Source organism: Gymnoscopelus braueri (assembly GCF_963280865.1).
Source record: "Gymnoscopelus braueri genome assembly, chromosome: 8".
NCBI classification, from domain to species: domain Eukaryota; kingdom Metazoa; phylum Chordata; class Actinopteri; order Myctophiformes; family Myctophidae; genus Gymnoscopelus; species Gymnoscopelus braueri.
The window spans coordinates 22,557,644-22,701,822 of NC_137609.1; the positions used below are offsets into that span (position 1 = coordinate 22,557,644).

Sequence of the window (144,179 nt, forward strand, 5' to 3'; positions counted from 1 at the left end):
CAGTAGAAACGAGAGACAGTGAGTTGGTGTAATGGCGGTTGATTGTTTATGAAGCTCTAAATGGGCTCTTTAAACCCCTCCTCCTTCCTCCAGGTACCTCAGGTCAGCTGACTTGGAGCTCCTACTGTAACTGTCCCGAGAACTAAACTCAGGCTCAGGGGTAACTGTGTCTTTGCAGCCTGGTGACCAGCACTCACATGTTTTACTTAAGTAAAAGTATCAATTCTATCAGATCCTATCATTGAATCCTTGAACAGGCTCAAGACACACTTTTATTCACTAGCGTTTGAATGATGTGGCTGATTTTGTTTCTACAGCTTCTACTGATGATTGTTTATCTGTGGCTTTACTGTTTTTAGTGCTTATTATGTATTTGTGCCTTTGAGCTGTATGTCTTGTCGTTTAGGTCTATGTTTTTCGTATTTGTGATTTAACTACCTCCCACTGCTTGATATTTCAGACAAATGATGCAAGCCTTGTAATGTGTGTTTAGACATTACAAATTTCACCTCTTAAGCCCAAACAAGCCTGAGCTCAGTTCACTTGTCTTTGGTGTGGCAAGACTGCCCTCTGGTGAATGACAGTAACATAACACTCTGACAGAGAGACATTCTACACTGGTTCTCAATGTCGGTTTCGGACACCACCAAGGGGCCAAATGGACTCTTATGGGCCTGTAACTCTGAGAGTGTACAAATGGCCATTTTTACACTTTCAGAGTTTAATTAATTAATTTTTGGATTTATACAAAGCTATTAAATGATCGTATGTCGATTGTCTTACAAGTGCAGGAACGCCATCACTGAACTCTATTGTGACAGCGAGGGAGACAGGAACTGTATGGTGTCAAATGGACACACTGCAAATGAGAAGGTTCTGTGCAGCTCAGCCATGTCTTCACCTTATACAGTCCCCTATTTGATAAGTCAGTTTTAGATCAGCTACTCAGCACATTATGTCTATCTGTCCATTCAATTAACACAAATACTCAATAATCATCAATCATTACAAAGTCATTATAGCGATAATTAGACTCACTAAAATTACATCAGATATGTGTGTAACAATACAAGTACTGTAGTACCTGCCTCTGCAAGGGATACACACATACTACATTACATGACAGTTTGGGGGATGAGAGTAAGAGTTGTTGCTGATGCCAACTCAGATAACCACTGAATTATCTCGCAGTAGCTCTAGATATACAATAGTAACTAGAAAACAATTTAAATGTCATACCAAACACAATGTTACAGGGCATGTTCTTCTATGCTGTGGGCATGATGTCTGCAATTCCAACCATTAACTCTCTATTTTGAGTTTAAATAATTCAATATAATTAGGCATACGCCTTTTAGTCAGAGCTTCAGTACATGTTTCCCGCAACATCCGTTTTGCTTGGAAACCTACTGTATGCTGTCTGTTCCTGTTAAACTGAGTTTACTCTCTGTCCACCTGGGACACGTTCACTGGGAATTGTAGCTTCTTGTGTTTGTTTCATTCTAGATGTTGAATGGCCTTTTGTTAGGTTCATGTTTTGAACAGAATCTTGCTTTGGGCACTGAGAACACCCCCTTTTAACCTGGTAGCTCCGGTTTCGATCATTACATGGTCAGTACATGCATTTAAACTGTCGGTTCATATTACATAGTGATTTCAAGAATGTATCTTACAGTTGTGGGTTAAATTTGTTATAGGTCTACAAGTTCATTGCCTGAAGTGGATCATGTGTTCTGATAGATAACATTAATGTGAATGGTTGGATACACACTTAAAGAGCTTGAGGGTATCAACTCGTCTTTGAAGCATTTGAGCTGGAGATATATTCAGGGCAAATCGTTAGCGTGTCAAAACAAACTAAGAATGACAAGAGACTCTGTGTATATTATTGACTTAAGCATGCACTAATGCAGTAGTGTTAATTTTCCATTTGTAACTCAGAGTTAAATGAACATTGAGGATTTAAATGTTGGTCCAGAACAACATTTCTAAAGTTAAGCTTAAAACTGGACCTGGGTCACTTAATTTATTTTAGTTTGCACCATTGCAATGCATGGTTGTATTCTCTCAGTCAGGCTGCTGACTGGGGTCCAGTTATATATATTGCCACAGCTTTAGAAGCAACATCTTAATGATATTGCCGCTCCTGACTACATGAGTGAACTACTGCACCTTTACAACACTGATGCCTTACAGTAGGTCCTCAATCCAAGAGCCCTCGGTAATTCCACAGGTGTCATTTACTGCCTAAGCCCCTAAACTATGGAACACAGCTCTTCGCTTTGATGTCAGATTTGAATATTTTACTTTAATACTATAGCTTAAGACCCATCTTTTTTCCATTAGTATTCACTGTCGCTTAGGTTTAATGTTCGCATAATGTTTTCTCTGCATTCAGCCTTTTCCACAGCCTTTAATCTGTTTTGTTTGTAATGACTCTGTGGAATTTAACTGCTGCTCCCATTTTACATTCTTACACTGTAAAGCATGTAGGAAGCTTCCTTTAAAAAAAGGTGCCATATAAAGGAAGCCCCATCAAGAGAAAAGCCTACTTACTTGCCAAAAAACTTAACAAAACACCAAAAGCTCAATTGAGTCATGCTCTTTAAGTATACACAACTACATTCAGAGGTATCATTTTTTGTTTTATTACAAACAAATACAGTACAAAAGCACTATATTATTCAAGGAACTAAACCTTTTCTGAATCGCTGAGAAACAATTTAAACATAGGCTTAGAAAAATATTTCTTTTTACAGTGGTCATGAAAATTGACCCGTTTAAAATGCAACCTTTCACCTACAAAAATGACAGCGCTCCATACACACAAGACATACATTTTCTATATAACGTCCATTTCATGACTTATTTACGGCACATGGCATACACAGATAAATAGCAGATGGTGGGAATGGCGGTCTAATCCATATTCAACAGAAAGCAGTGTGAGCCCATGTCCGATCAAAGGCTTGAAAACAGCCTGAAAGAATCCGAATTGCCTTTGACAAAAGTGACAGCCTCCAATAATCCCATTACATTACAGATGAACGGAACTGTTTGACAGCAGCCCTTCCTGGGAGTGTGAATCTCATTCAGCAGCAGAGAGTTGTCGATTTAGTCCAACTCCTCCTGTCTCTGACACTGTGTGTGTGTGTGTGTGTGTGTGTGTGTGTGCGTGCGTGCGTGCGTGCGTGCGTGCGTGTGTGTGTGTGTGTGTCCTATATCAGACTAGAGCTGATGATGTCCATGAATGTGGCTTCCACACGGTAGCAGAGCTGGACATCTGGGTCTGCTCCCCCTAGCTCCTCCGTTGCTCTCTGTGGTACACTGGGCTTGGAAGAATCTCCCCCTGGAACCAACATGTCCTGCGGCTTCTCTTTCAGATACTGCAGTCCTAAGGAGAGAGAAGTCTTCAAGGTTAAAAATGTACAATATACCAATAAAAGTTATATAAAATATCAATATTCACTGGGGAAGGAACTGCTGATATATTCACATTACATACCATTGGTGCTTTTACATACAATTATACAGGCACGTTGTTGAGTATTACAATGCATTAACCTTAAAATTAATTGTTATTTAGAAGATGGTATGCTATTTAAAGTATAACATTTATAAAATAAATACTTGGAATCTTGAAATCTTGAAATCACTAGATGTAATCAATACATCCATACCAACCTTATGCTTGTCTTTATTCGCACAGTAAGATTCAGCTGCAACCACGTAGGGCTGACATTTTACTTGATGCTTAATTGTCGTTCAAATAATTGCATTGCATTATTACAATAATGAATGATGTAGTCTACATGAACAAATTATTCAGTCAATGTTTTACATTTACTTTCACATCATTTATCACCTAGGAAACAGAGATGTCATTATAGGGACAAGTAAATAACAATTAGCTACGCTGATACAACTAATGTTCCAGTTAGAGTATTCAGGCAGACATGCAATAACATTACTTCATGCTTTGTATTGTGTAATTTCATCGGCATGTGGTTGTTGTGCACACAAAGAACCACCACTCTATCTCAATCAGGTGAAATTTGTACCAGCATCGTGACTCTATGGACAAGCCAAATAGGGATATGTTCAGTATATTCACATTAGACAACCAGATATTTTTGTTTATTTATTAAAAAAATCCCTCTGAATAGAATCAGTCACGACTCTCTGAATCTGCATCTTTTTTAAACGCGGCAGGAATGTCAACAAACAGGGCAGCGAGTACTTACTGGTGATGATGGGGTCGATATCCCTGGTCTTGGATGCTACGTCGGAGGCACACACTTGACCCACCTGCACCAGCAGAGCTGCCACGTCGTCGTACAGCGGTGGGAACGCCTGGCAGAAGGCCACCAGGCAGGGCAAGGTGGGCATGAAGAAAGTGTAACGCTTGGCACGGGTCAGTACTAAAAAACACAAACACACACAAACAGCAAATTCATGAAGAGGAGTATACTTACAGTACATTAACAGAGAATATTATGCAGCACTAACAGGCAGCCACCAGAAGATGGCGACCAAACAAAGGCAGAGGGATGGAACACAACATACTGTATTGTATGGGATAATGATGGAAAGATGTATTCATGTGTGATGAGGAAGACTCTAAAGTAATGACAATGCATTAAAAAAAGAAACATTTGCATTGGCTGCATGCTAACCTGTGAGCAGGGTGCCCATGACGCTGACGGCCAGCCGGGCCACACTGATGGACTTGGGCAGTGCGTACTGAGTGCACAGATGTGACAACAGCTGGATGGCAAATATCTGGCAAGACAAAGCAAAAACACGCCAACATGTGGTCAGGACAATGTTATAGATACACATTTAACAAAGGATGAACAATGAAGGAACTAAAGTAAACAAAGAGCACCACAAGAGCGATAGTGGAGCTGTGTTTGTCTAATGCAGTGATTCTCTTTTTAATTTCAAGGACACTTTGATATGCATTAGACCACGGACCCCCGTTTGATACATTTTGTTTTCTTTTTAATCTCTGGGACCCCAATCTCCACTGCAAGATCCTCAGTGTTTATTTAACTCTGAGAGTGTACAAATGGAAGCAAATGGAACCAAATGGACCACTCTCGGAGTTACTAACCCTTAAGGGTCCATTTAGCCCCCTGTTGGTCCCCGGACCCGACATTGAAAAACAGTGATCTAATGAGTGAAGTCACTGGCACAAACCCATGACGGATGTAGTAGAGCGTAAAGCTGGGAAGGAAGAGAGAAGGAGAGAGAGATTGGGGCTAACCTGTTTCTCCAACTGGGGCTGGGCCAACAGCTCTGGAATGAAGTCCAGACAGATATGGATGGAGGGAATGCCAGCCACAGTCAGCGGCAGCAGAGCTTGAGGATAACCCTGAGAGAGAGACATACAGAGGAGAGGAGAGACTTATATAAAACTAAAAAGACAAAATGACACATTGGTACATGGTGTAAAACCCTTGCCGTTACCTGGAAGTGGACCAGCTTGGCGATGTTGGGGTCAGCGATGAACATCTGATGCAGCAGACAGCAGATGAGGCACTGGACCTCACGCAGGTCACTGAGCAGGCCTCCCTCCGGCTCACCACCGCCGGCCACCTCCATCTCCTCGTCGTCGTCCCCCACCAGCACCTCTTCCTCGCCCCTGCGGGCCGCGGGCCGCGCTCCCGGTGCTTTCGACTTCCCCGGGGGAGCCCTGATGCTCTGCAGAAGGCTCTCCGTGTTCCCGGCCCCGAGCTGCTGCTGCTGCTGCTGCTCCTCGGAGGTGGGAAGACACACCTCCAACAACAGCTGCACCGCCGCACTGTCCTGAGGTTACAGAGAGAAATGGAAGAGATGACAGAGAGAGAGAGAGAGATAGGTAGGTAGAGATGAGAGACAGGGGTATAGAGAAAGAGAGAGAGAGACAGATATACAGTGACATTAGAGAGAGATTGTGAGTGAGTGCAAAAGTCTGAGAGATTTGGTGTGTGTGTGTGTGTGTGTGTGTGTGTGTGTGTGTGTGTGTGTGTGTGTGTGTGTGTGTGTGTGTGTGTGTGTGTGTGTGTGTGTGTGTGTGTGTGTGTGTGTGTGTGTGTGTGACATATCCAACCTGTGCAGCCAGCAGGGCATTCTTGAGCTCCTCCCTGGTGACCTCAGGTGTGTCAGGCTGTCCAGTCAGGCCCAGGTTAGAGATGGTCTGACTCTGCCGGTCGAACTCGGCCGTCTCCTTCAGGTGGCAGTGGAGGTAAGCCTTGGAGGCGAGCAGGTACCCATTCAACATGTGCAGGACAATATCCATCAATGGAGGACACCTGAGACAGAGAGAGAGAGAGGCAGAGAGAGCGTACCATTCAATATAATTGTAGACAGACATTTTGGCATTAGAAATAACCAATGAAGTAGAGCTGCAAAATGTATAGAAAATAATCAAATATGGTTCTGTTAGGTTTCAGAATAATGTAATAATGTGTAATTAATTTGTAATCATTTTTTTCTACAAGCTCACAGCGTATCGCATGTATGAAAATAAATCGAGATGGAAACGATTATGACGATTATGCTAAATAATTGCGATTATCTTAAATAATTGCAATTATCTTAAATAATTACGACAATTTATGTAATAATCGTGACAGGCCCAACCTGTAGACCCTTGGGTCACAGCGCAGGACAATGAGAGGGTCCACCATCAGGTCATTCTGACTGTACTTCTGCTGTCTGAGGCCCGATGGCTGCAATGCGTTCACTGTCATCACCCACAACCTGCAACAGACACGCAGTTAACATTGTCAGACGCATCACATTTGAGTAAAATATATACCCTTGGGGTTTCAAGTGGAGATACAAGGAAAGGTTTTGTTCCAACATGTAATATCCACTGGACATGCAGATTTAAGTTTCTTTCTGTTTTAGAATCAATTCAAGTTAACTCTTTGACTGCCAATGGCGAGATTTCTCGTCATATTTTGCTACGGTGCAGCCTGCCAATGACGAGATTTTGTGTTTTCAGTGGATTTCCACTAGATGTTTGCTCGCCTATGGGTCACCGTTTGGCTCCCAGTGAAGTAGAGAAGCAGCGGGTCACGTGATCGCAAAAAAAAACGCCCGTTCACTTCCTTGTTATTCGAGTTGGAAGAATGGCTTTTTCTCTGTTTCGGTTGCTTTTTGGCGAAAACAGTCTACATTCAACTGCCCACAACTATGGAATGGATGATCGCGGCGGCACGCTTCCCCCACCCCCCCGTCGTCTTTTAAAGCGATCGGGGGATCGATCATACTGGAGATAAATATTCTATGATTTTTCAAAGGTTAGTGAAAACACTCGATAACCGCTGGCAGTGGCGTGGCAAATTACGTTTTATTTCTGGCAGTCAAAGAGTTAAAAAGCCTTAGTTTTTTAACTTCAGGTTCCACAAGGAGCAGGACGCCCCCTCTCACAGCCTGCACACGCCTTGAATGTCTGGGTCTGTGTGAGATCATGGCTAACCCTGCTCCCAGACTTTCACAGCCTCCTCCCGCTGGCCTTCAATAATATACAAGAGCAGTACAGGGGAGAGTGAGTCTTCCCCAATGGAGTCTGACTTGTTTTATTTCTACCCTTTGTAGTTTTTATTTCTACCCTTTGTAGTTATTGTTACCCCCACGCCCTCAGTTTTCTCTCTTTTATGGGTCGATAGGATGCCTGCTCCCGGCATTGGTATCTTCTGTGGTGGTAGTTCAGGGTCACAGGAGCTCAGGGAGCTCTAAATACTGAATGAGTAGCTCCTGCTATCCATTCACACAATACTCCATAGGTCTAGGTTTAACCCCTTTACTGAATCTGTTCACATACACTGTAGAATGGGTAGATGTAAGGCATACATTGAAATGAATGTAAAAAAAACTAGAAAAACTGAGACCATAACTGTAAAGTCATGTAAAATATAAGCACAAAATGATGGTAAATGTCCATTACAAATCTGCCGATCAATTAACCAATGTGTATGTTTTCCAATAATCACATCTCCCCTAGTGAACGGTAGCACTATCTGACACAGAACTGTTGACCAAGTGCTGACCAAGTGCTGTGAAGTGCTTAAGCATGCTTACCTGCGGGGCATGACAGTGTTGAGGCCCAGCCACAGCTTGTTTAGGGTCTGCAGGATGCGTCGGGGCCGGGGCACCGTGGACTCCAGCAGCAGGCCCATGCTGGCAGTCAGAGGCTCAGCGTAGGAGATCAGGTCACTGGGCGACAACAGTGTCAGGTGGTCCAGGATCCGCATCAGCCTGGGACTGCTGGATGGCAGCTTTTGGAAGGCTGGGCAACAAAAAGTTTAATGAATAAGAACCATTTCAAAGAGCTCAATTCCAGTGGAATTCAGGGTCACTCTGGCCAGGCTGACCATGGTCCACAAGATTATTCAAGGAGAGGTCCATATAATTATATCAGTTTTTTTTATTTACTCAGGTCAGGGACACGCACAATAACTTTACTTAGCCTGTACAAATGTCAAAATCTTGATGGAAAGGGATCTTTTACTTACATTGGTGGTCCTCAATGGAACAGCCTGGATACTCTAATCAAACCCTCCAATTTGAGGACATTTAAACATTATGAAAATATCTTGGCAGTGTGAATTAGTGGCGGTGTTAAAACAAATTATGGGTTTGTGTATTTTATTTTAACCCATGTCATTGTGTAATGTCTTGGAAACCCTGGACTTTATTGTTTTATAAAATCTGTGGTTATTTCCTTTAATAAACTAAACTAAGCATCCTTGGGTGAAGTTTGGGTTTATATTTTGTTTTACAGCCACAACCTTTTTATCTTATTTTAAACCCCTGTCAACTTGACTGAAAATAGTAATAAGACCTGAATACTTTTATCAAGATTTCCAGCAGGACAAGCAGTTAGTGGTTCTCAGAGTGGGGTCCGGGTACCCCCAGGGGTCCTTGAGTGGGTTCAAGAGGGCCCCAAGCAAAATTAGTCAATATCATTCAAATAAGTTAAAACATTTAAACCCTACATCGGCTATTTGGAAACAGCTGATCTTACAAGCTGCTATTTTCAAAAGAAAATCACACAAATCTTGTACGGGGGTCCCTAGCACAAAATCTTTTCAGGTTGGGGTCTGCGGCAAAATAGATATTAATTTGGGGGTCCTTGACATGAAAAAAGTGAGTGGCCACTTGGAAATCAGAACGTTAGTGTTGATGTGTTCTTGAGCAAGTCACTGAACTCTAATCTGCTTCCGATGAGCGGTTTGGTCCCTTGCATGCTTTCTTCTGCCGTCAGAGTGTGAATGTGTGGGTGTGGGGAATGGATGAATGTAATGCACATTGCCAAGCGCTTTGGATAAAAGCGCTATATAAATGTACCATTTACCATTTATGTACCTGGAAGAAGTTTAAATGCAGTACAATGGAGCCAGGGTAAGTAAATGTAATCCTTCCAGGTATTTCACATCAGAGTAGAGGTTACTGAATAGGAGCCATGTTTAAAAAGGGAAAGGAGATACTTCTTCCATTTGAAAGGTCAAGTTGCACTACAACCATAGAGGTTCTGCAGTTTACTGCAGGATTAAATCCCCCGCTTGCCTCCTTCAACAGAGATCTGTGAGGCTATTGCTAAACAGCCATATTTGACTTATCACTGCCCACTATGATCAGGCTAAACAGCCACATTTGACTTACGGTATCACTGCCCACTGTAATCCAGGAGATAGCAGACATTTAGGGTTATGGAAATGCACGCACACACACACGTGTGTGCCAACGTTCACAAATACACACAAATGTGTCAAAGCTCAAATTAACGCACAATGTGTGAAACGGATCCTCATCAGTGTGTGCATTCTGTGCCAAGGCATTTTTATCAGGGTCTCTATCAGATACAGACCCCTCTAGCAGCACATAATCCTCCAGACACTGGAGGGGGGGACACTCCACAGGATTAATCATGGATGGTCTGATCTGCATTACAGACCACTGTGGGGATAAAGGCTTCTGGGTACAGGCCTTGTTACTAGTGATGCTAGGATCAGTGTTGCCATATTCTGTGAGAGAAACAAGCAACCACCAGGTCTAGGAAAACCAGCCCAAAAGAAGCGACTATGGGCCACATGAGCACTTTAACATATACATCAGCTATTTGAAAATAGCAGATCTACAAGCTCACAACGCGTCGCGATGCGACGCGTTGTGAGCTTGTAGATCGGCTATTTTCAAATAAAATCTTGCGGGCAAATTATAATAAGCAGATCTGGCAACCCTGGCTAGGATCCCATTTTGCATGTCCAATAGTCACCCACCTCCCGATTCAAGGCTACACTCCCACTGCCATGATTTCTGAACACTCTCTGTGGTTGCACCAAAATTGCTACATTTCCATAAAAAAAAAAAACATTCACAAATGTGATCATCAGTCGACATTCCTCTCACCCTGGTGGAGCTGGCTCTGTGTGTATCTGCAAGTGTCGTTGGCCAGAATGGTCCTCCTCAGCAGAGGCAGGGTGCCCGTCACCTCCTCCTCACACATCCAGTCCTCCACCAGACACAGGTGGGGGTAGTTGGTGGCCAGCAGGCGAAGCAGGGCAGCGTGGAGAACTAGGAACAGAAAATATATATTTACGTGACTGTGCGTACTTGTATGCGTGTGACTTCTAGTGGTGCCCAAGCCCCCACACCCTCCTGGCATGTGGAGAGCCTGAGAGAGAGAGAGAGGGGTTAAAGGTTTCATGACGTTCAGTTTTACCACACATTAAAAGTCTTTGTCATGGTCCTTCAAACGTGTATAGAAAGTTTTAACAAAAAAATCCACTCCATTGATCCATGGCAGGTGTTTTTCTCTCACATTTCTAAAGCCTTTTCAACTGCAATGAAAAAAGAAATCTTTGCCTGCGGGTGTCGCTGGTGAGGGATTTTGCCTGTCAATCATCGCCTCTGCTCCGCCCCCCCCCAAAGGAAAGGATAGGGGAGGGGAGGGGCGAGGAGGAGAGTGGGTGGGATTAATCGGCTGTGACCTCACTGCCGAAGGGCCAAGCTCAGATTACTTTTCAGCCTAATTATTCAGAAAACCCCAGACCACAGAAAATCCACTGAATGTTCAAAGTTCAGATTTTTTGGGTGTAATTGAGGTCATAAAACCCCAAAAAAAACATAAATAAAAAAAGTTAAAATGAATGTCATAGAACCTTTAAGAGAGAGAGAGAGCCAGAGACTGAAAAGGAGAGAGAGAGAGAGAGAGAGAGAGAGAGAGAGAGAGAGAGAGAGAGAGAGAGAGGAGGCATGGAAAGGAACTGGAATGAGAAGTGACCTAAAAATCAGGGTAGGATAGAAGGATATAAAAAGTTGCACTGGCCACTCGGGCCACCAAGCCACTGAATCTTGTGGCCATAATTCTACAAACATCACACCATAAGTCATTGATTTTGATGATGATGATGGTGTGTGTGTGGGATGGTTAACAGCTGTAGCTTGCATGCTTCCAATAACTTAAGGCTATATATAAGCTAAAACTCAAAATGTATGTTTTACCCATCCGTCACGCTACTGTACACCAGGTCAGTGTTTTTTTTTACAACCAACTTGCTCATTAGGAGATTACAGAGCAGGTAGCCTTTGGGTCCGTGTGTCAGCATTTCTTATTGATTACCAATAGTCATTTATCAATAGACATACGGTAGTAAATAAGTGTACACATTTAAATGATTGACTACCTGCACTTAAAAGGATATATGACAAAAGTCTTTAGATGGTTTCATTCGATGTTAGTGTCAACCTTGGATGTGTGGATGCGCAAAGCTGGCAGGAAAGGGCAAAGCGGAGGAACTGCTTTCTGCTCACTGGCTGCAAGTGGGAGTTTCTTTGCTGAAGTGACGGTGCAAAGCACATCTTTTAGGTTATCATTATGAGTAAAAATATATACACAGGTTCATTTTGAGAGAAAGAGAAAATGTTAACTCAGCTGCCACAATTTAGTTACCGTAATTAATGGGAAACAGTTTCAGAGACAAGTGGCCACAAGTGGCTATGTCAACCCCCAGGTAGATGTGTGACAAAAAGCTGATTTTACTTTGGCCAAACGTTTTTCCTCAAGAAATAACAGTTTACTGTTAACACAATGAATGCGAGTACAGGTTTTCAACTTTTCATAGCTATAATCTTGGCATGGTGATCAAATAGATTGTAGCGCACACACACTACTGAACTACAGAGGTATTTTATTTGCTGAATGTGTAGAGAATAGATATGGGGTGCCATTTAAAGAAGAGTTTAGTCTCACCTCCCAGCTCCTGCTGTAGTCCATGGGCCCGGGTGACCAGGTACTTAATGGGAATCTGATCCATGAGAGCAGCAGAGTAGGACTTTGGCTTCTTTTGCATCAAGGCTACAAAACAAATCAAAACAAAAAACATGAGACAGCATAAAGGCTGTGATGACAGGCAGAAATGAGACGATAGAAAACTATAGAAATGTGTTCTATGCCATCCGTCTGCAACCATGTTGAACATGCTGCTGCCCGTCTTGGACAGAACACCCTTTAAAATTTTTATTTTTAATCTCAACATGGCCTTTTCCTGGTTCAATTAGAGTTAATTGGAAATGTTTCATCTCAACATGGCTTTTTCCTGGTTAAATTAGAGTGAATTGGACATTTTCAATCTCAACAAAGCTTTTTCCTGGTTAAATGAAAGTTAAATAAATGAAAGTAAATAAAAGAAAGACGGGGGCATGGACAGAGAAGGGGGGAAGATAGAGGAGAAGTGTGTTTTTATTTTGGCTGTGGGATGCTGCCAACGCATGGAGGAGCGGAGGTAATTTTTCATTGACGCAGGTTCATTACCAACGCTGATGGGCATCATTACTCCTTCCTTGAAGGCTGCAGGAGCAGTTGGGTAAACATAACAATTAAAGAGACGGGCATAAACGTGCACATAAATCTGGACTAATGAAGGGCGGGGCGAAGGGAGAGCTGGAGAGAGAAAAAACACTGACCAAGCTAGCTGCTAATGCTCCATCTAACCTAACCCGCAGCTGTCCTAGTTAGCTTAGCTCCTGCAAGTCGTTATACGAGAAATGCATGAATCACTCCACACACAGCCACTTCATTTCCTAGTGCTTAACAAGAAAACAAAATGTCGCCCTTCCTCTCTCTGACACATTGCCTCCTTCGCAGAGGAGGAGAAGACAATGGAATGGAGAGAGAGAGAGAGAGAGAGAGAGTGTTGGCTGATGTTGTGTATGTTTACCCAGTTGCTTGGTGCTGGCCAGGAGGTTCTCCTCATAGGTGAGGATGTAGTAGAGGATGAGGAGCTGGCTGGTGATGCTGTAACCCTGGCGCCCTCCTCGACCGCCCTCACCCTGGCAATCAGAGAGAGTGTGGGTCAAACACGTAGAGGTCAGCAGTCACTAGGTTAGGTTATTTAAAATATATATATATATATATATATCTGTTAAAGATTACCTGCTGAAAACTTTCAGTGTGCAGTTATGCTGCACTATTCTCTTAATCTCTTTGGCTTTTAATTGCACTTTATCCTCTAATGTGTTTTAACAATGTACATATTTGTCTGTGCACTGATGGGCGCTTGTTGATGCTTTGTTTGTCTCAACCTTGTACAGCACTTTGGTCAGCTTCTGTTGTTTTAAATGTGCTTTATAAATAAAGTTTGATTTGATTTGCATACAGCAGTATGCAAAAATGTGTGCAAAGCTCTTTTTTAATGAAGGCATAAAACAGATATGAACCATTGCTATGTCTATAAATCTATTTTATTCTTCATGTGTTTGAGTAATAAATGAAACAATGACCAAATTACCAAACAATAACCTATTTTCTGTACCTTTGAAAATCTGAATATGCTCAATAAACAAACCATGCTGTAATGGATTTTAACCCAATAAACTGTCATAATGATGTAAAATGCACTTTACTGCCAATGTTCAGCTAAAAAACTGACAAGATTGATGCTATGAGACAAATCAGCAGCCCCATGTTAGGGGCACAAATAGAAAACCACACAGTAGATTTGTACATTATAGTCATAACTACTAGCTTGTTAAATGTGCAAGATTATTCCAGCAGACATTTCCATTCAGCATGGCCAAACATCTTTTTTTTTAAACATGTATTGTATTTATGTATTTATTCCTATTTTCACATAAAATGAAGATCTCCAGATAACAGGTAGGTTAAATATAAGATGGAATAACAATCAAATGAATAATTACAAATAAAAGCACTTAACTCATTCACTGCCACTGACGTAAAAAACGTAATTTGTCCCGTTTACCAATCCTGCCACTGACGTAAAAAACGTAATTTTTTTTTTTTCAAAAAAATTAATTTTTTTTTTTTTTTTTTTTGTTTAGTTTTTTTTTCAAATTTGACCCAAAGACCAAGGAGATATGATTGTTTAAAGATCTACACTCCCATCCACTTCCTTGTTAACTTAAAACTTAAAAATTCTGTATCTCGGCTCCTGAGTACTTTTTTTTTTAAATGAAAAATCTCTGGCAGTGGGCAAACGCGGCCAGCAATAATTGTGGCAGTCAATGAGTTAAAATAGCTTCCAGAAACAAGTGGCCGAGCATCTTATTTGGTGGATGTCACTTGCTGTAGCAAGTAGCAACCAGTGCTGCTATCAGATGCAAAATAACTAACATGCAAAAGAACTAACACTAACATCATTTCTGTTAGTGCAGTAAGTGTGTCTGTTGTATAGACCTGAGTCGACAACTCACCCCAGCAGCAGAGCTCTGGAAGACATTGAGTATCTCTTGCTCTGTAATGGGCTGATTGGTGGCTTCGGGGTTGGCCTTGGAGGCCGGGGTGAGGATGGAGTTGATGTAGGCGTCGATGAGGGGCAGCAGCTGCGTGTGGAGAGGGGTGGTGGTTTCACATAGCTGATGGTAGATCCAGTCCTAGAAGAGACACCACATGCATGAAATGAATTGGTTGCAAACAGGTAAAACGCTACAGTAATTAGCTGGTGACCATGTTTTGTAGCCCAGAATATAGTTTACCGTCTAATCTTTTCAATATATTCAAGGGTTCCTCACAAGGTTGATTTGTAGCTGCCAAGCAAGTTGAGTGCGCAAAAGAATCTGCACACCTGTAAAAAGCAGGTGCCGGTGAAAGCACCCCGGGGCTAAACAATCATGAAGAAAAATATTGTGCTGTATCGTGCTTACACTTCCAGCCCTCCTGCAAGAAGCAGGCTGCTGACGTTTCGGTCAAAACGACCTTCCTATAATTTCTCTGCAAGTGTAAGCAGAGTGCCGGTGAATATTTTCTTCGGAAAATAAATACAATATGTAGGTTTTTTTTTATTACAATTTTATTACAGTGATTTTCCAAACAACTTCAGCAGCTACTTGTCATATGCTCTCAATCCTAGGATTAAATCATTCTCAAACCCAATACATCACAAATACCTCAATTAATGCAATGTGGCTTCTCATCTCTATAAACTAGTACAACAATAATAATAACCACACACTTTGTGTTCTAAAAATAAGGCATATTGACATTGCTCTGGAGCAGTTCATCTGTATTCATGAAGACATGCCGATACACTGCGCTTAATTTCACTTGAAATAAACTGAATCGACCACATTCCCTATACTGGAGCTGGGCTTGCCGCAACATGTCCAGCAGATGCAGCCATGTATACATTAGGACAGCTGTGTTTAAAGCAGCCTGATCTCCAGAGATTACCGTAACATTGCACGGAACGAGTGCACTTCATTCCGTGGATAGCCGCCTCGGAACTCCCGAATTGCGTGCATATGTACGGCGAGTCCCACGGTGGGCGTAACCAGTCGCAACCCGGAAAAACCCGGAAGCAGAGCAGTCCCCACAAAAAAAATTACGATTCTGTGCCTATCGGTACATAACTCAAACGGCGCTGAGTAGGCACAGGCGAACGTCCCACCGTTCAGGACGGCAACTCGGTCGCCTTAGCTCCCTCGGTGGTCCTTCACGGGGTGACAGTTCGCCTGTGACTGCGCGCCTCCGAAATGGTTTTGTCACAAAGGGAGCGCCGTACATATGCACGCAATTCGGGAGTTCCGAGGCGGCTATCCACGGAATGAAGTGCACTCGTTCCGTGCAATGTTACGGTAATCTCTGGAGATCGGGTTGGTTTAAAGACAGTAAGCCTCCAATGACATCCAGTGAAGCAGTCAGCAGCCGTTCAGGTGTAGACCCTCCTACCTTGATGGAGACCTTGTGCTTGGTGAAAGCCCGACTGCGCAGCAGCTGGTAGATGCAGTGAATGGGCAGGAAACCTGTGATGTTGGCACTCAGGTTGTTAGTTACTGCAACCCTCACGGCATGGGCAGTAACGACCTAAAAATAAAGGACAACATCAAGAAAAACAAACAAGAATGCTTTATGAAAACGTGACTATGATAACAAGTATAAAATATAAAGTAAAAGCAGGGAATACACTATACACTCTATTTGCTAAAAAATAGCCGATCTACAAGATCACAATGCATTGCAATGCATTTTGGGCCTCGTAGATCGGCTATTTTCAAATAATGTTTGCCTATATTCGCCTATTATGATATGGAGGCCATTTCATTTTCAAGGGTGGTCATGCGGCATATATACCTGCTCAGTAAAGATTTCCTGTGTGAAGATGGTCTTCATCTTGCTCAGAGAGCTAGGCTTTATGGCAATCTGAAGAAAGGAAAAGAAAAAAAAAACAGGAATATCAACACGAAGTACACACACAGTGAACGAAAAACATCCTGCAGGAAATGGCACGGGCATTTAGTAATTCCCTCCCCTCACATTTCATAAGAGAAATTCTACATGGCAGGCACAGAGGCTGAATTGATAAGACGGCCCTGGGGGTAGGGTGGTGTACAAACAAACAAGCTCCCAATTCAATTTCATTACATATCTTAGCAAGGAAATACACTGCAACAGGGAGAAACCCTGCTTGGCTGACAGGGTGGACAACAGCTGCACACCTTAGTAATAAAAACAGCAGAACAGGCTGCAGGGTGCAGAGTGGTGTTTGCTAGGTAAGCCATTGGGGCTGGTGGGTGTTTTTCTATGATCTATTCTGTATAATGTGCTCCATTGCCGTGGAGGAACAGGGCCGGTGGGCCCGTCGGCCAGACATCATGTATCGATCACCCCCACCTTACCTTCATCCCCAAAGTGGCGCACACCAACTCGATGATGGAGGTGAGCTGGTTGCTATGGAAATACATGGCAACCAGTAATAGCATCTCTCCAAAAGAGGCAGATACGCCCGCAGCACTAGGAGAAGGGGACAAGCACAGAAGCACACACACACAAGAGATGTAAACATGTTAATTCTGCATTTATTGAGGACGACACTACAAGCTGAATATGCCTACTGTATCAGCTCTGCAGAGCGTCCTGTCTCCGCCAGGCTGGGCTGCCTAGCTACAGCAATGTAAATCGTGGGTTGCAGCCGTCACAATGCAAGGAAGCTGGGGGAGGGGAGAATATCTGTACCGTATTTCTACGATATACGGTGCAACTCTTAGCATTCGTGGCAACCTCCATGGGCAGACGTGAAAGTGATTTGGAGGTGCCCTCTATAGAGGCCGCTCAACATGCAATTCCAATCTGGGGTTAATTGAATGTTGCATTCATAATATATGGCATTTTGGTAAGAAATAGGCCCCTACTGCTAATCTTTTAAGGCAAATTACAGGCTAACAGTATGAAATATAAAAACCCTACTTAAGTTGACGGTCATTATCACATGGATAATTGAAAGAATTATGTTTCTCCAAAAACAACGACATTTGTAGCATTTGAGGTGTCCCCCTATGTGTGTAAGTGTAAATTGCTTCTGGATGTCTGTTGTTTAGAGTCCCCTAAATGTGTCATTCAAATCTGGGGGAGATTGGACGCCACTTTCATGATTTTTGCCATTTTTGGTCAAGAAACAGGCCCCCCTCACAGCTACCTGGCCTATTGGCCCGACGGAGATAATGATCAAGGGGGATTTAGGGAGATAATGATCAAGGGGGATTTAGGATTTATGCACAAAGGTCAGGTATTTGGGGCGCAGATGGCCTAGTGGTTAAGGCGCATACCACATATATGCTCCAATACAGCCTGACAGTGAGTCGCGGGTTAGAATCCCGAGTCCGACGACCTTTGCTGCGTATCACTCCCCATCTCTCTCACCTGTTTCTTGTCTACTCTCAACTGTACTATCCAAATAAAGGCAGAAAAGACTCCTACATTTTTTTTTTCAGGAATTTACACAGGCAACTACAGTGTTTCCCCTATATGCATTAAGCAGTGGCGGGCCGCCACCCCTTAAATCTGGCCGCCACAGTATGATTTATTTTCTTCTTTTTTTTTAATCATGGACATATCCGTGATTGGCAGGTAATGTGTTAAGTAAGAAGTGTGAGTATTTCCTCCACCACTGTCTTTTTTGTTATGTATGACAGTTTGTCTATACCAGGGGTCTTCAACCTTTTCAGGCCAGGGACCCCCAAACTGATGGCGAGATGGAGCAGGGACCCCCTACCTCGTAGGGTAGGGGGGGCTACCACATACATTGTATATTTATGTATAAAATTGTGTTTTATATTGCCTGCTCCTACGCACCTGCCCCAGTAGGTGTGCAAAATATAAAAAAATCTCTACAAAATATGTATAAACATACCATGTTATTGTGCATTGTGCCTCCATTTATCTGTTTGCTATGGATTCATGTTATGTTTAAAGACAATTTGACATTTTGGGGGGAAAAGGTTTTTTTTTTTTTTTTTTTTTTTTTTCAATAAAAAATATTGTTTGATCAAACAACAATTTCGCGGACCCCCTGCAGTACCTCCGCGGACCCCCTAGGGGTCGCGGACCCCCTGTTGAAGACCTCTGGTCTATACTACTTGGTCTAATAAAAGTATATTTTCCTAAATCTGGAGACAATTCATATGTAAACTATACAGATATTTTCCTGCTCATTACTCTGCACATGTACTATAAGTCTTCGTGTTTGAGCACAAATATGCATTTTGAGAACCCCCCCCAAAAAATCGACGTTAAATATTAAAGAAACGTTGATTTATTTTATTAGAGGTACTTCTGTGGCCTATTTTAATTCATAGTTACATAATATATAACTATATTTAAGACTTTCTATAAGACTTTATAGGAAATACCATTTTGAGACATTTTAAGACTTTCCCAGCAGTCACACAACTGTCTGATTAGATTCTACTCACCTCTCAAAGTACTCTTCCTCTTTAATCATCCAGCTCAGCCATATCACCATTAGCTGCTCCTGCTCTGGGGTGCTGCACGCACACACACACAAAGAAAACACCATTCATGCACAAGATTGTCCAGGATATGGACTGTATCGTAAAAGGCTGCAGGTTTTGGCAGGAAGCCTGCGTTGGCAGGAAATCAAACCACAAGACCAACGGTAGGACCACCTGTTATTCAAGTGGGGCAGTGAGACCCACCGTGAAATCGCATTTCATGAGGATAACAGCTTTTCCATGGGTGTCGGCTGAAGTGTGGCTGAGCTTTATTTACCTGACCAGAGTAGGGAACGCCAGCAGCTTGCAGAAGGAGAGGGACACAAAGCGCACGCCAGCAGGGGTGGCCGGTGGTCGGCTGGTCATCAGCTGAAGGAGCTGCTCTGCCTCCTCGTCCGTGGGCCTGAGGGCAACCAGGGAGCCATTTAGAGTGAGCTCTTTAACTTAAGAGAGCTCTTTAACTTAAGTGAGCTCATTATCTTAAGTGAGCTCTTAAGAGAGCTTTAAGTTAAGTGATCCCGTAAATTCGCACCCACCATTCTGTTCTAGGTTCATTTACATCTCCATGGAATGAAGCAAAATAAAATCTCATGACTGAAAATGTAATGATGTTTTTAGATATTATCTTTCTAAACCTTATGTTGGTGCTGTTCTACAATACAGCCAACCAGTTGGAAGAAATCACAGATAGAGGCTTTAACCTTTTTGCTTCATGTTGATGGAAGATGCTTCTCAACATGTATTCTATTGCTAGTTTGACCACTTCAAATACTCTTTAATCTTAAAATAACATTCAATCATGTTTGGGGTCAGAAATACCTGATCCACAAGCTTATCTACTTGTAGATCTGCTATTGTTTTTGTGCGTGACATGCTTCAATAGAAGACATGCTGGCTTCTATGGAATCCAACTGAGAACCTTAATCCGAGCTCGTGTCAACATACAACATCAAAAAACAGACAGAACCTGCTAGGTGTAATGACAGACGTGGGTTTTTTAGAGAGAGTATACCTGAGTCCAGCAATGCCCATGAGGGCACAGTAAAGGCGGAGCAGGGCGCTGGCCTTGACCACGTGCTCCTCTCTGAGTCCAGAAGAGCTATCGTTGCTATCGTTGGGCACGCGGGAGCTGCACGAGCGTGGCAGGATAGCCACCAGCTCCAGCAACAGCTGTCTGCGCATCTGCCATAGCACTGAGCTGCTCTCCCTCTTACGCTAGCAGCAAAGAGACAAAGAAGTCAACTGATTGTGTGTGTGTGTGTGTGTGTGTGTGTGTGTGTGTGTGTGTGTGTGTGTGTGTGTGTGTGTGTGTGTGTGTGTGTGTGTGTGTGTGTGTGTGTGTGTGTGTGTGTGTGTGTGTAGGTGTGTTTGTTTTAACAACAGAACAAGACCCAAGAATGATGGCTGGTTACCTGCCAAAGTGGCCGGTACTGTAGACAAACTTACCAGTAATAGTGAATCTTTAACAGCATTTGTCTGGTGGATAGTGTTAATATCCCAGCCCTGTCCAGTGTTCTTATAGGAGTGTTTGCACAGGGGTATCACATTATAAACTCAAACAGAGGACCCTGGCATTCTACACTATTGGTGGGGTTTACAGCCAACAACTGAAGAGTAGAACCTCCTAGTTTTGTATGTGGCGCAGAGGTATCGTTGAGGGATAAATAAAATAAATTCTAGGTTTGATACCCACAAGGGGAATAATTCTTAACACATTGATTGCCAAGATCGCATATATGGGTTCTTTCATTTTTTTGGGAAAATTCCACAAGGGGCGACCTAACACAGCTTTGGAATGATCGATCGTCTCTCAGAGAAGAAAAATGTGGATGTGACATCATTCCAAAAAACGTCACTTCCACCCACCCCAATGATGGGATTTTCAGAAAAACGGCTGTAACTCAGTTTCTTTTTTTTCCATTGACAAACAACCCATTTTCAGCGGACCAAAGCTCCAAAATGGCGGATCGTGGTTGGAAACTTGTCGTTCCCATGGATACACAGATACTTCCGTCTACTCACAGGAAACTTTTTTCGTGTGTTTTTTTTACACAATGTCGGTTCCACGGCCTTTCAAATATCATCGGATTGAGGTAATTATACGCCGGCACGGGGATAGAAAACTATGTTTAATATCTTGGCAATCAATGTGTTAAGGGGCCATGCACAAAGTGCAATAGACACCCTATTGTATTTATTAGTATTCTCCTTCTTCAATGCCGCTTTTGCAGAACTGGAATGACATGCAGTCACTTTTTACAAAACTTGGCAGAAGGGTACAGTAGATGGCCATGCCAAACGACCAAGATGAAAATCCTACTTCCATTGGTCAAAGGGAGGCGCTATAGCAATTAATTGAAAATGCTCATTTTGACCTACAGCCATGAATGTTTATAACACATATGCTCATGAGGAGCAAATTGGCCAAATCTCTGACCATTTTTATATTTTATGAAAATCACTTAAATCCCTAATCCTCATAGTATTTTTCTGCAATCTGCAGGAAGCTTTCTATACACAATCTAGAGGCGAATGAATATTGTACATATTGTGGCTTCATAAAAAGGCAAATACTCAGGAATGCTTTCAGGTAGCACCACAAACCGTTATATAATTATCAGCAGCCATAAGCAGAGGGGCTGGCCCTCCATTATTGACCCATGAAAACAATATGTGGGCACTAAAGAGCTCATTTGTTGTGGTAATTGAATTCCTTAGTTAACAACGGAAGTTGAAGTTGCCCGTCTCTCACCTGCTGCCCGTTACGGATGAACATGCTGAACCAGGTACGGACTTTGGTGTTGGTGCCCAGCAGTAGGCCACTGACGTAGGAGACCAGGGGACTGACAGCCTCATCTGCAGTGTCTGGCCTGTAGTCCAGAGTAAGGGCTACACCCAGTCCTGGTAGGTGGCACTCCTCCACCTGCAGACACAGCACAACAACAGTCATCTGTTAGTTACCAGTGCCTATCCTCGCAAATACGCTGGGATTATGTTACATAATAGTCTCTAGCGCCCGTCATAAGAGCGACATTGATCAGTTTGTGCTTTGTCCAACCCGCAAGCAGGGGGAAAAGTGGTGGGTTGTAGTATTTTGTAACAGAATAGGGATACAGTAATAAAGATAAGAGATATTATATAAAGTATGGGATGACTATTAAATGCAGGCTTGGTGACAGGCAGCACTGCATTTCCAAAGAGCTACGACATTCCACAACAACCGTCCTTACGAAGGGACTGCAGCTGTATGCTGGTACTAATAGTTCAACTGACCACCATGGCTCGGATGTTGAGGGCCTGTGATGGGTTCATCTGACACAGTTGCCTGAGGGCCTCCGTTCTGCGACGGCCCCCAACGCTCTCCTCATCTTGACGCTCCCCATTCTTGATCAGACCCCTGCAGACTGCGGACACAGTAGTACACATATGCATCGTTTAAATCAGTTACATCTGTTAAATGTGCATTTGCTTATGAAAAGAAAATGCCTTAAGTGTCCTAAATATTGGAACAAGTTGAGGGAATCTATGATTTTACGCTCCTGGAAGAAAAGCCCATTGTCATAGAACATTAACGACCACCAGCCAAAAGCAAATATTTTACTTCAAACAACAAAGACACAACTTGAAACTTAAAACTCTGCCAGAGAGATAACTAAAAGCAACTGTGCAAATTCAGCTATTCTGTTTGCCTGTTGAGAATGTATTTACCATCTGGTGTTTGTTAAGCTGTAAATTGTGGTATATGGATATTTATTTTTCAAGCATGGCACAAGTTCAACCAGAAAATTGTACAGCAGTGGACTTCAAAGACTGCAAGTGTCCAAACAAGCAAAACATTTGATTGTATTTCCTGATAAGATACAGTACAAAATGTAGCTTTCATTCCTAAATTATCATACTTTTATATAATATTTTAAGGAAAGTGTACTGGTGGTTACACAAATTGACATTGCAACATCTTGTGTTCCCAGTGCTCAGTATAACTGAATTCTTTATCTTGTATGGTCATGATTGCTTTAATAATGTAATCCATGCCTCAGGGGTTCCTCGTTTGCTTTTTGGCACAACAGTGTAAAAAAAAAAATCTCCAACAGCTATAAATACACTAAAGTGTAGAATCACGACTCATTTATTTGCCCGTAAATAAGATTTAACAGCCATCAGAAGACAGCACTTCCAAAGCCACGTCTCACTTTGCCCGTAGTTCACCGCGGTTGACAGTTTAAAAGGCAAAATGTTTATGGCTGGGCTGAAACTATGACATGCACTGAAATGATATTAGCTTCCATCTCCGCCACTTCTGGATCATTTCACATGCCATGAAATGAGCTTATAGTTACCAGCTCACGTTCAATATGATGGTCCTTGATGCTTGTAGAGGTGAGGCAATTCCAGCGCTTCACCCTAAAAATTGATTCATTTCCTTTTCAATTCAATAAAAGAAAAAGCGGGGGGGGGGGGGGGTCTTTCCAGTAACAAAGCCAAAAAGGATTCCCCGATGTTGACTGCTATGTAACTCACGCAAATAAGCTATTGACTCAACACTGACCCTCCGTGTGATAAGGATGCACTGGAGGGAGTGGGGCATTCCATTTCCTGCTAATGTGTCTCTGCAAGCATACAGAACACTCTGTGGGCCAGAGCGAGACCATAATGTTCATCATCAATCAAAAGGAGAATGCATCAACCCCCGGGCCAGGAACAAGGCTAGAATTAGAATGGCAACAACTAAATGGACTACAAAAACATGTAATGGCAAGTCAATAATTGTCTGCTTAAAATTACAGTGAAGCTTTCAAAGACAGACTCCTGCTGTATGTTAAGTGAAGATCTGTTTCTGCTGTGGTGGATCAGCTTACAAAGTATATGAAGCACTGTACTAACTGTATTAATCAGGTGCTGTGGCTCATGTTTACAGCTAACGGCCTTCTGAGACGGCAGAATTACCTTCGTTGAAGCTGTCTGGGACGTTGGCAACCAGCAAACATAGAAACCAGTCCCCATTGCGGACATGAAGCAACGCCTCTGCCACATCCACGATGGGCAGCAAGGAGGGGAGCTCTACAGAGTAGAGGGAATTGAAAAAAAATCTAATGTTTATAGCGGGACATAATTTACTTTTAATGAAATCCTTAAGTTGATCTATAAAGAAAGATCTAAAATAAGCCATTATTCAGGTCTGATACATTACATTCATATTTGTCACTTTTATTGTTTGTTGTTTAAGTATTCCACTTACTGTTAATGTGTTATTGTATATTATAATTGCTCTAAAATTACTTCAACTCTCTCTAGATTATATCCTAGTATGGGCTATTAGCCTATTACTACTAGTAACTACAACCCTAGTAATTCACTAGCGCTGTAGAGAACTCAAGACCAGTTTACTGAGTCTATTTTGGTTTAGGTTCATTCTCAGATTTATTATTAATAAAGAAGAAGAATTAACTAATTAATTACTTGAATAATCACTTAATTATTTGAGTAACTTCTGCACTTCTGTATACCTGCTTGCAGAATACAGAGTACATCTGCCACCTCTTCCAAGTAAACAGTGCTTTCAAAGAGTTCAGATGACTTCAAGAAAAACTCTCCATTTGAATCTGCCACCTGAGAGGGAAAAACAAAAAGTCCTTTTATGATTAAACTATATGGGATAATGTTATGGGCAAGGTTCAATACTCTCAACACAATCTCATTTAGAAACGTACAATGGATTCATACCACATATAGTTAAGTTATGTACATAGTTACTATGTAGTAACTAGTACAAATAGGTTCCCTGTGCCCCTCCAGGGCGGAATAATTATATATGTAAATCCCCCGTAAAAGAAACTCCACTTCCAGGAGACCCCGGGGTTGCTCCCCCCCTCCGGTGCACGCCAGGGTACACTATGCCCCAGGTAGAAGCAGCGCAGGCCTGGCACTACCAGGGTGGAACAGCGGACTGAAACGGCAAGGTGCCCTATTGCCCCGCAACTACAGTATACAACCACAGAGTGTATCCTTTTTATTTTTATAGAAAAATGAAAACAAGGATAATCTCACGATTAAACATTGACTGGTAGATGAATAATACAATTAATAACAACAAGTGATTTACATTTTTGGAATACTTATATGTACTACAAGTAACTATGTTACATATGGCCAGAGGTAACTTACTAAACATCCTATATTAAAATTGGCTTAAAGGACGACTTCACCCATTTTCAACCTATCTTCATATAATTGGTCCTCACTAATGGTCATGGTAAAATTGTAACATTTTGGCTGTGGACACTTCAGAAACCCACCTACCAGTGACATTAATCGTATAAGATTTTTCTTTTATTAATATGAGAACAATGGCTTCCCTTATAGCATGCCAACTTTCCAGGAATAGAAAGCCTGCAGTTTCTATTATCTTGGATTCCCAATCAATAATGTCACTGGTAGGCCGGTTTCTTAATTGTCCGCAGCCCTCCTCTGAGACAGACGAGTAGACCAAAATGGTACCATATTAATGGGCATTAGCTAGGGCCAATAGAGTACTTAAGTCCTGATGTCACTCGTTCATCCCCTGGGTCGCGGAAGTAATTTCTCTATGGAGAATAACATTGGGTCATCTTAGAATCGTCTCATATAAGTATTGTGGTCCAAAAATAAACAAACTGCGCCGGCGATATTGTCGGGGAGGTGGCTCTGTATCGTTTATGATAGCCAGTCACTCGTATTTGATACAGTGTGTTTGGCAAATATTTAACAAATTCTAACCTCAATGTGTAGTCATGGCATCAGGCGCAAACAAACCAATCAGCTCCATATGGGCACAAAAGGGGGCATACCCATATATGGGCATGTACTGATGACATCAGCGATCTCCATATATGGGCATAAAGGGGGCATACCCTCTAGACGCGAAGGCCGCGTAGCGGCCCTAACTCTACATGTAGTGTAGTTAAAAGCCATTAGTATCCATTGCACGTTTCCTGACAAGGCTCATATTCTAGGAGGCAAACCCAATCAAGGAGCAATCTCACCTTATTCATGATAGCCAACAGTTCACTGAGGGTCAGGCGGAGTCGCCTGAGGGGATCACTGTGTTCAAACTCCAAGGTCAGGCCATGTTGGAGTTGAGAAACTAAGATGCTCTCTCCATTAGAGCCACCTGCTTTGTGTCTGCAGGGTACCAAAAACAATAGCATCAGAAATATCCTAAATATGGCCTCTATGTGTACAAAATGAACTCTATGTGTACAAAATGAATGAGCAAGCACGTGTGTCATCTCACAAACACCAAGGTTACCTGAGTTGCTGCTCCTTCCGTGCATCCTGCTCCAGAGCATGGAAGTCAACTGACAACAACGCAACAATAGAGTTGACAGCCTCCACTCCAGACAGCAAGCGGAGGATTTGCTTCTTGTCCTCGGCCCAGGTCTCGCTCTGGTCAGCTGGGGCACAGAGAGCCATCCTCACCAGGCATGGCAGAAGCAGCCTCAGCTCTGGGCCACTTAAAGCGGCAAGGCGCACCACATCCACTTTCTGCATGGCTTCAAAAGCATAGGGGCTGACAAACTGCAGCCCTGCACTGTCTGACATCTCTGCAAGTACAGGGTGAAACCTGGGAGGAAACAAAGACAGCACCTGCACAATGAAAGGGTCCCAATCTGATGCCAATAGCGTAAAGTTAGGTATCATAATCTGATCCTGTGGGACTTGTGTAACATAAGATGCCAGCATGATATGAAAATAAGGTTTCACATGATACCAAAACACAATAATTCAACCCAAAGCTTTAATGGACACAGCAGCATACATTGGATTGTTTCAGCTAAAATCAGATATTGTAGGATGCTTTTTGTTTGTCTTAGGATAATGTCTTCTAAACTATTCTGAGATTCATTCATCTAAAAGTTTGACCACGTTGACCAGAACACTTAAATATAGGGTAAGTGATATTTTTTGGCTAAAACAAAACGTTTTTTGTTAAAAGGTTAAAACTCTATATTCTGATAGTAACCAACCTAACCATAGAGTATATAGTTTGTTCAATAACAGGAGTCTCCCTGTCTCTCCAGCTCTTTAATAAACAGAAAATACATTTTCAGGTAGGTGACAAAATATCAGCCAATCAGGAGAGAGTACCCATTTATCAGCTTATATTTTATAGTGTTCCAGTTGCAATGTTGTCTGCTCATTTCTTTGTGTCATCACTTCCAATTTCACATGTTTAATCTGTATCCTGATAAAATAAAATTTGTATTTTGTAAACTGAAAATGCATTTTCTGTTTAATAAAGAGCTGGAGACATGGAGACTGAACAAACACTCTAAAGCTATCAGAATATAGAGCTATTTAAATTGACCCTTACAAAGTGTGTAACTCTGACAGTATACAAATGAAACCAAATGGACCCGTTTGTATACTGTCAAGAGTTAAATGGGGTCCTTGAAATGTGCAAGTTTGAGAACCACTGCTCTATCAACAAAGATGTTGCAGTAGCAACAACAACTAAGCTACAGAGCTAACGTTAGCTGGCTGGCTAAAGTTCACTATCACTTCAATTAAATGATGTCCAACACACACATTGCTTTGCCGAACAACAAACTAGCAAACCACAATAACTCGGAGTTTAGCATGCTAGCAAAGAAACACCGGAGACATTACTGGCAATTACATTAAACACATGATGACAGCACAGTAGCTAACGCCGGCTAACACTCCATTCATTGATATCACTCACAGCAGGCTAGGCTAACGTAGCAAGCTAAGCTAACTCAACTGAGTTTGGTCTCGTCTTGTTCGATGCGTGAACAGTTCACTTGCACAGAAACGTAGCAACGCAAATAATCGCCTTACCCTACGTATGATGATGATTTGTGTCTTTTTTTAATAGAAATGTACCATTCGAGGCCTTGGGACCTCGGACTTGCGTTTCCCAACCTTACAGAGGAGTGCTGTCAGATACACTCACTGGCTGTGTGAGGCTCACACTGGCTGCATGATCCACTGTAGTGTGGACCAGATCAGACACACACACACTGCTCTGTGCTCACACTGATTCTAGGTCTAGAATCTAGATCATAGACTGTAGGTCTAGATCTAGTAGAGCTAGTAGGGGGAACAGTACTGTTTCATGGTGTTTAAGGATTGTCTTGGCAGTTGGCACTTTTTTTAATATATATATATATATATATATATATATATATATATATACACACACACACACACACACACACACATATATATATATATATATATATATATATATATATATATATATATATATATATATATATATATATATATATATATATATATATAGCACAACTGTCTGTGCTACAAATATCTTAAAATATAAATATATATCTAAAATATAAATAATTTATATATAAAATCTGCCGAATAATTTTTTTTCTGTATATCTGCCATAGCCACGGACGCAGGTTGTACCATGAAAATCATCTTTTCCTAAATGTAAAAGAAATATTATGTTCTGTTAAATGATGAGAACACCGCTAGTTGTGTCACTGTATGTTGAAGGAGAAACTCATCCTTTATGGACACTATGTACAGTAGTGAGTCTTTGCAGAAAAATTAGACAGGAAGTGCCACATAACAAACACCATAGTTTGGATTCAAAGCTGTGACATCAAAGGTAGATGGTCAAGCACAATGCCTTGCATTGCTCATTTGCTTAAGCCAGTGACAAATACACCGCATTACATGCCCATTCCTCTAGTACTTTTAACAAGAGTGCAGCACAACATGGATTCCTTAGCATCTTTAATTGCTCACACATGCAGGTGGATATTCACCACCAACTGACCAGTGTTGTTGTCAGTCACTTTGCCACAGTAAATCCTGCTACATTTTATCCAAGGGCACATTTTTGACACTACCAGTGGTTAGGGGAAGTGTGTAGGCTAATTCCAGAGAAGAGCCCCTTGTGCATTTCCTTCCCTTGAGAGCAAGGAGAAATGATGAAGACAGTTGAATGTGTGAAGCTGGCTGGTTGCTGTTGCCAATGCTGATTACTAGTCTACATGACCCAGACCCCGGGGCACTGGAACACTTTTTAGATATCCATTATCCAAGTCAAATTATTATGCAGGAGCATTTCACTGCCTATTCCTTTTGTCAGTAAAGAGTGTAGAATATTGCTTGCTTCTGGAGACATAGTTCTAAATGGTTCATGCTGTTTCAACAACTAAGCAAAATCTATATGAAAATTTTACTAATGCACCAAACAACATTGATGAATAACATCTAAGTGACACCTTGAGGAAGGAAAGCAAAATGTTAATGTTCAGGGTTTTTATTAAATATTGAATGTATGTATCTACACCCAAAAGAAGACCACAAACATGTTGATGGTCAGAATATTTTAAGCCAACAGGTGTTGGCAGTATGCAAGATAAAGAGCAATACCAATCTATTTTCAATAGTTCAAAGTACAGTTTCCTCCTGAACAGGAGAAGATCAAGAAAGCAGATCTTCCTCTGTGCACAAACACTGCATATCCAATGGGCAGCCATCTGTAGCTGGTTAAGTTACTACCACACATTTACTTTCACAATGAAGTAAAATGGGCTTGGTCTAAATTCATCCATAACCAATCAGAATTGATGCCAAAGAAAGAAAGAAAAAAGCCTGACCTCAGCCAATCTGTAAGGAGAGGTGCAGTAAACTGAAAGGATGTGCTATGAAGGACACTACATGTCTGTCATGTTCGCACATTCTACATATTTTTTATCCCCTTTAAAAAACTAAAAGGTCAAACCTGAGGTCAGCTACTTCCAGAGATGCCAATAGTTCACCGTCAACTCCACTATTGGTGTTCTTGTCCAATTGCACATAACAATCCCCCTCCCCAAGTAATACACACAAGCACAGAAAAATAAGTTGACGTACTTTATTCCTAAAACAGAAGCCGCACCACCAACCGCTGGCATGGCATTCATATATAATTATTTATATATATTGCCGTTTGGTTTTTGTGTCTAAATGTGTGGTATAAAATACTATATACGACAATGTACCTCTTTATTTGAACACAGTGAACTTCATTGCTGTACAAGTCCTCTGATAGCTACAGCTTTGCTGTAAGTCCGCCATGCTCAAAAGCATGGAACATAATTCTCCACTCTAATTCATCTGTACATTGTGACAATACAAATATTCTGTCTCCATTACAAAAAATAATACTCTAAAAGCATCCTACCGTGACTTTATTTCATTTTTATGGGATTTTTTCTCTCCTGTTTGTTTTGTAATTAAGACGATTACATATATCTTAGACCATTTGCTTTAAAGCAGGAAGCAGGAAGGTGATATAAACCTTCTCCATTTTATATATAAAAGAGGTTAAGAAATAAGACAAATTATACATTTAAAAACTTACAATAAATAAGATAGATGCAGGCATTTCATTTGGATACAATTTCATCCAAAGGAATAAAAAGGAATTTCAGGTCTTAAAACCGAAAAAATCCATACTTGAGTTTTCTGGGTTTCTTTTTCCTTCTTCAATCAAATTATGTCCCTTATCCTCCGATAACTTTACAAATACAGACACGTTTCTCCGACAACGACTGGCCAATCACTGCGCTGCCACGTTGGATACCGTGGCAGCCCCGTCTCATCCTCTCGCTTTCTCTTGTTAATTGCGACTCCAGTCGCGGTCTCCCCTCGCCTGTGCATGTGTGTGTCTCACAGTGACAGGGGCTGTCACAACCCTAGCAGCGCTCCGATTCCACACCCTTGTGCCAAATCCAGCTCTCTGTTGCTCGCCGGGTCTGGTGCTCGCGGTGCTTCCCGTCTGTCAGGATGAAACCCATTGTGGAGGATAGACGCTTTCCTCGTTACTCGTTGCTCCCGTGGCTCGCCGCACACGCCGTTTGGTTACAACATGTTCATGATGAAGTTGTACATCTGGTTAAGCACCACAAAGTGGATGGGCAGACAGGAGCGTCGATCCTGCGTGGCCGGGTCGCACGTCAGCCAGGAGAGGGCGTTGTACTGCTCTAGAACAAATCTACACGTGCATACACACACACAAGCAAGCGCACGCGCACACACACACACACACACACACACACACACACACACACACACACACACACACACACACACACACACACACACACACACACACACACACACAGGACAGTTAACAGTTATTCACAGTTAAAGCGTTAAGAAAATGTCATGCTAAAAGTTAAAGAAAGGATAACCTTTTCAAAAGGCCACTTTGTTTTGATGCAGATCTTAAACGTACAGTATCATGTCACGTGTCATGATCCATTGCAGTGTTTTCGTTGGTTGATGTCAAAGTAAATATGTTTTTCATTCTTTCTCAGCTCGCCACATCTCTAGGCCTGTCACAATTATTACATCATCGTCCGATCACAATTATTTGCGATAATTACAATTGTTTTGCACAAACATCATAATAGTTTCCATTCATCTGTATAAATTCATCTGTACATTTCTTTCATACATTTTCAAAAATAGCAGAAATAGCTTATCTACAAGCTCACAACGTATTGCATCACGAAACAAAGTAAAACAGTATTTAATATGGCCATAGTACATTATTTATTTTTGATTATTTGCACTGGTCATTCTCAGTCATATTTAAGTTATACAGTATGCCCTATTTGCCCTGTGCAATTTTGTTTACAAAGCCTCAAAGGCGAACAGAAATGCAATTTCTATTTATATGTTGCGGCATTGAACATCAATGTTCAATGCCAAAAACACAAATCATTCATCGCAATTATATGTATGACAATTAATCATCATCTAAAGTGTCATGATCCTTACAGCCCTACTGTAGCCGTCCTCCAATGATCCCAAACATTTCAACTGTAAACAAGCCTTAACAGAAGGAGCGAGTGCATTTTGCGGCAGCGGAAGCTGCCGCGGAACTGCCGCGGAACTGCCGGTGGAGGAGCGGCAGCTGCCGGCAGTGACTGCCGGCGGGCTGCCGGCGGTGGAGCGGCAGCTGCCGGCGGAGCAGCGGCAGCTGCCGGTGGAGCAGCGGCGGGGACTTCTTCTTTTTTTTGCCGATAAAGTATAGTTTTGGACCATGACGGAGGCGCGCCGACTCAGCAGACCTTGAGGCCAAGGAGTCGCGCCCGAGCGCCTCCAGGCGCGAGTGCCCGCGACGACCGGCCGATGGTCTGCTAGTCGACTAAGCGCCGTTCGAGTTATGTACCGATAGGCACAGAATCGTAAATAATATTGGTGGGGACTGCGTCCCACACTCCCAAAGCTGGTGCCGCCGGCAGCTCCGTGGCAGCTTCCGCTGCCGGAAAATGCACTCGCTGTCCCTCAGCCTTAAAGCCATAACACAAACTTTCCACCAAACAAATAACAACAACAAAGTCAGTAGTGGGATTAGGATGTGTGTAACTGTAACTGATAGGATCTTCATGAGGGCTGTGTCAGCGGATAAGCAGCAGATGCAATGGTGCTCTGTTTACCTGAGAACATCTGAGGTCTGATTGGAGTCAAGGGGATGGGAGTGTTTGCTGTGCAGTAGTTCATCTGATTGCACTGAAGACACGTGGAGGTGCAAAGAGGCCTGAACATGACAAGAGGAAAAGAGGTGTCAACAACAGTATTACTCAAAACATATCCACCATTACACTGCTTCTAAACAAAGTGTCTTTTCCTCCACAGTGAGTGCATGCGACTCTTAACCCTTTAAGACCTGAAGCCGATTTCTACAAAATGTCTCCTAAATCCCAACAGTTTTCTGAAAAAAACCTATGTTTCTATATCAGTGGTGCTCAAACTTTTTCATGTCAAGGACCCCCAAAACTATATGTATTTGGCTGTGAACCCCCATCTCAAAATATTTTGTTCCAGGGACCCCCAGAAGCAAAGATTTGAGTTACAAATGTTATATAATATATATTCAAAGATTTTCACACATTTTCAAAATAATTCAAAAATAGCAGATATACAAGCTCATAGCGCGGCACCGAGTGCCGCGCTATGAGCTTGTATATCTGCTATTTTTGAATAGCCAAAGTGTAAAATAATGCTTTTTTAGCTCAAATCAAGAAGTGACACAGATGCGTTCCAGGTCTTAATGGGTTAAAGTAGGGGCATGTCAGTACATGGGGGTGTGATGCATTCTTTCACATTTGTATGCTTTCCGCTGTTCCCCTTGGCCTGCGGAACAGATCGTTCACAAATCATAACCAGATTAGGTTTGCGGGAGAATATCTGGTATTCCCTCTGCTTTCAGCCATGTCTCATGCATAATATGCAAGCGCAGCCCTCAAACATTATGCACCCACATGCCTGAACACATTTTATTGACAACTCGCTCTTTTGAGGAGAAGGAATCAATAATCAGAGATGAAATGAGGGAGACAAGGACATGATACACCAGATTGCAACAGGGTACAAGTTACTCATAACTGAAAATTAGTTATTTTTTGAAATTCCACGAGATTATTCCATTTTCTATTGCAAAGTCAGTCTGGAAAGTGTTTCATGATGACCAGTTGTGGGATATTCTCACAAACCTGTCAGTAAAAAATGGCCAAGGTTGAGTACATCACAAAAATGTGAGCTATAGCTCATGTTCTTAAGGCGTAGTAAGGCAACTGGAGGAAGCTTATGAAAAGGTCATAAGGTCCAGAAAAGCTGTAAGAGTTCAACAGAGCATTGGTCTTCTAATGTAAGTTAGGTGCTTGACCACACATTCACACCTGTTCAACTTTTAAACAGGGTTTTCAAACTGATGCAAGTTTGGGCTGTTTGCAGCCTATCTCCCTACCTTGAGAAAGAGTGGACATTGGTTCTGAGCTTGCGGGCAGGCCGACCAAAACCAGTCCGGCAGTGGACCGGCTTTGGCCGTAGAGACAAAGTAGCCCAGGGCCAGGGGCTGCTGCAGGAGGTTAGGAACTTCTTCGTGAGTCTCCATACGATCAGTACTCTGGCCCTGCCATGGTCACAGAAGAAACAACAAAAGTTAGCTCCAACTTGTGTTTGAGTTCAACAAAAGCAGTGCCACCTTAGGTTCAATGGATCAAGTGTACAATTCTTATGTATCATCTGAGCATTCTACACTATATGCCTATAGAATTACTGCTTTATTGGACATCACGCTGTGAAGGGTGATAGGGAAGACTGACACACTATTAACACATTGCGTGCCATTCGCGTAGATCTACGCGAACCTAAATAATTGCGCAGCGTGCCAGTCGCGTAGATCTACGCGAAGTGGTCTTTTTTTTTCGCAGGTTCACATTTCATTGTAGGCCTCTCTCGCCACGATACTGTAGCACACCCGGAAACGGAAATATCCGTATCCGGAGATTTTCGTTCCCACCCGCCTCCACTCTAAAGCTCCCACTAATCCTCAATTTTCTCGGTTGTTGTTTTTCTCCTCGCTGATCGCTGTTTAACATAAACCGCAACAACTTCAAAATGGCCGATCGCCGATCGACGTGAAAAAAAAAAAAAACAACAATAAATCGCTGGCACTGGTGAGTACATTATGATATTAAACTCTGGCGTGGAATGTGTTAAAACAAATTATATTATTAAGAAAATGGATTGTATCATAGCCTTCCATGTCATAAGGATAGGGCTTCAGAAACAATTGTCATTGGTTAGGTTAATTCTGCCTACAAATGGTCTATGTATATGTATATATGTGTATAATGTATATGTGTATGTGTATGTGTATGTGCGTGTGCGTGTGCGTGTGCGTGTGCGTGTGCGTGTGCGCGTGCGTGCGTGCGTGCGTGCGTGCGTGCGTGCGTGCGTGCGTGCGTGCGTGCGTGCGTGCGTGCGTGCGTGCGTGCGTGCGTGCGTGCGTGTGTGTGCTCACCTTGCTGCCATCACCTCCGTGGTGGTAATGAGAGCCAGGGGAGTGCACTGGCGAGGTGGTGGGTGAGATGTTGATGATATCGGGGTCTACCAGCTCATTCTCTGGGTCATTCAGCAGATCAAAGATCCCAATGGCATCGGACCCATCTGAAGAGAAGAAGGACAACAGGTAGAGAGTTAATAGAAGTCTGTTTGCCCATTGCCTCAGTGTGGTGGGATTTGCCTCTTCTTCATTTGCCTCTATATCCAGGTCAGAGACGTTGAATTTAAGAATAGATTGTAACGCCTCTAATGGGAATTAAACTCCTAAACTCCTTGGAAACCACATGAACCCTAGCATGCCTATTCTGGGGCGATCGTTCAGTGAATATAGCAGATCTACAAGCTTGCATATTCAATTTACAGGTTATTATCAACAAAGAGATTTGGTGTTGAGGAAAAAAAGGAGCGGACCTAGAGCCCTGGGGGACCCAGGGGGGACCCATAAGTATATAGGGTTCTAGGGATCTAGCTCGGTAATAATTCACAGAATTAAATCCCAAGTCATTCCATGTACACAATTTCAACATGTTGGGACATTTCAGACATTAATCCGATTTGCAAATCTGGAGCAATCACACCACAAAAAACTGAAGATGGTTGAGGCGTGTGTTACATCAAGAAGATGTAGTCCTTTGTGTTAATGGTACAATAAGATACCAGGGTTGCGGCTCTTTCGGAGCGGGAACTTTGGGGGGGGGGGGGGATGGGAGGGGTAACATACACTGTTTTTGTATGCCTTTTGTTATTGACCTGTATGTGAAAATATAAAATAAAGAAACCTTGAACAAAAAAGAAGATGTAGTCCACCCAACAGCAGCAATATCCAACACTAACATATGACTCTAAAATTAACAGAAAAGGTAAACATAAGCCACTGTTTCTCAAAGTTTGGTCCAGGTACCACCAGGGGTCCAAATGGACCCATTTAGGTCTGTAACTCTGAGAGTGTACAAATGGAACTGTACCCTCTCAGAATTAAATAAACAATGAGGGTTTTACAGTGTAGATTGGAGTCCAAGAAAAAATAATGAAAATAACAGTTATCAAATGGGGGTCCGTGGCCTAATGTGAATCGCCGGTTTAAGTAACAACATAGATGAATGCTGGAGATTCAAAAAGCATATTTCATTATGGCAGTCATTATACAGTATATAGCAGCTATGATGATCCACCTGCGGTTAAAAGTCACAACACAAAGAGGCGTATGTATTAAAAAGGGTGCTACGGACCGGTGGTGGCGTTGAGAATATCAATGTTGGTGTCAATGTTGGTGTAGCTGGAGCTGGCCACTTGGACGAAGGCGGAGGTGGGGAAGACCAGGATGTGAGTGCAGGAAGTGTCCTGGGGCGTGCTCAGCTGGGACGTCTGCATGTTGAGGGTGGTGCTCCGGCCGAACACTGAGCCGGTCGACACAGAGTCTGAGGCAAGCAACAGACAGAGAGAGAGAACAGGTCAGACACAGGTCAGTTAACCACTTGAACACCAACGGCCCCTACTCTGGCGTGTATATTCGCCAGAAATAGCCGATCTACAAGCTCACAACGCATCGCAACGGTGAGATTCGGTGTAGAAATAAACAGGATCAGCCAAGCACAGTTGCAACTTAGGTCCATTTGACTAATTATGAGGGTTTAAATGGCTAAAACAAAAAACTATTCATATTTTTACCAGGTCATCTATATTGGACATTCTGATTCATTCAAGCTCCCCTTTGTCCTTGATATCTGTATTTCATTCAGACACCTTCCATGAAAGAACCACACATCACAGTCTATCTGAATAACACTGTATTACTTACTATCTGACACACTGGCTCTACATCTACATATTCAATTTCCTTTCCTGCCTCCATGCACGCTACAGTTATCAAAACAGACAAAAACAACACACACAAATAACTTCCCTACAAACGATTGTTTGAGCCGGAAAAGTCAACGCATCACTCTCAGAACCACGCACGCACGCACACGCACGCACGCACAGTGTGTGTGTGTGTGTGTGTGTGTGTGTGTGTGTGTGTGTGTGTGTGTGTGTGTCTATGGCTAACACAGCCTTCGCTAATCTCCGTCAGCCTGAGGAGACTGCTTGGAGGGAGGGGGTCATCCCCAGGCCCTGACACCTCTCAACAGGATCTGCTGTGATGCGCTGACAAATAACCCCCCGCCCCCCTGCCTCGTTTCTGAAAATAAACTCATTGATCTAGCTCTCCATCACGCCACACTGAGATCAATGGGCATCTGAGAGGCAGTGCTTTATGAGAGAGGGCTACACCATCCTCTCTGCCATCAATCTGCTCAGGCAAGGAGGGGACATGCATTGTGATATGCTAGTGCCATCCATCACATGCACACACACGCGAGCGCACGCATGCACACGTACACTCACACGCACACGCACGCGCACATACACGCACACACACACACACACACACACACACACACACGCACACGCACACACACACACACACACACACACACACACACACACACACACACACACACACACACACGCGCAAAGAGACATGAAGACATGACAGGCCTGCCACTTTCAGTGGAGCAATATTTCTCACAGGCCTGCAGGAATCGCCCCAGATTTAAAACAGATTCTAATGACGTGTTTATGGACTGCATGCGCTCTTCCAACTCTTTCTTTCACACTCGTGCCCGACGACATGCAGGGACACACTGTACCTGGCATGATGACAAACGATCCCTGTGGCTCCATGGCCACCAGGCACACGCTGAGGATGCTGGGAGTGTCCGAGGCGGAGATGCCACACATGCGACACATCTCCTTCAGACGACGACTCAGAGACTGCAGGTTTCTCCTGCTCAGCAGGATACTCCAGTCTGGAACAGGTAAGACAATGAGTGAAAAAGATGAAGAAAAACTAGACACACAAACATCATATAACATTTTTAACCACAACTTCTTGTGATAAAAAAAAGGCATTGTATGACATTTACCTTTTAACTCCCCATGCCCCATTCTGCCCAGTCGGCCTATCACCACCCTCCATGGGACTGATGTCATCTGCACCAGCCCTAAGCACCAATCCCACAGCTTCTGCAGTCCCAGCCTTCGTGCAGAGCCCTTTTTCCTCCGCGCCCTGTGGACCACACAAACACACACACAAAAAATCTAAACCACTGTTCAGAAGACCTCTGAATAAACATTCTGCATGGAAATAAAAAAATAGCCTACAGTATCATACTTATGTGGTGGTATAATTATTTGCTCTTCTAATATCACTATGTGCCATATAGCCTTGTGTAACAAGTTTGTCCAAATTTCATCCATTGTTATGACAACCTGATACTACGATCATGTTAATTGATCAACATTGAGAACGCCGATGATAATGCTCCTTGTCGCCCCGCCCCCACCCACCTGTTGGGTACGTCGATGCTGATGATGCAGGTCTCCAGCAGCTCGCCGTAGAGGTCAGTGCATGTGACCAGGAGCCAGCGCTGGTCGTGAGACAGGCAGTAACCAACGAACAGCACGTTGTACTTCTGCGCCGCCTCGCCGAATGTCTCTCCCAGCTCCGTCTGCTTGTCCTTCACCGGCGCCAGGATGAAGGGAGGCGTGTACAGACGTGGACACTCCGGCCTCTGTGGACGGCGGGGGACAAATGTCAGAGGTTAAATACGGGGATTCTTTCTTATTTAACCCATTAAGGCCTGAGGTTCCGATTCTACAGAATGTCTTCAAAAAAAATCTGTAAAACCTGTTGCTATATCAGTGGTTCATCATGTCAAGGACCCCCAAAATGATATGTATTTGGCCGCCGACCCCCATCTCAAAATAATTTGTTCCAGGGACCCCCCCCAGAAGCAAAGATTTGAGTTAAAAATGTTTGCTTTCAAAACATATATTCAAAGATTTGCACACATTTTCAAGATTTTTCAAAAATAGCAGATCTACAAGCGCATAGCGCGGCACTTGGTGCCGCGCTATGCGCTTGTATATCTGCTATTTTTGAATAGCCAAAGAAACCTAAAACGACACAGATGCGTTCCCGGTCTTAATGGATTAATCTGTGGCAATTCTCACACAAACGGACGGATGTTGGACACGTGCCAGACTGACAGAACGTAAAATAAAAAATATTATATGAAAAGGGGGAGGGGGGGGGGTGTCTTCCCAGTGAATCTCGATTTTCTGCCGAGTTTGCATCTGGAAAACAAACGCGTATTCTGCACGGACAAAAAAAATGTCTGCTCCGTCGCTGCCTTTTTGGCCCCACCCCCAATGACATTTCAGTTCCTCCCGTTTCTCGCAACTCAGCAGCACCCGAAGTGCACCGCTGTGTCCTGTGTAAAAAGGTAGTGCCGTACTGCTGTGGAGGAGGAAGTCAATTGAATTGGGTCGTGGTCTGAAGCGCCCCCCCCCCCCTGTCTAAACCTGGAGCCCAGATCCCATTAGGGAGGTCTCAGGGAGTCAGCCAAGCAGATAATGGAAAGAAAACTCTGAAGAAGCCGTGGGTTACAAGTTCCCTTGGTGCTGTTCCAGGAAGGAAAAGACTACCAGGGACGGTTAGCGCTAAAAGCTCTGCGTCTCATTGCCTTTGGCTCTCCTTCTCTCTGGTAGAGTGATCGGGCCGGGGCAAAAGGCCAGGCTGGGTCAGGTCAACTCGGGTTGCCGGGGCCGAAGACGAGCCGAGGAAGCTGAATTGCCACTGCGGGGGCGTGCCGTCAGTCTATGTTTACGGGCTATCGATCAGAAGACGGGTGCTGGGATTGCTCCCACTGACTTTTCAATGGCTGATGCCGATATTTAGATAGCAGGGCAGATGGCAATGCCTCTGATGAATACGACAATTTAATCATAACAAATGAGACAAAATTGCTAAACTCAATTGAACAATAATGTTATTGTCTGCATTGTAACAGTTTAAGTAGATCTGCTCTCTGTCTGCAGTGCACTTGTTTCAAAGTAATTAGCTATTAATTAATTAACAATAAAAAAAACATGAATATATATTTTTAGTGCACTTAACAACTGCATTTATCCATATAGCAGCATCTCCTTGTTTCTGTGAGAGAACGAACATTTGTGAACATGTAACTGTGCCGTTTTACCTTTTTGCCTAATAAAGTATTCAATCAATCAATCAAAACATAAGTGGACATAGTAGCACAGCAGAATCTCTTTGTTTTTGGTCCCAATGAACATTATTTGAACACTCATTTATTATTCACTTAAACACAGAAATGAGAGATGCGTCTGCAGACATTTTTTTTATGAGCCTCAAGAGCACAGGCCAATGCCGATTATCTAAAAATGCCAGATTTTGTCCCGATTAATCTGCCGATACATGAATTGGTCACCCGCTAAGCGGTTACCGTGCTAATGGCAATGGGACGTGGCTAACATTTACCTCTGGGTTTTTCAGTGCTGTGTCGATGGCAAGGCCAGGACCAAAACCGGTCAGCGACTTGACGTTGGTGGAGGTGGGCAGTGGCCGTCTGCACTGGGCAAAGACGGAGAAGGCTAGAGACTTGAGGTGCTGGGCGTAGATGTGGCGGTCCTCGCCTCTGACGGGCTGCAGCAGGTACTGGCATGGGATGATCTGTGGGAACACAAAACAACGGCAGGTGTCAAGAGTTTATGCAAGTACGAGGACACTTTTACTTTAAACAACTAACAAAAATGTGACGTTAAATCTAAAAGCAAGTTTAGATTTTCTATTTTCACCTGTACAGAAATGGAGTTACGGATGTGTGGCGGCAGGAACTGGAGCATCTCCAGGTAGCAGCGCAGTAGGCCAAGAGTCCACACGCTGGAGGGAGCCGGCATGGGCCCAGAGCCCCCCTCCGTCTCCTCGTAGCTGAAGGGGTCCACAATGTAAACCACAATGGCTGGTGGATACGTGATGGCGTGGGACTCCCCGTCTGTGGGCACGCCCACCTTGTCTCTTTCCAAAGTGCTGGGGGGAAGGAGAAGAGAGGGACGTTTGTTAGCGACAGCACCCGATAAAAATCATCCCAATGTACGACATGAGTTTTCTGTGAGTTGATGAGGTGTGTGCTTGGCATGGGTGTGTGTGTGTGGGGGGTGGGTGCATTACCTCTCTGGAGGCTCGACGGGCCCCTGGGCCTGGCTGGTGGAATTGTCCCCTGAGGCACCAGCATTCTGGGTACCAGCCTGCTGGCCCAGCTGTCCGCTCTGGGGGCCACCCTGGCCCTGGTTACCCGTGCTCCCGAAGGGGGGGAAAGAGCTTGGCTTGGCAGACGGCATCCCACTGCCAGACTGGCCCGAGGGTGCCACCAAGCTGTTGGCACTGTTGGCTGAACTGGAAGTGTTGCCAGGTGCGTTGCTACTGCTACTGCTGTTGGGGAGGGAGGAGGAGGAGCCTCCGGGGGTCGCAGAGCCCGGTTGGCCAGCTGAGCCCGAGGTGGTGGAGGAGGAGGAGGAGCCAGACAGTTGCGTCGACGAGGGTTGGTTGGACGAGGGCAGGGGACTGGGCTGCGTGAGGAGGGAGCTGTCCAATGGCTGTGAGGCAAGGTACGGTGCTGAGGGGAGATCAAATGTAATTAATAAGAGAACTGTGAACACTGTGATCGAATAAGATTTCACAATTTGACTTCATCTTAATTCGCTCCTCTCTACGTGGACTATTCTTATTTAATATTTCAAAGCTTCTTTCACTTCCACACGTCAATGCTCTCAAGCTAGTCTTCTCTCTTTAAAAAAGCAAGGATCTATCACAGGTGTACCTTCGTGAATTCAAAGTTATGCTGTTAACCCATTAAGACCGGGAACGCATCTGTGTCATTTTAGATTTTAGCTATAATCGTTATTTTTTACTTTGGGTATTCAAAAATAGCAGATCTACAAGCTCATAGCGCTTGTAGATCTGCTATTCTTTTTTTTATCGTGAAAATGTTTGCAAATCTTTGAATATATATATTTTTAAAGCGAACATTTGTAACTCAAATCATTGCCTCTGGAGGTCCCTGGAACGAAATATTTTACAAATGTTCGATGTGGACACACATTTTCACGATTTTTCAAAAATCGCAGATCTACAAGCTCATAGCGCGGCACTCGGTGCCGCGCTATGAGCTTGTATATCTGCGATTTTTGAATAGCCAAAGACATCTAAAAATGACACAGACGCGTTCCCGGATTGAATGGGTTAAGCATTTTAACAGCAAAAGAACCCTTCCCCCCTACCCAGGCCCTACCTAGGCCCCAGAAACGTGGCGGTTGTTGATTTACCGAGGTCATGGCGGCACACTTGTGCATAGAGTTTGAGCTTGGTGAAGGCGTCGCTGTTGCTGCTGCTGCTGGCAGCCTTGAGGAACCAGTCGCTCACCGGCTGCTCCGCCAGCTTCTTGGCCGCGGTGCCGCCCACGAGCACAATGCCGTCAGGGTGCCCTTTGGAAATGGGCCGGTGCTGGCCCAGTCGACACGCCTGCAGAGAGAGACACACACACACACAAACACACAAAAGCAATGAGGCCTCAGCCTTGAAGTTGCAGTGGTAAATGGTAACAGGTCTGAATTTCTATAACGTCTTTATCCATAGCGGTTTACAATATGCAGCGCAATCTTTCCACTAACAGGCCGTTTTCAACTGACAGTGACAGTTATTACGAGTACTCTAGTTGTCTATCAGTTCATGAGTACTCTAGTGGTTCATTAGTGATATCATTGAGTATCTGTGCTTTACTTGAGTATTTGTATTTTTTGATACTTTCACTTCACTACCTTTCAAAGACAATTATTGTACTTTTGATTCCACTACATTCCTAGGAAGGGAAAAAGTACATAATGAACTAGAAAAAGTGCTCCTCGGAGCACAGGTCTCGGCCAGGTCAGGTAGGTTATTGTGGGTCAGCAATGTTGATGGAATATGAAGAATCGGACAGATTCGACTTGATCACATGACTATAGAGATAATGTGTACCAATTTGCGTGATGTTTGGACAAAATCTGTAGGAGAAATATATTAAAAAATGTTTTGCAAAAATCTGCCTCCTGGTGGCGCTATAATACGGCAATATTAAAAGGGTGGCGTTTGTTCCTCAACGTAGTGCGAATGTGAGTGCAAAGTTTCACGCTGCGTTCATGATTTGAGGGATTTTGTTCAAAACGGGCCACTCCTGCAAACTTAAGATGTCAATTTTAGCCATTCAGGATGGAATATGAAAAATCAAACAGATCCATCTTGATCACATGACTATGGAGATCATGTGTACCGATTTGTATGAAATTTGGATAAGATCTGAAGGAGTAATATCAAAAAAATTGTTTTACATAAGTCGGCCTGCTGGTGGCGCTATAAAAGGCAGATGTAAAAAATGCAGGCCAAAGGCTTTTCCTTGACCTCTAGGGAGTGTGCATACAAAGTTTTACATGGATAGGTGCATTTATAGGTAAAAACACGAATCGGCCTGTTATAGCGCCACCATGAGGCTGATTAAACAAAAATAAAGTGGCATTTCTTCCTCGGCCTAGTGGCCTTGTTTGGTCAAAATCTGTAGGAGTAATATAAAAAAATGTGTTATGCACAAATCGACCTCCTGGTGGCGCTATAACAGGCCGATCTGAAAAATTCAGGCCAGAGGTTCTGCTCTGGCATCCAGGGAGTGTGTTTGCACATTTTCGCTGCGATCGGCCCCAACGGTGCCAGAGATTAGCTGCTCACAGACTGACGGACACACACACGGACGGACGGACGGACGGACGGACGGACGGACAGGGTGCAAAACATAGTCTCTGCCACGCCTTTGGCCTGGGGGAGGCAATAAACCACTTAAGCCCTATTTCAAATACAGTGATATTTTTTGGGGAACCTTTTTTAAAACAGCAGTGCATTGATATTAAAGGAGTAGTTCACCCAAAAAATGACTTATTGTCTATCAATTATACACCCCATGAAGCCTTGAGTTTTTTTAGTTTTTGTCGCATTCCTATTGAGGAGACTCAATGGAGACTATTTGAGTCTCCTACCGGGGACTCCGCCGGTCATCAAATTATTGGCTTAGGAATGTGACAAAAACTAAAAAATCTCCATAGAATTCAATGCTTCATGGGGTGTGTAATTGAAATAAGTCATTTTTTGGGTGAACTACTCCTTTAAAAATAAAATTGACCATGTAATTTGTACTTTTTGACTAAGCAACCTTCCCTTTTTAGTTGAGTAATATTTCACCAGGAGTATCTTTATACTTTGCCTCAAGAACACCACAGTTCTGCAGTACTAACCTCATAGACTGCAGTGAGGTCTCGGAAGAAGCTCTTGGCTCCGCTGAGCAGGGCCTCGTTGTCGGGACACACCACCAGGTAGCCAATGTCCCGCTGGGAGCCGAAGGGGTCCAGTAGCAGCTTCTCCCAGTAGGGCAGGCCAAAGGGTGACAGCACCACAAAGTCATACTCGTAGCCCACCAGGAAAGTAGGGATGGGAAGAGGCTCTGGGGACTCGTCTGTGCCTGTGGGAGACAGTGAGAGACAGACAGAGGGAGAGAGAGGGAGAGCGAGAGTGATGAGTAAGTGGTGTAAAACGAGGAAAGTGTCAAATCCTGAGAGCCAGCTAGCAGCTTCTCCTCCCCACAGAGCGGACATCTGGCCCGCAGCAGAGGGACTGCGCTGCCTATTGATCTCCCTACTCCCAAAACACACACACACACACACACACACACACACACACACACACACACACACACACACACACACACACACACGCATGCACACACACGCACACACACGCACACACACGCACATGCGCGCACGAACCCAGCAAAAACATTACAAATGCTATTGTCAATCTCCTACTGGGTATCACAAAACTAAAAAAAAATGTAATTAACATCCACTGATTTTAACCCATTAAGACCTGAGGCCGATTCTACAAATGTCTTCTGAATCCCAACAGTATTCTGAAAAAAACGTATGTTTCTATATCAGTGGTGCTCAAACTTTTTCATGTCAAGGACCCCCAAAATGATTTTGGCCGCCGACCCCCATCTCAAAATGTTTGTTTCAGGGACCCCCCAGAAGCAAAGAATAGAGTTAAAAATGTTCGCTTTAAACAATATATATTCAAAGATTTGCACACATTTTCATGATTTTTTTAAAATAGCATATATATACAATATACAAGCTCATAGCGCGGCACTTGGTGCCGCGCTATGAGCTTGTAGATCTGCTATTTTTGAACAGCCAAAGTGTAAAATAATGCTTTTTAGCTCAAATCTAAAAATGACACAGATGCGTTCCAGTTCTTAACAACCAAACAGCAAGTTGGATATTGTGGGTCACAATTATTACCGTAGGAACCACGTCCGGCCATCTTGTGGAACTGCTGCCAGGTGAGCGGTCCCTGCACGCCCCACGAGCGCACCGTCCTCTTCTTCTGGATGGCGTCCTGCAGTACAGGCTGGAGGGACATGAGCACTCGCAGAACATCCTGAGAGCATAGTGCACTGACGTCCACCGCTGGAGAGAGAGGACGAGGAAGAAAAGGAAGGGGCGCACAGATGAATTATGGGTGCTACTGTGCATTAATTAGTACAGGTGCTCTCTGCTATGCTCCACGTTCGATGCTTTTGCTGTCCTGGCTCCCAGGTTATGGAACAGTCTCCCCCTGGGGGAACAGGTGGTCATCACCACCTGACGTCCTTTTAACCCTTCAGCGTTTGGGTTAACACTGTTTCCTTCATGAAACCTACCTATTGCACTCAAGTGCTACAGTATCAATAAAAGTTTGCGTTGACTTTAGTCTTAAACATAACTACTGCTATAAGTAGAGCGTGTGAACTGGGCATCTTTGAGGATGAACTTGGAATAACAAACATGAAAACAAATAAATAAATCAGACCCTAACCCTTATTGACATGGGCTCAAAACTCGCCAGAACCTTTTCTCTGGGATCTCTAATCTCTTTAAAAAAAAATACTCCCTTACAAGAAAACCATCACATTGTAGATTTATTTTAATAACATGCAGATATCACCTTACCATTTTGTTTGGACCAGTGGTGCAGGCAGGTGCTCTTGACCAACGCCTCGTCCACTTTGCCCCCAGACATGTTGTCCATGAACTGCCTGCCGTGCTCCAGTGCCATGTAGCAGTCGCTGTGGTAGTCCCTCTCCTCTACCCTCACGCACGGTGGAGGTGCGTTGATGCCGCCGCTCAGCCCCCGTGGAGGCCCGTCGGCCTCCGGCGAGGAGGCCGAGATGGGCGAAAAGGGGTTGGTGCACTGGTCCTGCAGGAGGAGGATCAGCTCGTCCGGGACACGCTCGGCCGAGCCCCGACCCGCGCCCGTCCTCTCCAGCGAGGCGTGCCGCAGCTCCTCAAAGCGCCTCTCTGCCTCGCGGCCCGCGTCCGAACTACGCCCGATGATGTCCAGCTCGTCCTCCAGGAAGAGACCCGAGCCGTTGCCATAGTGCCTGTTGACCACGGCGCTGAAACCGCAGCCGCAAGGCTCCTCGGCCTCGCCGACAGGGTCGCTGATGTACACGCCCACGTCGGCGCCGCGGATGTTCATGTTGCACACGCAGATGCAGCAGCTGTCAAAGTTGCAGTCCTTGAAGAGGTTCATCACCGACTCTGAAAGGATGAGCGTGACGTAGAGACTGTGCGCCTCAGGGACCGACGCAACCGTGGCGGGCTCCACCGAGTTGAGTGGCCGGCACGTGGAAGCCGTGGATGCCGGCGAGTAGAGGTCCGAGTTCTCGTACTTGAGCGAGCCCTGGACGCTGGCAGGGCCGCGGGGGGTGCGAGGCGTGCGGGGGGTACGCGGGGTCGGGGCGGAGAAGCGCGGCGTGGCAGGGGAGGGCAGGATACCAGCGCCGCTGTTGCTGGGCGGCGCACTGTTGGACATGAAGGGCGTGTGGGTCTGGGGCGTGTAACTCTGGCTGTAGTCCTGGTCCATGGTGCTGCCCACACTGGGGATGTTACTGGAGACAGGACAGAATGGAAAGAGAGCAGAAAAGGAAAAGAGGAGTGAGACAGAAGAACACTTAACAAAATAATTATTCATGAAGCAGAAGGTTAAAAAACAATAACCAAACAGGAAAACAACATGTTTATTTGACAAAAACAATGCAGGAATGCACACTAGACTACACTGTTTACTTAATTTTGTTTTCGGGGGAAAAGGAAAAAAGCTAACACTAATGTGATGCTGCTAAAATATCAACTAAAATGTAAATATTGCATTTGCACCATCCTATTGTTCAGACTGCATTCCTGTAAATAGGTCAACTAATAATAAGAGAACAGCAGGGCGACAACGACAACGTGCGCTGCAAGAGGAATGCAGTGTAGGCTCACACTGCACACATGTTTACACAAGAGAGAACTAGAGTGGTAGACAGTGAGAACAGGAAAAAGGAGAAGAGTAGAGAAAGAGAGCGGGAGAGAATGTAAGTGAGAGACCGAGAGAGAGAGAGAGAGAGAGAGAGAGAGAGAGAGAGAGAGAGAGAGCATAAGGGAGAGACAAGCATTTCAACAAGCGTTCCCTCTGAGGTAAGGTCTATTTATGGGCTGGCAAGCAGCTGTGAGGAGAGAGAGAGAGGGAGAGAGACTTTGAGTATGTGTGAGGGAGAAGGGAGCACATCCTGTCCCTCGCAGAGTATGTGGGAACCGACTCCTGGCAGGGCTCCATCAGAACGGAGTCCCTGCACGCCTCTCTCCTGCAGCCAACCAGGTTAAGGAAGGCAGGCGTTTGCAAACTGTATTACGACAATTATGGGGCCTTATGGGGCCTTTAAAAAAACTAAGGGAGTCCCTTATGCCAGGACTCCTTTGAAACTTTGGGACTTTAATGGCCAGTCTTTGCTGTGTGTAAGGTACCTATTGCATGGCTGGCTGTTTTGTCTCTCCCTGCACAGCCCATATATTATCCCAGGTAATAATATATTGCTCAAACCATGTGTGTGCTGTTAATGCTGTACAACTTCGAGGGTCTACGGGCAGACTGATGATATCTTTTTGCCTGAGGATGTGATCTGGGGGGTTTGTAATGTTTCGTGTCCCCAAGATGAACATTGCACAGGAGATAATACATGTATGTACAGTAACTTACGGGCTTGCAGCCTTAAGAACAAGATTAACACCCATAACAAACCAATTTGCAATGTACGGAAATGTCAACTCAGAACAAACTTATACAAAGTTTGCTCATAGGACATACAAGTGTTGCCTGTTTAGTTTAAGGAAGGGGGTGGGTGGATGAGCTGTGAGGTGACAGGGAGCCACCACGCACATCATCTAAGCACTCTCCTTACAGAATCCTCATCTTCAACCAGGAAGGCATTTTATGCTCATTTCCCTACTCCGCCCTAGGGCAATCATGCATGAGAAACAAAGCAGCCTGCTAAGGGGGACCTGGGGATAGACCTGTGTGTGGACTGAGAGAAAGAGATAGGTAGGTAGGTAGGTAGGTAGGTAGGTAGGTAGGTAGGTAGGAAGGAGAGAGAGATAAGATAGATTAGCTGATCAAACTGATACAACGCCTCCCTTTGTACACATGAATGAGCCTACTACAACTACAGGTGTAGGTGCAATGTTTTGATGCAACTTTGCATTGTAACAACATACAGTAGGTCTCCTTCACATCAAACTCTTCATAATATATAGTGGGGCATGGGTTTAGTCATGTTGTCATTCATCTTCTTTTGCCATTGCAGTTATATCAAATATTTAATAAAACATTTTTTTTCCTCATTTGGCACAAGTCCCATTTGAGTCTCATTCAAAGCGGTGGCACAAACATGGCTGTACCTGTCCTTGTTGAGGTAGGCCATGACCGGCACAGGGTTGAGCAGTTCCCTGCCCATGGTCCAGCTTGGTCTGTAGATGCACTCCTCTGGCAGCTTGATGGGGGGCATACACTGGCTGGGTAGTGTCCTCAGAGGGGCAAACATCGAACAGCCCACAAATGCTTGGCACAGCTCTGGTTTGTACACAAATGAATAGTCCTGAGGATGACAGAAGGCACAGCAAGGGCTATGAGCACAGTGAAGTACTGTACATACATGTATAACCCTACAGAAACAATTTGGTTTGTCGGTTTTGAAACCACGTTTTTTTATTTTACTATTTTATTATTGACTTTTGCAATCAACGGTTCATGATTGTTATAACGTTTTAAATGAAATATAATAAAACATTTAATACAATATATAAAAGTGTAATACTATAAAGCAAATGCCGGTAGTAAACATGTCGTATCACACAATTTCATATTGGAACTCTGGGTCTCATTAATGATCACAAACAGCAATCAAAATCTCTTCCTCGCACAAGCACGCACGCACGCACGCACGCACGCACGCACGCACGCACGCACGCACGCACGCACGCACGCACGCACCCACTTTGAGAACCACTGCGGTGGTGGACTACAGACAGATCAAGCAAGCCATAGCCTCACCTTGATCTCAGAGGGCTTTGGGCTGCAGAAGCTCTCCTCCACCTCGATCTTGAAGTGGCCTCCGAGCGAAGAGGTGCCATCCAGCGAGGTCATACCCTGGTTGGGATCCATGCTGCCGTATTCCTTGCTGCACATGTTCATGGGAGAGTATCCCATGATGTGCTGCTCTAGCGAGGGAGGCGTGGGAAACATCTGGTGTAGGTCTGCTGAGCCTGGAGCAGAGAAAAGACACGGGCTGTCAGAGACAGATTCTCCAAGTAGAGATACTGAACCTACGTATGTCATAATAACATTTATTTATATAGCAACTTTTAAAACAAAGTGCTTTGCAGTTGAAAAACGGATGAAATGATACAATTCTAAACATATAGCAATGCAATAAAGGCTATTAAAGCATAAAAGCTAGTCTGTAAAAATAGGTTTAAAAGCTTTGTAGCAAACTGATTTAGCTACAAAGGCTGCAGGTCAGAAGTGTACAAGTGTCTGTTTAAAGAAAGATAACTCCAAATTATAGCACAATGCAGTGATGAACAATGTCAGGCGGCAACTGAACACCCTAATTTCCTCTCACAGGAGCTTTGTGTACAAACGGCATTGGCACCTCATAATAGCCAGATGCATCATGGGAGGCATCTCACCAACAGGCTTTGTGTTGAAAACACTAGACCTGGGTTGGCATGCATTTATTCATATACACCAGTGGTACCGTACGACCAGCACGCCTGTTTAGTCGTAGGAAAGTACATGTTGCTGTGTTGCCTGAATCAGAGATCATAAATTATTAATCATGCTCAAATTGCTAAATAATTAAAATCTAATTCTGCTGTAAACACCATAGAATCTGGCTATGCCTAAATCCGGCTTTCATATTCATGTCTTCCATGTTTACTGAGCAACAGATTATGGCACGTTTATACTGATAAGTGCACAAACAAAACAATGTCAATGTGACTGTCAAACAGGAGATAATGAGACAGTAGCACCTGCTCCAATGACTAAGATGTCAGTTCTGTGCCAAAAACCATGGACGCAAAGATAAACAAATACAGCTGTGCTCTCCGCCACTAGGTGGCGAGGCACAAGGGGAGCACTAATGGTGCTGGAAGTAAGGAAAGCTTTCATTTTCGTTAGAGATCAATGCATTTGATCCCATCCCACTTACCAGGCATTGTGTACAGAGAAATAATACACGTCAAACTTAAAGTGGTCTCCAATTTAAACTATATCATCATTAATATTCAGAGGGCTCGAGGGGTTAAGGGAATCTAATCATCGAACCGACTTTGGGATAAGGGAATGCATGAAGTGAATCAATGCGCTGAGAAAAAAAGACAGCCGGAGACAGACAGACAGAAATACATACTGATGCAGGACACAGGGTCCAGAGTGGCTGGCTTTGGTTCCTTGGAGCCAAACTTGTCTTCCGTCCCATTTGCAGCTCGCCTGGAGCCAGGCTGTCGACAGAGGTTAAAAGCGTTTTTTTAGCAACCTCAACAATCAAAGACGATCGTTTGAAAACCATGTAAAAGGATTCTCAGTGATGTTACTCACCATTCATTCTTACAATAGTGTATGCCTAAGACTAAAGCTGATCAATTTAGAACTGTACGACATGCATACAAAGCATTTTGGGACCTCTGTTGAATTTGATCATTTACACTGCATTCTTGTGTTGTGTATATGAATGTGCAGCAGACGTGCCTGCGTGTGTGCCAGTGTGTGTGTGTGTGTGTGTGTGTGTGTGTGTGTGTGTGTGTGTGTGTGTGTGTGTGTGTGTGTGTGTGTGTGTGTGTGTGTGTGTGTGTGTGTGTGTGTGTGTGTGTGTGTGTGTGTGTGTGTGTCTGTGTGTGTGTGTGTGACTGTGGAATCAATGTAGTGGGCTTCAGCAGTGCTGTGCCAGTTGTAGTGACAGAGTGGCTGTTTGGAAGCCATCCATCTCAGAGCTGGGGAAAGCCGTTTGGAATCTAAGCCACTATATTAGACCACAGTGGGCTGAAGAAGGATCTGACAGCCGTTGATGGGCAGCATGGAGACATCACTCCGACTGGCACAGACATATGTGAACAGCCTCACACACACGACGGAAAACATGCACTTTCACATATTTCACGCATACGTGCGTGCAGACACTTCTGCAGGTAGCAAAGCATTTTTTTTTAATACTCACAGCCAGGTCATCCTCGTCTGAGTTGAAGAGGTTGTCTAGGTCATTGATGGACACCACTAGGTCCGTCTCGTGGATCAGGCTGGTGGAGGCCATGCGGTTGCTGGCGGCCGCCCGCTGAGCGTCTGCAGAGACATGGAGCACACACACACACACACAGGGTTTGGTTTAGCCCGCGCAACCACTTGGCTCCTAACACTGTGCAGTCCCAGAGGTCTGTATCAGAGCTTATCAAGTGGTGCCATTAAGTGTTCTGGGGGGGCTGATGTTTTATTTGGAAACTTGCTGGAAGAGGAAAACGTCTTCTGACTACCGGTAGTAGTGCTACCTGTCTGCCTCCCATTCACTCTCAATTCAGTCAACCCGGGGGAGTGGGTGTTCTACAGAATGCAGCAGAAACAACCTGTGGCATGAACGCACACACTGCATACAGACAATACATAAGTGTTGTCTGTATGTATAAGTGTTTAAATTGCATAATAGATTTGGTGAATAATCATGAACCATATCAGAGGCCTGTTACTGTCCATACCACCGACAGAAAGACTGTGTGCGCGTGTGCGTGTGCATGTGTGTGTGTGTGTGTGTGTGTGTGTGTGTGTGTGTGTGTGTGTGTGTGTGTGTGTGTGTGTGTGTGTGTGTGTGTGTGTGTGTGTGTGTGTGCGCGCGTGTGCGTGTGCGTGTGCGTGTGCGTGTGCGTGCATGTGTGTGCGCTTGTAAGACACAACAGCCCTGCCACATAGCAAGCCAAAGGGTCAGGTTGTAGAAATAAAAGAGCAGTCTTACCGTCTGATGGACCGGCTGCTCCGTCTTCTCCCTGGGTGAGAAAAGTACAATTAAATGAAACAGAGGGAACAGAATCACTCATTGTACAGCAATGTCAAAAAGTGAATTTCTGCCAGACCAGTATCTAACAATTTTTGATCAAACTCATCGACTGGAGTCTGGGGGGAGGGGGGGGGGGGGTAGCGTTCACGGGTCAAACTGAATCTAAAACGAATGAAGAAATAAAGCTTGTGCTACCTGAGACCAACGGGACATCTGCCAAACAAACAGGCAGACCCCATTCTGAAGCCAGTCAAATTACACAGGAGCCTGGGGACCACTCTCTCTCCAAGGACAGTGCTGTTTTTTTTTCTCTTTGGGGGGGGGGGGGCTCTGCTGTGGCAAATTAGATTTCCAGCGTGCGTCGGAGAGAAAAATCACGATCTGAAAAATGGCCTCTAATGCTACCGCCCAGATGTCAATATGAGGATATCAGGGGAGGGCTCTTACTCCAACTGTGAGTGTGTTCCTGTGATGGGGCCTAGTGTGTAGTACGCTGTGTGCTGTGCACCACTTACAGCCAGGGAATGGGGATGCTATGTTCTAGCCATTGATTGCAATATACGCTTCAGGGCTTTTCTTTGTGTAACAGGAATGGGGGGAGTGTGTGTGTGTATGTGTGTGTGTGTGTGTGTGTGTGTGTGTGTGTGTGTGGGGGGGGTTAATCTGCTTCTCTTGAAGGACCAATACGCAACACAAAATACACACAGAGGCCAGGCCAGGCCAGGAAAACGTAGGTGCTAATGATGTCTCAACCCCTATCAATAGCACGGCTTTAAGTGGAAAACTGGATGGATGGATGTGCATGCGTGCGTGCTCGTGTGTGTGTGTGTGTGTGTGTGTGTGTGTGTGTGTGTGTGTGTGTGTGTGTGTGTGTGTGTGTGTGTGTGTGTGTGTGTGTGTGAATATTCCAGCGTTGCATTACTGCCTGTAGTTTAGTTGTCTCCGCCAGGCCGAAAGGCATGGCGAGAGAGTATGTTTTACCCTCCGTCCGTGTGTCCGTCCGTCCGTGTGTCCGTCCGTCCGTCAGTCCGTCTGTCACCAGCTAATCTCCGCCACCGTTGGCTTGATCGCAGCGAAACTGTGCACACACACTCCCTGGATGCCAATTCCGAACTTCTGCCCCAAATTTTTCACATGGGCCTTTTATAGCGCCACCAGGAGGCCGATTTGTGTAAAACATATTTTTTGACAGTACTCCTACAGATTTTGTCAAAAAATCTCGCAAATCGGTACACTGTATCTCTATAGTCATTAAACAAAACCTGTCTTTCAGATTTTTCATATTCCATCCTGATTGGCTAAAAATGGCTTCCAAAGTTTGCAGGAGTACTCCATTTTCAACAAAATGCCTCAAATCATGAACACAGCATGCAATTTCTGTGAAATTTTGCACGCATATTTCCACTATGCCGAGGAAGAAATGCCACTTGAAAATTTTCAAATCAGCCTCATGGTGGCGCTATAACAGGCCGATTCATGTTTTTACCTATAACTGCACCGATCTGTGTAAAACTTTGTATGCGCACTCCCTAGAGGTCAAGGAAAAACCTTTGCCCTGCATTTTTCCCATCTGCCTTTTATAGCGCCACCAGGAGGCCGACTTATGTAAAACACATTTCTTTATATTACTCCTTCCGATTTTATCCAAATTTCACGCAAATCGGTACACATGATCTCCATAGTCATGTGATCAAGACGGATGTGATTTTTCATATTACATCCTCATTGGCTAAGATTGACATCTAAAGTTTGCAGTAGTGGCTTGTTTTGAACAAAATGCACATTCAACACACAACAACACGCACATTCACTCTATGTTGAGGAAAAAATGCCACCCTTTTAACATTGGCCTGTTATAGCGCCACCAGCAGGTCTAATTTAGCAAAAAAAAATGTTGCACAAAATGCCTCAAACCATGAATGCAGTGTCCGATTGCCGTGCAAGGCCTAAGAACAAATGGTACCCTTTAAACATTGGCCTATTATAGCGCCACCAGGAGGCCACAATAACCTACCTGACCTGGCGGAGACCTGTGCTCCGAGGAGCACTTTTTCTAGTTTAGTTTATTTTTATCCACATCAACAATTACACCAAACATACCACACTATAATCCAATGGTAGTCTATTATTCTATTCCAATGCTCCACTGAGGCACAAGGTGACGACATCGGCACAACGATTGATTGATTGATTGATTGATTGATTGATTGATTGATTGATTTTATTTAAAGGATGAACACTTCACACTTCATTCCAACATGGTCCCTAGCTGACTTTAGAGAACGGTCCACAGCGGGAGATTTCACTTCACATTTTTATTTTAACTCTTGCAATGTCATTACTTAGTAATGAAATTGACATGTTATTGATTATGGTCCATTCACATACATTCAGCTGACATATTGGCCGGAAACCTTGTGTGTCCAAAACTAGAGTCTGACCGATGCCAGATTTTTGGTGCAAAATCTTCTAATTAATTTGAAAAACTTCTATTGAAGAACGTATAACTTATAAGCAAAACAATTAATGAAAATAAACACAAATTAATAATTTATCTTAATTAACCACTTAAAGGGATTGTAGGCGATTCAGAGATAAACAAAGAAAAAAACTCCAGCAGTTCGTTTCCCCGACCACCAGGGGGTGACGCAGGGAGGACTTCCATAGAGTTAAGGGGACTTCTAAACGCCTAATATAGGTTACTTTATTCGGATACAATTCGCGGAACTGCCCGCCCCTGCCGGTTCTCTGAATTTTTATTTTTAAATAGGCTCTTTCATGACAAATTGACCACATATATGAAGTTAAACAACTAAATTCTATCCAAACGCTATCTGAAAAGTAAATTATGTGCCTCAAAAACGAAGTTTGAGAGCGTTTTAAAACCGAAAGTAAAAAGTTCACACGGACACGGATGCGCACATGCATGCGTAATTTACGGCCCGAGACAAACATAAACAGTAGGGAAATACGGATTTCAGAAAGAGGACTGTGTTTCAGTGCAGGAAAACACCCCAGCATCATTATATAGTGGCTGATAGAGGGGAAAAAATGCAAAATATATATATATATAGATATTTTTCAAATTTAGGCTTAATGTTGCCAACAATCCCTTTAAGTGCTATTCAAAATGTTTAAAAAAATAGTTGATCAAAAGCTAGCTCTCAAAATAGCTCTGCTATTGATCTGCTATATATATTTTTTTAATCAAAACTTTCGGCTATAATAACGTGGTTAAAAAACATGGCTGCATAATTTCTACAGATGTCAACCAAATATCAGATACAGTATATCGGCAAAACGAATATATTGGTTGGGCTCAATAAAAAACATGACTTTTCAGGAAAAGAAACTGTGTTCCAATGGATCCAATATACTCCTCTATACTTGGTCCACTTCATCCAATCTACAGCAAATCTCTTCACCAAAAATAGCTAATCTACAATCTCACAAGCTCTCAAGTTTGTAGACTTGATGCTGGGATTCAAGTAGTTAAAAAACATAAAAAGGTGAGATATGGAGATACAAAGTTTCCGATAAACATGACATGGAAAGAATCATCAGGGGCTATTGAGGTGAGCTGACACACACATGAATGGCTGATTAAAAACATATGAGTGAAAAACTGTTTTGTGCCAAATTACCGGTAAGCTTGTCTGAAGTGACAGGGTGAGAGAGCACGCACACTAGCGCACGCACACGCGCGCACGTACACACCACACACACGCACACACACACGCACACGCACACGCACACACACACGCACACGCACACGCACACGCACACGCACGCACACACACACACACACACACACACACACACACACACACACACACAATCCACCCCTGGGAGTACATGCAGTATGAGTCTACTCTCTTCACCCTTAAATTCCAGCACACAACAAAGCCTCAGGGGTGGGTGGGTTGATTTTGGGGGGTGGTTGAAGTGGAGAGTGCCCTTTGAGCTTAATGGTTCAGTAAGCCAGGTTTGTTTCTCGGGATTGAATCCGAGCCTCTGTGAAGGTTTCTGCAAACATGAAGCCAGATTGAGCGCACAGTGGCACACAAACTCGCACTCACGTTCTTCTTCCAAATGCTGAGGGCGGCGATCCACAGCTAACAGGTGGCCCTGGCCTGGAAACGGAGCCAGTGCTCACACAACAGCCCCACAGGCAGAGCAGAGCGGAGGGGAGGGGAGGGGGGAGGGCGAGAGAGTCCAGGTCCAAGTGGAAAAACAAAACAACTTGGAGGAAATTAGAGGGGCTAACTATGTGGTCATCCCTTGGGCTCCGCTAACAATGGCAGCTAGGGGGGCTTAAGTTTCCTGTTCAGTTAGCATTTTCGCAGAGAGAGTGTGGAAAGCAGTCGCCCTGTTATTTTTAGCACAGTATTTTGCCAAACACACCGGCATATGGCCTGTATTCTACTTCCCCCCATTCCCTGGGTCCTAATAATGAGGCCCCATCACCCTTCCCCCCCCCTGCTCCTTCCACACAGTGTGGGAGGAGCAGGGTACTGAAGGACAGGTCAAGTGTGAGGCACTTCATTTGACGGCTTCATTATCCTCCTGGTTGATTGACAATGAGCAAGCAGCCAGTGATTGGCGTGTGTCCAGCTCAAGGGCGCTTCAGCAGGAACATGGGCAAGGCTGTATAACGGGAATCAAACCTGCAGCCCTCAAGACACGGTGGCCACTTACCTTGTGTTTCTTGCCAGGCTCACGTTCACCGCCTGCCTTGTCCTTCTTGTTGGAAAAGGTGAACTTGACGTCCCCTTCCTCGAAGGCGTAGGGGTCCACCTCCGGCTCGTAGTCGCCGTCCACAATGGCAGCGGCCAGGTACTGGTTCTGTCGGTCCCGGTACATCTGAACACGCTCCTCTGACACCTTCAGAGGCCACTTGGTTGTAGACATCAGTCTGTTGATAAGACAGAGACGTGATGAGGATTGTATGATATTGTGCAGGTGATTGTCAAAGAGCTGCTGGTTGTGTAGCACAGACAGCTGTTTTTACACCACTATCGCCCTTTTTAAGAGCCTGTTTGTACTTGCAATCTGATTACTCAAGGTGCCTTTTAATGCTAGGTGATTGTGTCTAACCAGATAAAAATGTGTAAAGGCATTGTAGACGCATTGAAAAGCAGATTATAATCAGCTTCCTCAGACCACCTCTTCTATCTGATTTAAATCTGGATATAATGCATCTTTGTTGCGTTTTTACAACTAGATTTCAGAAAGCATTTTGACAACTCAACAGGCATTAATGCGTAATAGTGTAAACAGCGTCTCACACAAATAGCAGAGTGACTTTCAGTACTGATTGGTCATACACCTCAGATAAACACATTCATAGCATGTGTGCAGTGTGGCTCATTAGAAACTGATGTAACTATGACTGTGACCTACTTGTTGCTCCTCAACCACTACCACAGAGATGAAGGGGAGGGACGTAGAGTGAACACAGAAAAACGACTGGCCGCTCTGTCGGAGCAGGGAGGGATTGACCCATCTTACGTTCCCCCTCTCTCTCTCTCTCTCACCCCTCTCTCCCCTCCTCTTCTTCCCACCCCTCCCCTCTCTCATTGTGCCTGGACAGCTCTGGTGTGAGGGTGACAGTGCGCAGTTGCCCGGGCCAGAGATTAGTGACCATTCAAAGCCGTGGTCATGAGGATTACAGCACTCCAGAATAGTCCTGCCCAGCAGCCCGCCCCCTTGGGATTGCACAACCCCAGCGTTAATTCCCACCGTTGCCGCCATTCAGCGGACTGTTAGCCAGTCATGCCCGCTTCTCCACCCACTGGACAGGACAAGTCCCCCCCGGCCCGCCATCCATGCATGCCTCACATAACACTTTGCTAGCACTATACAAAAGGGGGCTACCGTGGCTTCTGTTTCAGTGCCAATTCTAACTCATGATGCCTTCCAGGACGATAGCCACGCTCCCGACTGAGCCCATTCCAAAGTGCGCTCCCCGGTTAGCCAGAGGGCAGCATTTCTATCAATGGAGTGAGTTTAACACAGGTCATTACAACAACAGAGCGGAGGCATGTTTTCATCTACCCCTGCTCTTCCTCGGCATCTCCCCCCGTGGTTCAGTGCGTGCATGTGCATGAGCGCATGCACGCATGTGTACGCAGCGCGTTAGGGAATCAATGCGTACTGCTTGCCCTGCACATTAGTGACGTATGATGTCAAAAGGGCACATAGCGAGAGATTAACATGCTGTGTGTGTCTGTAGTGCTCCGCAGAACATTCTGAGGCTGGGGGAGTGAGGGGGGGATGAGGCGGGAGGTGTGTGTGTGTGAGGGGGGCTTTCGAGAGGTAGAGGGAGAGTGACGATTTTCCATCCCCACCCTTTCTCAGAATATCGGTATGGTCTTCAACAGATCCACACCGGTTGGACTAAAGCCTCTTCTGCATAATTTTCTACGCTCTCCAGAAGCCATGGAAACCAGTAGCTTGGCTGACTGACAGGATGTCACTCACTCTGTGATGGACACCATGCCGTCCTGTCCCGCCGCGGCCTCGTCCCTCAGCTTGTCCCCGGGCAGCAGCGGCAGCAGCGGCGTGGGCAACTCTGCTTCTTTCCTCCGGGGAAGGTTGAAGAACCTCCAGGGGGCATGGGAGCTGTCCTCCTCCAAGTTGACCGCCGCCCCCACGTACACGGTGGGCTCCGGAGGCTCGGGGTAGGCGCCCAGCCCCGTATGATGATGATTATGGTGGTTGCTGTTGTTGTTCTGGTGGTGGTGGTGGTGATGGGGGAAGTGCTGGGCGATGCCCTCGAGCCCCCCTCCGGGCTCGTCGCCGCCGCCCTTTGCCCCCGCGAGGCAGGGCTCAGGGGGCGGCTGGTAGAAGTGCTGGCTGTTGGGGGTGGAGGGGTTCTTCATTCCCTCCCCTTGCTCCTCGCCTCGCTCGCAGGGGTGGGGGCTGAGCGGGGGAGGTTGAGGCGAGCCGGACTGCTCCGACGGTCCCGTGCCGCCGCCTCCGCTGTGGAGCTGGGGGGGCTTGGAGATGGCCGATACGTCTGTGGAACGGATGCCGGGGAAGCGGCCCCCGTCCGTTCCCCTCATGGTGAGCCTCTGGCCCGCTGCGGCCTCGTTGTCCATGGAGGCGTCATCGCTGGTCGGGCTGCGGTGATGAAAGGGCGTCTGGGGTCTCTTCTGCTGCTTGTCGCCCTTCTCAGGCTTCTCTCCCCCGGCCTTGTGCTTGGTGGGGGTCTGGGAGGGCTGTCCTGCCGACGGGGGTTGGCCTGGGGTGCTGCCTGACCGCTGCTTCACTGCTTTGTGTCTGTGTGCACAAGGGAAAAGACAAGAAGTGGAAATACGTCAGAGAATTGATCGATTTGTTGGCACAAATTTAAAATGCGTGGATATGCAGCATTATGGACATGTCCCATGATGGCACAGAGATGTCCTGAAGAGTCTTAAACCTATATCAATTACATCGCACAATGGCAAATAAACACAAAAAACATCAAACAAACCCTTAAAGGAATAATTAAAGCCCTGTGTCAATAATAGATGTCATCTGGCTCTGCCATCTAGCAGCCATTCGGTTATGTACTATACATTCCTTAGCTACCTTCTAACCTTGTTGCCTTATGAAGGCTGTGCTGTTCTGACTGGGTTCTACTCAGCCATAATGTGTCTTATCAAGGCTCTGTTCTTTAGGCTGACAGAGGGATCTAGACCTCACCATTATTGACTGACTGACTGACTGACTGAGAAACAGGCAGACAGACAGACAGACAGACAGACAGAGAGACAGACAGACAGACAGACAGACAGACAGACAGACAGACAGACAGACAGATTCATGCTTCCCAGTAAACAACTGCAGCTGCTGCTGTTGCCGAACCACTATCCACAACACACTTATTTCTGAGTAATGCCATGACTAGGCCATCTTCAAGTGCTAGTAGACAAGTGTTTCATTATGAGAACAGCCCCCCGCCCCCGTCCCCGCCCCTGTCCCCGTCCCCCCACCTGCCCACACACTCACACACACACATGGCATTGACCTTGACAATGCATTCATATTGATCTAGAACACCTGGAAAGTGTCCTTTTATCCTTCCTCCTAAGGAAGGAAGCCTCCTCAAAGTGCTGTGAGGAGGCGTCTCCTCCTCCTGTCTGTCTACGTTTGTGTTCTCAATGTGTGTATGCGTGTCAGCAGTACTGGCTGCTTGTTAGCTGGAGCGCGCCAATACCAGAACAGTGATGTCTGTATTTATTTTGAACAGCCTTCACTCCCTGACAGCAATCAGTGATTCCTAAGTCTATATATGTCTGGGCGACCACTGAGAGGACGAGAAGGTGGTACAGGGCTATTCTAATCTCCTTTAATGGATATTTGTGTACAGACAACTACATGGCAGGATAAACACATTCACAGACACAGACTCTCTCTCTCTCACACACACACACACACACACACACACACACACACACACACACACACACACACACACACACACACACACACACACACACACACACACACACACACACACACACACACACACACACACACACACACACACAGACGCCAAGCCAATGGGAAATTAAAACTTGGTGGCTGCCCAGGGATTCCCTTTTCAATGTCACCTAAAGAGCTGGGCAGCCTCCAACAAATTAACATGCTCCATATAAGTGGCCCAGTCTGCCCTGGGCCAGCCATGTCTACCTGTCTGCATTGGGTGGAAAGGTACCAGAAATTGAGGTAAAACCATGCCTAGTCCAACTTAATAATACCTGGTTCTGGAATTGACTGTGTTCAATCAATTCATTTGTAGCCCCTTTTTAGGAGTCAGCACAAGAATGGAAGTCCCTAAAGCGCCCAGATTAGATTGAGTATTTGGCATGGATAACATTGGTCTACAAACTGAGTTTTTTGCTACTGTGACAGGGCAGGAAATATCTGGACTGAAGTCTGTAATGTTACAGGGACAATCCAATTGCTAATGGATCAAAGACACAGGGTAAGACCCTCTAAATTCTACATTGGGTTTATGTGCGTATAGGGTTAGAGGTGCTGCAAATAACATGTTTCGGTTCAAACAAAATGACTTTATTAAAAAGTTAAAGCTCTATATTCTGCTCTAGTAATCACTGATATAGAGTGCAGTAACAGGGGCCTCTCCGTCTCTACAGCTCTTTAGGGGGGGTGGGCATTTATCATCTTACATATTATAGTGTTCCAGTTCCAATTTTGTTTCCTAATTGTTTGGTTTCATCACTTCTTAATTCACTTGTTTATCCTGTATTCTGCATATCTTCTCTCTCCGGATTGGATGAAATTGGTATCCTGACCTGAAAATCTACAGTATTTTCTGTTCACTAAAGAACCGGAGAGACAGGGAGACCACTGTTTCCAACCAAAGACCCTATATAGCAATGATTATTATGGGAATATAGAGCAATTTAACACTTATTTTAACAAAAGAATATCACTTACAGCACCTTCAATAAAGAAAATCCGAGTTCTGGTACAAGACCCAGGCAAACCCATTCAACCATAACAACACACATGCACGTATCTGCAGCTGACAAACACACACGCCCGCATGTACACAGTAACATGCAGCCTCGGGGTGCAAGGTGTCAGGCAGTAAATAATGTGCCAGAGTATTTGGGTGAGTGTGTGATTGTGAGCACCGGCAGACAGCAGAGGGGGGTTTGTGCTGACTACTAGCCTTTTCCCTTTCTGAGCTCCACGGTCGTATAGTAAGAGTGGAACTGTTTACTATACGACTTGCGCCTGTCTCCATCCTAGGAGATGAGAAGGCAAGGCGACAACTACACCAGCACGTATTAGCCCACTCCCAACACGCCACTGGCTCATTTGTCAGCATTAGGCCCCGTGTAGACCCGTACGATCTCCTTTTAGCGTGGCTGTGTCCCTAAAGTGTCCCATCGGAGGTCAAACTATTCTTTCTCTCTCGCATTATTCCCATCAGTGTGGGGAATAAAATGTTTGCCTTCCAGAAACACACACGAGCGAGGGGTTTTCAATCCCCGGCATGGCTGTCACTTAGTCAAGATAGTGATGAATTGAAGAAAATGAAGAATAATATCCTTGTCGCAACTCCAGGGCAATGCGGTTGCAGACATCATTTTTTGCTGAGCCAAAAGCTCCAGAGCCCTGTCTGAGCTGTGCGTACTTCTGTGCAACGTCTTTTAACCGATTCAATCCGGGGATGCATCTCTGTCATTTTAAGATTTTTTTGGCTATTAAAAAATAGCAGATATACAAGCTAATAGCGTGGCACCGAGTGCCGTGCTACTGTATGAGCTTGTAGATCAGCTATCTATAGCCAAAGAAATCGAAAACACACAGATGCGTTGTTCCCAGTCTTAATGGGTTAAACATCACTGAGGGTACGAGCGCGTCCGTGCTAATCAACTCCAGGCCTGTGACGTCACGCTGCTCACCTGGAGCAGTTGCAGCTCGACCTCTGCGAATTCTCCACAAAATCCCAGGATCCTAGTCTTTCACTCAGCTCCTCGTCACAGGTACCGTTGGTCGTCGCTGAGAACTTGCGTCTGAGGAGAGAAAAGCAACGTCAGAAGAAGCACTTTTGCAAACGGCAGCTTTAAGCCACTGCTAATTTTTGTAATTTTTTTGTTAAGCCCTATTTTATACTTTGTCTTGTGCAGTGAAAATAGCGGATAATACAAGCTCACAATGTGTAGTGAGCTTGTAGATCTGCAAAAAAATAAAAAATAATACACCTTTGCCCAAAAAATAGGGACACCAGGTGGTGTGTGCGTGTGCGAGTGCGTGTGCGTGTGCGTGTGCGTGTGCGTGTGCGTGTGCGTGTGCGTGTGCGTGTGCGTGTGCGTGTGTTTGGGTGTGTGCAACATTACTTGTTCTGGGCTCGGTTGATATTGCATTCCTGCCAGACCCTCTCCACCATCCGGCTGGCTAGCCTCCGTGGGACCTTGCCCCCATGGTGGCGGGCGCTGTCTGCGCTGAAGCCGTCCGCTGATGAAGACAGCCTCACCCACTTCTGGGCCGAGTGGGAATCCACTGGTGGAGGGAGGGGGCGGAGTGTGTGTTTAGTGGGCAGCTTGGCAACATCGCAAATATAATTATATCAGCTCAACATCTTATGAAAACAACGTCTAAAAACGAATCGGCTCAGTTATTTTCACACACAAAATGTGCTGATTACGTACAGAATTTTGCCATGGTCCTTGACATCAATACATTATGTAAACATCAGCTGCTGATGTGCACAAAGTTATGTTATCAATTATATTTATGTTTTGCTGTAAATGTCTGGTCTCATATTACAGAAGACAACATAGTACATGCAAAAAATATATATAGTTTAAGGCTGGCCCTAATATTCGGATGCTCGTACGAGAAGTGCATCCCATGTTTATCTGCTGCTGGTTGCTTGTGGGTGTTTTGGCTAGTGTTGTGTGGGAGTGACTGTCTGGGTTTGTTGTTCCCTTTGGCTAAACGGACATAGAAATCTTTATAAATGCTTGACCTCAATGAACAAAACTGCTTCATAAAAACATTGTTGGCGAATCTCTCACACCAACATTGTTCTTGTGAAGCAGTTTATTGGTGAATTGTTTAGGCAATAACAGCAATTACCCAGTGATAACAAAACAACTCAAGAAAGAAATTGGTGTAACTAAGAGGATTAGCTTTCTTACATAGATTATCAACTGTAAAGCAACTTTCTCAAGCTGGCATTTCCTGGTTTTACACGGAAAATATGACAAATTCATGTTTTGTCGATGTGAGAATCTCACCGCAAAGAGCCTTGATTTGATTTATTGACTAATTCATTTAGAACAAGAATTCGGATATTCGTTTGGAGTATGTGCAGACTATCTGAAGCCTGAAAAAAGGTATTCAGGACAGCCCTAAATTAGCTTTTTTAAATGCAAAACAAAGAATCAGAAATATAATTAGAAAAGGAGAATTAATAGAAAATCGACTGCAAATAATAATCAGAGCCACATTAAGTCGTCACCAACAATTCTACAAACAGACTGTGGACATTTTTAAACTTCACGTTGAGCATACCAGTTAGGCCTGTCACAATTATTACATAATCACCTAATTGCAATTATTTGAGATTATTTTGCATAATCGTCTTAAACGTTTCCGTGTTGGAAAATGTTCATACATTTAGAAAAACTGTGGAAATAGCAGATCTACAAGCTCACAATGGCCCACCATGTGACGCGTTGTGATCTGAGCTAGAGCTGCTATTTCCATTATTTAAAAAAATATATTAAATATGGCTTATTTTGACACATAATTCATTTTGATTATTGGTATTATTGTCAGTCATTTCTTTGTATATTGAAGTTATTTGTCATATCTGCCCAGTGCAATTGTGGTTAACAAAGCCTAAAAAAGGCAAACAGAATGTTCCAATGTCCAAACGCCAAAAAAAAACAATTCCATCATCAATCGCAATTATTTGTATGACAATTAATCGTCTACATAGCATTTCATGATGGCTGACAGCCCTACATACATACATACCGGTGGTACCTGTCTGCGCCTCCTCGGGCGAGGTGGGAGGAGTGAGGGTGACGGAGGAGATGGCAGGCTCTCGCCGGGAAACAGGCACTTGGTGGCCACCCGAGTAGACGGCGGTGCAGTGGGAGGACCCCGAGGGGGCCACGGCGGGGATGTCGGACTGAGGCACCAGTACCAGACAGGCTGGGTAAACCATCCGCACGCCACCTGGAGATTAAGCAGCAGTGGGGGAATAAGAAGTAGCTAAGTACATTTACTCAAGTACTGTGCTTTATAATCCATTAAAGACCGGGAACGCATCTGTGTCATTTTTAATTTTTATTTCTTTGGCTATTCAAAAATAGCAGATATACAAGCTCATAGCGCGGCACCGAGTGCCGCACTATGAGCTTGCAGATCTGCTATTTTTGAAAAATCGCGAAGATTGTGCAAATCTTGACGTAAAACATATATATTCAAAGATTTGCAAACATTTTCACGATTTTTCAAAAATAGCCAAAGTATAAAATAATGGTTAAAGTGGTTAAAATCTAAAATGACAGATGCTTTTCCCGGTCTTAATGGGTTAAGTAAAATTTTGAGGTACTTTTACTTTAATTGTAGTATTGCCATTTTCATCTACTACACTACATCTCAGAGACAAATATTGTACTTTTTAAGCCACTACAATTATTTATTATTTAGTTACTAGTTACTTTGCAGGTTTACATTATTATTACAAAACATACATTAACCGCTTAATATGCCCTATATACTTTGGCTATTCAAAAATAGCCGATCTATAAGCTCATAACGTGTTGTGAGATTGTTTTTGAAAAATGTGAGCAAAAAAATGTATACAGGATTTTTACTTAACCCATTAACCTGGAACGCATTTGTGTCACTTTAGATTTCTTTGGCTATTATATAGCAGATATACAAGCTCATAGCGCGGCACCGAGTGCCGCGCTATGAGCTTGTAGATCTGCTATTTTAGAAAAATCTTGAAAACATTTTTTTTTTTTTTTTTTTTTTTTTTAAACTGTTAGGATTTAGAAAACATTTTTAAGAATCGCCTCAGGTCTTAATGGGTTAACAGAGTAACAGAGTATTTCTACATAGCGGTATTGCAACTTTCAGTACTTCTTCCACCACTGAAAATAACAATTCATCACAGGTGAGAACGGCATGTTCAGAGAAGGCAGAGCATTGGCTGACCAGCGTGCCCTCCAGTCCTTACCGACGAGGACCTCCACGGAGGCCAGCGAGTCGTCCTCCCAGTCCATGTCCTCCGCCTTGTCCTCCGGTGGCACGCCCTGCTTGGCGCGGGGGCTGATGGGATAGAACTGGTTCCACTCCTCGATCAGCTTCTGGGTGGGAGGGTCCGACAGCTTGAACGACTGGCCGGTCAGGGTGCCGTTCAGGCCGAATGGACTCAGGATCACTGGTCGGAGGAGAAACACAGGGGGAAAGGAAGTGGGGATGGGATGGGATGAAGACGGAGGAGGAGAGAAAGCCGCTCAGCATCAGTTCATTTTCAAATCTTAGGGAGGTGGCACAATCAAAAAGCAATCCAGTATCACTCCCACCCCGATCCCCCGTCCTCATCCCTGCGCTCCCAGCCAAATCAGCGGCAGCGGTCTGACCTTTTCTGCTGCCACTGGACCCGGTCTGTCCCGCGCGGCTCGCCAAATACTTACAGAGCAATACAGACGCCAATTATTGGCAAGCGGCGGCCTCTGAGAGCCCATAAACACAGCCTTATAAATGGGCCACTCGGTGGCTAACACACTCCACTGCACAGCCGTGCGGGAGTCATCCACAGAGCTGATCAGTCTGCCTATAGAACGCTCTTATATCAAACCACACAACATGCATAATGCATGTGCCCCAAGGAGGCATTAGCACATCAGTATATGTTCATGTATGTGTGTATACAATATACTGTATATGTGTATAATATGTATACTGGTATATACAGTGTACAAACACACACACGCGCACACACACACACACACACACACACACACACACACACACACACACACACACACACACACACACACACACACACACACACACACACACACACACACACACACCCTGTCTCTTTGCACATCTGGAAAACTCATTACAGTCCCTCACACCCAAACCCACATGCCCACGCACGCACACACGCACACGCACACACGTGCACACACACACGCACACACACACACACGCACACACACACACACGCGCACACACACACACGCACACGCACACGCACACGCACACACACACACACACACACACACACACACACACACACACACACAGAGCTTGTTGTGTGGAAGGGGGTGAATATAAATGGCGGAGAGAGGAGAGTGGCTGGGTGGGTGTGCGAGTGACCATTTGTTAATGTCCCTCTCCGCTCAGCTCTTCCAGTGTGTGTCATTACTAGACTGGATGGCCTCTGTCCCCGAGTATCGATCCTGTGGCTGGGCCAGAGCACAGCTTCCAGGATGGAGGGAGACAAGAGAGAGGAAAAAGAAGAGGCGAGAGAGAGAAAAAAAAAAGAAGAAAAAAGGACGAGATACATTAGCAGTCTTCCAGTGGAGACGGCCCGGGGATGAGGCATCATCTGATGAAGCTGACCTGCAGGCGCTGGGCATCATCATTCACATCCCTCCGACATTTCAAAGGAACCAGTTGTGGCTCAGTATGATCAGGAAGTGCGCGAGAGATACCCAATATATTATATGGCGGCCATGATATGCTGAAGACCTTTTAGTGGAAAGGGGATGAAGGCAGAGGGAGTTCCTTAAAATAGACCCTTGTCTATTGTCTGCAACAGTTCATTGAATAAATCAATTAAATCAATTATCTGAAATCACCAATTGAAAAAAAAATAAAAAATGTTGATAGAAAATCAAGGTTTATCCAAATAAAATAAAACATGCTTCTTGATTATTTGATTTATCAAAAATGTAATGTCTAGAATAATTTGATGAATTAAGAAAATAATAGATAATTGCCGTTATAGTGATCAAAGGTTAGGAACTAAAAAGGGCAAAGGAAGTTCTCTACAGAAGCGATGCAGTTTGATGTGTAAAGTGAAACACTCAATGGCAAAAACATAAAATATACGCCTTGCACCACTTGTGGGCCAGGATATAATTCATACCATCAAGCTGGATACTGAACGCCTCTAAGCGTAATACCTCACTATGAAACATCCACTGGGCTCAGCACAGAATGGATTGACTGCCAAGTGAGAAGTAACTGCCATTTAACAATAACAACAACAACAGAACTAGGGTCATTTACATTACATGGAGGGGAGTGCGGGGCTGCAGCACACAACGTAGTATCAAGCTTTGGCTGATCACATTAGGTTTAATTAAATTCAAGCTCACTTCCGCCCTCCCCCACATGCGCTTTTTTTGCAGCAAGTGCACACACCATATAACCCCCAGGCCTGTGTGCTTGTAGTTGGGGCGCACGAGATCAAATACGGCACAATTATGGAAACGGTTCGCTCGTTTTCCTCTGACTACACCCCCCCCCCTCCGCACACCCATCCCACCCCTGCCGACACCCGTTCATCCTCCTCTTTCTCTCTCCGAGGCTCCATCTCTTTCTCTGGCTCCCCCGAAGACATGTCAAATGTGTTCAGATCAGTGTAATGGGCTGGGAGTTCATTACGTTCTCTCTCTGCGCCCTTTTATGAGGTCACATCCTGGAGAAGGGCTTGCTTGCTGCCTGCCTGCCGGAGCGCTCTCTGCCGCACGGTAAACCAAGCTTGGCAAGAGGTGACGAGGGGGGGGGGGGGGGGGGGGGGGGAGAGTGGTGCGGGGGTGGAGAGATGGAGCTGGATGAAAGTCAGACCTTCCTTGTGCCGCTACGCTTGGCCAAGCTAGAGAGGAGATGAAAGATTTGAGCGGTGAAAACACGCACCTGTCTCCGTGCGCAGCTCGGTGGATGTGCAACAAGGAGAAAAAACACAGCTGATGCCTGAAGCATACGCATTGTGCGTGGGGTGCCTTTGCTGTTCATTAGGTCACATGCATCGCTGATATACAACGGTTGATAAACATTTAGCGTGCCGTGAACCACGACTGCGGTTTACTGAACTACCGGATCACGATGCACACGTTGTTTCAGGCAGCCACTAGCCAAGTGACTAAGGAGCCATGCTATCGACCCGTGGTGACAAATCTCATCCTCAGTGGAGTAGAGAGTCATTAAGCCGCAATGAAGGTTTTTATTTTTTTTTTAAACCAGCACTAGTCTTTAACTAGAAGTGATATTATTAGCTTCCCCTCCAGAGGGAGAGACACTCTCCCCAACTGGTTACTGTTGTAGGGAGTCAAACGCATCACACTGCTGCTGAGAGACGGTGCACAGACAACACCGTAATGGAGTCGGGGAAGCTAAGAGAGACAGAGAGGAGAGACATATTTAGAGGTCAAACAGCCACCAGGCTTGCGAGGCGGGCACTGATGTCATCCCAGCAGCAGTCGCCAAGATAAATGAGCTCAAAACACACAGAGAAGGCTAGACTTCTCTTGGTGAAGAAGGCTGGGGAGTCCTTGACTTCAAACAGAATCGAGTTAAAGAGCACACTTACATAGCTACGTAGGTGTTGTGAATATCTGCCATTTACTAATGGTGAAATAGCGCATTAGCATGTTTTTAATCTGTGCCGAGTCCATGGCAATATCTGTCCCATCATGTAAGTGAGTGTAATGTGCTTAATGATGGTGATGCCGCTATGAAAACACAGAGGAAGTGATAAAAGGATAATTACAGCCATCAGATAATTTTAATAGCCATCTTATTATCATTTACTGTCACTTAATGAGAATATTATGGTGTCATTTTCCCCCCCTTTTTAACTCTCATCTCCTCACCATAATTCATCACATTAACATATCTTTGTATACACATTACCCCTCCCTACTACCTTGGTAACAACACAAACACACACGTGCACACACACCAACGACACATACACAAGTAGCACAACCTCACTTAGAGCTACAGTATCTGTCAAAATATCCCAACATTGCACAGTAGGGGGGTTACAGAAATGCTTTACGATACATTACTTAATTACTTTGAGAAGCTTTGAGAAGCTCAGGGGGGCTTTTGCTCGCTTATTTAAGTCAACAAAGCCAGAGTCTTTACTTTCAGAAGATTACCCGGTACCTCCATTTAAAATGCTATCCCACTGTAATGCACAACGCTGCTTACTCCCTCACTCTCACAATTCAACTCCGTACCGATATATATATATCTGTATATTTCGGTATAATATGTCCATCGTATTGGAGCACATGCATACACAAACACACGCGCGAACGAACGAACGCACACACGAGCACGCACACGCACACGCACACGCACACACACGCACAGTCAGTGGTCCTTATCTAAATGTTGCTTGCAAACATCCTACTGGGGACACTAGCAACATTAGCATTGGCTCTATGTTTCTGTACAGTTCCAATCATCCAACGAGGCTGGTCGCTGGTACCTTGGAAAGGGCTGGAGGCCTGCTGAGCCAGGGTGAGATGCTCCTCTGTCAGGTGGTAGACAGGCTGGTGCTGGTTGATCTCCACGCTGGTGCACACGTTACTCTCACCGTGCAAGAAGAAGGTGAAGGCACACGAGAGGTGCTCGCTGTTGGAGAGAGAGAGAGACAGACAGAGAGAAGGAGGGAGGTAAGGATTAGGGTTGTTGGGGTGTCCGGCGTTACCAGTGTTACACGCTGCGCAGGCACACACTTATTATGATACTTGCCCACCGATAGCAATGTTATTTCTTTTTTAATTCATATTTTAATTAAAAAATAATATATTTTTCTTTTATAAAACCCATTGAGTTCATATTCGTGTGGCACCCATGTTCTTGTAGACATATCATACTTTGATGGATGGGCGGCGGTACAATTATTATTATTACTATGATGTGAAAATGATCTGTTCTGCCTCTGTCTCCGTCTGCATCTACAGTGGACTGCAGTGCTCACAGCACAAGCGAGTCACAGCAGTGTCATGTTTCACTTAGCGTGGTAGGAGTAGGGGGAGAAAGAAGGCTCTAGTCGACAACAGCTTAATTGAACTCAGTACGAACTCATACCATTAGAGTATTTATTTACTTAACAACAACCTGTAGGCTGTAGGCGATTGCTACTTCCTTCGTGTTTTCCTGTTTGTGTCTGGCTCAACGCTAGGCAGGCGCGTCAAGTAGGACACCTCATGGTTGACGACGTTAATTAAGTTATTTAACCCCTTGAGACCTGGAACGCATCTGTGTCACTTTTTGATTTGAGCTAAAAAAGCATTATTTTACACTTTGGCTATTCAAAAATAGCAGATCTACAAGCTCGTAGATCTGCTATTTTTGAAAAATCGAGAAAATGTGTGCAAATCTTTGAATATATATTCTTTTAAATCAAAATTTTTTAACTCAAATCTTTGCTTCTGGGGGGTCCCTGGAACAAATTATTTTGAGATGGGGGTCTGTGGCCAAATACATACTTGTATAAATACAAGTTTGAGAACCACTGATATAGAAACACACGTTTTTCAGAAAACTGTTGGGATTTAGAAGACATTTGTAGAATCGGCTTCAGGTTAAAGGGTTAAAGCAGAGGAGCACCAGCACCACATTGATGGACGGCGCACAATGAATGAATGGATGTAATTAAAGTAGGCTATGTGCGTGCGCATCCGGTGTTATCGGTATTACCGGTGTTGACTTGCATTTATTAATTTGTAGGAAAATCTCCACACGGCGGCAACTCTCCAGACAGCGGCACTTTAAATTGCGCCTGGGAACAGGGCTGATGTCTCTGATGAATAATCCAACACAGCGGAGGTGGCGAAGTGACCGACCACAGATCAGAGAATGACCCAGACTGTTTTCCCCTACCCAGTTTCCAGGAATACAAACTGGGTAGGGCTAAGAAAGGTGTCAAGATTTGCCGTGTCGGAAAAAAAAATGTGGGCGCCCAAAAATAGGCTTTACGGTTGCTCATATTTTTTTGTAATTTGTCAATATTAAGAGAAAAACAGAGAAGAAAGAAGAGGAAAGAAAGAACAACGTGGCTTTCACACTGTGTTTGCATGTTTAGTTTAGTTTAGTTTACAATGTAGGCTACAGAATGCATGATTCTCAAACAAAGAGAAAAGGTACAGATTTAGCTACTAGCATCTGTGTGTGGCAGAGAAAACAGGGAAAATGACACAGAGAAGTGACAAAAGCTACATCCTAGCATTTCAGGTAACACAAAGCAATATCAGAGACATTTCGTACTACTTCGCGTGCAGCACATTGTCAGAGAATTGCTGGATTCCTCGTTTGACTGGCTATAAAGAAATCTATGACAGGAAATCAAAACAAAAATGGTATCTTGTTGACAATGTTTTTTTTATGGAAAACCGCTCTATTTTGGTTTTTTAAACCCCACACAGAGTGCCTACTGGAACACACACATACACAGAGAGAGAGAGAGTGAGAGAGACACAGAGAGAGTGAGCGAGAGAGAGCAAGAGACACGCAGTTTAATGAGGCTGCTTTCAGGTGCACGTTAGGTTAATCGGATGGTAATTTTCACAGAGTAAGAAAGTATATCACACAGCTTGTGTGCATTTAATTCATGTGCTTTTTGTCTGTTTTCTCCCAAGTAAGGGAGTGGCCAGCCCCAGAACAGGGCAGATTCCGATAGTGAGTGAGTTAGAACAGTGGTTCTCAAACTTTTTCATGTCAAGGACCCCCAAATTGACACTTATTCGCCCGCGGACTCCCATTTGAAAAGATAAGCCAGGGACCCCCATATGAGAAGATTTTTACGGCTCTAGCCGTAATTTTTTTTATTTCAAGGACCCCCAGTTTGACATGCATTAGGCTACGGACCCCTATTTAATGGCATTTCTATCCCTGGGACCCCAATTTATATTGTAAAATCAATGTTAATTAATCAATCAATGTTAACAGGGCGGCCATAGCTGAGTCGATGAAAATGAAATTTGTCCCTGAGCAAGACTCTTAACCCCTAATTGCTCACAGGCCCTCATTGGAAACAAGCCCGCAAGGACTTTCATGAACGTCCTGTTAAAAGGAATGATCCTTATCCTATCCTAACACTCTTGGAGTTACAGACCCATAAGGGTCCATTTGGTTCCTATCCATCATTTAGCTGGGGACCCCCTGGAACCCCCTCAAGTACCCCTGGGGGTCCCCGGACCCCACTTTGAGAATCAATGAGTTAGAAGCTGAGAGGAAACATTATGAGAAACTCATTAGGCCACACAATCACAACTTCTATCGAGTCATTTCCACTGTACTAGCACATTTTAGGTTTTTAACAAAGGTCCAAGTTGTGATTACGGTACAACTCAGCCAATTTGTGTTGCACCCAGATTTGACATTTTCCAGACTTGATCAAGTGGTACTTCCTGGTGGGAAGCCTGTGTAGACCGCATAGCCAACACCACATGAAAGCACTATGTTCCACTATCCTATATTACAATTGGCATGTTTCGAGCATGCGTCGTGCGGTCTGTTATCTGAGTGAGTCAACTCTAGGGAGTGAGTGTTGTTATCCGACAGTTGCCAGGTTTAGCGAGAGAAACAAGCAACCAGGTCTATGAAAATAGACCTGCTTATAACAAGCGGACATGGCAACACTGGCAGGTTTAGCGAGAGAAACATTTGGCGACATAAAAGGGACAAGGACCGACAGACAACAGATCTCCATATATGGCCAAATCTGTCACATCGGCAGTGGCACGTATAGGTGTGAAACTCTAGAGGTTTATGCAATTGTGGACAAGCTTTTAACATAGCACGTCTGTTCAGGTGAAGTAGTACACATTTGCAATCTTAATTAGACACTTAAAAAGAGCAGATATGATCACTTATAAGCACCAAGGAAATGTTCTGAGAGTGCATGCAACTGTGTCTCCATTCCAATTAAATGTAATACTTTCATTTAATTGGAGGGAAAAGTGCTTCATGCTCATGCTTCATTTCCACATGACTGAAATACAGTATATCTTAACAATCTTTTGAAAGACTGTGGAAAACATGTATTATTATGTAAACAAAGCTTTGCAGAACATTTACAGTGAAGCATCCAATCCAAGTATAAACAATGTCACTGGGATGAGGCTCGCTGCTAAACAAGCTCACAGGTGTGTTGTACAGCACCTCTGGACCTGTGCTGAGTGAGTGTGTGTAAGGGGGAAAACCCTGGGATTATATCGAGTGACTCTCTTCCACACCACGCAAGCACTTGCACACAACCACTTCTATGCTCAAAACAAACGCTTCCCTGTAGAGAGCGGGATGAGGTAAAACACTACCCATTGTCTGGTCACTGTCCACCTGCTTTTCCCTCTAACAGCATCACACACACACACACACACACGCACACGCACACGCACACGCACACGCACACGCACACGCACACGCACACACAGAGCAATTGATGGATGACCAATTCAAAGTGGACGTGGTGAATTTGAGGGAGTGGATCAAACAGGAGAGGAGGGGAGGATTTGGTTAAGCAAATATCACTCAAGTCACTGCCTGGTGTCTCTCTCTACACCCCCCAAAGAAAGAGAGCGCAGAGAGAGAGAAAGAGAGAGAGAGAGAGAGAGAGAGAGTAATAGCCTCTACACACTGTACGATATTTGACCCGATTTGGCTCTCGGGGATATTTTTTGGTGATCGCCGAGAAAACCACCAATCTCAGTCCAGATCGGGCGTTCCTCGGCGAGGTGTTGATCGCGCAGTGTGTAAGGTACTCCGAGAAGAAACACCCCAATAAATTGCGCTCGGTGAGCGGTTCCCGATAATATTTACTTATCTAGCAAGTTGGATATTTGGGTTTGTCGGATCCGATGAGAGCCGTGCTACACCCAATCAGAGCAATTGATAGAGTGAGCGAGCCTGCTCAACGAACAAGAGGAATAGGGGCTTGCAGACAGAGAGAGAGAGAGAGAGAGCTGTGTGTGTGTGTGTGTGTGTGTGTGTGTGTGTGTGTGTGTGTGTGTGTGTGTGTGTGTGTGTGTGTGTATCTCTGAACAGTATTGCCAGGTTTTGCGCGAGAAATAAGCAACCAGGTCTATGAAAACAAGCCCAACAATGAGCACTTTAAACCTATATACAAATAAAATAGCCGATCTACAAGCTCACAACGCATCGCAACTATTTTCAAAGAAAAAAAGCAACATAAAGAAATAAAGCCAAATAAGCAACTTTGGAAATAAGCTAAAAAGAAACGCAACCACCAATATTTTTTACAAGCAACTCGCTTATAATAAGCGGACACGGCAACACTGGTTGACTTTTGAAACGTTCGTTTCAGAGAGGGAGAGAGAGAGAGAGAGAAATACAGAGAAATTGAGAATGATTTAATGTCAATCATTAGCGTCCTGTCTCGGTCTCGCGCATATATCACGGGAGCCTTTCACGTTTTCGTGAGACGTTTGGAATAAAAACAAATGTATCAAAGAGATCACATCGTGGCGAAATATCTTGGAATCAGTGAACCCCTGTCGCCGACCAATCAATCGTGCGAGAATCACAACGATATATTTAGCCCAATTTCAAGAGAGAAACTCGTGCAATGTGAAATGCTTAACGATCTGTTCACTCGCCGACCATTTCAAATGTCGGGCAGTGTGTAGAGGTCTTAAGGTGACTCTCCACCAAACAGACTACTTCAGACTATTTCAGACTACAACAGACTACAACAGACTGGCGGTCTGTTGGCAAAAGTCGGCACAAACTGTCGGCCGATGTTAATGAGGACTCATTCTTACAGGCAACCAGGTCTAGGAAAACAAGCCCAAAAGAAGCAACTTAGGCCACATGAGCACTTTAAACCTATGCATCAGCTATTTGAAAATAATAGATCTACAAGCTCGGCTATTTTCAAAAACTCTTGCAATAAAATGTGGAATATTTGGAATATTTTTGAAACATTCCAACACACAAATATGTACAGAACATTTTCATGAAAATATTTGAGAACCACTGGTTTAAATAATAATGAAAACAAATTGGAAACAAGCCTAAATAAGCAACTACACTTTAGAAACAAGCCCCAAAAAAACGCAACCTGCAACTACCAATTTTTACAAGCAACTCTACAGAAAAAGAAGCCCAAAGTCACTTGTAATAAGCTGACATGGCAACACTGATTACAGGGTCTAGGGAAGGGGCAACAACCGCTTCTCTACTCGTGCTTTGATTCACTTCACTACCCCACGGCTATCGACGGCTCTACCGGTCGGGATGCGACCAAATCTGCTCAGTTGTTGATCGACGGTATTATAGAAGTCCTGATGTCGGGCCGATATCGGCGCAGTGAAGAGTTGGCTTAAGATAGAGAGTGAGTTTCAATAAAATAACTTCGCTTCACGAAAAAAAAAGAAATGCTACGTATGTTAGTGATTTCTTATCATTGTGTAATATTCAGTCTGGCAGCTAATACATCTATAATTATATAACGAGAGAGTGAGAGACATCTTCACTCATGTTCTTGCTGCATCAACACCAGTAAACACAGAGCTCAATTTTGTTGTTGGTTGTTTTTTTGTCCTGAGTTAAGTTTGTCCTGAATTCATTCTCTGAGTTAAGCAGAGAATGAATCCATTCAAACAAATGCCTATACTTGCTGATGGATTCAATCAGCAAAACGTTTCGGGGACAAGAAGATCTCAGAAGAATCAGGGTTTACCGGAGGAGTTATAGGCGTACAACAGCACAGAAGTAGTGTGAACGAAAGACACTGAGAGGGGGGGTAAGCAGACAGGTGAGCACATAACCTGGTTGTATACACATAAACGGGAGGCGGGGGAATTGGCCCATATGTTTTCCGCATGTCTCCACCCCAGGAGAGCTGATACCCTAAACTCCACTGGGTGGGTTCCTGCAACATGGTGTGTGTGTGTGTGTGTGTGTGTGTGTGTGTGTGTGTGTGTGTGTGTGTGTGTGTGTGTGTGTGTGTGTGTGTGTGTGTGTGTGTGTGTGTGTGTGTGTGTGTGTGGTGTGTGTCAGCCAATCCAGGAGGCAGCGTAGAAAAAAAAAAACTGACCATCCACCTGGGTGGGTGTGAGAGATGTGGTTTACTAGCAACTCCACAGCTGGAGGGAGGGGTCTAGTCAGGTCTAGACAGGAGAAGGAGGAGTGAAGCGAGAGACAGACAGCCTGAGACACAGAGAGAGAGAGAGAGAGAGAGAGAGGGAGGGAGAGAGAGAGAGAGAGAGAGAGAGAGAGAGAGAGAGAGAGAGAGAGAGAGAGAGAGAGAGAGAGAGAGAGAGAGAGGGAGCGAGAGAGAGAGAGAGAGAGAGAGAGAGAGAGAGAGAGAGAGAGAGAGAGAGAGAGAGAGAGAAAGAAACCCGGATGCAATGATATAAGGGTATAGAAGAATAAGAGATAATAGGATAGGGAACAGCAGATAATCAGAGGAAGAGCCAAGTTTAAAAAAGGAAAAAAGAATAGGTAAAATAGGACGACAAAGTGCAGCAGAGAGAGAAGGAGGGTGAAGGAGGGAGAAAGAGAGAGAGAGCTGATGTGCATTACCGCCAGGCTCTCGTCTGTCTGCATTCTGCAGACATAAACAGAACTGCAGTCTAGCAGCCCACTCGGTTCTCACACACACACACACACACACACACACACACACACACACACACACACACACACACACACACACACACACACACACACACACACACACACACACACACACACACACACCAACAATAACAACAACAGACGTGACACTACACACTGAGGACTGGATACATCTGTGTTTGTCGGGCTGCACAGTGAGCTCAAGGTGGATGGCTGCCATCTGTGGTTCGCTAGACAGCAGTACAGCTATACCACACACACACACACACACACACACACACACACACACACACACACACACACACACACACACACACACACACACACACACACACACACACACACACACACACACACACACACACACACACACACACACACACACACACACATCTGAGGGGAACGTTTGCAGACGTTGACATCTGCACAGGCGGCAAGGAATCTCCGCTGGAATTGAAGCACTCTTCCGGGTTCTCTTACAGAGTGCTGTTCCTATCAATGGCCCGGCAGATGTCATTATTTCACCCTCTACCGGTCGCAATACATTATAATCTCAATACAAGTGAATGAGGTTTTGGGGCGGACTTTATACTTGATTTTATTACCTTAGTAGATCTTTTCATAAACACTTTAATGTTTTCAATCGCTAGGTTAAAGTCTTTTTTAAATCATCACGATATGCGTTTAGTAAATTATGGTCCCATTAATGTTTAAATGAACGATAAAGTAGGGTACGTTTCTAGGGTTTCTACTGGTTCTACCGAGTGAAGAACCGCCCTCGCTGCGGTTGCAGCCAATAGCAGTTGTTTCCGCAAAGATGGAAGAAAAAGTGGCTCAAAACTAATGGGGCTGGCTTTGTCCATTCCTTTGACGGTCTATGCATCCGCATGGGCCATGGGCAACTTGTTTGTAGTTCTTGCCTAACCTGTTGTGACATTTTACAAATGTGTCAGTTAATTGTTCTTGCTATCCGTATTCAGAGAATGTATACATTATAAGCCACCATAATGAGTTCTGTGAGTGTGCAAATTATGCTGCAGAAAAACAGGTGTTTCTGAAAAAAATGTACTAACAAAAAAACACCAAGAACGATTATCTTCCAAATATGACACGTGAGAAACAAGCAACCAGGTCTAGGAAAACAAGCCCAAAAGAAGCGACTATGGGCCACATGAGCACTTTAAACCTATACATCAGCTATTTGATGCGACGCGTTGTGAGCTTGTAGATCTGCTATTTTCAAATAATATCTTAGGGGGAAATTATAATAAGCAGACCTGGCAACACTGGTCCCAAGCAGGACTCTTATCATTACACAACCCTCCCCACCCCCCAAAAAGTAAACAAAATATAAAAAATATCAATCAGGCTCATTTTAGGGCGGTTGCATTAGCATTGTAGTTAGCATCTGCCTGTGCACTGTATTGCTGCACACCATGCTAGATGCATAACCACACCCACAGTAAAACAGAAAAAGCAAAACAAAAAAGCCTGGATTTAACTTGGCTCGTGTTGAACTCTGTGGAAAAATGTGCTGCACAATCACATTAGGCCTAGCTGTCTGTAGGGACACATCACCCTGGGCACCCTTTGTCCTGTGTGTGGTGTGTGCGTGTGCGTGTGCGTGCGTGCGTGCGTGTGTGTGTGTGTGCGTGCGTGCGCGTGCGATGTGATGTGATGTGCTTGTCAGGGCCAAAATCTCAACTCTTCTGCAAACATCACTGCTCCATTGCATAAACACCTCTGCCTTATATACATTGCACATAGAGACATGTGCCGTGGCTGGTAAACACGTCAGGACTGTGTGTGTGTGTGTGTGTGTGTGTGTGTGTGTGTGTGTGTGTGTGTGTGTGTGTGTGTGTGTGTGTGTGTGAGTGCATGCGTGTATATGTTCAAAGTCAAACATAGGTGTGGTGTGGGTAGGCCAAACTACACTGGTTTTAGAACGCTGTATTTCTGTATTCCTGTAAGCAGAATGATGTGGTCATGAGAATCTTGACCCTTCTGTGGGCTTATGGTCACAGAAATCCCTCTCTGATCTCCCAAAAAAAAATCCCATCATGTGTGCTCTTATTACATTAAATGCTTTAATAAACTGAAAAGAAAAATTATGTGACAGTGGACTCATTATAAAATGCTGTCGATGTGCTGAAACAACGTTCTAGTCCCATTAGCTGTCTTTTGATTATCTGTGCTGGATGAGTTGGTGGGAATCTCTGCTAATGCACACGTATTTATTTCTGTCTTTAACTGTCACTTTACCACGTTCACACACTCAGTGTGAAAGGACAGCACAGGGGCCAAGTTGGCCACTGGCCACTGACAAAAAGCCACAGGTTCTTTTTTTATCTCCCTTCCTCTCCGTCTCCGCTGTTACCCGCCATCCCAAACCAAGACTCTCTGCTCTCCATCTATTTACAGGAAAATGGACTGGGCCATTCTATGATATGCAGTCATGTCCTCTCTTTGCTTAGTTCTCACACTGAGCTCTATCTCTCACACACACACACACACACACACACACACACACACACACACACACACACACACACACACACACACACACACACACACACACACACACACACACACACACACACACACACACACACACACACACACACCACACACACACACACACACACACACACACACACACACATACACACACACACACACACACACACGTTACTATGGGTTCCGAAACAGACACTCCCTACGAACCTGCACAGAGATGCAAATGACTAGTGACCTTTGACTGGTATAAGGAGACAATAAATATATCCACAGTGTATTTGGAGCAGGGCCCCATAACAAAAGGAGGGCAGGTGTGCACATTTTTTCTTCAACTGACACAGCATGGAAATGACATGAGGCAAAGGGCATTGCCAACCTCTAGTTTGGCAGGTTGAGACTGAATGAAGGTAGCAGAGATGGTTTTAGCCTTGGGACAGTCACACCACGTCACATCATTCTGTCTGCTGCGCTTTAGCACTGCCAGCCATTTGGCTAGGTCTGCACAATTTATGATATTATGAAGGTCACACATTGCAATATTACATTCATTATGTTTGTTGAACAAACATCTATTTGTAACTTTTATTTTGTGTACAACATCCTGGCTAGGTGATCATACTGCATAGACAAGAAGGAAGTACACCTTGTCTATGCACAATGAGCTGACAGCACCCAGGAGCAACAGAGCAGAGAAACTAGAAAAAGTGCTCCTCGGAGCACAGGTCTCCGCCAGGTCAGGTAGGCTATTGTGGCCTCCTGGTGGCGCTATAATAGGCCAACGTGAAAAGGGTACCATTTCTTCTTAGGCCTTGCACGACAATCGGACACTGACTGCATTCATGATTTGAGGCATTTTGTTAAAAACATTTGTTTCGCTAAATTAGACCTGCTGGTGGCGCTATAACAGGCCAATGTTAAAAGGGCGGCATTTGTTCCTCAACATAGTGTGAATGTGCGTGCAAAGTTTGACCGCAATCGGACGGTGCGTTCACGATTTGCGGAATTTTGTTCAAAACAAGCCAATAATGCAAACTTTAGATGTCAATCTTAGCCAATCAGTATGGAATATGAAAAATCAAACACATCCGTCGTGATCACATGACTATAGAGATCATGTGTACCGATTTGCGTGAAATTTGGATAAAATTGGAAGGAGTAGTATAAAATAATGTGTTTTACATAAGTCGGCCTTCTGGTGGCGCTATAAAAGGCAGATGGGAAAAATGCAGGGCAAAGGTTTTTCCTTGACCTCTAGGGAGTGTGCAAACAAAGTTTTACACAGATCGGTGCAGTTATAGGTAAAAACACAAATCGGCCTGTTATAGCGCCACCATGAGGCTGATTTGAAAAAATGCAAATGGTAGTTCTTCCTCGGCCTAATGGGAATGTGCGTGCAAAATTTCACGGAAATTCATGCTGTGTTCATGATTTGAGGCATTTTGTTCAAAACGGAGCACTCCTGCAAACTTTGGAAGACATTTCATTTGCCAATCAGGATGGAATATGAGAAATCTGAAAGACTTAATCGTTTAATCGTTTAATGACTATAGAGATACTGTGTACCGATTTGCGTGATCTTTGGACAAAATCTGTAGGAGTACTGTCAAAAAATATGTTTTGCACAAATCGGCCTCCTGGTGGCGCTATAAAAGGCCCATGAGAAGAATTTGGGGCAGAGGTTCTGAATTGGCATCCAGGGAGTGTGTGTGCACAGTTTCGCTGCGATCAAGACAACGGTGCCGGAGATTAGCTGGTCACAGACGGACGGACGGACACACGGACACACGGACGGACAGGGGGAAAAACATACTCTCTCGCCATGCCTTTCGGCCTGGCGGAGACAATAAAGGCTAATGCTACAAATTATATATTTAGCACTACTGTATATTCAGGGGCAAATAATGATCAGATACTCATCTGTCTGTCAGTATTGTACACCACGCTATGTAATCTAATCAGCCACATTGTATTGAACTTGACACCTTTTCCAACTATGTGGCATGTTTCATGATGCCTCACATCCTGCAAATTGGACTTGTATTTCAGGACACAAAACATTTTTCATCTCTCGCATTGTATTGTCTAGAGAAACATTTGATCAACATCATCTTTGCGGGATGAATGTGTCATTGGTCTGAAACATTGATGTCGCAGCTAATTCTAGCAAAAACATTGGCCGTAAACTAAGTGTTCACCACTCATTTTAATTAAGTGTCAATAAAGTATATTTCTTTATATATTAGGTATTGACAGAAATGAACAAACTGAGTCATGTCTCTCGTGATGACACTGCTGTGCTAATAGAATAATATTATTTGCTACAGATAAAAATATTCCTCACAAACTCCCACTGTCTGGCTTAGACTAGGCACACACAAACATGCATCACACACAAACATATACATATTCACACGCACACATTTGGACAATTTAAAGTTAAAAGTAAGTGAGAGTGAAGAGAGAAGCAAACCGAAATGTTTCCCCTATGCATTCAGCAGCAGCGCCCCACCAAAGGGGTAAAGAAACAAGTCCTGCAGTTTTGCTCCGTTGTAAGACGGTGTCCTGTCCCAAAAAGAACAGATCTACAAACTATCACCGCTGCGTGATGAGAGTATAAATTAAACTTTATGTTACAGAAAATGCAATCATTTGGTAGGGATACGCAATGAAACATTCTGTGAAATAACTAACATTTTGAAGATCCATATTGATACAAAGATAGTAGCCTAGTAGTAGCCTAGCCACATGCACCTGTTCCTCTAGGCGGACCTTACTGAATGCGAAATAGCCCCCATGATCCATGACAGCTGTCAATGTTAAAGACACCTGACTCCCACACAGAGACACTAATGTAATTTCCAAAAAAGAAATGCGCAAGTATAGAAATATAGAAATTGCGCAAATTTCACTATTCAATTCTCACCGCCAATGGGGCCCACATCCACACTCTGTGTTGATTATTATAATTGCAACCACAAACGTCTTCCCACCTTGAACATTGAGTGTGTGATTTTCCTATATGGGTGGTTGTTTTCCTTCAATGAATGTCAATAATACTTTATGTTCAGAAAAAAACGTGAGCTTGTAGATCTGCTATTTGCTATTTTCCGCAAATGTTCCCCACCACACAAAGATTTGGCGGACCCCCTGTAGTAACTCTGAGGACCCCCTAGGGGTCCCGGACCCCCTGTTGAAGACCCCTGAACTAGACATTACTGCTCATTACTGTGCACAAATGTACTAAATGCGTGCTTAAGCCAGTCCTCTGGTGCTGACAAAAATATTTTGAGAGAGCAAAAAACTGTCCACCACCTCTCCTATAACTCCATCCTAGGGGAAACAGTGGGTAGAGAATAGATGCTAACATTCCATACGTGTTTGTGGGGCTTGGCCAGCCGCGCTTCTAACAACAGAGCTTCTGCTCCATGCGCCGTGCACTTCCTCATGAGCTGTTCATAACAAACTATCCTCTGGTAGTGGGAATCTCTCACATCTCATGCTTAACCTCAGGGTTAAATAAACCCTTACATTTGTTTACATTCATACACTCTCAGTGTTACAAATGGATAGATTAACACCGATTATTTAACTGTATGGCATCGTTAGACACCAGAGTGTGTGTGGGGGGGGGGGCACTCTGCCATCGCATCACTTTGTTATTGTGACCAGTGGCGAGGTGACTTGTTGTGACAGACCATGTGCTTAGTCATAGACTTAGTCGTGACACACAAGGAGAGGAAGCGTTGGCATTAGTGTGTAATGTGGCATAACATTGATAATGTGCTTAGAATAAAAGGCTCTCCTCCCGTGAGCAGGTTGTTTATGATTCCAAAGCCGTTTAGCAGCTCTGCTAACATGGAGCCAATTATCAAAAATCTATCGTTTCCTGAAAAGCACACAGTAAGCGACATGATTCTGTGTGTTTCTACAATTCTTTACATCACACACAGTTGTGAACCTTTTACTCTGGACCCTCCACTTCTTACCTTTGAGAAAAGCCCCCCACACACTCACATCTCAGTAATAAATAATAATACCTTTGAATGCATCCTGCACTACACTAAAAAATAACATTAGACAATTAATTAGATACTTAATTCATTATGAAAATAATTATTAGTATTAGTTCAATTGTTTCAAGAAGTGAATAGAAATTAATGGGGTGTTGGGGACTAAAAACATATATTACAGGTAGGTACCATATTTGCTCTGGAGGAGTTGACAGCAGCAGCGCAGAGAGAGAGAGAAAGAGAGAGAGAGAAATGCGGCTGAGAGAGGGAGATATTTGAAAAAGAGAGTGCTGGAAGAGCAGAGATGTTTCCAGGGTGATGTCATCTTCCCTACTGTCTGACCACCTGACCGCTGGGAAACAACAGCACTGTCTGCTGCCAAGGGATACCAGCCCCTCTCTCTCTCACACACACACACACACACACACACACACACACACACACACACACACACACACACACACACACACACACACACACACACACACACACACACACACACACACACACACACACACACACACACACACACACACACACACACACACACACACACACACACACACCTGAGCCGCGGTAGCAATAGAACACACACACACGCGCGCGCGCGCGCGCGACGCACGTACCCACGCGCGCGCACACACACACACACACACACACACACAGGGGGTGGCACAATACCGCACAGAAGTGCAAAACCAAAAGTCTTACAAGCCAGTAGCCACACATTCACTCGTGCAGAAAAGCAAAGCTGTATTACTTTGAATTGATTTCCTTTCACCACAAATAGCGGAGAGACACTTCATACATCTCAGATCAAAGCTGAGAGGGAGAGAACGAGGGACAGAGTATGAGAATGGCAGAGAAGAAAAAGACGAAACATAGAAAGAAGACCCCCAAATCCAGCAGAGGGATACGCCGCTAAGCTTTGAGAGGAGAAGCTTAGAGAAGACTAAAGATAGCATCATGCAACAAAGCACCATGAAAGGCAATCATATTCATTATTAGAATCAAAAAGCAACAGGTCAAACTGAACCACTGAATACAGAACCACAAAAATGCAGAGTTGTCTGTTGTTTTGTCGTATGGCAAATCCCAGTGTGAACAGGGTCTTAGTACTCCTCACTATTCTTAGGAACTGTAGCCCATGTTAAGTTATTTTCATATGGAGTCGCTGGGTCATTGTGCCCTTAGTAATGTGAGTTGTGTCACCACAATGATAGTTTCATTACCCTGAGCCATGGACAATTAGGCAACCTCATTGTGAATTAAAGCTAAGCTTTTGCAGTTGTTGTTCAAATACATGGCCTAAATACATTGCCGCTGTCTTTGTAAATTAACCAAAGAAAACGTTCCTGCAAGCTATGGAGTACATCTCCCACAAGGCAATGGACGGGAAAAAGACCAATTGGGTGCCTGTCTGTCCGCCTTATAGGCTCTACACTACAAGCCAATTATAACATTCCTATCTCTCCGCCTTATGGGATGTACCAGTATTAGCCTAGTATTGGCACAAGCCAAGGCTTCAGACTGAAATGCAGACTCATTACATTTGTAATTTTCAATCAGTAACACAAATTTAAAAGGATACCATTGGAGGATTTATTTATATGTATCCTATTGTAGAATTCCATATATTGCTATTGTTATATAAGTTAAGGTTTGGTCATTCTGGGTTAGGATGAAGGGTAGCATGAAGACAGGTTCGTACAATGGCCACATCGACACTTCATGGCTACCTGACCTCTGGTTCAATCTACTGACTAGAAGTGCACCACTGCAATGCAATCCTCAGCCATGATTTTAGGCTGCTGTTTAACTTCATTACTATGCACAGTGGGTATTTTAACTACAGCTCTGAGTTGTCCAACACAATCAAGTAGCCTAATTGGAAGGGATTCGCTGTCATTTGCCAGCATATTAAATCTGTGACTTGGGCAAGTCCAGGCACAATGCAGGAGTGCCTTATAATCTACAGTAGGGTAGAAACAGAACAGACTGGTGCTGTTCTTTTTGGTATCTTTAGGTAGAATTTTATGTTGATTTTCAGCTTTTGTAAAAAGTCCTTTAAATTACATTCAGGGCTATATCATATTTCAGTAAGTATGATGCACATTTGCACTCTTTGGCCGGTTGTGTTGTTTGTTCAGAACCATAAGAATTACTATGTTGCAGTGGAATCAGCTGATGTCTTACTCTTAGCCGTATGTAAGAAATTGATGTCATTTTGAGTTTTACCCTATTTTACCCTAATCTACCCTACTTTGGCATTATAGGCAACATTTTTCAAAAATGTTCAAAAATATTTCAAAAATGTTCAATTGTTTTTTTATTTAAATAAATAATAATTAAAAAGCAAAAATAGCATATCTACAAATTCTTAACATCAGCTATGTTTGCTGTTTGTCATACAACAAAGTAAGCATAGAAATTCCAGTGATCTGTTCCAAACATAGAGTATGGATAGTACATTGGAATCACAGTTTCTCAGAAACATATGGAAGGAGAGACGGGCAGGGAGAGAAGGAGGGAGGGAGCCATGGCAGATTAACTACGAAGACTTCCTTAGACCTGCACTTCTCTGTTCTGCTGTCTGACAGACCTCCAATCATGTGGGAAGATGGGAGGAATGGGAGGAATTCTGGGCAGGAGAGAGGGCTATGAAGGCAGGGGAAGTCATTGGAGGGGGAGTGAAGGGAATCAGGGAAAATGTAAAGACGACATAATACCCTCCGTTTGTGCAGTAAAAAATCTTGTTTCTTGTGTTTTTGGAGATTTTTTGCACTCTGCCAGACTAACGGGAAGTAAATAAATACACATGGAGCTGCTTGTTCAAGCACCTGTGTGTGTGTGCGCGTGCGTGCGTGCGTACACATGTGTGTTCGTGTGCACATGAGCACAATGTGTTGCTCATGTGTTGCTCATGTATTTATGACAACAATAAACCTTATTGATGCACACATTAGAAGCGAGTATACACATACATCGCCAATGTAACGACATATATGACAGCCTGAAGTTTATCCCTTCATCCTCTCTTCTCATAACGTCAGGCTGTTTATTCTATTCTTAATGTTTGCACAGAATCACACACTTTATTCTATCATAATGTGCTGGAGACTTTATGGCAATACTATATTTATATTGCAATTAATTTATAACTTCGAAATTCCAATTTTATTAAACAAATGGGCTATCAGAGTGAACAAATGAAAAACAGCTGCGTTGAAGATACTAGTATAGACTGTAGAGAGTCCTCCTCAGGAGACATTCTCGCAGGGGCGTGGAGATTTCGGCATGTTGATTCTAGGGATGTGTCATATTGGCATATTAATGAGGGCTTGATTCTACAGGCATGACATATAGGCATAATTAATAGGTCCTGGAATGCTAAATGAGGACAAAGATAGATCTAAGTTTGAGGTACTATTTTTGGGGCGAGAAAAATACATGACATGAACATTTATTAAACAGAGATGTTTTTTCCGAAGGATTTAAACCACACCATGGCACATGTGCCATGGTCTTTAAATGAGCCACACATTTTTCCCAGTGTGGCTCAGGATCCCAGACATCAATATGGGCTCACACATCGATAAGGGCTTTCCCATGCACCACAACTTTATAGTTACTCGGTCATGTAAAAATGGCTGGTGATGCCTGCGTCAGCTACAGTAATGGGAGATGAACACATTGCAATCATCTGTTAATATCACCTACCATCTAAAAATTAAGCTGCTCGTCTTCTTTGGTCTACCATCTGAATGCATTTTCTGCAATGTGCATTGCATCAACGTGAGTTCAGTATGTCCATTGTCCACAATGTTTTTGATGGTTGAAATAGCATGCATTAGAATGTGTTAAATGTTTAGTGGTCTGAACACCACAAGCCTAAGCAAATTCCTTGATTGTCACACATAATTCACAAAATAATTCTGAAATACCCTTTTCAGTTATTGTCATCAACCTGAGACCACAATCCATCAATGTGAACCGAGTTGGTACAGAACAGATTTTTATTTATTTTTTTTCTCTTTTAGAGCATTTCTTTAATGCTTTACTATAAATAGATCAGTGTAGAGAGACAGGAAACCAAGGGCAGAAAGAAAGGAGATACATCCAAGACAAGAAGGGGGATGGATTCGAACCCGTGTCCTCACGCCCACAAGGAGCATATGGTCTGTGCACTAACTGGCTGAGCCACCAGGCACCCCAAGCACTGATTTATTTATAGAAATAGTTTCCCTGCTTCTTTTTGGCAATAACTTTGACAACTGGCAGCGAGTTCCTGAATAATAGCTAAATTCAAGGCGAGTCAGCAGGAACAAAGGGTCTGTGTTGGAACTGAGAGCAATAAACATTCATATGTGCCACTATATACATACAACATGTGTCCCCCCAAAAGCCACCAATGAAGCTGGCACTTCCTTGGTCTATACAATGTCATGTGACCAAGCGCGTGCCCATGCCCAATATAACCTTTCATTTTCAGCACAAATTTAAAAATAACCGTGCCTCCAATCACAACATGTGATGCAATGGCAAATGGCCTATTAATAATGTAAGATAGCAGAGCAATTAAGGAAAATGGCCCATACCAATGAAAAACTCTGGTATTTTCCTTTAAGAGCCATATTTATCTTCTGGTCAGGATCTCTCTGGCAACATGATATATCCAGAGAGCTGGGTCACATGGTCCTGCAGACAGTCTCCCTGGAATCCCTGTTGCTAAAGAGACTGATGGGGTGCAGCAAAGAACGGGGTGTTCGATTTGGAAAGGTGCCGGGAGCTCCCAGGCATTTGTATCCATGTGTCTACTGTCTGCGGAAATATACCGTCTCCTCTACACATACAGTATATATACTGTATGTATACTGTATATTATATATTCTACATCCACTATTCAACTGATACACTGTAAAACCCTGGGTGATTTAACTCTGTGTTACTAACCCATAACAGACCACTTGGTGCAATTTGTATACTCTCAGCGCTAAATGAACACTTAAGATTTTGAGGTGTCGGCTGTCAGCTAGCTCCATCAATGTAGACTCATTTGCACGCTTGATTGTTGGCAAGTGTGCCTGTGTCCCCGTCTGCCTATGTGTGTTTGTGTACACTGGCAGCAGGGTGGGGGGGGGATAAATTTAGCACTTTAGCCCCTGACTGGAGGCAGTGGCCCTTTATCCTACACTGTCCTACTTAACAAGCGCGCTGCTCCCCGCTTCCCCCCAGTGCAGCACACCAGGTCCCGCATGCTCACCACCTATCGGCTGACCAATACCGCAGAGCGAGCAAGCATCACATCACAAATGCATGTCTACGCACACCCCGGAGATGCAGCGCAGTTCACACACACGTCACACGCAGGCATAATGTCCCTATTGCGTAACTCCTTTCCCTGCGTTTTTTCATTACCATGCTGCCTTGTGACCCCAAGCTGCCTTGAAACAACCTCATTGCCACTAAAGCTTGATTTGAAGAGACGCTTCAAGTCAGACGGCAAAACATTGAGGCGCGACTGAGCCTGTGCCAAAATGCATTTTAAGAAATACACTACAACTTGTGCTTTTAACAGATCTGAATTCTGAAAACTTGTGACACAAAACGCCACAAGTCCACATGGTCAGCGTAAGTTAGGATCGGTAGAAATGCAAACAAATGAAAGCAAAAGCAGACAGGAGGACATCCGGTTTGTCCAAATCAACTTGGAAGCTTAGAACAGACTGGTTGCTGCTGTAAGTAACTTCTGAAAACACAGACAATTAGGAGCAAATCAACGAGTAATAGAAAGAAAGAAAGATTATTTTTTTTAGCCTGAAGCTGACCAACAGAGAACCAGCAGCATCCCCCCTTCACCTTAGAAACATGCGATCCCGGGGTGCATTTCCCTGCTGCCATGACAACCAGGAGGTCTCCTGTGCTCACTCTTTGCTTCCCTGTTCTCTTCTCTGTAAGACTAGGGCTGCACCTGACCATGTAACATGATCAATCAATGTGTCGATGCTTTTAAAAAAATAATTTATCGAAATTATTGAGCCATAAAATGATGGTAAAATACAGTAATCATGTAAAAAATAATTCTGCTCAACACAAGTTATCTGATCCCTAAATAGACTTTAAAAAAAAAAATCTTCTCAATTTATTTCTCACGGGCAGGGCATATTAATAAAACTAAAAAAATTAAAACAAAAAAATGCCGGAAATAGTACAGAGGCTAGTTTTCATCCGTAGTCTAAAAATCTATTTGGTTAATATCTTTACCCAGCAGTCAAAAACAGAATGTGCATTTTATAAAATGGAACAATTTTGATGATGGTGCAATAACATGCATTAGAACGTGTTTAAAACATGATACGTCACTGAACCAATTACTTGATTATGATCATTTTGTGTCGATCATTTCACTAGTAATTATAACACTTATCAAAGCCTTTTACAGCCAGCTACAACACAGGCTGACAACGTGACGGGGGGGGGGGGGGGGGGAGAGAGAGAGAGAGAGAGAGAGAGAGAAATGGGGAGAGAGAGAGGAGGCAGATGCAGAGGGGAGGTTGGATGGGAGAGAGCACACAGTGTGCCTCTCTGCACATTGGTGCGAGAGAAGAGAGAGAGAGAGAGAGAGAGCGACAGAGAGCGTGTGTGAGAGAGAGGGGTGATGTAAGCATTTCAAACAAGCTGAGGTTTGGGGTTTGAGTTACAAACACTGTCAAGTAGCAACTTGCTCCACCAATTGGAGCCCCCGGTGAGAACACACACGCACGCACGCACGCACGCACGCACGCACGCACGCACGCACGCACACACACACACACACACACACACACACACACACACACACACACACACATACACATACACATACACACACACACACACACACACACACACACACACACACACACACACACACACACACACACAAGTAGTGTATCTAGTCGATTACAGCAAGCAGGCGGATGATCAGAGTCAGTGGTGGAAAGTAACTAAGTACATTTATTTAAGTACTGTACTTAAGTAAAATGTTTAGGTATTTGTACTTTAGAGTATTTCCAATTTCCAATACCTTCACTTCTACTCCACAACATCTCAGAGTCAAATATTGTACTCTTACTCCACTACAATTATTTGAAAACTTTAGTTACTAGTTACTTTTCAGATATAAATTATGATATTATGAAACATACATTAACCACTTTAGCCCCATTTTATACATAGGCTATTTGCAAATAGCCGATCTACAAGCTCAGCGTTGTGAGCTTGTAGATCTGCTATTTTCAAACATTTTTGTACTTTAAGTACATTTTGATGCCAATACTTTTGTAATTTTTTTATTCTGGACTTTTACTTGTAACAGAGTATTTCTATACTGCAGTATTGGTACTTTTACTTAAGTAAAGAATTTGAGTACTTTTTCCACCACTGATCAGAGTTACAGTAATACAAAGTATGTCTTACGCAGCGAGCTAATCGTCTGTTCAAAGACAGCCCAGAAAAGATTCATAACAAACAAAAAATCTGTTGGTATTGAGTATTTGTATATTCATTGTGTTGATTATACGATAGCATCTCACCTTTCTTTAAACTGAGAAGAATAAAGATTATCTGGGATGTTGTACTATGTCACTTCAACCTCATCTTTCCACATTTAAGGTAATTTCTATGCAAAAAAATCGTCTCCATTAAATTACAAGAGATTTAACAATTTAACAACAGAAAATCCCCCTGAATGAGCTGACAGTGCTTTCAAGCACCTTTTCACAATCCATCTTCAGAGGAGGAGCTTTTTATGATGCCATAAGTTTAGCCCAAGTCTTAAGCCCAGTCCGCACCAAAGATTCGCAACCCAACTCCTTGCAAATTGCAACCAGTTGCATCTGTCTGAATTGACCCGTTGCAATTCGGTGAAGTTTTGGGATTCTGTTACAAGTGGTTGCAAGTGGTTGTGGGCTCTAGTTTAATATTAAGCGCATAAACCATATAATCGCCAAAGTCACCAGTTTAATTCCAGGTTGGGGACTTACTGTATGTTGCAGGTCAACCCCTTTGTCTGATCTCTTTGCTTTCCTGCCTCTCTAACAATCAAGCAGAAATGCCCAGAAAAACTACACATGAGAAATGTCTTGCTGTATGGCACACATAATTCTGCTGTTTGGATTACTACTTAGGCCACATATGGACTCTGACACGAAGCAAATTTTACAGCTGTAATATCATACCCAGAATGTGTGTAGTTATGTACTCATCTATGTATTGGAACAAAATGACAGGAATTCCCCTGTAAAACCAGCGAGTGAGAGTGGACTTCGGATAAGACATTAACCAGCGATTAATGAGGAAGAAGCCTAACTATCTAGGGGTTAGTACAGTAGGTCAGGGTGTGTGGGGTGCAGTGTCAAAAGTCATTCAGCAGATGTTCATTTGACTTTGAGCTGCTCTCTGGACTGTTCATAGAACAGGTCTTCTATAATAACAGGGGCCAATTAATTCTGCATGTTGAAACAAATGTATACTGAAGTCACACTTCCACCAGAGTGTATTAAATCCCCTGCCCTCTCGTGGAGAGGACAGAGGACGATGTCAAGTGTGAGTGTTTAGACAAGAGCTATTGCCACCATTGAAGGAGGTGGAAAGCCCCATTGTGGACATTCAGCCCTCTGCGGTGGCCCCTGTGGGACACAAGGCTAAGCGCCATGGTGAAAGGAGACACACGGGGAGCAGCTGAGACGCTCTGGAAGTGGTCGCTGGGGAGGCGAGGGGGGAGCGGGGACTGGTGTGTTTCAAACGGTGTGCCCTGCAGTGGAGACTGTAGCTCAAACATGGTATCATAGGGTTACGACTGTCCCACAATGCAACAAGATGCGAGCCACTGCGATGTTGTACTGATACCGGTCCTTTGAATGAAAACAGACCAGGAAATGTTTCACTGTCAGCCCACAACCGGGTTCTTGGGGTGCTACTAGCGACATCAAACACACACACACGCACACGCACACGCGCGCACACACACACACACACACACACACACACACACACACACACACACACACACACACACAGATCTTGTGAATTTCCGTCACAGCTTTGCAGCGCTTTGTTTGCCAAAGTCCCAGCATGGCTGCGGCACGGAGGAAAAACAACAACATCCTCAGCAAAATCCAACTGAAATTCTGGGTGGCTGCACCACTATTTATAACCTGCTCAGTTTGCCGGGTTAAGAGAGAAGAGACAGAGAGAAGCACAGGGTGAAAGACACAGAGAGAGAGAGAGAGAGAGAAAGTGAGATAAAGTAAGACAGAGAGAGAGAGAGTCGAACAGAAAGAAGAGGGGGGCTGAGAATTACAGAGCTGAGGTAAGAGGGTATATATTGTATAATAATAACTGAAGGAGGTGCTATAGGAAATGCCATGGGGTCACCAAAATCAATAGGGTTCTTCCTGTATCTGCTTATTATGCTGCTTTTCAATATGTAGTATCATCTAGTTTTTACCCCTCTTTACCCAGTTCGGGTCTTCCCACGTTGTGATTCCACTGTACTCCCCCCCCCCCTCTAAAAATAGTAATAGTTGAATGCCCTTTGTTAAGGCTCTGATAATACAACAAGTTTCAGAGCGAAACAAATGCAAGAACATTTTCCATTTATTGGTACACACAGTGACATTTATATTCAAAGCAACAGCGACGTTTAACGTCAGGGTGAACATGGCCAAAATGATAACAATATAGTCAAACTAGCTCTGTGAGTTAATAGGCTACCTGAAACCTGGCTGCTACAAAACAAAAACAAAAACAAACACCTCCCTAAATAAAAACAATAGTAGTAGACTACAACAAAACTGGCGTTTCACCCACTAAAGCACTGTGGTATAATACTATTTATGAGTGCAATGGATTCTAATAAACAAAAAGTAAAGACGGCATGCAATAGGTGTCCTTTGGTGAATTGGGTACACTCTCAGTGCAGACAAACACAGTGCAGTCTAATCATACCCATTTCTACACCAGCAGTTACGCACGGAAGACATCCTCACTGAGAAGATCCAAAATACATAGTATATACAGTATAAAACAATAACGGGTGGGTGTAGTTAATTTGCGACTTGCGAACCAAGTACCAAGTACAGGGTACCTGACAATGGAAACACAGAAAATGCAAGCCGAGGGGCGTCCGCTGGCCTAGCGGTCCAGGCGCATACAATGCTTGTAATCCAGCTTGACAGTGTGTCGCGGGTTCGACTCCCGATCCCTACGACCTTTGCTGTATGTCACCCCCCCATCTCTCTCCCCATATCCTGTCAGCCTACTATCAATAAAGGCAGAAAAAGCCCCCAAAAATATCTTTAAAAAAAAAAGAAAATGCAAGCCGAGGATACTGTGCTATGGAAAAGCACAATTAGATGAGTTATCCTTAGATGAGATATCTTGTGTGCAATGTTGACATTTTAACCAGAGTGAGGGTAGCATAGCGAAAGGGTCACTTAAATGGTTTGGGTTCATCCTCCGGTGAGCATGAATGTGCAATCCGTCTATTAGATTTGAGAAATCATGTATGCAAGTGGACCTAAAGGTGGCGCTTGAGGAAAGGCCACAGGGCCACCAAAGTCGGCAGGGATCATCCTCTGCGGAACATGAAAGTGCTCAGCGAATTCCATGACAATCCAACTAGCAGTTGCCGAAGAATCTTTTTTTGGGACCAAAGTGGTTAAACGGGCAGATAGACAGAGGAACGAACCGACATTACCATTCTTAGATCTCTGCCACTAATGGGACTAAAAATGATAAACTAATGAAAGCAGCTTTTTCTTTAAAATCTTGGTATTCCAATTATTATTATTATGTATACAAGTCTGAAACAGACAAACAGAGAAAGATCCACTTGCTCCTTTCTAGGGGGAGTTTTTCTTTAGTTTTGTTTATTTACTTTTTTTTAAAGTAAAAAAGTTTTTCTCGGGAGACTCCCCACCTTGGAGTGTTATTTATTCAGCACTTTGGGGGTAAAGCTATTGTATGTACCTTTTGGATTAGATTTTTTTTTTAGAATTGTATGTAGTGAATTATAGTGATATTGGGGAATAGATATTTAATGGTTAATTGATATCTCTCACTGTCAGTAGGAGGGGCATAGTGTGTACAGTATATAAGGAGGCTGGAGCTCCTTGAGAGAGATTAGACAAGACGCATTTGGCAAATAAAGGTTACTTTTATGTTGTTCTTAATTCTTTTAGGTTTTGTAGTTTTTCTTTTTCTCTGTTGGTCATTCTGTCTGCACTTGAATCGGATTGCATGATCTTTTACTACAGAAAAGGAAAAGAAAAAAACAACAAAAAAACATGAGGACTGCAGAACTGTTGCAAGATCTCTTCATATGTGCCCGAGCTCCATGGTCAACCTTACAAAAGGGTCCTGAATAAATTGGGAGATGTCCAACCATCTGAGCTTTCAAAATGACGTGAAGAAGATTGATGGGGAACATGAGGCAATGAGAATCCTCACTGCCAGTGTCTCTCGTCTGTTATCAGTGAGAGGCCAGATGCTGAAGGACATCCTTGTGCAGCAGATAGCGAGAATGAGTATGACGGCTCGACTGTTTACAAGCACACACACACGGAAATGGACCTGATGCAACCTAGGAAGACTTGGGCATAGACGTAATGCTTCCTGGGACGACTCAGACAATGACATAGACCTGATGCTTCCAGGGAAGAGTGTATGTGAGTGAACTATGAACAGAACAGAGTGTAGTGGCCCCTTACCTCTTGTTGATGGGCTTCTCGTCCTTCTCGTAGGGCTTCACAAACCACTTGCCAAGGCGAACAAAGCTGCGGTTCATGAGGCAACGCTCCAGCAAGTTATGGATGGCTTTGAACAGCAGCGTGCGACACTCGTAGGAGAGGCCGTTCTCCCATAGCCCATCATCCTCAGCTGGAAGGAGAGAGAGAATACTGGGTTAATTTGAGGACTACAAGCTCTTTAGTCCTGACAAAACAATAAATTATGAAATTATGTTAACTGCATCAGTGTCCCATCCTATCCTATATTAAAGCAGGTGTCATCGTCTGACAGACGGCGGGCATCAGAAACGTAACATGGCCATATATGGAAGCATGCCCATATATGGAGACTATTGGGTACAGCCAGTACTCTGACAGCAGGTACAATGGGTATTGTAAAACCGGGTGGCGCATGCATTCTCAACTTGCATCGTTCCCGACTTGCGTGGCCCCCGAGTAGACTGATGCCCAATGGGCACCAGTCTAGTATGTCGTCTCTGTTGGGTGGAAATCTCATATAGACTCGTGGACCTGCTCAAGTACGGCATTACAGTACTTTACAAAACAATTCACACAGTTAGAATATGGAGATAGGAGGTTTCTGCCCGACAGCGACAATGTTTACAATGAGCAATTTAAGAAGGTTTGCCTGGATTATATAGGAACCTAAACCAGCAGGTGTATCCACTCAACCCCCCCCCCCCCCCTCTGCAGTAACAGAAACACACACAAACACTTTTCTGTTGTGATGATGGGTGGAATGCGGCAAACAGGCAGGGACATCAATATATCATAAAAGCAGCACATAATATTAATTAATTAGTTAAACGCATTAAAATGGAGTTAAAAAACGTTTTTTTTATACACATATATATTTTCATGATCAATATGAAAAATTCTATTAAGTTCTTTATTTGTATTATTTGACAGTGTAATGTATCCGTAACCAGTCATGAACCCCTCACACACCACTGTACCCTGTATTTTTTGTCAACATCATTCTCCATGTGTAGAACTTTACTCTGGTATCTTTTCATTTATAAATCCATCACTGGACTTCTGCCTAGTTATCTCAGTGGTTCTCAACCTGTGGGTCGTGACATGATTCGGGTGGGGGGGGGGGGGGGGGTGAAGTGACAATTTAAGGACTTTTCAGACCTTTTTAATACCTCAAAAAAGAAAAGAAAAGAAAAAGACTGCATCAAAAGTTAACAACAAACTTATTGGCCAAATTGTCATATAATAAAAGAAAGAGACAAAAACCAAAATGATGACCGCAAAATGATATGTATTTGGCCGGGGACCCCCATCTCAAAATATTTAGTTCCAGGGACCCCCATGAACCAAAGATTTAAAAATATATATATTCAAAGATTTGCACAAATGTCCAAGATTTTTCTAAAAATAGCAGATCTACAAGCTCATAGGCTAGCAAAGAAATCTTAAAATGACACAGATGCGTTCCCGGCTTGAATGGGTTAACATCATTTTTGCAAAAGCTGGAGGAGGTTTGATCTTGCACTTGTTTAGTTTACAAAATGTTAAGTTTTTGAAAATGTTCACCTACTGTAAAATGACATTCCCAAAAAAGGTACAACAGGGTGAAAGTTGTTCAGGGAAAATAATTCTTTATTGCTCTCCCTTTAACCAGTGTTATTTGGAAGTCTGACTTCTTCTGGCTGAATACAGACATAGGAAACGTTGAGGTGCAACGTCGAATGCTGAATTATGTAATTGGGGAAGTCTAGAGAAAACAGATCAATATGGAGACATGTCGAATATCAATGTTTGTAATTAACACTTTTAAGTCATATCACCCGGCTCTAGTTTGAACACATAGACGAAAGAATTACACCATTTCCCTCTGTTTAGAATTGTCTATACTCTCTCTCTCTCAATTTAATCAGCCTAACGCATGACAATACAACAACGTGCTTACAGGCATGCCAACACGTTGCCTTCCCAGTCTGGCAAACACTCCAAGAAGTGTCGATACAATGTCGGAGCTCAGAGCTACTGTAACAGGCTGATAAGAAAAACTAGCTTTCATGAATAGCCAGAAATGAAATGCGATAGAGTTATTCTATGGCGGGCACAAGAGCATAACTAAGCATATCCAAAGGGGTAATAACCACAACAGATGGGGACAGAAATTGAAAATGCACATTTGCCCGAATGCAAAACCAGCCAGTCATATCTAGAGTAGCCTCGGAAACCCATGCATTTTTTTTTGTTACAAAAAAGAAAAGCCTGGGGGAGCGATGCACGAACGATGGTCTTGGACCTTGTTATCTCCCTACCAATCAGAGTGCAGAGGGGCGTCGCTCTAAATTTGGTGACGTCAGCGTGTTCCGTGCACAGGCCGAGGGGGGGAGGGGAGGGGAGGCGGGGACATAGATTGGTGAGGCAATAGGAAGCCACGCACAAATCCAGGCGGCTGTGTTTGGGTCCGCCCTTCAAGACCATGGATTGAGCTCGTAGCCTCAGGCTATATCTAGAGTGACATCTGAAAATCTCATCACTGTAAGACAGAGTGATGAAACCGCATACAGGAGTGGCACTCATGGAGTGTGACAGATAGCGTGTGTGTGTGTGTGTGTGTGTGTGTGTGTGTCTTATCAGGAGTCAAACGGAGGCCTGGCGCTTGCCATGGGGGCTGTGCAGGCAAGGCTCCAGGTGCTTGCGGTGCACTCTAGTGTGTGTGGTCTGGTCGTCTCTAATACCTGGGCTTGTTTCTGGATGGCATTCTGTGGCTGGCCTGGATGCCCGGCTAATCTCATTAACAGCCACTGACACTCGCATCTTACAGCACTTAAGCTCCTTTCAGTGGAGTCTACTACGGCACACATCTCCCTGAGAGCGCCCGCGGATGATGAAACAAACACTGTGCACTAACCCTGCATGCACGCACGCACGCACGCACACACAGAGACACACAGAGACACACACACACACACACACACACACACACACACACACACACACACACACACACACACACACACACACACACACACACACACACACACACACACACACACACACACACACACACACACACACACACACATCACCTCAGCTGACGAGACACTCGTCAGCACAAAGAAATAAGAGTTAATGAAAATGTACTGGATTTTGTAAAAAAATAAGCGGCTTTGTTGTCACGGTGGGAAGGTGGGCAAATATTGCATGTTTAGCAGTGACTGTAAGAGCCTTTCAAAAGAGGAAATTATCAATGATGTGCTTTCCAAAACCACAGGGCTGTGTGCCAGCCAGGTCAGCCCCTGTGTGTGTGTGTGTGTGTGTGTGTGTGTGTGTGTGTGTGTGTGTGTGTGTGTGTGTGTGTGTGTGTGTGTGTGTGTGTGTGTGTGTGTGTGTGTGTGTGTGTGTGTGTGTGTGTGTGTGTGTGTGTCCAAGTCTGCGCACATGCACACTAGTGTGTATATGTGTGTAATGTATATGTGTGTGTATATATGTATAATATATGTATAATATATGTATATGTATATGTATATGTATATGTATATGTATATGTATATGTATATGTATATGTATATGTATATGTATATGTATATGTATACACACACCGTACATAACAAAACAAAAGTTCCCCCACAATCTACCAACAAACCCACAGTCCTCCTGGACTGCGCCAGCCTCCAAAATCAATCTCCCATTCGACCAAAGGACAACAACCCCAGGCCGAGTAGCTGAAGAGCAGAGGGCTATGTGCTAGATGACTGTAGAGCTACAAACTAATTCATCATCAGGTGTACACGTACACACACATCAACCCATTTTAAGGAAGGCTGAAATCAGGAACAAAAAAGAAAACGTAGACAAAATTGAATGATCCCCATTAAAAGCAAATGAGTTCATCAATCCTTACTTGGAAATATTTAGTAGGAAAAGAGCAGGGAGAAGAAATCTTTGTCTAACTAAAGTGAAGCAGTAATTAACGCACAAACCAAAACATTTATCAGAGCAACAGCCTTTCTCTGTCGGCTCTGAGTGACTTAGCAAACGGCTTGGCCAGCCTGACAGACATGGCAGCACAGAGAGCAAAAGTTCAGCATGAATAGAGAACCATCCCACTCAGGCAAGGCAATGTCAACAGATTAAGGGGGAGAGGAGGGGGGGGGATTCGTGCTGAATATAGACAATTATCATCAGCACGGCTCATGATAAACACATCTGCTTCCAGACATGAGGAAGAGGAGGGAACCGGTGAGGAAAAGAGCTCAAATCCGAACCATGGCAATTCAAGGGTAAAATATCTTTAGTGGCTATGCATTCCTTATTCTGCCTTTTTAAGTGGACGTTCCTTCACTGGAATTGACAGCGAAGCCCACCACCTTCGTTTGACATTAACAGCCACAGAGATCCCCTGCCCTTCAACAGAGATCGCATTTGACTTAGCCTTCCCCTCCTCCCTTCCCTGTCCCCTCCTTTCCTTCCTTGTACCCTCCTTCCTCCCAGACTCTATCCTTCCAGTGCCAAGCAGTGCTGAAGCAGGCGTCTGGTTTGCATCAAGCGTCCCCAGCGACCTCATGTTCCTTATACACACAGTTCAAGGCGGACAGGGGGAAAATAAAGTCTAAAATAAGGCTCTCTCGCCCTAAAGACAGACGCAAAGACGGAAACACAGTGAGGGGGAGCAACAACAACTAGGCTACGCTGTCAAATGGAACCAGTCGAATACAAGCACTCAGACAGACACCACAACAACACGACATCAAAGTCGAACTTACGAGCTGGGTGGGGGAGCAGTGGAATTACAGGGGTTGTGAGGGGAAGGGCCAGGTTTTGTAGCAGTGAGATGGACAGGGAGTTGGCTCTGCCACTGCTTATTGGAGGAACACCCCCAGCCCCCCTTTCTCTGTAGACCTCCTCTGGAATCTGCCAAGGAGTTCCAAATGGGTTGGGAACATGAACACATAAAAGAAGGTAAAACCGTGACCCCCTGTTGGAAATGAATGTGAGATGAGCTTCAAATAGTTTAGACATTAATCAGACAAGGTTTTGATCCATGACGGATCTTTGTCAGGTCAATAAAAATAAAAAACAACCACATTCTGCCCTTAACCCAGCATCCACTTTTGATGTGTATATAGTTCATCCTTCACTAGACAAGCTTCAAATAACATAAACATGTAAAAAAATACATAAAGTTAAAAGATTAAATCCCCAACAAAATATCACAGCTCTCTGTCCCACTCTCGGTACATTGTAGAGAGAAAGTTACATACTCATGTTCCCATGGTCCTTAGGGAGGCCTATTAGGCACGTTCCTTATTGGACAAAGACAGGAACAAATGCCTCAGCTCTTAACGCTAAGTCTATGCCATACGAATGTCTCACATGCTGAATAGCAGCCACTTATGGCATTCCATCGAATTAATAACCAGTCGCAGTTAAATGAAAGCAGCTATAGAAAGACTGAATGAAACATGGCATACAGAAAAATCCTGCATGATGTGCTCTCACTTTGAAGACATGTAAGCAGTTGTAAGTAAGTGACCAAATATTTGGTGAAGTGAAAAACAAATAAAACACAGGGAGGGTGTCATATTCCATTAGTCATTATACCTTATTCTATGTTCGTGCCGCTGTTACTCAAGTGTGCGCGTCCGACGTCCGTCCATCTCAGTTGATACAAGTGTAACGAAACAAGTTGAGATTTGCCAAAGAGGGAAATATTTGCTGCGCTCGTCACTTTGGGGGGTGACTCATGCTGGATCTTTTAAGAAACTCCTCAACCTCTTGTTTTGATAGCATAGTGTCCGTTTCCTGCCCCAGATTAAATCACCCATTGATAAATCAATTTACAGGGGCCAACCTTTAAGTCTGCATCTCTTAAAAGTTGCAGCGTGTTTAATTGTCTGGTGTGTGTGCGCGTGTGCGTGTGTGTGTGTTGGCCAGTGCACAGGGGGACAAATGAGTGCCCTGGTTCAGACACAGATTTATGGTCTCAGCTGATGGTTGTGACACTTTCATGTCTCTGCCTTTCGGGTGGCGGGCCCAGATGAGATGACCTTTATACAAGCTCTTACTCTGGTCCAGAGCAGAGCCCTGCCCAGTACACCCCCGACCCCCCCACCCCCAACCCAAACACACAAACACACACAGACATGCTCGTTCTCACACTTACCTAACCCCACAAACTAAGCACCTGACAACATGACATCAACTTCATTTTGGTCACTTTTACACATCCCTAGTTCCGTCACCAAGAATGCCAAGAATAGCAGACCTCGGTGCGATACACCATCTCGCGACCAAGTACGAATCAGGCTTTATAATGAACCTCCTCCGCTCGTTCTACACAACGGAGAAACACAAAAAAAGGCACAAAATGGCACTCATGGTTATTGCTGCACGTTGTCATCAAGGCGCTGGGGAGTGGTAAAAGAAGAATAAAAAACATACGATTCTATAAGTGATCTCTCTTCAGCCACAAATTACGACACAGCGACAATTATGGCCGCAGTGTGTCATTAAACACTGACACTACGCTCTCGTGATCGTTTAGGGGATTCAACTAAGCCTGGCCAGACAATGCTTTTTCCTCCTCCTGCCTCTTCCTTATCTGCAACGAAAGAGCGAGAAAGAGAAGAGGGAGAGAAACGGAGAGACGTCTGCGCTCCGTAAAGTCTCCATTACTAATTAATGGATATTTCCTGAGCAGAGAGAGAGAGAGAGAGAGAGAGAGAGAGAGAGAGAGAGAGAGAGAGAGAGAGAGAGAGAGAGAGAGAGAGAGAGAGAGAGAGAAACAGCACAGAGAAGAAAATAGAGAGCCTGCAACCCCCTGGGCCAGAGATGCACGCATGGCCGCGTCCTGCACCACGCCAGCCAATGGAGAAGATCCATCAGAATACACGGAGAGAGAGAGGGAGAGAGAGAGAGAGAAAGAGAGAGAGAGATGGAAGGGGAGGTGGAGGAGGAGGAGGGTGTGGGTGTGGGTGTTCAGAAGCAGGAGATTAGTCCTGGAAAATGGATCCCTGAGCACAAAAGCCACCACCCTCCTCCAGAAGCAGGTCTGGATTTATCTATTCATCATGTCTCGGCATTTCACGGCTGCAACGTAGAACCGGCGGGAAAAACCCGGCGCACGCTTCAAATCCTTAGCCAAGGTTGACTGGGTGTATCGCTTGCTAATTATCCTTAATACAAACCGATTCGAACGGAGCACGCGGCCCCAACAACCTCTGGCAAAATGATGCTAGTTTTTCGTCAAGACTTGATATGATATCAAAGTCATGGGACATATGCATGAGAAGTACATAAAATGTACTGAAAATGGTAAGCTTATGTATGTACATTACATATGTCTCATTGCAAAGAGCAGCATCGTCTTAATTTTTTTATAACCAAGAGCAGCAATACGCATATTTAAGGGCTATAAATTAAAAAACATGCAAAACATTAGAACATTAGATGTTCAGTTTTATTTAAAAAAATTGACTCATCTCACTGATGATCTAAATGGTGCCACAGAAAGCCACGTCAATTAATTTTCTTTGTTCTATTTTTGGCAATGAAATGACACTTTGTAAACAAAGCTCCTTTAACCCCTAAGGGGGGGGGGGTACTTTTCCATCCGTGACTTGTAAATTTAATCTATTAGAAAATGTAAAAAGGGGAAATACTGTAGGATGTCAGAAAAATTTAACACTGACATGCATCTGTGAGTTAGGCTAAATTCAATGTAAACGCTGCATATCCAGAGGACCGTTTTGTGGGAATAGCGGAGTGAAATGTCAGGCTTGTGACTGATGATGACATTATGCTATTGTAATCTAAGCTCCAGTACATGCAAATGATCATTTAAAGAACGGAACACAAAGTAAGTGCTTTTTGATTGTAAAAAGCTCACACAAACATTTGAGGAGTCCTTAGCATCAGTATCCTATTCATTCATTGCCACTGGAGCATCACCAAGCTGTACACAGTTAAACCCTCACTGACTGCTTCATCCGTTTCTAACTTGGGAGTCAGAGTTGAGCTCAACAGGCCATCTAAGGCGAGTATAATGATGAATTATTTCCATTTAGGTCCTAGCCTGGGGCTTCCTGGTGGCTCAGCGGGCTAAGGTACATTATAGACTTGCAACATTGTCATCCCTTCTCTGTGTCCCAACTTTCCTGTTAGTTCCCATCATGTACTGGACAATTAAGTGGCTGGGGTGGCAGTTTGGGGGGTTATTAACAACTCATTGAGTGCCAATGACGTCTTTTGACGGCCGTTTTCAGTGTGCCATTAGTGCCAATGACGTCTTTTGACGTCACCAAAAAAATATATATATAATTTAAATAAAACAGAAAACGATTTTCAAAAAGTTAATGCTCCATCCACTTCAATGTTAAAATGTAAACGGAGAAAAAAATCAAATTTTTAAATTTTTCCTGTCTATGGCACATGGATCAACAAGCTTGAAATAAGCCTGGCAGTGAATGAGTTAAAACAAATATAGTTGACTAACCACTGAAGAGTAGAATTCAAATGGCATTACTGTCAGTGACATTTGTTCTGACGTTTGGTTAGATCCCAGCATAATTATTTGGTGACACGTGGATGCAACAGGACTGCTCGAATCGATTACAATGCTCAAGATTGTATGTTTTGCTCTGCAACTAAAGAAAGATTAAAGTTATCTCAGGTAACTCATTCATAATTACTCCAAAACTGCTGCCCCTTTTGTTACAGCACAACAAATTGTAAAGTTAAACGTTTCAACACAGCCACTTCAAACAATACCCATCCTTGCGTACACCGGAAGATCTATTATGTAATTTTCTTTAGTGAAAAAAAATATATTTTGTCCAATCCTTATGGTAGAGTATGTTAATACTCCAAACTGATGAAGGCTGGATAACCAAAACGTGTGTCATCTTGCGGCATATGGAACAATAAGAAATATGGACTTTTATACCCTCCATGTTTTGATTTGTTGAACCGTTCATTTTGGACAACACACCAGTTTGGTCTAAGCACGGTGGTAGAGATAAGTCTGTAGGCATTAGCTCCTCAAAAAATCAGCACATGCGCAGGAGACCCAGGTTCAAATCTGGGGTAGAACAGGAAAGTTACATAGTGCAGCTTTTACTATTAAAAAACAAACACATTTTTGCTGCATGTAAGGAAACCTGAACATACCAGTGATGATGATGCAGAGCTGCCAGTCATGCGATGCTGAAATCTTTACAAAATTGCCTAATTATGGGGTTTATAAATGGGTCTATAAACTGGCAGCAAACCCCTGGTGGTTTCTCAGTCTATGTACAGAAAACGGACACAGGTAACATAGCTTGGATGGACATTTTGGTAAATAAATTCTGACATTCTGTCTCTCTCTCTCTCTCTCTCTCCGATTTGGTAATCATTTCATCTGCCAGAGTATTATTTTCATGAGCAGAAATCACTTCATGCATTGTATTGCACAAGTGTGGGGGAAGCTGTTTCGTGATTTTTATGCACAGCTGAAAAGGGGGCCTGTGCCTTTCAGACAAGCTCTCTGCTGATCAATGCAAGTTTACACCGATGCCAGGCTAAGCGCATGGCTCTGTGTTCCTCACAAACACACACGTATCCAAAAGGGCCAGCGGGTTAGTGGTGAACAAATACCAGCACAGGCGTATGGGCAACCATCCCACAGAAATAACAACAACACTCAGATGCACCACGTGAACACTAGTCTCGCTATTCTGGGGCGAATATTCTGCAAAAACACAATATCTTGTGAGCTGCTGTTTTTGGCAAAGAGATTTGGTGTAGAGGGGAAATAGGAGGGGACCCATTGGGGATATCGGTCAATTAATTATATGGGGTTTAAGTGGTTAACTCTAGTGCCAAACCACCTGCTCTGATTGAGGAGGATTTTACAAAGTGAATTAGGGATCATAGCGTTCACATTGATTCATAGCGTTCACCAAATCAGTCCATGGTCTTAATATTGTATTACATATTGTATTACACCCCCCCCCCCATATCACATGAATGTTATGAAATATGTGGAAAAAAATTAAATCTGCAGGCGTTGATTTTGACAGTTACTTTCATATGAGATGATGGTCCTAAATTTGACCCATCACAGTGGAAAGGGATAAAAACAAAATGACCTGGAGACCATTCTGGCCAACACTGCCCTCAGAGCCTGCTGAAGAATGCCTTTTGGAAGTGGCATAATTCGCCCTGGGGTACATAGCAGGGTTGTTTTGATTCCAATGGACACAAAAGGAGAGTGGACGGGCGAGAGAGAGAGAGAGAGAGAGAGAGAGAGAGAGAGAGAGAGAGAGAGAGAGAGAGAGAGAGAGAGAGAGAGGGAAAGAGAGAAATAATTCTTGGCTTTCGAACTTGGCAAAGAAAGAAGAATTCCAAGAATTATTGCATAAAAACTGAAAAACAACAAATGCCAACAGATCCCTCCAAAAAAACAAGCTCGGAGAGGGCTGCTAAATTGTTCTTTTCTTCCCATCAATCACGGGATAAATCCCAAACAGTGTGTTGATCTTGAAACGATGGAGATGTTTCGACTGCCCCCCCTCATCACCGGTGAGTGAGAACCCCCCTCCTCTCTCCAGAGAACTGACCCAACCAGCAGTAATGAATGAATGTGTGTGTGCTGCTGCCCAGTTCTCGTGCCCCAGGGACCACGGTGGAGGTGTCCTGGGCGGCGGTTAAGAAAGGATGGAGGCAGATGAGTGGTAAAAAAAGAAGAAGAAATGTACCGCGGAGCAATTACCCTCACAGACGGACATCCATTTCCTAATTTCTATGCAAAAGAGATCAGTGGGTCTTTTGAGGAGGACGAGAAGGCAGCCGTTTATCTTTGGCTTTTGTGGATGCCCCCAGATAGGAGAACGCCACCGGCTTTTTCGGGGGGGGGAAGATATTTGCATGATAATATGCAGCACGCCACAGTGAAGGGTCGGCAAGCCGTTTAATTTAGCGCTGGTGTTCGTTCGCGTCTGTGGGAATGATTTTCTGTGCATGGCCAGATGAAGATTAGAATTGGAGTTTCTCAAGTGTTGGGAAGAGCACAGCGGCTTGTCAAACAGTGTAGAAGAGGGGGCTTGGCGGTCTGCTACTCATGGTACCCCTGCCCATCACACCACACCACACAGACACACTCACCACTCCTCACATTCTTTCAGTGGTGATTAAATGTCGAGAATTAAAAGATCCCTCAAGTTTTCCGCCCTTCAGTGCCCTCCCTCCCTCCTTCATCTCTGGAGAGAAGGGATTACTGGCCTGGTGGTATACAGAAATGGCACTTGCTCAAAAATGTAAAGACTTTCAGAGACCACTAATCTAATGAGGGTGGAAGTGAGTGAGTGCCATGCCTACTACTGACATGAAAGGAAGAGCCAGGATTTTCATGTTTACCGCCAACATTGTCCCACAAGAGAGCGGTAGTTTTTCAACTTTGACAGACGAGTGGCAAAATAAAGTGTAAACATCCATGATGCTGCACAATTAACAAAAGGAAACAAAACACACACTTAAGTCTTTTAACTAACTACGTGGATATGCGTGTTCATATCGCCTACCTCTTTTGATCATCAATAAATTAGCCTATTCAGTTGGCGGCCTGGAGGCCGCATCTGGCCCAGAAGCAACCTCAGAGTGGCCCAGCAAGCTTGAATGAAATAATCATAATAATATATAAATATTTGTATTATTATTTTATAAACACATATTCTTTACAGTACTCTTATTATGTAGCCTAAATAGTTAAAGCACTGTGAGCGTGGTCTAAAATCCCTAAGCAGAACCATACAGTATGTTATAATCTGATCCTGAAGCAAAGCGAGCGTGAGAAACATATGCTGCTAATCACACAAAATCGTCAGTGTTCATTTAAATCAGAAAGTGTACAAATTGACCCTTATGGGGCCAACGATCCAACGATTTGTCCATGTCATCTATATCATTTCAATTGGTTTCCTTGGCTTTGAGGGACAGTTGAGGACACAAGTAGTCCAGGGCCAGTGCCGCCGTGCATGGCCTGTGACGCTGCCACTGCACACCCTGATGTGATTGTGCATTCTCACCTCCGCTGTCGGGAGCACCCAGCGGAGTCTCTAACCTCCCACAGCAGACTGTCAATCATCAAACCTGGCTGACTGAGGCTACACACACACACGCGCGGGCAGGCACACACTAGACCACTAGAGCCCTGTAGAAGAGGCTTGCTGAGTGCTGCCTTCCCCTGTGAGAAAACACAAGTTCACACACCAAAGGCGAGTGAGGCGGAAGCCTTAAAACTCTAACCCCCTCCACACACACACACATAACTGTATTTCTCAGGTCTCAGGACACAGCGTCTCAACCAGACCGATAAGCAGTCACACACAGAGGAAAGGAGGGGATGAGATTGCTCTGGCTGACCCTCAGATCTGTCCAGTGCGGCTGCTCCGCTCTGCTTCATTGGCTGTTCCCCCCAAGAGAAGCCTGAAAGACAAGAGAGAGAGAGAGAGAGAGAGAGAGAGAGAGAGAGAGAGAGAGAGAGAGAGAGAGAGAGAGAGAGAGAGAGAGAGGCAGAACGGGGGAGGGGGGCAGTGTCTTCCATCTGATGGGAGCAGCTTCCAAAAAAACAGGAAGAGCACGTTACACTACCATCACCCTCCCAGCTGGGAAGCATTCACACCAGCATGAAACCAGCCCGATGCTGGGAGGGAGGGTAACATGTGGGGGTCTCTCTCTGTGTCATCAGGCGCTTCAGTGTGTCAGAGTGACTGTGTGATGTTCCAGGTCAAGCCTCATTCCCGCTCGTCACTCCCGATGGCAGTGCGTCATATTGTTCAATTAAAACACATTCAAAGAACACAACAAGCCCATTGCTACAAGATGACAAAATCTCAGTTCTACAAACCGGAGTAGGGTCGCCGTTCTATTGACCAGATGTAATTTCCATAAACAGAAACGGGAATAGTTTGTTTGCACCCAATGGCATGCAGGAACGCTGTGACTCCAAATATAGATTCCTTATGCCACCAGACTCGCCAACTTGCAACACAGAGCACACTCCATTAGCAGGGTCTGGGCCTGGCCATTTCAGGTTATCACTGTGGCCCGTTAGGTCTGAATAAGCTGCCCATCACAGCCTTTAGCACCCATTTCGAGGTCACTTCAGGTACAACGTCCCTTAATGGAAGTGGGGCTGCCAACCGGAGGCTGTGCATAGCACAGACTGCAGAGTTCAATCTCAGTTGCGGAGACCATGAATAAAGATGGCCTCCTCCAGTAATCTGGACCGCTGACACTACTCCAGCTGAAGAGAGTGATGGGAGGAAATACGGATAGGGGGAAGAGGGGGGCGCACAGACTTCCATGAAGCGTTTGCCTCTTTTCTGCATGACTGCTCCTGCATATTCCCTTTTTTATCAAAGCAACTGGAGAAGGAGAGAGCTCCATTCACCTAGCTGCCACCTCCCCTCCTGGACTTCTCATCCTTTAGGTAATGGCGACATGCGACATCAGCTTACTTGTTCTATCTCACCGGTGCAAAGTATAGGTTGCTGGAGGGCAGGAGCCACTTAAGATTCGGCGATAACACACACACTCGCGCTTTCACTCTTGTCTCTCTCACTCTCATATACACACAAACAAGTAGGAAACAAGTGTGGCACCTTGTGTCTGAGTGGAGATGGAGTTACCCCACAGGTGCTGGCAGGGCCAGCCAGCCCAGCTCAATCATCATTCAGCCAGGGGGGGGGGGGGACACGTTAAGAAGGCATCAGATCACATAGACTCAACACCTCCCAGAAGCTCTCACTTACACAGGAATCTCCCAGTTTGTCTGCCTGACAATCAGGCTGTGAACTGCGTGACTTGTCATCATTGAAAAAACTGCCAGATGAAATCTGGTGTTTTTCGGGTGCCAGCTTTACAAAAGCACTCAACAGTCACTATTTTACTGTCACTTAACTTCCTTTTAAACCTTCATAACCTTGAGTGAATCCAACAACAAATAAAGTGCAAGGGAAGGTCAAACGGCAGTCGAATTCATCAATCCCATTTCTTGTGTGAGAGCAAAAGACACCTGGGAGACATAAAACCCTGCATAGAAATGAACTTAAGAAATCATCTCTTTTCACAACCTCCTCTCTGTGACGAGAGGATGAAAGGACATGCTTTGCTCTTTTATTTTGAATCGTCCCCGAACCATCACGCACACAAGAGTCAATGAAAGACTTCCATTCAATGCAAGACTTTTGCGACATCTGCTCTGTGCAATCCGTGTTCATGCTCTCTTGCTCGGGGATGAGGGGGGGAGGGTTACCTGCAAGTTCATGGTGGATGAGATCGGCGAAGTTGGGATCGTCGCCCCACCAGAAGAGCCAGAGCTCCCTGCGTCCTGGCCGCTGGCTCCGCCGCCACACGCTCAGCACGTCCGCCTTCAGGCAGCGGCTGAAGCTGCACAGGATGGGGTCCTCCTCTGTCACCGGGAAGAGGATGGGTGCCGAGGTGGGGCCCTGCCACACATACCTCTTCCATTTGATCCCCGTCAGGTCGGCCTGGAAACAATAGGGGAGGCAGTTAGAAGACGAATATGAGAGAGAGAGAAATAGAGAGAGAGAGAGAGAGAGAGAGAGAGAGAGAGAGAGAGAGAGAGAGAGAGAGAGAGAGAGAGAGAGAGAGAGAGAGAGAGAGAGAGTGAGTGAGTGAGTGAGTGAGTGAGAGAGAGAGAGAGATATCGTACATGAGAGTAAACATGTGATGCTGAGCCAAGGTTTAAAGAGCGGTTATTAAATCCTTTCATTAATATGAACCTCTAGCCAGATAGATGAAGGAAGAAGAACAGAGGGAGAGAGAGACGAAAATGTAAATGAATAACTTCAGACACATAAACATAGACTGAAATGACTTTTTTGTCTTGTGCCCTTTTTTCAGGTGAGGTGCTTTTACTGTCAACAAGAACAACATGTTCGATATGTAAATTAATAAATAATCAAAAATCCCAATGCCGGTAAATGTGGTCAGCACCTTAATCCTCATTAATGGTGAGTGCCTGGAGATGGGGGGGGGGGGGGCTTTGTCATTCTCTAAACACTGCCTGCCTTTCATAAAGAGAACAAAACACACACAGCAGAAAGCCTCATAGGCAGTAAATCACTGGCAGGGTTATTAAGTGTTAAAGCAGGAACATTACGCTCCACTGCTAGCTAGCACTGCTGCTCATCACCCAAGCACCGACAACCCAACCATGTCTACCACACACACACACACACACACACACACACACACACACACACACACACACACACACACAGTGAAACAACACAGTACACATACACGCACGCGCACAGCATGCCTCAGGCCTACGTCCTCATTTCCATCAAAGCTCTTAGTCTTCTATCTCTCCTTGTAGGCATTTTAAATGATCTGTACAAACATGGACGGCTTGTTTCCGACATGCGTTTAGCTGTGTTCTATGTAGACAGAGTGTCGTTCTGTAGATTTAACCAATTTATCTATTACAAATCTGGGGGGGTGGGGTTCTTAAATCAAGCGGAGAGGCGTTGAGCCTGAACGAGTGATTACCCGTGCTACTGGTGGGGGAGCGGTGGTCTTTCGCCAAGCTAAGGATAAGCTAGGAGATTTGTGGTGTTAGGGGTAGGAGGGGCTGGGGGCAAGGGGTGTGTGCGGGGTGGCAGGGTGTCAAAACAGAGCATTCTGTGGTGTCAACTAGAGCAGAGCTGGATCACAACAACTTAGGTTAGCCATTGGATAAGCAGTGAGCACATGCAGGCCTGTCAGCACTCAGCGCATCTCTCTCAGCATCATATGAGCAAATTATAAAGAATCCAAACTGTCAATGCCGTTTTTACTTCTTTTAACTTCTGCATCTAATCCAACAATACAAAATATTTGTGCACATATTTGATGCCACATTTTGGGTCCCAGACCACCAATTACAGATGTTTTGCAGTTATTTGTCAATAAATGCAACATTTTGTAATCAATTTGAAAAACTTAGATTTGATTAAAGATCACAACAATCATAAAGTTCACAATTTGTCCCGTTGCAACAAGCTTGTAGATTAAACTTTCGAAAATGTTTCCACAATAACAACATGTCCAAATTAGGGAGGCCAGATAGGGTGCCTTCACACCTGGATGCTAAATGGCAGTTCCACCATCATAACAGGCAAGTGTAGGGTAAATTAATGATGATTAAAAAAAACATCAACTCATATCGGTGTCCCAAATAATAATATAAAATAATATATTTGCCCCCTTGCGATTTTCAACCGCCCCTCAGTCACTTCATCCTGGCGCCAGCCTGCGTTAGCCAGCCGGCCTAGGTGCCGGCTGGCTTGATAACTGTGGCATAGCTACAACGGGTCGCACATCGAAAATAGCCGATCTACAAGCTCACAGCGCGTAGCGTCCTCAACGTGTTGTGAGCTTGTACATTACATTACATTACAGTCATTTAGCAGACGCTTTTATCCAAAGTGCATTCAACATAGGTAGGGAACAAAACTACTAATCACCAGAAGTGCATTCTCCTCTAAAACAAGCAACTAAGAGTGTACCTAGCGAAAGTGCAATATATCAGCTACCTGCTTTCTTAAACAGATGAGATAAATAGGAAAATCAAATGAGCAAGAGCTAAAACAAATAAGTGTATTGAATAAACAAGATCCAATAAAACAAGAGCTCGTACAACTAGTTAACAACAGATCAGTGCAACCCTGTCGTACGACGAATTGCTTATAAATTCGCCTTAATATGTGAACAACTGCCGACCGACATTGGTACAGTATTACCCCTGAAGTTAACATCTAAATCCAGTTTCATAGTACAATCCCATATGGAGGACAAGAAAATGTTGGTGAGTTTCTATAGGCTATCAGTCTATTGGTCCCAAAATATTTGTTATAAATACCACAATGAAATCAATTAAATACACAATGATATAAATGAAAAATATAATTAAATAAATAAATGCATTTATTTATTTAATTGTGGTAGTTATTATTTCATTTCTGGACCAATGGACTTCCATATGTTTCCCTAGAAATTCTGTCCAATAAATGAGCGACCGATTCAACTGTGTGACATTTGTTTACATGTTTGGTGAGCTTGACAAAGTGCAATGTGAACGCAAAACACACCAAATGAAAAATGCAACAATGTTGCAAGCAACTTCACCCCCGAATCGCACCGAGTCTACCAAACTATAAGTGTGAAGCTGATCTAAAAATCAGGATATTGATGTCATCAAAAAAGTCAAATAATGATCTAGGCTGTATTATGTATCGGCCAAACAAATGTTTTGGTCGAGCTCTTATATCAGTATTCTCGAAAGACAATGTCAACTGTTTGTAAAAATGTATGAACTATGTCACATTTAGCAAAAGGACCATTTTAAACATGTGGTGCAACAGACCAGTTAAACAATCACAAAAGGACATTATTTAGTCCTCATGTCTAATGATAGGTCTTACGATGAATCCCAAGCATACAGTACAAAATAACACAAAATAATCATGCATTATGTATTCGCTGCATGATAGAAAAATACATTATGCTCCCTAATGAAGGGTCTAGTTCAAAAGGAATTCAAAAACAGCTACAAATTATTGTGCCAGATTTTTATAGTTAAACACACAGTGCAAATGACAGAGTTGACTGACTTGGCTGGTGTCTAACAACCAGACTACAGCGGTTAGGAGACTCCTTGCAGGAGAGTGTGAGCTTGTATATGACACCTGCAACTTGCTAGGAAACATCTGGGCACAAAATGCAAAGCGAGGGTAGGGGACAACTTTTAAGTGTGAAACCAGATCATATGCACAGCAGGATAAACATTTGGCTAGAGTTCAGTCCTAATTACCCATTCCCAGTGGTTACATATAGGCTGTTCTTTGTTATAGGTAAAATAACTTACCAAGTAAAAATAACTGTGAGAATACATTAACCCAGTAAGACCTGAGGCCGATTATACAAATGTCTTCTAAATCCTAACAGTTTTCCGAAAAACCTATGTTGCTACAGTATATCATTGGTGCTCAAACTTTTTAATATCAAGGACCCACCAAATGTATTTGGCCGTGGACCCCCATCTCAAAATATTGTATTTCAGGGACCCCCAGAAGCAAAGATTTGAGTTCAAAATGTTTGCTTTAAAAAATATTTGTTTTTATAATATATTATATTTTTTTATATTCAAAGATTTGCACAAATTCACAAGATTTTTCAAAAATAGCAGATCTACAAGTTCATAGCGTGGCACAAATATCTGTTATTTTTGAATAGCAAAAATCTAAAATGACACAGCTTTCCCGGTTTTAATGGGTTAATTAATTATGTAATGTATGTAATGTGTTATGATTGTTGTGATTTTTTTAATTTAAAAGATCACTCATCGCTACGGTGCTATTCTATTAAAATAAGCCGTGTAGTGTAGCTAGCCACATGCTTACAGTAGGGCATCCATCTCTGTACCAATACTGTTCACCCTCTACAGATAATCAGCTCTGCTTGTCAGTATCAACTTTATTGTCACGTCACAGGTTTACAGGTGTAAAGAAGTGGGAGAGCAAAGGACAAAAACTTACAACGGTAAAGAAAACATGTCAATGTAATGAGAGGAAGAAATCTGAATGTATACACATTATGTGTATATATAATATGGGACATAGCATAAACCAGCAGGTACAGTATGTATGTAAGTGAGGTTAGACATAAAGTGTGAGTGGTGACAACTCTTTAGTCATCAGTAAACAGCCAAGCATCGTTTGTGTCTTCTATGGCAGGTGCTCACTGTTCACTGTGTTGTCTACATCAGCTTAGTAGTTCATTAGCTGTATCTATCTAAAAAGTGCAACTTTAATCAATCTGAAAAACTTAGATTTGATTAAAGATGAGATTTAACTAGATTTTTGCAGTTTTGTTTTTATTATGCTGTAACGGTTTTGTGATGTTTATATTCAAATCAGATTTTTTTGTTTGCATTTGTTTATGTGATAAAACCAGCTCAGTGGCCTTGTGGTTTAAGTGTCCGCCCTGAGACTGGGAGGTTGGGGTTCAATCCCCAGCCGAGTCATACCAAAGACTATAAAAATGGTACCCAATGCCTCTCTGCTTGGCAGTCGGCATCAAGGGTTGGATTGGGGGGTAAGTCCCTGTAGCATCATGTCCAGGGGGTGTACTTGTACATCAAGCTGCCTCACAAGTTACAAAAACGGGAGATAGGCTGCTGACCTATGGGCCACATGGCTTGGGAACCGTTGCTAAAAGAGTGACTTTGAGAGCTGTTTCACCATGCAATGTAAGTCATTGAGGAGTCTATTCTTGGAATAACAATTTCTAATCAATGGAGCAACTGAGCAAGATATCTCGCTTATTGGACTAGTTGGATCATGACAAGGTAACTACACCACTCAAACCTCGGCCAAAGTCATTGCGCAGTTCAAACATTTTCAAAAATAGCAGATCTACAAGCTCACAATGCATGGCATGTAGATCTGCTTTTTAGAAAACAATTTAAAACTACGCATCGGCTGCGTAAGTGCAGAGCCAGATACCGATGTCGACAAAAAGTTCAAATATACCGATATATCAGTTATTGCTTTAATTCCGAAGGGTTTTCCCTCAATACGAACTTATGACAATTTACAATTATCAGCATTTAGCAGACGCTCTTTATTCAGAGAGCATTAAGCACGGTAAACACATACATCAAAAGCAGAGAGAGAGTGTAGTGCCTCAGTAATCTAGGAGCATAGGTAAACCAAGAACCTAGCATCAACAACGATAGCAGTTCAATAGTCAACTGTAGATTATACAGTATAAACACTACTGTGTGCTATCTGGCAGCTTCTGAAATAGCAAGCAAAGAGAACACTACCATTTTCCAACATGATCAGTGTTTGCTGAAGTAAATGACCACAACTTGTGAATGCCAAGAGTTTAACTTTGACTGGTAGCACACAACCTCTGCCAGCATGACGATAATAAAAGCTACTGATACAATATTACTGGAATTGAGTAGTGTAGAATAATTAGACAATGCCTCAAGGCTTATTAGAAATATATGAGAAGGCAGTTACGTTTGTCACTATGAGTATGCTATATTTTTTTAAACAGTGGTGGAGTTTCTCTGCCAAGTAAGTAACTGAATACATTATGGCACTCTGCCCTCAAAATATATTACACAAACACATACTCTACTCTACCGTAATTGTGGTTTAACCACTTAAGCCCTATATACTTTGTCATACAACTGATGGCCAAAATAAAAATAATAATAAAACAGTGGTTAAATGAAAAGCCTTCATGAGTGCTTCTGGATAGTTCTATTAATTATATTCTATTAATATTGGCCTAACCCTGGTATCCTGTGCTTCAACATCCAACACTGGCTTTATTATTTAAAATAGCATACAGCCTGAAAAGTACCACAGCACATTTAGCTTTGCGGATGTAAAAATAACTGCCAGATGAGTTGTCTTATCATTCACCATCATACCCTATCAACCTATGAATGCTTACGGTGCCTTATTCCCCAAGACTGAGTTTAACTTTCTATTGTAATCAGTATTCCATCATTATCTGAACTTGGCAAAGTCCTCATTGTGGCAAATCAAACGTTATCTTTCACACATTTTTATTATATACTATTATAATACAAATTATATACAAATCTATTATATTCTATAATCTATTATATACAAAATGGACATATTGTAATGAGAATGTCATGCCATGTAGCCAACCAACCAAGTCAAGCCTGAATCCCAGTCCTGGGTTATTAGTGGATCATACTGTGCCATCAGCAGCAATTACAAGCTCCAATAGTAATTAGGCTACACTAAATGTAATCTAAAAATAATTTTAGCACTGGCAGTTCCTTGAACTACAGTATGAGAAGCTATGCTAGATCTGCACCTCAGTCAATAAGTGGGTACATGAGTGCTCCATCAACAATATATCCAAAAGGTAGATTGCTCCATCATGGATACATCTGTTGAGTTCACTGCTGTTGTTATATCTGTCTTTTTTTAATAGTAAAAATAGCAGATCTACAAGCTCACAGCGCGTCGCTTGTAGATCGGCTATTTTCACTATTTATGTACACCACCATTGTACAACGAAGTACAATACAGGGTTAACAATCTATTACAAATGTTGTAAAACAAGTGTTGATTCTTTGATATGAAAACTAACACAAGATATTGCTTCTCGATTATTCGGTTATAAGTCGGTTATTGGTTCTAAATATCGGTTTAGATATATTTTCGGTTAATTGCCCAGCCGTACTTCTCAAAAACATTTAATTTAATAATAATAATAATAATAATAAACTGTATTTATATAGCACCTTTCATGACATAAATGCAGCTCAAAGTGCTTTACAGAGCAAGAAAAACAAAAAGCAAAAAACAGAGCAAAAAAAAATAAAAATAAAATAGGCTTATTTTATTTATATTTAAGGCTATGTAAAGACAGTGTGTCAAGGAAACATGATTCCTATGCATGTGTGTTGCACATGCAAACTACAGTATGTGCTTCAAGGTCCAGCAAGGTTCAAGATTGTGCTTTATTGTTACATCTTGTGTACAGGTACATAAGAGTCAAATGTATTTTTGTTCGGCTTCTATCATTACCAGACAATACAGCAGCATAGGTAATAACAATAATAAAATAATAAGAATAAAACCTTAAAAAATATTTCAAAAAAGAAAGAGCAAAAAAGTTGGTATATTATATTATACACCAACAGCATTGATCGTGTCTGCATGCAACGCTTCTGTCCCTGTTTGTGTATCAGAGTATGCTGACCAAATGCTTACAAAGTCACCCAACAATGCAGGGGAGGCAATGGTGATCATGTCAAGTTCCACTATTCAGTTAGAAATCAAATTGCAACATTAGGGGGAAATTAATATAAAGTCAAAGCTGTTTGATGTAGTCAAGCAGTAAGCTTTCATAAGGTGGCGTGCATTTAGGGGTTACGACCCCTGCTTTTGCCAGCCACTCACCTTCCTGTAAGCCACTTAACGTTCTCAGTCTCAGAGCAAATCTAAGTTCAAACAGCTGCCTTCCTGTCTTTCTCCAAGTTATGAGACAAGCAACAGGTGAAGCTACTTAAATCATCTTGCAGATGCTCCTCCAGCAACAGCTCCTTGCACAAGTCCCACTGTAACAGGACTGTCAAGAAGTGAACATGAACTTAACAAGTGTGTTTGCATGTTTGCGCTGAAGGATGCAAATCCTACAGGTTTCTAGTCAGCACTCTCTTTTTGAATAGCACTTACAACTGACCCTATCACAATAATTTGAGTTAATCCCAATTATTTTGCATAATCATTAGAATATGTTCCCTTCATCTGTATAAAAACAGCTGGATGAAATTTAAAGAAATATCATAAATCAATCATTAGACAATGTGAATTTGTAGATCTATTTTCAATGTTTTTGAACATTTGTGAAAGTATAAAAATGATTAGTTATTTGTCATATTTGCCCTGTGCATTGTTTGTTTTAAAGTCTAAAAGGCAAACATAAAAGTCATTTGTATTTATATGTTCCAATATTCAAAGGCAAAAATGCAATTAAATCATTAATCACAATTATTTCTATGACAATTAATCATCAACTAAAATGTCATGACCTACTTACAATGGCACTGTTTGGTTTTAAATGCTGCTATCGTGGCCCAAAATCATTTGGAGTACAGTATTCACTTGTTGACAAAGTTAAGGGATGTGCCCTGCCAACTGGGGGCAACTCAAACTACTGATTTCATGGAAAGCGCTTGTCAGTGATGTATACTAACATGGATAAACAGAGGATGAAGTCCAGATGATGGAAGAAAAAGAAAATAAAACGTGCTTCAAATAGCAAAATTAAAGAATACAACGATTGAGTGCTAGCTGATTCCAGACTGGAGTACCGAAAGATAACCTGAAGAGGAGAAAAAAACCCACAATGTGTTCACATTCTTTCGCCATAAAACCACAAAGTGGAGTCTGTTCACAGTGTGTGAGTCATAACAGCAGTGGTGTTGTGCTTAGTCTCAGTGTGGAGGAAAATGTCAATCAGACAGGCAGCGCTACAGCTACTTGTCCCCAACTAGCCTGTCCAGTGTACCAGACGGCTTGACAGTCTACACCACTGTTTCCCAAACACTGGGTTGGGACCCATTTGTGGGTCGCAGACACATGCTTGTGGGTTGCGAGTAAATATCCCTTTTTTTTTGGTTTCCTACATTTAGTTTTTAATTATTATTATTTTAAAAGATTTTCCAAATATTCCCACATTTTGTTCACAATTTTCCAAAATAATTTCATGAATAAATACACAAATCAAAGAAATGTCATAAATGAGAAGAAAATAGCAGATCTACAAGCTCTTTCACTAGTTTGTTTGGGTCCCGGGCACAACGTCTAATTTCTCTTTTGGGTCTTGAGCTAAAAAGTTTGGGAACCACTGCTCTACATGACTTAACTTCAAGTCTTCTGTCAAGTTTTGTGGCCAGGAGAATAGTATCAGGCCACAGAGCAGGACAAAATAAACTCCACGGGTTGTGTTATGTTATGTTCACACACAGTATTCCAAACGTACAACTGTATAAACCTCCTGTATTTATTGCCATGCCTTGTTCTTCAGAGGATATTGAGCGCCTGTTTTGTTTGGCTGGAAACGAGACTTGTGAACTTTTCCAAGAGGGAGGAAGCACAACCACAACTTCTTGGGTAACAAATTACAATTGACAACAGTCAGGTGTAATATGAGAACACTAGAGACACTGAGAAATTGCTTCTAATACGACTACAAAAAAACATAAGCCTTCCAATGCCCTGAGATTATCAACTACCTAATGACTATTAAATATCCAAGAATGCATGCCAGAGATTATATAACGGTTTGGTCCCGTGTGTGTCCCGGTTGGTGTGTGTACTAGAAACGAAAGTACACAACAAACGAGATATTACACAAATGATAGGGGGAAATGTATAAATAGAACGAACGCAGCCACTGACAGCGTTGTCAACACGAGAGCTTTCTACACAAGACATAACAAGTGTGCTGGAATCAGTCATCCAGCTGCACTGCTGAGTACTCTGTGTTGTGAGTGAATAACATGACAGATACTCTGTGTTTTTTACACAAGACAATCATCTGCATTCAATACCGATACGGTGTAACGGAATGTGGTTAATTGTGACCAATTAACGACACATTGCTGTCTTTGCAGAAGCTTAACAAGAGAGAAAGTGTTTTGGCTTTCGGGTCAGCACTTGGCAGGCGACACAGATTGCAACATGTAATGGAAAAGAGGCGATAATAAAGTGGCCTGGGTTGTAAGTCACTGACAAAGTGCCCAAACAACGTTACAGTGTGGCGAGAACTCATCTGGAAACATTGTTGCCGAAGATGATGTCAGCCAGACAGGCCATAAGCCTGCTCTCCTCCTCCAGCTAAGCTACTATCAACTGTTAGCTTAGCCCCTCTCAGCTAGTTAAAAATGGCTGCTTTTCCTTTAGTTTTAAATCTCTTACCAGACAGAATAGATTGGAATGGCAGTCCTCCAAGCTGGCCCCGTTCGGTACAAAACAAGAACTCATCCTTTCAGTGCGCGATCGAACATTCCACCATTTCAGTTCCCGGGGAAAGACAGAACAATCTTGCAATTGTGTTTTCTATTAAAGATGTGCTGGTCCAATCAACGAGAATTATTATTTTTTAACATTTGGCTGCAGGATAGTTCATCTAACAACCTTCCGATTGCAGTTCCTCGTCCAGGATAAAAGGCGATTTGTGCGACTTTGCGATCTCTACATCGGCATCTTAAAAACACACTGTGCACATTTCAAAGGAAGCCAAAAATGTTGATAAAACAAAAAGAAAAGGGGAGCAAAGAAGCAACTCTCCCCCTCCCCCTTATAGTCTAGAACGGTCTCTGATCAAAAAACGTCCCGTCTTACTCCTCCACCACCACAAAATCCAGTCTAAAAACGAAATGCATCCTCAAAAAAGCGATCGACATCCGTGCCATCGGCCTATATTTTTATGGTTATTTCAACCATTATTATTTCAGTCTCGGTTGGTTCCTGTTGGTTTCCATTTGAATTCATGGATTCCTTTCTTTAATGGCGGCCACAGGGACAACTCTGCCTTTCCAGAGCCTATTGGCTCATTCGTGGTCATGAGGGGTGTAATAACACAAGAGTGATAGGTGTTGCCCGCTAGGCGAGCGCAAGTGGCGCTACTGAGCAACAGATTTTGTTACTAATGATCAAACCTATAAACTCCTGCTCACTTACACAGGGCACCACCTAGTGCATGTGATGGTGCACTTACAGAGGAAAGTATCAGATGCATAATGCGCCCTTGTGAGAAGATTTGGTGAGTAGCCTACCAGCTCATAAACACACTTTCATAATGGACACTGACTGTCACTGGCTGGCTCAAGTTGTGACTGTGTTATGACCAATGGTGGAAAAAGTAAAAAAATATTTTTACTAAGTAAAAGTATCAATACCACAATGTAGAAAAGTAAAAGTCCTGTATTCAAAATTTACTTGAGTAAAAGTACAAAAGTATTGGCATCAAAATGTACTTAATGTACCAAAAGTAAAAGTACTCTTTATGCAGAATGTACCATTTAACAAGTTTTCAAAATGTATTAAAGTTTTCTGAAAATGGCAGATCTACAAGCTCACAACGTGTCCAACCGCAATGCGTTGTGAGCTTGTAGATTGGCTATTTTCAAATAGCCGAAGTATATATAGGGCTGAAGTAGTTGTAATAAGTATGTTTTGTAATAATAATTAAAATCAACAAAGTAACTAGTAACTAAAGTTTTCAAATAATTGCAGTGCAGTAAAAGTACAATTGCCTCCGAGATGTAGTGGAGTAGAAGAAGAAGAAAAACTTTAAAACATTTTCAAATTGTTTCTCAAGCACACACACACACGCACACGCGCTCACACGCACACGCACACGCACACGCACACGCACACACACACACGCACACACACACACACACACACACACACACACACACACACACACACACACACACACACACACACACGTACTTATTCATTTATTTATAATTTTTCCCAGAGATATTCTCCTTCAATTAAATTAATTAAGACTTGAATGCCATGGCAGAAAGCGTGCAGTTTAATGAGAATAAATAATAGATTTTTCTTAACCTTTTGCTTTAGTTTCGAGACATGAAATGTGCTACATTACAAAATATTTGGCATTTTTAGCAGTGGAAACTCTGCCTTGTGAAGCCAGAAGGTTTGTCAGAGTCTAGGTCTAATACAGTTATAAGCAAAAACATTTTTCTTTCTTTAATTTTGTTGCAATTGTAGTACTGCACAAAACCTCTTTGATCTGTATGAGTTGTGCCCTTTCACAGAAGGCTACAATGATCTAACCAATGGTGTCAATCACTAAATATGTTCAACACAAAGCCTGAATTCAGGATAAAGTTACACATTTGTTGTCCTTTTAATATTGGCTGGGGCGAACTCTTCCAATAAAACAAAGTCTAACTCAAAGCAGATCGTTTCCAGAATTTCTTCTGTGGATCTTGGAGAACAAGGCTTTATAGGTATTTTTTGTTTTTTAAGTTTTCGGAAATATTAGACCTTTACTTCCCTGAATTTTTATTTTATTTTACCAATTCCACCCAAAACGTTTCCCCCATATTCCCAAGTAGCCTCAGTTCAAACCTATCCCTCATTTGGTTTCAAATTGGGAGTTTCATGGATTAAGAGGCTATTAACATCTATGCTACTATTAATGAGTTTTTATCAAGTCTTTATCCCGTCATTATCCGAGGAGGCTTCCTCCTAATTACAACAATGTAATCTGTGTTTAGTCATGGAAGTTGTTTCTATAAATCACTGGTAACTAGGAGACCTTGCTGGTTCATGGTTTCTGTGGTATTATCCTGTCAGTCTCTAACGAGCAATTATGTTCCCTCTAATAAACCATTTTTATTCAGTAGTTTCCTCATGAAAGTTATTATTATCCAACAGAAGGCCCATATTTTTTGCCCCGTTATCTCACCATTACCCAAATGTTTCGGTTTCTCAGCCACAATAATCTGTTTGTGGATGCAGAGTCACAGCACTATAAAATATAACACTATTATTTTCTTTCTCTGGGATTGTGCCGTCATCTGGCATTATAAATAATTCTTCCTCTTTGCAATCAACCATATTGAGTGCTGAGAAAAAACAGACTCCAGAGCTGGAAGTGCAGGTCTCTAAAGCTATGCAGTAAAATCACGTGTTAATTTAATATATCCAATAGTGCATTTGTACACTCTCAGAGTAAAATTAACACTCAGAGGTAATGATAAAGGTTCACTCCTCCAGAACTCCTACAGAGTCAGGGAAGTGTCAGATTAAGAAGTGAAAATGTAACAGAGGGAGAAGCTAACAAACACTTTTCACACGTACAAATACAAAGCTATCCTAATACAGATTTTCAGGCCACTATGCGGTCTGAAAATATAGTTTAAAGTGGTCTACATACGGTCCACGGTCCACCCACATGGCAATTTTAGATAACAAGACATTTGTGCTTGTTGATGAACAGGTCTGCCTCCAAAGCCCTCAGGTTCCATGAGGTCTTTTGTCTACATTGAGCTGATCCTGAAGGATGCTCCATCCTGAAATAATGAATAAGGTCCCGTTCAGTGCGCCATACTTTATTTATCGTAACTGTCCTTGGCATGAAAGATAGCATCTGTTAAAAAAGACATAGCAAAAGTGAAGTTTTCATAGCATAATACTTAACAGCAAGGCGAGATTGCTGTCATGGCTGCTGATGGTGTTCTTTCACATACAGCATGTCGGCCAAATTGCACAAAGATGTTCTGTCATATGTATTCTATTCTAAGAACAATTGAGAACAGAGTGGAAATGTAAGATAGTTTGGAGATGGCCAACTGCTCTTGTGACATCTGATTTGACATGCTCTGTCGCTCGCTGCCATTCTGTGAGGGGAGTTTGTCAGAGGGCCCTCTCTCTCACTGTTGTGTGACTAAATCCAGGAGAAAGTGAATAACAAATCGTAGCCTTAGCCAGAAAGAGACATGGTCTGAATTTAATGAGCCCCCTGGTCAGATAACACATCAAAACAGTAACATCTGGAACAGGATATTAGCCTGGGCTATCATTTCATAAACTGATAGTAGATATATTGGAACATGAAACAAGTCAAATAAAAAAACAAAGTGAAAATCCAGTGTAGAGAAATATGCCTTGAGTCTCTGGTTATGTGTGTTTGTTTGTGTTTGTTTGTTTGTATGTGTGTGCAGTGTGTGTGCAGTGTGTGTGTGCAGTGTGTGTGTGTGCAGTGTGTGTGTGCAGTGCGTGCGTGCGTGCGTGCGTGCGTGCGTGCGTGCGTGCGTGCGTGCGTGCGTGCGTGCGTGCGTGCGTGCGTGCGTGCGTGCGTGCGTGCGTGCGTGCGTGTTACGTCTCTGTGTGTAATATGACTGTAGACAGGACGTCTCAGAAAAAGGATGAACACTGTTGTTGCTGCAGGACCACGTGACGTATTTGCAAAGCTTTCTGCTAATCAATAAAATTGACCTGCCATGTAGGAGAGCCTCCACTGACAGACACAGCATCAGCAGCCAGTAGCATTTAAGGCCACAAATCCAAGGTCCATAGTTCAACAGCAGCGCTCGTGTATTACAAAGCACAAGTGGTAGTATCTCTTTCCGAGCCCCTGAAGAGATGGAATAGTTAGAAGGTCAACAAGGGTACCACATTCAAACAAACTGGCGCAGCTTCCAACCCCTGTACCAACACTAAAGCATACAGAGATATGTGCTTTTGCATCCTCTTGCATGGTTTCTATCCTTCTCTCTCCCTCTCTCTCACACACACACACACACACACACACACACACACACACACACACACACACACACACACACACACACACACACACACACACACACACACACACACACACACACACACACACACACACACACACACACACACAGACTATGATTTTGCCCCTGCCCGTCGGTCTTGTTTGTCTGTGAGACTCCCTCGGGGGAATACACACGCCAAGTTTGAAATCGATCGGTCGGACAGTTCTCAAGATACACAGAGCACTCAATATGACCGTCTGAGCAGCCATCAGCTGGGTCAATCTGAAATAGAATTTACCCAGCAGGATTAATAAGGTCTACATTATTGCTATTATAAATAAAAAGCACAGATACACACACCTGCAAGATGGTCTTGTGATGATGACCAGGGTCTTGATATTTCATACTGTTTGCTTGTGATTGGCTTCAAAGATTTGTGGCTGGAACTGACACATTCCTGGGTAGGCCACCCAGCCGGGAGATGACCTGTGCTCCGCGTCCAAGGAGCGCCCTTTGAGATTCAGTTCTTCTCTCACAGAGCTTCATATACTGTACACCAGCTTTATTCCAGTTTGTGAGTTTCTTGGGATGAAAAATTCCGAGAACCCCTTTTTCATTTTCTCCAGAGAACTGCAGTGCAGAAGTTGGATTGGACTCCTCTGCTTCCTTCTGGTCTGGCCAGGGTGGGACGTTGCACTTCAAATGCATGCTTGATTGAGGGCTCAGCCCAAAGTGCTCCAATCAGCCTAATGTCTTGTCAGCTTCTCAGGTCAAAAGGAATTGGTGTAATAATGGTCTTTCGGTGAGACCCAATACTGTATGTCTTTTCACTCTTAGACTTAAGCCCGATTTATAATTTATCGTACAACCGATTTTAACTGTTGGTCTGGCAGTTTTTCTCAACAACTGTCATTGATTGATTGATTGATTGATTAAATACTTTAATACAGGTAGTACAGTCAAAGCTTATGCTAAAAAGATAACACAAAAGTCCACAGGGGGTCGTGTCTCCATTGTGGTCCATTGTACTCAATTCATCAGAAATACATATAATACATATAATATACTATACAATACAATACTCCTTGACAATCCAGAATCAAGGAGTATTTTTTTGTTTGGGGGGGGGGGGTTGAAAAAATGTATGGGTACATTTTCATCCATTAAAACACAAAAAGTAGGCCTACATACATTGATTTGATGACTGAAGCAATGTAAGACCCATCTTTAATAATAACCATTCATTACTTAAAAGTGAATATCTCTGTATGATTGCATGCTCTGACAGTAACCCTCAAGGTCCTTCCCCAGAAACATTTTAACAATGAATTTTGGGAGTTTGATACCAAATCAAGGAGCAATCAAGGAGAAATTACAATCCAGGAGTCCAGAAATGTGGTCTAAATCAAGGAGACTCCTGCAGGATCCAGGAGGGTTGGCAGCCCTGCAAAAAGCTGTTATAGGGTTGCTCTTCATTAAAGTGTCTTTTGTGGTTAAAGTGCTTGTCAACTTTGCTTGTTTTAACACTACTTGGCTTCTTAATCTGTCTGTGTAAAGCGTTGTCCATGAGTGGGGGCAGTGGCGTTTCATCAACTCCTGAAGTTGTGTGTGTGTGTGTGTACACTATGTGGGGGGTCAGATTGTATTGGGGGCTCCTTGGCACAGCCCGGGGTCTGTAGAGGAACATTCCAGACACACAAATAAAAGCCATATAGCCAACCCCTTTGTTGCACTGCTGACTAGACAAGAGCCTTTCTGCAGGGCTGCACCGCGTCGTGTGTCCCCGCTGTTAAATGATGTGACACACTTCTTTCCACCGCAGTCCTTTCACAGGCTTTCGTTGTTATTCTCTCTCTCTCTCTCTCTCTCTCTCTCTCTCTCTCTCTCTCTCTCTCTCTCTCTCTCTCTCTCTCCCTCTCTCTCCCTCTCTCTCCCTCTCTCTCTCTCTCTCTCTCTCCACCGACTTTCGTAAGCCCCCCCTTCTCTCCCTTCCATATACAGTACTTTCACACAACGCACATTGCAAGCATATGAAGGTAAATCTACATGGGAGAGATTTCCCCCTCTCTCCTTAAGCAGCCTTCCTGCCCTGCAGAAACCAGCATGGGATTAATAAATTCAATATGAATTGAAAGCTAATGAAATGAGCACCCCCGCCTCTCTCCCCGTCTGTCTGCCTGCTTGCCTGCATGCCTGCATGCATGCCACTTGGAAGGAAGCTGAGAAGAGAGCTCAGTGAAAGAGAGAAAGAGAGAGAGAGAGAGAGAGAATGAGATCATTGTAGAAATTACACCATCAAAAGCAGCAGTCAGCGAAAACATAAAACTGGGCCGCTGTCAGGAGGCTGACCTTCGTGACTGGCTACAACATGCCTGGCATTCCTCTGTGACATGGTGCTTTGTCATTTCCTTCACAGTGACACTGGGGACAGGCCTGGATAGGGGCCCTCACACCATGTTGCAGAATGGTACAGTACTTATAACTATGACCGCTGGGAATGAAGCCTGTTGGGAACGATGCCTGTTGAGAACGCATGCCCCTCCAGATATGCAATACCCGGTGTACACATTGTCAGCGTAGTGGTTTTACCACAAACTTTATCAGAGCACTTGGAGGCCGGCCTATCATGTCAGTACTATGACGTCATATTGATGACATCAGGGATCTCTATATGGGCATAACATTGACAACCTGTTAATTCCATACTGTATACGGTTCTGGACAACCGGCAATCTGACTGACTTCAGACTCAGCACATCTCTCCCTCGGGTCCTTGGCTATACACTCACCAAGTTTGAAGTCGATGGGTCAGCCGGCACTTGTGATATTGGACACACACACACACACACACTCACTTTGACTGGTTTTACCTGTGAGAGTTACTGCTCTATGTGAGCCTGTCACCAGGCTCATGGACTTTTGTCCATTCCTTGCGTTTCTTTTTTACGCTGCAGTGGATTCTTGTGGATTGTACCACTGAAGTTATCTCTTTGTGGACTACATGGTTGAACCAGACACTGCACTCTTTACACCTTAATCTTGTGTACAACGCGCTGATATTCTTTTTGATCATCTTTTTGCACCTTAATATCTAATACCATGTACAGTATACAGTATATACCTACTGTACTGGATGGATATGCTATGTGTATATAGATATCTTTTGTTGATTTGTCTCTTTTTCCCCTTGCTCCCCCCTGTCACCCGCTCTTCTTCTCTTTCTCCTTACTAGAAATACCAGACGATGGAGCTCGTACAAAAACGAATTTCACACCTGTAAACCTGTGATGGAACAAACTGATTCTTAGCTGATTCCGATTCTGAATCAGGGATCTCCATATATGGGCATAAAAGGGACACAGTCAGACAGACAGATACAGAGATCTCCATATACTGTAAGGACATAAAAGGGACAGATTTATTAGTTCCAGCCGATCCTACATCACTCCCTCAGGTCCTCTGCGAAGCGCACAGCAAGTGAAGTCGATCAGTCGGACGGTTCTTGAGATATGCAGGGTTCACTGTCACTCACTGAGATAACGTGCATTTATAGATATATCAAGTGGTAAACACCAACTTTTTTACAGTATGAGCTGCATCGTTTTTGTTCTCTTCTTTCCCCTATAAAATATTAATAATGTTATGTTGACAACAAGTTTTTATTCCAGCAGAATACAGGATAAAGCCTGGGGGGAAACTCCTTTTAAGCCTTTAATTTTCATATACTGTAGTAGGTTGTACGCACACATTGTTACAGGGTTATCCTGAATCCTTACCCTCAGGAGTTTGCAACGAGTGCCACAGTAAAGGACACACCTGCCAAAGATATGACATCCATGTTTGTACACAGTTGTGCAGTTTTCTCACCATCCATGCAGGCTGTTGCAATTAGATGAGAAACAGAAGGAGAGAGGGAGACAGAGACATAGGGAGAGAGAGGAAGACAGAGACAGAGACACACACACACACAGACAGACAGACAGACAGACATACACACACACACTCACAAAGAGAGGGATGGTGGTTAGAGTTCAATTCAAGGGCAGAATGAGTAGCATGTAGCAGTAGCAGTCAGCCCTGAAGGGCTGTTGATATAGCGGATATCCTCGAGCTGTAGGACCAATCATGTTTCCCATTAGAGAGGCCTCATTTCTTAATTGCTTAATTGGAAGCTGTGTGTGGGATGGAGAGGCTCCAGAATCCCTGTGTTGTAAATGCACTCTCTCCTCGCCGCAGCTGATTAATACTACAGACCTGTTTCCCCCTCCCCTACAGACCTGTTTCCCCTTGTAGGCCTCCCCCCTGCAAACACACACACACACACACACACACACACACACACACACACACACACACACACACACACACACACACACACACACACACACACACACACACACACACACACACACACACACACACACACGGTTTGTCCTCCCCCTGTCTTCAGCTTCCTGCATGAGAGCTCATTACATTAAATGATCATAGTGGGGAAAATGCAACACTTGCTGAAATGTATGAATTAAAGTTGGGCTGTGATTGATGGTTTACGTCCACCTCATACTTTAAACAAACAGCCAGATGTGCAGCAAAAATGACCCTTGTTCATGTCAAACGTTGGTATTCACTCACAGGAGCCACATCTAAAGTCAGTTTCCTCATCAAGTCTATGCCCTAGGTCACTGTTTCCCAAACATTGGTTTGGGACTCATTTGTGGGTTCGCGGACAAATTAAAAAAATAATCAAATCGGTTGGGAGACATGAAATTTCTCTTTTGGGTCTCGAGCAAAGAAGTTTGGGAACCACTGCCCTAATTCCTACATGATGTCACGTGCGGAAAATAGCCTATCTACAAGCTCACACAGGGCTTGTAGATCTGTTATTTTCAGCATGTGACTGTGTCAAAGTGTGTCAAATTTGGCTTCAGTCCACAAATGAAATAGAGTTTTGGGCGTGCCGGATGGCTCAGCCAATCATATTATGTTCCTTGTGAGTCGCGAGGACCCAAATTCAAATATAACTCCTGTCATGTCTCACCTCCCTCTGCCCTAGGTCTCTCTAAATTATTATAATTTTTTTAATAGAAGGTTGATGACTCCTTTTTAACAGGTTATTAGTGGTAATACAGTACAATGACCTCATCATCTACTGGCGAAAGGAAAAACCCTGCTTGTTCTTGTGTTTCCCACATAGAGGCTTTTCCATAGGGCATGCACTCTGAGACCTGCATAGCAATGCATAGCAAAGATCTTGGTAATTTACCTCCAGCCTACGAGAGCCATCTTCCATCCATCCATCCATCCATCCATGTAACAGACAAAAGACACATGGCCAAGGATACAGCACAGCACACAGTTCAATATTTTATGGGATGTCTGTCAATATTTATGAACAGGGCATATTTGAAGATACGATTACTGGTCAATAAGTTCACCAAGTGCAGTGCCCAAGGTCTGTGTAAATAATGCTGCTCCATTAGAGAATATTGAAAGCTTATCCTCCCCTGCTCTTTTGTTAAAATATACAGTATAGGCTACACCTGTCCTGGGAGGTGTAATGATGATTTCTCAGGACCAATACTGAATAACATTGGAATTCTATTTCTCAGAGCGGTCTGGTGAAACAGCGGTGTGTTCAATGTTATTGCGTACATGCCCAACGCAAGCCAAGCAAGTAGTTTGATATCGTTTATAAGATGTCGAGGACACATCCTTCTGCCAGTAGAGATTAGATTGGGGGGTGTGTGTGTGTGTGTGTGTGTGTGTGTGTGTGTGTGTGTGTGTGTGTGTGTGTGTGTGTGTGTGTGTGTGTGTGTGTGTGTGTGTGTGTGTGTGTGTGTGTGTGTGTGTGTGTGTGTGTGTATGTGTTTGATGTTATTATTCATAGCGCAATATGCCATAAATGCTCTCAACATGTGCACACATAGTGCATTCATAAATGATGCAGGTTTGCATCTCAGTGCTGTATTTACAGCGTAAGGTGTCTAGTTCTGAGTTGCAATATGGTTGAATTGCACATTATTTGATCATTCTGCATTGCTCACAGCTATGATTCGTACTATTTACACAGTTCAGAATCTTCATTTTGCAATAATGTTGCTTGTGTGAATAGGAATTAAACTTCAAAATGTTTCATTTGTGTTCAATGTAGCACTTTCATTAGTGTCCATGTTATTTTGAGATTTGCTGGGTTAAAATACATTTTACAAGCCAATTGCCCAAGTGTCATGAAATAAATAAATTTGTACTGTACACCATAGCACAAAAATCACTGTTAATGCTCCCTCCAAGTTATGCGTTTTGTTCTGTAATTAACAGCAGTAGTCTAAAATATGTAACTAGCCCGTTCATTGACAATTTTGCTTCTTTAAAAAAAACTGATGCCATCCAGTGTCATTCAGCTGGTTCTTTAAAGTACTATTTTGCTTGTGAAAAACTTAGAAAGACTGTTTTGGCAGAGAATATTTGGCTTGCAAATCAGATGTGCCCTCACATGTGTGCTGAGTGCTTTCATGATACCACTTCCAGAGCCTGGAAAGAGGCAAAGGGCCCAAGTAACGTCATTGTGATATATCAACACAGCCACTTTGAAAGGATCATTCAAATCTAGTCCTATACTGCGCTGATCAGAGCAATGGTCACAGAGTTATGGCCATTTGAAGTGTTAGATTGGATTGGAGCATCGGTTTGCCTGTGCATGGCCTCTTCAGAATCAGAATCAGAACTGATGTGACAACTTTATAGTCACATCACAGGTTTACAGGTGTAAAGAAGTGGGTCCATTGTTTTTGTTCAGGGAGAGCAAGAGAAAAAGAAAGATATCTACATATACACACAGCATATCCAGCTGGTACAGAAGAGTACATGAGGTTAGACATAAGGTGCATGAACATACAGTAGCAGCAGGTACAGTGTGAACATTATATGAGACATTAAGGTGCAAAACGAGTATCAGCGCATTGTCAGGTTCAACCACATAGTCCACAAAGGGCGGTAACCTTCACAGGTACAAGCCACATGGTAGATCCACAGTGTTACTGACACAGCCTGACAGAACGCTTTCAATAGTACAGCCTGATGATGCAGGGGCCTACTCCGAACTTCTTCAGGCAACAAAACCAGTATAGTCGCTTTTGAGCCTTTTTCCTCACATGCGTGGTGTGTGTGTCCCCACTTGAGCTCCTCCTCGATGTTTACTCAGAGGAACTTGAACTCGCTGACCCTTTCCACTGCAGCTCCATCGATGAAGACGGGCGTGTGCTCTCTCCTCGACCTCCTGAAGTCCAAGATCAGCTCCTTGGTTTTGTTGACATTGAGGGCGAAGCTGTTCTCCTGGCATCAGAGTGCCAGTGAACTGATCTCATCTTTATAGGCAGGCAGACTCATCATTGTTGACGATCTGGCTCATTACTGTCGTGTCATCAGCATACTTGATGATGTTGGAGCTGTGCGTGGCTGTGTAGTCAATCTAGTCATGCGTGTACAGGGAGTAGAGAAGAGGGCTCAGCACGCATCCCTAGGGTAATCCAGTGCTGAGGGTCAGGGGGTCAGATGTGATGGCAGTTCAACAGGAAATCTAGTATCCAGTCACACATGTTTGGGTACAGCTCTACAGTAGGTCTCTGAGCCTTGTGTTAAGCCCTGCTGGGACAATGGTGTTGAGAGAGATGTAGTCCACGAATAACATACTGTATGTACGTACTTCAGCTTCTTGTCATCCATGTGCGAGAGGACGCCGTGAAGAGCCATGGCAATTGCGTCGTAGATGGATCTGTTTTTACGGTATGCAAATGCCACGGTTCCCACCCTCTAGACAATTTTAACAGTTTTTGTCTAATCTAGGCACCTTTCATGTTAAAGGATTTATAAAAGTACATTTTTCTCGGCTTTCTGTTGTTTTTCTGCTGTTTTTCAAAAAATAAGCAATTTTTTCCCCTATACTACGACACCCGGTGCGACGTGTAATGAGTCGATCTCCGTGAGGACGGAGGTCACGGAGAATATTCCATGATTTTTCAAAGGTACAGTAAAATCGCCGTTTTCGCTGGCAAGGGGACCGGAGACGGATAAATTAATTAATCAATCCCTGGCAGTGAAAGAGTTCATATAGGATGTCCATAACATACTGTTACTGTAGTACTGCTAGTGCTGATGAACACTGTAATTATTTCGGGTTCACAATAAATTGTGGACAAACAATGGATCCCAGTTTCATGTGTGTGTGTGTGTGTGTGTGTGTGTGTGTGTGTGTGTGTGTGTGTGTGTGTGTGTGTGTGTGTGTGTGTGTGTGTGTGTGTGTGTGTGTGTGTGTGTGTGTGTGTGTGTGTGTGTGTGTGTGTGTGTGTGTGTGTGTGTGTGTGTTTGTGGGGGGGGGGGGGTCTGCTACTGCTGCTCTTCTGTCACTGTGGCCTTTTAACACAGCCAACAACAACACGTCTGCGTGCGGTGCACTTTCAGTGAGAGCTTGTTATGTAGGCTAGCTACAATGGGCCTGGCTTCTAAAGAAAGCTTTACTACTGCAATGATAACTGTTACATTTTCACAACACCAGAGCAATGCCCTCGTGCCCCTTGTTGCTATTATAATAACGATGTAATAATATGACTTCTTAGAAGTTACTTTATTTGTTTTATCATCTGCCTTGTTAGGGTCCTCAACCAACTTGTTAGGGTGCTCAACCAACAGAACAGACACTTTATATATGTATATGCTACACACCATGTAGAAGGGAACCACTCCCGATGACAATGTGTGTTTATGTGTCAATGCCATTTTCATGTTTTTTAACCATTGTACCCAGCATGGGCCCACACATGCCAGACACCCACTGGCTGCATTCGTCCAGGTGGGCTCCTGCTGAGAGTCAGAGAGCTCTATCTGTTCAAAGAAACGGCTCACAATTAACCCTTCAGGGTGTGTGGACTGTGGAGTCTGGCCTTACACTCAACTCTGCCATCTCACTTCCATTTTTTTCTTTTGTTGGCAATACTGTCAGCAAAGGAAGGGGGAAAAAGTTGTTCTTAGTACAGCACTTCTCATCAGACTTTTTAATGAGAAAAATAGAGACAGATCTGTCAAGCCCCCTACCTTTCTTCTTAACGCTTTGACTAGCACAGATGAAAATGATACGGAGTGATGTTTCCCAGTTCTGTATTCTATGGGACTGGTTAAGAAACAGGGGATAGAGTAGAAGTAAATTCCTCCTATAGTGTAAAACATCAGGTAACAACACTCCAAGCTGGCCAGGAAGTGGTTTAAATGCCAAAACTGTGGATTCATGCGGCTGAATGAGCAAGCCTAACTTCATTAGATAAGCTTCTTTACAGTTCAATTCACCTCAGGTGATGCTATCCCATTCAAGTACCTATCTTGTTTATACATTATATCATGTAGTGTTTGTGGGACCAAACACAGTATCACAACATGGTTCATTTTTCTAGAGTAAACTGCATTATTGAGATTAGCAGAACAAAAACGCAATCTCTCATTGCTCACTGGTGCAGCATAGACAGAGACGTTAACAGAGACACGCCTCTTAAAGGTAGGGTAAGTGATTTTCTTTGGTTAAAATAAGTGTTAAATAGCTCTATATTCTGATAGTACTCATCGCTATAGAGTGTTTGTTCTGTAAAAATAGTCTCCTTGTCTCTCCAGCTCTTTATAAAACAGAAAATGCATTCAGTTTCAGTTTCAGTTTCATTTCCAATTTTATCCAATCAGGATAGAGAACTCAATCAGGATATAGATTAAACAAGTGAAATTGGAAGTGATGACACTAAGAAATGAGCAGGCTAAATTGGAACTGGAACACTATAAAAATGAAGCTTAAAAATGGGTACTTTCTCCTGATTGGCTGAGATGTTGACACCTACCGAAAAATGTATTTTCTGTTTATTAAAGAGCTGGAGAGACGGGGAGACTCCTGTTACTGAACAAACACTCTATAGCAATGATTACTATCAGAATATAGTGCTTTAACCTTTTAACAAAATACTTTTTGTTTTAACCAAAAAATATCACTTACCCTACCTTTAAATTAGAACGAACCCACAGTTCACCCAGATATACTCCAAAAATCCACAAAAGGTCTGCCAGTACGCACTCACATCTGTAGCCTCAACCTAGTGAAATTCTGTGTTGCGAGGGCCAAGTTTGCCAACATGGAATGACTTGACATGGACTAGAGCTCTGCGCGGTAGAGAGAGAGAAAGAGAGAGACTCCATTACAGCACCACGGACAGCGACACTGCTCGTCAGTAGGTGACTAATAAATACTGTAGATGCATACAGCTGTTTGGAAATGACATTCTCTTCCTCCAGTTCGTTTCCATTTTTGTCAGTAACAATTGAGAAAATGCGTCCAAATGTAAAAAAAACTATCAAATAAAATGATTAAAATGTAACTCAATTAGGGAACCAGATGAAGAATATGTATCCTGTGTAGTAGCACTGTTATCATTATAATTTTCTTGTTAAAGATTTTTGAGGCATTTCTGCTTCAGTTACATTAGACAAAGAGGAGAAACAAATTTAGGGGTATATAGGACAGCCGATATACAATACAATAGTTCCTGCATCAAATTAAAACCCAGAACTTTGGTTTACGCATTCAACGCAAGGACCTGTTCGATCCATCATGGTGCCCCAGAAGTGCTGTTTGATAAATAGTTTTCAGCACAAGATTACGTGAGCTTCTTTGGTGTTTCATGCCACGAGAAAAAGTGTGCAGTGAAAGTGGTGCAAATGTTAACAAAACTACCTGAATTCATCAATATTTGCAGGAGGCTGTAAAATGCCTGTCAGGGGGGTGACTCTATTACGTGTCATTCAGCTTCTTTAATGAACAAGAATTCAGACCCTTTCAACCATAGGAGTGGGCTTAAGAACCCTCTTCAAACGCTGTTCTCTGGACAGGGGCCAACTTGCTCCCAGGCCCTTGGGGTCTGACCACACGCACCGGGACCAGTGTTAAGACACAGACTCATTTCTTGCTTAAGGCTCCTCACCTCTCTCACACACACACACACACACACACACACACACACACACACACACTCACACATGCACACACACACACACACACACACACACACACACACACACACACACACACACACACACACACACACACACACACACACACACACACACACACACACACACACACACACACACACACACACACACACACACACACACACGCCAGACCAAACACCTTCAGGTCATAGATACTTCTGGCTCCAAGTCACAGGTGGTGATATTAATCCAAAACACCTGATGGCTAATTATTATGATAGAGGCAACTGGATAGAATTAATGGGAGAAAGCCTGAAGGCTTTCTCAGGCAGGTGTGTGTGTGTGTGTGTGTGTGTGTGTGTGTGTGTGTGTGTGTGTGTGTGTGTGTGTGTGTGTGTGTGTGTGTGTGTGTGTGTGTGTGTGTGTGTGTGTGTGTGTGTGTGTGTGTGTGTGTGTGTGCGGGTGCGTGTGCGTGTGTGCGTGCGTGTGTGCGTGCGTGCTTGTGTGTTAAACAAAGCCTTGTTAAAATAGGGTTTAACAGTCAATTTGACCATGAATGCAGAGAACACACAGAGAGAATACACGATCTATCCACAAAGCACAATCAGTGCTTCAAAATAAGAAAAAAATAATTTTAAGCTAGGAGGTTCAGTCATGAAAACGTACAGCCTTAGATACACCATTATATTAAGGCTAGGACAAGTATTAGTTATGTGGCTGGCTATACATTCTCACACTCCCTCAATTATTTCACTCCCTGTGTAAAGTATCTTATTTTGCTCTTGCTATCATGAAAAATAGAACTTTCAAAGTGGTATGTATTGTGGCAACAAAAAAAATGGCATGCATATTTCAGACATTCACTTTTTCTCTAGTTCCTGAATATTTAATATTTTCTCATATGATTAGAGTTATATTTTCCGGTTTGTCTACTTAGCTCTGTCCCCATGACTGCCCTTCCTTAACACATTCCCTTGTATCAAATCTCCCTCTCTCTCTCTCCCTCTTTCTCAGAGGGAACAATTTCAATGTCAGATAAGGGAGGGTTTAAGGGAGGGGACAGACTTCTGTGAAAGAAATACATATTTAAACAATAAATCTACAATTTCCTTAGACACAAGACGCTGTGGCACTTTCAACTTCACTCCTGCAGCCGTCAGATTGTGCTACCCCCTCCCTCCCTCTTCCTCTCTCACCTCTCCAGGGCTCATGTCCTCTCCCCTCCCCTCTTCCCACTGAGACAAAGGCAGAACCTTCCGTGTTGGCGTGTGTGTTTTACAACTTAAGCCTCAACAGGAGTCAGTATTTCCTCTCCACAACATGCAGGAGAAAATGTCCAGGCTAAATTAGATTTGCAGCGTGGCTTTATTTATTTATTTGCCTTTCAACAACTGATTAGTCTCCCATGGCCCTGAGTTTCATGCTAGACTTAGCATTTCAATTCAGCGCACATCCAGGCTTATCCTGGAGCTAAATAAGTGTCTGTCTCCAGTGGGAATTTCTGCCCACAAGAGCGCAACCACTTCACTGTACAGAGGAGGGGTGCGAAAGGGAGAGAAAGGAAGGAGGGAGGAGGGAGGAGAAAGAAGACAAAGGAAAAACACACCACTCGAGTAACTCACGAAGATGAAAAATGACAATGAGCGATAGCAGCAGGGCAAACGGCACCTTTCAGTGCAGACGGCAACCCAATTACAAGAGACATACTGGACAAAAGCACACAAACAAACCCTTCCGCTTTCTCTGTGATCTGACCACCACTGGCAAAGGCAGTGAGGGTCCTACACAGCTTTGCACAACACCGGCTCCATAAACAGAAGCCTGTCTAATACCTTGAACGGGGGCAATTTGTAACAGGAAAACACCTTACCAGTACATCTTAATGACAGGTGACAAATGAGCCTGAAGTTCAGCTGGGTTATTCCCTGTTCATAAATCAAGGCAAACTGCAGACAGGGGTGTATGTAAGAAGATTGGTTTACTCACTGCTCCAGAACAAACCTAAATGACACCAATGAAGCAAGCAATCTAGATCACAGATGTAGTCAGTGTGGGGAGTAAAATTCTGCCTGTAAGCACTCTATCACACCGACAGCTGCTCACCTTTAATAACCTACAGAGCGCAGGCCTGAGCGAACACAGAATCACGCGTCAAACATTCCAATCATTGGCTGTTGGAATGGCCACCGGTGATTATTGCTGTCTTCAACAATTCCAGGGTTGTGTTCAAACTCTGACATGGGTCTGATGGTGGGGAGAATGTGCCACTTGGACACTGCAAGCAAAATGGTTAAAAAAAGGAAATACTACAGTATAAATATATATATACTGTAGTATTTATATATGTGTATATATATATATATATATATATATATATATATATATATATATGTATATATATATGTGTGTGTGTGTGTGTGTGTGTGTGTGTGTGTGTGTGTGTGTGTGTGTGTGTGTGAGTGTGTGTGGCGGGGGGGGGGGGGGGGGGGGGGTCTGTGATGCAAGAATCCCCGCTTTGAATGCCCTGAGAATTCGTTCCTGCAATCTTCTTGCACTCCAACCCTCCATTCTTCCACCCAGTTACTCTGTCTGTGGTTATGAACATCTGGTGCCCAGTGCTGCGGCTGCCCACACCTCTCAAATACACACAGAAAGGCTAACAGTCCTCGCCTGAGATTTAAGGCCTTTAGTTTGGCCATCTATCCTCTCAGATCCCATTTTTACTCCTCCCTTGTCCTCTCACTCAGGGTTGGGCTGCAGAAGACAGATCCTTTTCACTGGACTTTTCATTTGCCAGTGAGCTTGGCAAAGGAATAATTACCTGTCTCTATGATCAATTACCTGATTACTCACTGTAGACACACAAGATGTCTAAGGAGCCCAGCCCAGAGCCACAGTGCAGTGTGGTGGCTGGGGTCTAGTTCACTGCTGACGCCTACACGTGCACATGGTCAGTACACACACACACGCACACGCACACGCACACGCACACGCACACGCACACACACACACACAGAAGGGGATCACATTCTCTCTGTGCTCTCCGTGCCTGAGCAGCAGGCAGATTCAAGGGCACTGTGGGCCAGTGAAGAACACGAGGAAACCATCCTCCTGACACACCTCACGGTGAGAAAACATCCCTGTGTGGCACTTTGGCCCAAATTATACCCATAAAACGGCCTATTAAGATGAAGATTCTTTACTAGAGCGTAATCCAGAGAGAAACAATAAGCCGCAAACGTGAATTGTATCACTGCATTATGTCATGTGTTCAAGGACTGCCTTGTTGTACACATGCACAAAGGGATTTTTAATATGCCATAGACCCTCACCTTGTCCCACAAGATAGCTTGTCCAAGGCATGACTTAAAGACTGACCTCTAATCCTCATGTAAACACGTATACCTTCAATATAAGCTATAACAGTGGCTTAGTCACTGATCTATGGAACAATCATTCACATATGAAGTCTCAATCAACACACACGCGCGCGCACGCACGCACGCACGCACGCACGCACGCACGCACGCACGCACGCACGCACACACACACACACACACACACACACACACACACACACACACACACACACACACACACACACACACACACACACACACACACACACACACACACACACACACACACACACACACACACACACTGTCCACGAGTGAAGGGAGTATTCCCATGTGTCACATATAATCCTGCACACAGTAAACAGCAGTGGCTTGGCTAACGCTCAGCTGTGAAGCAATGTGCAAGGAGGCTTTTTTACTCAGGGCACTGCGCATATATTTGTCTCCCGATCAATATGTGATTCACCACACAATCTGTTTCTCTTAATCACGAAATAATATGATAAACCCAATCTGCCCTTTCCTGCGGAGACCGGTGTTTTCAGGAATGGCTGCGTTTCGAGGCATGTACTTTACAAATACATGTCCCTTCAGAAGCACAGACACTTGCACACACAAAAAAAACACTTCCTTATTAACCAGCCATTTAAAATTTGCTAAGCTAAATTAGCTAATATTTTGATTTAATTGAACTCACTTTAGTCAGTAATGGTGATTGGCAGCCTTGAAGACAGCAGCTGCCTTCTAGTCACTGCTGGAGGAACATTTTGAAACAGAGAATTTTTCTTCTTCCCAAAACATACGCATACACACTCACTCAGGCACGCACACAGAGACTTGGTCATATCCTGGAAAGGTGCAATTGTTTTCTTTCTGAGGATGTGTGTAGATAACCTATAAGATAACAGATAATCTATCTTTACTGATGGTTGAGATTAGTGTGTGTATAGTGATCTCAGGGAAGGCTAGGTGATAGGGATTTTAGGAGATGTAGAGGTGTGAATAGTTAAACAAATAAATTGAGATTCTCGATTTGGCCCATTCAAATATATCGCAACATCCCATCGCTGGCAAAGTTGGTCCCCCAGAAATCTCCCACAGTCCCACATTGAAATTCATTGTAACATCCCATTACTCGGAGAGAAAGTCTCTGCTAAGTGTCCGCGAAGTGTCTGCAAAATATCTGTTCAGTTCTCTCCAGACCTGCCCGTCAGCCAGCTCTGGAAAGTAACACGTTCAGAATCACAGAAACATAAACATGCACAAACACATACACAGCCAGTGCAGGCATATTGTGTCTAACACGGTCTCACAGTCAGTCATCCAGACTAAAGCTCTGCTCAGGGGCAATCAGAGCTATGAATAGTTATGGTTAGTACAGACTAGAGTGAGAACCTTGAAGCTGTCTGCCGCCATGCGAGGCAGCATCTGAGTGGCAGCAAAACACAAACAGTACACCGCAGTCTTTCTTCCCTGCCAGCAAACACCGCATTAACATAATATGGCCTGCCTTGGATTCTCTCGTCTCCACACAAATTATGACGCCCCCATTTAGAGTCACACGCCAGTCAATACATCCACAGCAGTGAAATGTCTCCTTCTGCCTCATAGATGTGCAGATGTTATGATACAGTGATTCTCTTATTTGCCTCTATGGGGAGAAGCCATTGACCTTTTCCGTCCCCTGCGTGTGTCACTGCAAATAACAGCAAAGTGTTTGCCGTGGCTCAGCGACACTGCTTCTCTGATGACATCATTCAGGGAGCGTAGCTCAAAAGAGAGATACACAGCTATTATTGATAACAGAACAGCAACATTCTCACAGCAATGTTAAGTACATAAAAGCAGAGTCAATGGCGCTATTAAATGGACCTTTAAGGAGCGCCGGGCTGCCTCTTTGTAATGGGTTCCTACAACAAATACAAAGCAGCATCAGTTACACAGTTGCTGTAGTTTAGTGTCTGTATTCGAGTACATTCATAAAGTAATGCTTTTTTAATAGTTATACAGTAGTTTTTCTTCTACTTGAGGTTTATTTATTAGTTTTTTCAAATAATATATAGCTACATTTACAGTGAAAACATGCAACAGCTCCAGTCATCTCGATTCTCCATACATCTGGCCAACTCGTTTGTGCTTTTTGCACCACGGCATCTTTCTTTTGCACATCCATGTACGTAAGTAGGTGTGGGACATCCTTTTGATCGTTGCCTGTGTGTTGGTTCCCACAGTGCGTAAGCTTTTTGGCAGGGAGATCCCGGTGATGATGACAGTGACCGGCTACTAGTCTCATCCTCCTGACTGCTATCTTCTCTGATACACTTGGTAGTGCCCATACAGATGCTTGTTGGTAATGTGTTTGTCCTTTTTCATGTTCTGTACCACACGTAGCATTGACTTTGTAGGTAATCGCGCCACTCGAACAATTATATCTTTCGTGGGAATGCACCTTAAGTGTAAGATTATAATAATCATAATATGTTTTTTACAAAAATAATGACAATAGCAGACCTACAAGCTCACAACCCACCACGATCGCTTGTAGATCGGCTGTCTTCACGATTATTTGTACAAAGTAGTATACAGGGGCGGGCTTAAGTACTTCAGAAAACACACACATGCTCCCAATAGGAACTTGTTACATAATCTACTCTCCCAAGAGAAAGTGGCGAGCCTGTCAAATGCCTGTGGAGTGGGAGTTCACCATCACATCCACAACATAGTAATTACAGATATATCATTACCCTGCCCCAACTTTACCACAGTACCTTTGTGTAGCTGGTGCACATTCCAAGACAGGGCCTTTTGATCACACTGTGAAGATGTGCTGTCACAGGGATACGCTCCTTATGCATTGTATTACTGCGTTCTCCATTCCTGGCAGCACGTTTATATTTTTGGAAAGAATGCCTTTTCTCTCGTGGAGTTTTGATGTGGTTGGAGCTTCACTTTCTAGTCAAGGTGCCCCACAATGTTATCTACAACTAGCTTTGTTCAGTACACGCACGCACGCACGCACGCACACATGCACACCTTGGTGTAAGACTGAATTTGTTTTTATGTGCCAAATAATCATGTAGGGGGACATATTCTTCCAATGGTGATTGCATTATAGGACAATCATGAATGTCGGTAAAGCCTTTTTTGCATAAATATGCACAGACCGGAGAGGGGGCGGCTCAGTGTCTGCCATGCAGCGTATGCATGCAGTATGTCTTCCTGGGAGCCAGCTTCCACCAGCTTTGATTTCTGCAATGTAAAGAGAGAAGCTCTTTACATTGTAGCTTATTAATTAGGAAGCATGTTAGTGATCTGATTAACAATTCATTTGAAAAGTGTAACCACTTTCAACCTGGTGTTTTTACTTTGGGCATGTCATTATAGTCGTCAAATGTTCACATTTTTCAAAAAGTGACTTTTCTTTTACCAGTGTTGGGAACTGCAGTGTGAAGTAACACATCTGTCTCTAAGGACTGCACCAGACGAAAAACCAAGTCCACTCCCAAACGTGTTGACCTGAAATCCTTTACCTCCATGACATTTGACCATAACGTCTACACTGACTGCCACGACAACCTGCTGGCGTTCCACTCAACTCTGTGACCCTGTCTCCCCCGCGATGACACATCGAATGACCACTTCTCACAGCTGAACTGGTGGGACACACTGTCTGCTAGAGGACAGAGCACACGCCACACACACACATACATGCTTACAGCATGTACGTACGTGTTCTGGTAGACTGGGAACAGGGGCGAGAGGTTAGGCAACAGATGGACAGACTGGATACACAACCCAGTGACTCAAGCAGCTGCACAGGCAGATTTCCTCTCTCCCCCTCAACACAACACTGTTGGTTCTGCCTAATTATTTAACAGGAGCAACTGGAAGTGGTTGACATGGTTTCATGGGCTTTGTGCACTGCACACTCCTCAATTATGGATGGGAAAAGTGACAGTGTGACAGCTGTAGTTCTCGAGGGGGGGGGGGTATGCAAAGAATAATTCTCCATCCTCGAAAGGGAGACAGGAGACAGACTTCGCCAAAGACGTGACACATGAATACAGAAACGGAACTCACGCGTGTGCGGATGTACAGATGACTACACAGACACGCAGGCTGGCAGGCAGGCGCACGCACACAACCACGCACGCACACACACCATTCGTGTTAAATTAAATATGCCCTGCATGTGACGGGAGGGGTGGGGGTAATGAGGAAATTATTCACAATCCTTGACATGCTTTAAATCAGATTATATTCTGTGCCTGCCTCACCGGGACCAGTGTTAAGACACAGACCAATCCATTTCTCGCTTAAGGCTCCACACACGCACACGCACGCACACACACACACACACGCACACGCACGCGCACGCGCACACGCACACGCACACGCACACGCACACGCACACGCACACGCACACACACACACACACACACACACACACACACACACACACACACACACACACACACAGTAGAATAGTTCATCTACATCCATCTCAGTTAGAGACAGCGGAGGGAGTGAGGGATGGTGTATTATCCACAGATCTTTCTCCATGGCTGGATGTGAAGTGAGCTTGGACACGCTGCCATCCGTGAGAATCATTATGCGCTGTCCTAGAGGGAGTCATGCTGTGAGTGGAGGATACAAGCCAAAAGACTAGAGCATGCTCCCCCAACAGCAGGCCTGCCTAATGAAATGCATATTAACCAGCCAAGACGTGGAGAGACAGAGGGAGTGGAGACAGGAGGGAAAGAGAGAGAGAGGGAACATTACCATGACCAGTCCCCAACCCACTCCCCTTTGCACTGACTCTCATACCGTCAAATATCCCCTCCGCCACTGTTGAGTGTTATGGAAGACATCCTCACTAGCCCAGCCTGCAATTATGCGCTTATGATGCAGACGCATTTCACCATGTCTACTAGAGCAGGGGTTCCCAAACGTTTCCATGCCAAGGACCGCCAAATAGCCATAGCCCCCCTGAC

At 43.6% G+C, this 144,179-nt stretch overlaps 2 protein-coding genes across 4 annotated transcripts; both read right to left on the reverse strand.

The window, feature by feature from the left end:
- Nucleotides 1-2,638: 2,638 nt before the first annotated feature.
- On the reverse strand, nt 2,639-28,217 carry ints2 (integrator complex subunit 2). 3 transcript variants are annotated; one of them, XM_080435697.1, is made up of 25 exons: nt 28,084-28,217; nt 26,531-26,845; nt 26,265-26,403; nt 24,750-24,852; nt 24,190-24,303; nt 22,516-22,646; nt 21,995-22,165; nt 20,255-20,457; nt 19,520-19,645; nt 19,204-19,275; nt 17,131-17,245; nt 16,586-16,654; nt 16,184-16,318; nt 14,710-14,889; nt 13,215-13,326; nt 12,248-12,352; nt 10,405-10,569; nt 8,074-8,281; nt 6,628-6,747; nt 6,095-6,296; nt 5,473-5,811; nt 5,270-5,377; nt 4,677-4,782; nt 4,245-4,421; nt 2,639-3,394 (listed from the first exon to the last, which is right to left on the reverse strand). In XM_080435697.1, exons 2-25 carry the CDS (start codon nt 26,821-26,823, stop codon nt 3,219-3,221), a joined length of 3,669 nt encoding a protein of 1,222 aa, XP_080291823.1. In that variant the 5' UTR covers nt 26,824-26,845; nt 28,084-28,217; the 3' UTR covers nt 2,639-3,218. The 3 variants fall into 3 exon arrangements, 2 of the variants coding, with proteins under 2 accessions (XP_080291823.1, XP_080291824.1); XM_080435698.1 differs by having other exon boundaries at nt 26,531-26,868; nt 28,084-28,211; XR_013933630.1 differs by lacking the exons at nt 2,639-3,394; nt 4,245-4,421; nt 4,677-4,782 and having other exon boundaries at nt 5,473-5,806.
- Nucleotides 28,218-29,579: 1,362 nt separating this feature from the next.
- On the reverse strand, nt 29,580-121,066 carry med13a (mediator complex subunit 13a). Its single transcript, XM_080434672.1, has 30 exons — nt 120,456-121,066; nt 110,219-110,453; nt 95,917-96,085; nt 70,519-70,664; nt 66,238-66,441; nt 65,022-65,225; nt 63,374-63,536; nt 62,939-63,049; nt 58,992-59,792; nt 57,207-57,423; nt 52,467-52,497; nt 51,684-51,805; nt 50,880-50,970; nt 49,517-49,728; nt 48,865-49,061; nt 46,096-47,036; nt 45,406-45,573; nt 44,344-44,567; nt 42,352-42,547; nt 41,198-41,642; nt 40,825-41,056; nt 40,508-40,699; nt 38,515-38,738; nt 38,091-38,233; nt 37,815-37,973; nt 36,354-36,542; nt 35,084-35,229; nt 34,025-34,189; nt 32,715-32,815; nt 29,580-31,261 (listed from the first exon to the last, which is right to left on the reverse strand). Exons 1-30 carry the CDS (start codon nt 120,519-120,521, stop codon nt 31,129-31,131), a joined length of 6,627 nt encoding a protein of 2,208 aa, XP_080290798.1. The 5' UTR covers nt 120,522-121,066; the 3' UTR covers nt 29,580-31,128.
- Between the last annotated feature and the right edge of the window lie 23,113 nt (nt 121,067-144,179).

Excerpts from the sequence above, each read along its gene's own strand:
- ints2 (XM_080435697.1), bottom strand. The coding sequence starts at position 26,823 with ATGTCAGACAGTGCAGGGCTGCAGTTTGTCAGCCCCTATGCTTTTGAA. Across the intron at positions 26,404-26,530 it reads CGGAAGGAGCAGCAACTCAG|ACACAAAGCAGGTGGCTCTA; the intron begins GTAACCTTGGTG and ends GGTACCCTGCAG. Across the intron at positions 14,890-16,183 it reads AGCACAAGGTCTCCATCAAG|GACTGGATCTACCATCAGCT; the intron begins GTAGGAGGGTCT and ends TGTCTCTTCTAG.
- med13a (XM_080434672.1), bottom strand. The coding sequence starts at position 120,521 with ATGAGTTCTTGTTTTGTACCGAACGGGGCCAGCTTGGAGGACTGCCAT. Across the intron at positions 41,057-41,197 it reads CCCGTCGAGCCTCCAGAGAG|CACTTTGGAAAGAGACAAGG; the intron begins GTAATGCACCCA and ends CCTTCCCCCCAG. Across the intron at positions 32,816-34,024 it reads AATGTCCACTCTTTCTCAAG|GCCTCTTTGCACCTCCACGT; the intron begins GTAGGGAGATAG and ends TGTCATGTTCAG.